Source organism: Sarcophilus harrisii, chromosome 4 (assembly GCF_902635505.1).
Source record: "Sarcophilus harrisii chromosome 4, mSarHar1.11, whole genome shotgun sequence".
In the NCBI taxonomy this organism is placed as follows: Eukaryota; Metazoa; Chordata; class Mammalia; order Dasyuromorphia; family Dasyuridae; genus Sarcophilus; species Sarcophilus harrisii.
This window is the reverse complement of record NC_045429.1, coordinates 424,388,665-424,514,874: the sequence shown is the minus strand read 5'-3', so window position 1 is coordinate 424,514,874 and position 126,210 is coordinate 424,388,665. Positions and strand designations below refer to the sequence as shown.

Below are 126,210 nucleotides of genomic sequence, written 5' to 3'. Positions count from 1 at the left end.
TGATGGAACATCAGTCCTGCTAATAAAGTATTGAGCACTTCATAAAATATTTTACCACTGCAAGTCCAAAAAAATCCTCCTGAGTATGTATAGAATCAGCAAATCATAGGAACTGGAAAAGAGCTACAGAAAGAACTTCAAGAATAAATGTCACATGTTGATCAATTTAAGGATATAATTTTGCATGTCAAGGAGAAGATGAAGAAAAACAGTATCCCAAAATAGGTCATGGAATGGAATAAAAAGGAGCTGGTAGCAGAGCTAGCCATCAAGCATTGGAAGCAATATAACTCTCTACTTGATGCCTTTACTACTTAAGGTCAGTCTGAACTGATTCTGTTACTGAAGATTTAGGAGTATTCTTAAGACAACATTTATTTCATGAAAGCCTTGCCAAAAATCATGGTGCTTTTTCATAAAGCTGAAGTCTTGGGTGAAGAGCCCATTCTGAAGTGGTATAAAGATGCACATGTTGCAAAGGGGGAAAGTGTCTTTCTTGAGCAAATAAAATTTGTAGAATGGCTCAGGGATGCAGAAGAATCTCAGTCTAAAATGGAAAGTCACTGAATTGTGACCTCTTCAGTAAACTTCAGTAAAGCCAACAGGAGTAGTAAATAAAATGTCATGTCTCATGTGTCCTTCTGAGGGAGTATATATAAGAAAATGACAAATATCCAAACTTCAAGAACAAATGTTACATAGTGATCAATTTAAGGATATAATTTTGTATGTCAGTGAGGGGATGAAGAAAATTTGTAAAAATTATTTAATATGTTAAGTGGCCAATGTGTTATAGATTAGAGTTCCCTTTGAACTCCAAGCAGATCTGTCCTATTAAGTCATCCTGTTTGTTGTATTGAAATGCAATGATGTGATACCATGTGGCCATGTCAGACTATCTTCATTCTCTAGCATATACAGGGATGATTTAAGTCATCCTAGGATTGTCTGCCTAATATCCATTCCACTTGCCATTTCCTTCTTGCCATAAGCCAAAAAAGTTTCCTGTCCAGTTCTCAATCCCTTTATTCTGATTTTTTAAACTATATCTTTGATGATAATTTGTCTAGATAAATTGCATGGCCATTAGAACATGAGTAGGTAATTGCTTTTATTTTTTTTTAAATTTATTTAATAGCCTTTTATTTACAGGTTATATGTATGGGTAACTTTACAGCATTGACAATTGCCAAACCTCTTGTTCCAATTTTTCCCCTCCCTTCTCCCAACCCCTCCCCCAGATGGCAGGATGACCAGTAGATGTTAAATATATTAAAATATAAATTAGATGCACAATAAGTATACACGACCAAACCGTTATTTTGTTGTACAAAAAGAATCGGACTCTGAAATATTGTACATTTAGTGAGTAGGTAATTGTTGCCTCATTTTTGGCAGCTAAAGTTTGTGAAAGGGAAACAATATTTTAAGTGATCATTTTGAAATAAAGTGTTCTTAACTTTTCACCAAAGCTGGAAACAATGTCAGTGAAATATGCCCTATCTTAGCATTTGTCATTAAGAGTCAGAATTTGGTGTTTAAAATTAAAAGCATACTCTGAGGAAATGAAGTGCAATATAATTTGCAACTATAGTAACATTATAACTTACAGTCCTGTGAGTGGAGTATATGTTAAGTTTTCGTGTGTAGATATTATGTATCTATCCAATAGGTTCCTACTATAGTGATCTGCTTCCTTAGTAATTTGTAATCCTGAAGACATTTTTTTTTTTTTTAAATAAAGGCCATCCTTAAATTTAAAAAAGAAAGAAAGAAAGAAAGAAAATCCCAAATTGGGTCACAGAGGCTGAACATGACTGAGAAATAATGAAATGGAAAACACGGGACATTTCTTCAGGGATCTGATGAGCCAACAAAGGTCTGAGAGGAAGGCAATAAAAGACTTTTAAAGAAAAATTAATTCAGAAAAAAAGACTAAAAGGAACATTTTGATCCCTAGGCTTTTAATCATGTAACTTTTAGTACTCTAAGTGGTGCATACTCCTTGCCCTCTCCTGGTGGGCCATGGCTGTATGATCTTGGTCCAATCACTTCTCTAGGCCTCAGATGCCTCATCTGCAAAAGGAAGAGATTTATCTTAAGTGTTCTTAAAAGTTATTCTATCTCTAACATGCTAAATCCCCAACATAAGATAATAAGGTAAAAGAACCTGAGCTGGAGAGAGACATCCAGAATAGGGAGTGGGGGCTGGGAAGGGAGCTACTGCTTCTCTCCAGCACTACTGAAATTCTTTTTAAAACCTACATCTCCCAACCTCCTGCTTGCAAATGACTTCTTTCCAGTCCTGGCTTGTGGCCACAGAGAACCTGCACTGAAGTCCCTCTTATGATTAGAGAATGACTGAACAACTCATGTCTGACACACAGCAAGCAGTTAATATGCATGGTTGTTGATTGACTGATTATTCCTGCCCATAAAAAATGAGAAGGATGAAGAATAAAAGGAACACAAAGAATTTTTAAGATAATTTGGAAATATAGGAACAAAGATATCCAAATCTGAATGGTACCTATCTTTTCTTGCTTTTCTCCTTCCATGCTCATGCCTTTTGCTCTTTGTAGGTGACTTTTGGGTTTGCTGTGTAGGTTTTGTAATAAATTTATGATGATACCTCTCCCTTCCCTTGCCAAGTATGGGGCTGTGCCTTCAGCCATGTCCAAAATGTCTTTTCTCCTTGACGGCTCACCCAATACTCCATTCCCTTATCCATTCTGGCTGTCCTGGAAGCAGATCACTATAGCCGAACAGCTCTGCTCTCCTCCCACCTCAGCTACCCCTTTGCTGTGGGATGTGGTGCCTGGTACTCCCTCGGATACTGCTAGCTCCACTTGCTTCCTACTTAGTCCCATTCAGGCAAATATACAGACCTAACAACCTCTCTCAATCCTGGCCCTGCTCTGTTTGTGTGTGTGTGTGTGTGTGTGTGTGTTTCTTCTAGGGCTGTCTGAGCTCACCTGAGTGAACCACTTAAACTTTTTAAGCTTCAGTTTCCTCATCTATAAGACACTGGGAACAAATAAGGTCTAGGTCATATGTATGTAAAAATGTTTTCTAGTCTTATCAATACACCCATGCAAGACATTATTATTATTATTATTAGGACAGGTGCAAAAGGAAGAGCAGACTCCCTCCCAACCCCCAAGGAACGCCTGGTCATGAAGGGGAGCCAAGACAAGCAGATTCTAAAAAGTCAGGGCATGTTTTAGGAAACAGGTAAACAAAGATGACCTAGAAGGTAGTGAGGGATGTGGGTTGGTGGGAAGGTGATGGGGAAAGGTCTAATATCTCAATCTAGCATTTGGTTTCACTCTCTTTCTCCAAATCTATGACTCTGCTTCTGTACTAACAGGATGGGAGGATAAAGTAAACAGAACATGGCTATTAAGGCCCATTAATAAAGTCTTTGAAATAAATTTCATAGCATAGTCACAGATTTAAGAGTTAAGAGGGACTTTCAGGACCTTTAATCTTTAAATTACAAAATGCATATATTTTAATTTATTTCATTAAATATTTTCCAATTTATGGCTCTTTTCAACAATGAGATGATCACAATGATCTTGTGATGAAGAGAGCCATGTGCACCCAAAATGAGGATTGTGGGAACTGAATGTGTGTGGACCACAACTTAGCATTTTCACTTATTGTTGTTGTTTGCTTGCATTTTGTTTTCTTTTTTCTTTTTTCCCTTTTTGATCTGATTTTTCTTGCACAGTAAGATAATTGCATAAATATGTATACATATATTGGATTTAACATATTTTTTAACATGTTTAACATATATTGGATTACTTGCCAACTAGGGGAAGGGATGGAAAGAAAGAGGGGAAATTTAGAACACAAGGTTTTGCAAGGATCAATGTTGAAAAATTACCCATGCATATGTTTTGAAAATAAAAAAGCTTTAATAATTAAAAAATATTATTATTATATTTTTAATTATATTTTTATTATATTTTAAAAATTTCTTTCTGTCTCTTTCCCTCATATCTTGAGAAGGCAATATGATATCAACTATACAAATCAGGCAGCCTTGATTGCCTCATTTTACAGGTAAGAAAAAGAACTCAATTAAGTAACACGACTTGCACGAGATCATATGGATAGCAAATGGCAGAGCTTGGATTTGAACTTTAATTTTCTAATGATCCAAATCTTTTGAGTTAGTGAATGGATTTATTTTTGGAACAGATAATTCTCTGAAGGTTCTCAAGAGGAGCTGGTTTGTTTTCTCTTTGGTCTAGGAAGATCAGATTAAGCTGGATAGACTATGAAGCTCAAGAAAGGAGCAGAGCTTTGCCACTTTCTTAACAGATCCTCTTCCTTGGAAGTCATGCTGGGGGAAACTGACACAAATTTGCTTTTGCCTTGATGACACTCTTTTTTTTTTTTTTTTTTTATTTAATAGCCTTTTATTTACAGGTTATATGCATGGGTAACTTTACAGCATTAACAATTGCCAAACCTTTTGTTCCAATTTTTCACCTCTTACCCCCCCACCCCCTCCCCCAGATAGCAGGATGACCAGTAGATGTTAAATATATTAAAATATAAATTAGATACACAATAAGTATACATGACCAAACCGTTATTTTGCTGTACAAAAAGAATCGGAGTCTGAAATATTGTACAATTAGCTTGTGAAGGAAATAAAAAATGCGGGTGGGCATAAATATGGGGACTGGGAATTCAATGTAATGGTTTTTAGTCATCTCCCAGAGTTCTTTCTCTGGGCGTAGCTGGTTCAGTTCATTACTGCTCCATTGGAAATGATTTGGTTGATCTCGTTGCTGAGGATGGCCAGGTCCATCAGAACTGGTCATCATATAGTATTGTTGTTGAAGTATATAATGATCTCCTGGTCCTGCTCATTTCACTCAGCATAAGCTTGATGACACTCTTGAGGAGTGTGTGTGTGTGTGTGTGTGTGTGTGTGTGTCAGGGTTTAGAGGAAGAAATGACTAGACTACCTGAGGCTTGCTGATTTATCATTTCAACATTTTCTCTTAGTATTCCCCTCCCTGTCTCTAGTCACCCCAAGTCCTCTGTTCTGGCCAACTTAGTCTTTTTATCCTCTACTTGGACTTGTCCCCCTATCCATTTCAAGATTTTGACCAGTCGTTTTCCTCTATTCTGTTCTCTGTAAAATAAAAAGGTCAGATTCAAGGAAGTTTCTTTCTTCCTTGATTGATGGGACCATGACTTTTCTCCAGGGACCAGCACAAATTTAGCCTTTCCCATGAAGCCCTCCAGATCTTTGGTAAGTTGTCCCTGATCTCTTCTTCCCTCTGACTTAAAGCCATCCTTGTCTGTGCTCTTCTTTTGGCAGTAAGTCACACATTTCCTTGTATAAGCTATACAAGGTATTTGTATATCTTATATCTCTGGTATTTACTTCCAGATTCTCCAACGAATGAGCAGATCTCTGTTGTTTCTGTGACTTTTCAGATATTTATATGTTTTGTCACTGGTGTATAAACTAGTATTTAACTAGTTTAAAGTAATAAATTAGTAGTATTACTACTAGTGTATAAACTATGTGATGACACAAAGTATGTCATATTTATCTGTAGAGTAGGGGATGGAGGGAAGAGAGAGGATAGAGTCATAGGAAGAAGATGAGAGTAGAATAAATATTCAATTAATTTGTAGGTAGTATAGGCATGCCTCATTTTATTGCTCTTTGCTTGTGCTTCATAAATATTGCTTTTTATTTTATTTTAATTTTTTAAACTTATTATTATCTTTACAAATTGAAGGCATGTGGCAGTTCTACTTCAAGTAAGTTTATCAGTATCATTTTTTCAATAGCACTGCTCACATTGTGTACCTGTTTCACATTTTGGTAATTCTTGAAATATTTCAGACTTTTTCATTATCTGTTATGGTGATCTGTGATCAGTAATCTTTAATATTACTATTGTAATTGTTTTTACAATGCATAAGATGGCAAACTTAATTGATAAATGTGTATATTCTGATTGCTCCATCAACCTGCCTGTCTCTCTCCTCCTCAGGACTTCCTATTCCCTAAGACTCAACAATATTGAGTAATATTCCTTAGTAATAATAAAGCAGCAGCAGCATCTGAAAGGCTTGACTCCAAGTTTGAATTTTCTACAGTGGTAATAATGGTATCACAGCTTCACATGCTTCAGAGAAATCTCTTATTGTCAATCTATGCATCAAACTTTATTGTTTTATTTAAGAAATTGCCACAGCCCGCCCCCAGCTTTCAGCAACTACCTTTTATCAGTCATCAGACTTCAACATTGAGGCAAGACCTTTCAACAGCAAAAAAATTATCACTCACTGAAGACTCGGGTGATGATTAGCATTTTTAAGCAATGTTTCTGAATTAAGGTATGAACATTGTAGATACAGTACTATTTATTGCATACTTAAATTACAGCATAGTATAAACATAATTTTTATATGTATTGGGGAACAAAAAAAAAGCTAGCTTTATTGTAATAGTCATTTTTTCTCAGTGACCTGGAACCAAACCTGCAGTATCTCCAAGATGTGCCTGTGTGTGGTCAGGGTCAAGTGGGTAACAGAGATAATAAGTGCTCTTGAGGAGCTCACTGTGGGGGAAGGTGAAGGAGGAGAGTCATTTTTTAAATTAAAATAATTTTTGGAGGGGCAGGCAATTGGACTTAAGTGACATGCCCAGAGGCACACAGCTAGGAAGTATTAAATGACTTCAGATCCTCCTGACACCAGAGCCAGTACTCTATCTACTGCACCATCGACTTGTCCCTGAGGATAGAGTTATTGAAGAAGTGGGTCTTGATCTGGGTCTCAGGAGGATAGAGAAAATGTCAAAGGACTGAATGTATGTGTGTGGGGGTATGTGAAGGTACACTGTGAGCAGAGGGCCCTAAGCCGCCTTCTCCGGTAATTCCTATGCTCAGGACCCTTTGCAATAGCTGGCTCCCACTAATGAGAGCAGGGTGCATTGTATGTCTGTGTGTTTGTGTCGAGGAAATGTATGGAGATGGGGGATATAAAAACCTAAAGGATAACTTGATTTTCTAGATCGTATAGCACAGGTAGCCGAAGGGTTATTAGGCTACTAGTCTCCAGCCTGGGTTTAGATTCAGCTTTTTTTTTTTTTTTTTTTTTTCTGCTTTGGGTCAACTTGAGCTACCTTTCACCCTCATTTCTAATCGTGGGCTGGGGGATTCAGATCATCCAAGAGCACTGGTGCCAGCCAACCTGGTTGTGTGGGTGATATTGATAGAGATCTCTGTTTTGTTCATCACTTGGGCCTGGGCTGGATGCCAGAGTAACCGGTTGGGCCCACCTGTCCCAAGCCAGCTGTCCTGGGGAGCAGAGCTGGGCAGCTTCTTCAGGCTGTGTTGGGTCTGTTTCTGCCGCTCTTCTCTAGCTGCCTCCTTTGGGGGTGTGGGGCAGGAGGACAAGCAGGCACTGAAGCTGGAAGATAGGTGTGGGAGAGTGCAAGAAAGAAATTGCCCATAGATGTGAGGCTTCTTGTAAAAAAAAAAGACAGGTAAAGAATTCAAGGGCTGTGTGTGGGTAAGAGAGGCAGAGGCAGACAGGAAGAAGTACCATACAGACAGCTGCTGTCTTGGGCTTAGCCGGCTCCTACAATCGGCAGGTCGCACTACAACAGGGGAATACTGGAGCTTTATGGCTCAGTTAAACTGGCTTCTAGTCTGCCTCAGGGAGAGAATTAAGAAATGGCTTGCCAGGATCACGTAGTGTCCTGGAGAGCTAGTGCTCTCTATTATACTCCTCATCCAAGGTTCTCAATAAGTCCAGGGAGGCTGGGCAGAGGGGTGAGGTTATTGATGAGCAGAATCAGGATAGCTGCCAGGGAGCCCTGGTTCCCCTTCCTTGAGAACAGAGCCCTCAGGTTTGTTTGCGATTTTGCAGTTCCTCATGGTTCCAGTGCTATGGGCCAGCTCGCAGTGAGGGGGACATAGGTCATTTCAACTGAGGCTACAAGGTCCTGTTAAATAAATCAGCTTTTAAATCAACCTTTGTTCAACCAAAGTCCAGCAGGTTCCAAGTCTAGCACCTGTCAGCAGTGAGAGAATTCCAGGATAAACCAAAGAGCTTCGGTCCTGGTTACAGGTAAGAATTTCTCTTTCAAGTTTCTCATGATGTGATGTTGCTAATGCTGCCGGGTTCTCTCAGCTTTGGCCAGGAAGAAGGCATGGGCAGGACTTCTTCCTCCCTGTTTTTCTTTTTCCCCATATAGGTAGCTAGCTCTCAGGGGAGATAGTTAGCCTAGATAGAAAGCTAGAAACACTTTGACCTGTTTTCATCTGGGAGGGGAAGTGAGAGGAGGCTTTTAGAAAAACTATAATTTAGTTTTCTATGGTCCCTTGGTCTGGGGAATGAGTTACCATCCAAGCAATTAGCCCTAAGAAGAAACTCTTTGACTTGCCTTTCAAGTTAAAGTAAATAGATTGTTGATTTTCTCTCCTGAAAAGTTGCTGTTCCTTCAGGGTTCCCCTCTCCTAACTACTCTGAAGTAGGAAGGGGGGGGAGGGTAACAATAGTAATCCATACATATGGTCTCCATAGTATTGTTGACAAAATAGCTTCGGAGGAGGATGTAAGTTTATGTAGGCAGCTTAATGGGATAGAGAGATGGGCCTGGAATCAGGAAAACTTAAGTTCAATACAATCTCACACATTTCCTGTCTGTGTGATCTGTAAATCACTTAACCTCTGTCTGCCCTAGTTGAATGGAGATAATAATCGCACCTATTCCTCAGAGATTTTTGTTGTGATCAAATGAAATTGTATCTATAAGGCACTTAGCACAGTCTTAATAAATGCTTCTTCTGACCCAAAGACATTCAGGTTAGACTAAGATGACACAAGGAAATGAAGTGATTATTGGGTCAACTGCAGGTTTGACTTGAATTCAATATCTAGAAGTACCCTGATAATTTTGTTTTGCTATCAACACCTTCTCTGGAAAGTGGGAGTTCCTTCCTTTCTTTGGGAGAGAGTTAAAAACTTTTTGGATAATTGAGAATAACTCAATCTTTAGCTGATATCACCACGTTTCCCTACCATGTATTATTCAATAAGTTATTCCTTCTTTATTCTAAGGGAGGTTCTGGAGACTAAGGATACAAGGGCTTATAAGTCTGTGGGCCCCTTATCAGAAGTTAAAGAGCAATGAGGAAGTCGGCCAGTGGAGAAACATTGTCTTAAATCCCTGGAAATTGTGGCTAGGGTCCTGGCATCATGGGAATTTGTCACGGGTTGGACAGCCAGAGTGAATACAAAGTACAGTAGAGACTTGTTTATCCTGTCCTCATCTTTCTGGCCTGCCCATTTATCAAGACCATTTGGCTGTGGAAACATACAGGGTATAACTTTCTCTCTGTTTTAAAGTTAAGGATTGCCTGTAGTCTTTTGGACTGTTGGCCACTTTCTGTACCTATCTCCTGTGGAATCAGTAGAAACTATTCTGCTCTCAGACTTTTCTCATTTTTCTCTTAAAACCCTGGCAGCTTCTGAAGGATTGTGGAAATTTTCTTGGTCATGAAATTTTATAGCGTTTTAGCTGAAGTAAGCACTGTATGTCCCATGAAACTTAAATTCTCTGCAATTATCCTTTATTGAAAATGGTAGGACTGCCACAAAGCATCTGCTGTGACTTGTTGGTGATATATTTAGAACTAAAACAACCTCAGAAGCTAAGCCCCATCATTTATGCAAATGAGGGAATGGGGGCCAGAAGTTTAAGGGACTAGGTAGTGAATGATAAAGGCAAAATTTGAAATCAGGAAATCTGACCCCAGGGTGGGTAATCTTTTTGATGTACCACTCTTTCCTCTGGGGAAATGTTTAATGCAAAGGGTTCCATGTTTGTTTAGAAGAATAAGGCTGTCCACATCTGCTAAAGGTCTACATATCCAAGGAACCCTCTCAAGCCTTGGGATACCAAGATACCCACCCAAAAGTCTTAGGGCCTCTGGACTGTGGTTTTTGGTAATTCAACACAAGTTGATCAAAGAAAATGATCAGAAGCTTCATTGTGAATAATATTACTTCACCTAAGTCTTGAAACTTGTGAGGAACGTGAGTTTTTATTCTTCTGAGGACCAGGTCTGAGCTTAAAGGAAGAGAGAAAGGAGGATTTTTTTGTTTTGTTTTGTTTTGTTTTTTGCTGAGGCAATTGGGGTTAAATGACTTGTCCAAGGTTACACAGCTAGGAAGTGTTAAGTGTCTGAGGCCATATTTGAACTCAGGTCCTCCTGACTTCGGAGCTGGTGCTCTATCCACTTCATCAACTAGCTGCCCAAAGAAAGGAGTTTTTAAAAGTTTAATGGGTAATTGGTCTTTTGGGGCCCAGCTGAAAAGTTCTTGTATCTAGAAGATGTGTGGTCTCAGCTGACTTGGTTATTGTATGTTATTTTTCTGGTCAGTATCTGCTAGAACTATAATAATGATGACTGGTAATTAGGGAGTATATTTGCTGTCAGATTGTGGGGAGAGGATTGATAGTTGTAGTATGATAGGTCCAAAGAGTAAAATGAATCCTCATCTATTTACCTCAACAAGCTGAAATAAAGATCCTACTGAAGATAACTATCTCAGTGTCCCAAAAGTCTTGTCATCAGTCAGAATTGTCTAGTCACCCTTGGAGATATACTCTGGAGTCAGGTGCTCATCCTAGTGACAAACAACAAGCAAGAGACTTTGAGACTGTTTATTATGTTTGAGTAAGTAAATCATTCATTCTGTGAATTTCATACATCCTTCCCACCATAAAATACTGAGCAGAGACTCATAGCTGGTGGAAAGAGCAACAGGTGTGATAGTCAAGGGACTCAGAGTCTAGTCTTGTTCCTGGCATTGTTCCAAAGAGCTGCTTCTTCTTTTTTTTAATTAAATTTTTTTAATTTTCAAAAGATGCATGGATAGTTTTTCAACTTTGCAAAATCTTTTGTTCCAATTTCCCCCCACCCTTCTTCCCACTTTCTTCCCTTGATAGCAAGTAATCCATTATATGTTAAATATGGTAAATAATATATGTTAAATCCAATATATGCATACATATTCATACAATTATCTTGCTGCACAAGAAAAATCAAATCAAAAAGGAAAAAAATGAGAAAGAAAATAATGCAAGCAAACAACAACAAAAAAAGTGAGAATGCTATGTTGTGATCCACACTCAATTAGTGTTATGGGAGCCAGCTACTACTGATTGTTGGGGATCTAATTCTGAACAGCAGAATACATTCTTTCATGTGAGACAATAATAATATGAGTAGACTGAGAGACAGTTCCATCCTCTGATCTTTCCTCTTCCCTCTTGCCTTCAATTTATTTCATTCCCAATTCACAAGCAACATCTGTGAACAGTAAAGACTGATTTGCAATTCCTTCAAGTATGTTATGATTCACAGCTGTTGGGGCTCTCAGAGAACTGACCGCTTCTTAATGGTACAATTCTCTTTAACCCTTTATAGGCTTTCTGGGTTTTTTCCACTTAGGTGTGGTCCTTAACAAGTTTCCACAGTTCTCTCTGGGTGCAGATGGTTCTTTTCATCATAAGATCATTGGAACTAGCCTAAATTACCTTATTGTTGAGAAGTGTCATGTCCATCAGAATTGGTCATCGTATAATCTTGTTTCTGTGTACAATGATCTCCTGGTCCTGCTCATTTCACTCAGCATCAGTTCATATAAGTCTCTCCAGACCTCTCTGAAATTATCCTGCTGATCTTTTCTTCTAGATAATATTCCATAACATTCATATACCATAACTTATTCAGTCATTCTCCAATTGATGGGCATCCACTCAGTTTCCAGTTTCTTGTCACTACAAACAGGGCTGCCCCTAATATTTTTGCACATACAGGTCCTTTTCCCTCCTTTAAGATCTCTTTGAGATATAAGATATAAACCCCTAAAGAATTGCTTCTTAATGTAAGTGATCAAGCATAGGCTGAATAACTTTCTCAAGGATGCCATAGAAAGGAATCTCATATTGGGAGATTGGCTGGGAGCTTGGACTACATGACTTCTACTTTCCTCTAATTCATAGGAATGGATTAGAGAAAACAAAGAGGGCTCCAAATAAAATATTTAATAATGCCATGCTCAAATACATCTCTTGCTTCTGTGTAAATGTATGTCTCCTATGCCCTCCTTATCACTTTCTTTCAGAATCCTTATCTTCCTTCAAGGTTCAGCTAAGGTGCCATCTCTTCTGTGGAAGCTTGCCCTGATTTCTCATCCTTGCTTCCACATACTGGTTGCTAGTTGTTTTTGCTATTTCCTTCATCAAATTAAATAGTATCACTATATATACACATATATGTACATGTATATATATGTATGTATGTGCACATACATACACATGTTGTAATCCCTGCCTTCTCCCAGAAAATTGTAAACTACTTGAGGGTAGAGACTGTTATTCCCCCCCACATTAAGTCCTCAGTTTTTGGTGTAGTTGGTGTTGTTCAATTGTTTGACTATGTCTGACTGTTTATGACCCATTTGGGGTTTTCTTGACAAAGATACTGGAATAGTTTGTTATTTCCTTCTCTAGATCATTTTACAGATGCAGAAAATGAGGCAAATGGGGTTGAGTGACTTGTTCAGGGTCACATAGCTAGTGTCTAAGGTTGTTGACTCCAAACTTGTCCTCCATCTCCTAGCTGCCCCTTCATATAGTTAACTCACACTTAACTATGCACTTATTATGAGTTTTTTGAATTGAATAAATGTCTGGAAGTTTGGTAGGAGGCATTAATTATGGATGAATTTCTTCTTTAGAAGTAGTCCTGAAAATTTCTCCTGACACTATAGGGATCAAACAGGCTGGGATGTAAGTTGTCCATCCTTTTCCTGAAGGGGAGTGATTGGTGTCTGAGCTCATTTGTCCAGTTTCCAGTAAGGATACATTAGTTAGATTCTGTATTAGGATATAAAAGAATATGGCTTTAATTGAAAGAAGACTTAAAACCCCCTCTACCTTATTTTGGAGGATTCACCCTCAGGCTGAATTTATGGTGGAAGCCTCAGTGGAGTAGCAAGTATCTGGGCTTCTCTAGGAAATTTAAATCTCTCCACAGGAAGTACCATCTATGATTTATGCAGTGGGGGAATAATAGAATCAGAGCCCTTCTAGGGGCATCAAATTTTGTCACCAGTTCACTGAAGAAGTTAGCCCAGAAGAGTTGTCAAGTTTCCTTGCTAATATCTTAGAAGAACTGGTTTCTGGGGTGGAGATGAGGGCAGTCCTCAGAGGAAGTGACCACTGCATCCTAGAGCTTGTGGCAGAAGAAGAAAGGACATCTGGGTATAGTTTGGTAGGAGCTCTAGATTTGGGGAAAGTAGATTTCAGAGCATGCAGTGGAAAGATAGATGGAATCCTATGAACCAAAATCAGAGGAAGTCAATCCAGAAGGAGTAGGAAATGTTTCTGAATGGAACTCTGAAATCACAAAGGGAAACAGTTCCAGTGAGGAGAAAAAAAGGGATTTGTCTGAAGAGACCGATGGGGATACACAGGGAACAAACCAACTAACTTAGATTTTTGAAAAGACACATATTGAAATAGAAGCAAGGCCAAAGAGTGCCATATAAATGATGGATGATACTCTTAAAATAATGTTGGAAATGTTAAAGCTCAATGATTTGTGCTGGCAAAGAAAGTTAAGAACAACAAAGGAGTTAGAAGGAATAGGCCCTTTGATTGGGGTGGATTGGGCAATGATCTAGCTATCAAAAAAGAAAGAATAGTGCTCAATTCTAAAAGAAAAAGGAACTTTATAATAGAAATTAAATAACAAAAATGACTAACAGGGAATTGATACCTAAGGTAAATAAGGAGACAAGAGGACACTTCACTGGTTTTGGTGCAGTGGATAGAGGAGTGGGCCTGAAGATAGGAAGACCTGAATTCAAATCCAGTCTCAGATACTTATTACCTATGTGACCCTGATTAAGTCATTTTTATTTGCCTCAGTTTTCTCATCTATAAAATGAGCTGGAGAAGCTCCATTTTTGTTTTTTTGTCTAAGAAAACCCAAAATGGGTTGTGAAGAGTCAAATGTGACTGAAAAACAATTAAAAAGGAATCTAAAAGCTGCTCTTGTTGAATTCAAACGACTTGGCTCTGATGAAACATATCTCCATATCCTAAAAGAAATCACAGATATGATTGCTAAGCCACAGTCAATGATATTTGAAAGGCTGGAAAATGGGAGCAGGATCCAAGACTGGTGGACAAAAGCTGTTCCGACTTTCCAAAAAAGGGAGAGAGAACAAAGTCTGAAAACCATAGGCCAGTTAGTTTGACTTTGATTCCTTTGAACATTCGAGAGTGGATCATGAAAGAGCTGTTGGCAAACATGTGGCTAGGAAGGGGTGATGACAAAGAACCAGCAACAGCTTCATTAAGGACAGGTTTTTACTATCCTCCAGGATTACGCAACTGATAGATGAGGAGAATGCTATGGATATAGTTAACCTGGATTTTACCAAAGTATTTGAACAAGGGAATCTCAAACAATTCTTGTGTAGACTGTGGAATATCGGAATTAGACATGCAATATAAAGAATTGCTAATTGGTTGCATGGTTACTCAGATTAACTGTTAATGATTCATTGTCAATGGAATGCCCCAGGGGTCTCTGATTGGTCCTATTCTCTTTGATATTTTCATCTATGATCTAGGTAAAATCCTAGATTGAATTTCTTTTGTTGTTATTTTTGCTGAGGCAATAGGGGTTAAGTAACTTGCTCAGGCTCACACAGTTGGAAATGTGAAGTGTCTGAGGTCACATTTGAACTCGGGTCCTCCTGACTTCAGGGCTGAGGCTCTATCCACTGTGCCACCTAGCCACCCCAAGATTGAATTTCTACATGACACAAAGAATAGCTAACATAGTAGATGACAGAATCAGGATCTAGAGGACCCCTCACAGGCTAGAACACTGGGCTGAATCTGATGAAGTGAAATTCAACAGGGAACAAGGGAAAGTCTGGCCCTTGGTATAATAATAAAAATCTCCTTCACAATTAGAAGATGACAGAGGTAGTCTTTCTGAAGAAGATCTGGGACTTCCCTAGTGAGTTTAAATCTCTCCACAGGAATTACCACCTATCGTTTACACAATGCATAACAAAATCAGAGCCCTTCTAGGGGCATTAAGTTTTGCCACCTGCCAACTGAAGGTGTTAGCCCAGAAGAGTACACAGCCAGAGACAAGTAATGTGTTGTAGAGTTCCACAAGTGGATGGTTTAGAGTTTATGAAGGAGAGTAATGTGGAATAAAGCTGGAAGGATGGGAGGGAGCCACATTATGAAGGTTTTTAAAGGCCAGTCTGGGAAGTTCATAGAGATCTTAGAACCAGACAGTGACATGTATTTTGGATCCCAAGTATAGGATGAGTCAGTCACATGGTGTGACAGCCAAAACCCCAATATGATCTTGGGCTGTAAGTGGGGCACAGGTGATCTTTGAGCACAGGACTTTGTTCCTGGTGTGGCTGTGGAAGATCCACACTGATAGAGAGTATTCAGAGGAAGGCAATTGGGAGGGATTTGAAGTCCATGACATGAACACCAATGGAAGAAAATGGGGATGGTTAGCCCAGGAGAAGACTCTTTGTTCTTCATTTCAATTATGTATGACCCTTTGTGACTCTATTTGAGGTTTTCTTGGTGGAGATACTGGAGTGGTGGGCCATTTCCTTCCCTAGTTCATTTTACAGATGAGGAAACTGAGGCAAACAGAGTTAAATGATTTGCCCAGGGTCACACAGGTAGGAAGTGTCTGAGGCTGGATTTGAATATGCAAAGATTACAGGCCTGGTACTCTATGCATTCATATTCGCCCATGAAAAGATTCAGTAGTCCCTGAGAGTTATCTTTGGAGTATCTGAAGGACTATGGGATAGAGGATTTGTTCTATTTGGGCCCAAAAGGCAGAGCAAATCTCAATGGATAGAAATTGCAAAGAAGCAAATTCAGTTTTGATGTTGGGAAAAATTACTTACAAATCCAAGGCTAAATGGACTTGCCTTGGGAAGGGGTGGGCTCCCCTTTTTTGGGCTTCACATGGAAGAGGGCTGACCACTAGTGACATGTATGATAATGGGGGGCTGAGAATGGATGCTACTTAAGCCCTCTCCAACCCTCCAATTAGGTGAGTCAGTCTGGAGAAAGCATATGATTGCATCCATCCAACCATTACCCAAAACACCTATATTATTCTGACATTAAATGTGGAAGTATACATGTATATACAGGTCTGGGACCTGCAACTTTATGTGGGAAACTCCCTCCATTTATGTGAATTGGCAACTCATCTGTAACCTCAGTCTTGGAGTGTTGACTGGGGTGCTAAGAAAATGATATAATTTGCTATATTCAAGCAGCCAATGAATGCAAACAGGTCCTGAAGCCTGGGCGGGCTCTATATTAGCATGAGGTTTTCATCTGTTTTCAAGGAATAAAGAATTCTCCACTGTGTCCATGTCATTCACCAGCAGCTAAATGAACCATTTGTTGGATGTGTGATAGATGGACGTTATATTTCAGGTAGGAGCTTAGGGTAGTTTTTGTGAAATGCAAATTTATTGTTTTATATTGAATCCTCTCATGTTCTGCTCTGTACGTGGACATTTTTTTCCTTGTTTTGTTTTTAAGTTAGAAATGAATAAAAAAAAATTCTTAAAAAGGGGAAGTAGGCCTCCTGTATGGGACCACTGGGAATGGAGAAGAAGCTAGGGATTCTAAGAGGCAGAGGTATAATGGACATCCTGTACAAAGGCAGAGACAAGTAATGTGTTGTAGAGTTCCACAAGTGGATGGTTTAGAGTTTATGAAGGAGAGTAATGTGAAATAAAGCTGGAAAGATGGAAGGGAGCCACATTCTGAAGGTTTTTAAATACCAGTCTGGGAAGTTCATAAAGATCTTAGAGCCACACAGTGACATATATTTTGAAAATACTAACTTGAGAGCTGTGAGAAAGATGGTTTGTAGAGCAGAGTCTGGAAAGCAAGATAAGTCAATTGGAAATTGTGGGGCAGTGGATAGAGCGATGGCATTGGAATGTGAAGACACAGGTTCAGGGCCCATTTCTGACCTCTGCTAAGTGTATGTGCATACTGAGCAAGCTCCTTCACCTTTTAGTGGTCCAAGTGATTTTCTAAGACCCAAAGTTGCAGAGCAAGAATCTATCTGAATTGGTTGAGGGGGATCCTTAGGCTGATGAAATCTCTAGGAGAGGAGAGCCAGTTAGGGAAAAGACAGGTATGTACAGAATAGAGTATTAGGAGACTATTGTAATAGTCCAGGTGAAAGAGGATAAGGGTGTGACTGTGAGAAAAGAGGGTGGCTGTGAGAGATATTGAGCAGAGAGAACTGCCAAGTTTTGGCAATTTGATTGATTGTGAGGAATGAGGAAGAGGGAGGTATCAAGGATTGCTCCAAGTTGTAAACTGGATTATCTGGCCATCAAGTGTTAGAAAGTGGAGAGGCTGAGGTCAAACAGACTAATTAGGGGGCTACTGAAATGGTCTAGACATGAGATATGATCCTAGATTGGGGTGATAGCAGTAGACATAAAAGGAAAGCACAAAGACATGAAAGACTGGGAAAAAAGGGATGCAATTTGGGAAATCTCCAATCTAGTCAGTGGTATAATGACCTAATTGTTTTTAGATACCAGCATTATTGCTGTCTTTTATTATTAGTGTCTGTCTGTAACTTTTTTTTTGGGGGGGGAGGCAGGTGAGGTTTAGGGGACTTGCCCAGGATCATAAACAATTAGTAAATGTTTGAGGTTGCATTTGAACTCAGTTCCTTTTGTCTCCATGGCTGGTGCTCTGTCCACTGCACCCCCTAGCTGCTCCGTGTCTGTCTCTCTTGGTTCCTTTTTCAACATGGAGTTCATTCAACTTCTTATCCAACTTAGCCTTTGGAAGAAATCAGTCTGACTGGTGATCTTCAGAAAAGTATAAGGGCCCGATTGGGGATATCAGGGGAAAGAATTGTTCCTTCTGAAGGTTGAGATATCAGATATGTACTTGGTTTCTTCTGGACCAACTGGTTATTTTTCACATGAACTACTGTTTAACTTCTACCATTTTATATAGGTGAAATTGATTTTTAAGCCCAATTACAGGATTTCATATTAATCTCTATTAAATATAATCTTAGATTCAGCCCATTTAAAAAAAAATTGACTCTTCATCCAATGTGTTAACTATCTGGTAAACATGCCATCTGTGGCTTTGGCGAAGTTGCTGATAAAAATATCAAACAGCATCAGACCAAATACAGGTTTTTGAAGCTTACCATTAGAGGTCTGTAAATTGACTCAGAAATATTAACAACTAATTTTGGGGTCAGCTGGTACTGATGAGGTTCAGATTTCGAGGCTTCCCTTGTCAGTTCAAGGTTCTTAAATTTTTTCCATTTGTGACCCCTGAGTATATAAGTATATATATATATATATATATATATATATATATATATATATATATATAAGTATAAGTATATAAAATAGGTATACAAATCAAATATTTGCTGACAATAAGGCATAATTTCACAACTCCCATATTCAGTATTGAGACCCACATGGGGTTGCAAAATACAGTTTAAGAAGCTGGGAATTAGTATATTCCAAAATACCATCATTTAACATATTTCTCTCCACTTTGTCCACTAAGTGAGAGACCTTGTCAGTTGCCTAACTCTAAGTAAACTATTTCTCCAATATTCCTTGATCTTCCAATTTAGGTAACTGTCAAAAAATGACATGAGTTCATCTGGCTTTGATCTGTTCTTTTTGAAGTCATTTTGGCTTTTTAGTAATTCCTTTTCTAGGTGTTTGCAGCCCCTCCCCCCAGTAATACTCTGTTCTAGGACTTTAATAGAAATCAATACAAAGATCACTGTTCCAAGATTTGCTAGTGGCACAAATATGATGAAGGGAGCCTTGGGATTTTTAAGAGGCCCAGATGAAGTAATGTATAAAATGTGCTTTGTTATTATAAAGCATCATATTTATTACCCATTATTATTTTGGGGAGATACAAAGTGCTATGTGAGATCAAAAAAAGGAAAGAAATATTACCCATAAAGGGCAGTGGCAGGATGGGGAGAATTTGGTCTGGAAGACTTTGTGGAATATGTAGCTTTAAAGAATGTGCAAGTTTTTCAGTAGGTGGGGTTTTCAAAAATAAAGACTGACAAGGGGACTGCTATTTCCTCTGCTCTGATATTTCCTTCCTCTTACCCAACACACACACCTCACTCTTGTGTTTCTCATTTTCTTTTGGCACTTGGGCTCTCAAGGTAGCATCTTTTACAGAAATTAAGTGCAGAATCCCACACTTCCCCTACTGCAATTTTATATTTTCCCCCATGGCATCGCTTTTTTTGTTGATACAATTCTGCATTAACACGACAGGACTTTGGGGTGAGTAGAGGTACCTCCTTTAAGGACAGTGCCATCTCTGCCTCATGGACTAAACTTAACTGAACTAAAAATCCACTAAACAAGTGGATTACTGCACTATTGGTAGAACTGTGAGCTGGTCACAGGCATTGTGAAAAACAATTTGGAATTGTGCCCCAAAAGGTGTTAAATGGGAACAGCTGAGGTGGGGTATACAGCGGTAATCCCTACTGCTGGGGAGGCTGAGGCTGGGATTACTTGAGCTCAGGAGTTCAGAGTGGAAGTAGGCTAAGCTGATTAGGATCCATGCTAAATTCTGCATTAATATGGTGAGCTCCTGGGTGGAGTGACCTGGCTTCTGTTTGTTTGGCCCATAAAATGAAATGAAATAATACTTGGAAAGCACTTAGTACCTAGTGCCCAGTAAGCATTTAATAAATGCTTTTTCTCCCTTCTCCTTTACCCTGAATGTCTATCCTAATCTTAAAACAATTAGGCATATCCATTAATTTAGCAATACCACTACTAGGTCTGTACTCCAAAGAAAATAAAGAAAGAGAATAAGGATCCATGCCTACAAAAATATTTTTAGCAGTTCTTTTTATGGTAGCAAAGAACTAGAAACTAAGGTGGTGCCGAAAAAGGAATGGCTGAACAAATTATGGTATATTGATATAGTGGAATATTGTTGTTCTGTAAGAAATGATGAAAAGGGGAATTTTATAGAAACCTGGAAAGACTTTTATGAGCTGATGCAAAGTGAAGTGAGTGGAGATAGGAGAACAATCTATACCATAGCAACAGCAAAGTAAAGACAAATAACTTTGAAAGACTTAAGATTTGTGATCAGTGTAATCACCAGCCATATTTTCAGAAGATTTATGATAAAATGTTGCTTGTCCCCTGAGAGGTGATAGATTCATAGATGTGTATGATATGATTAATAGTAGTTGAGCTTTCTTCCCTTCTCTTCCCTCCCCTTCTCCTTCCCCTCCCCTCCCTCTCCCTCTTCCCCTTTCCTTCTCCCTTCCCCTTCCTCTTTCCTTTCTTATGTAGGTAGGAAGTGTCAGAAGCAGGTCATGAGTATATGGTTTCAAGCCCATCTCCCTGATCACTGTTCTACTGCCTCTCTCAGCCTTTCCCTGAGTATTTGGGCTTTTGAAGAGAAAACTGAGACACTAAAATTCCAATCCCCATGCTTTATTGAGTTGTGTTGTATTAATATTTCTCAAACTGGGTTCTGTGAAACATCTTGACATGGTGAAAGTTTTATGAGAAATTTTTGATGCCAAGTGATGTTTTCTTCTCTAATATTTTAATTAAGAAATATGTATTAAAATATAATCAATGTATGCATTATTCAATATGAAAATAGCCTGAATTTGTTCAATTACCAAAAAATGCCCAATAACTCTTTCAAGTTTTGCTTACTCTGTTCTCTTTTTTCCCATAGCAAGGACCAGTGTTTCACTAAATCTCAGAGTTGGAAGAGATCTTAGGTTGTAATCAGCTCTTATTATTATATTTTAAGTCCCAAAGTATTGATGCCCAAAATAACTTTGGAAAAGTATCCCTATGTCAGATCATAGATGTAGAACTGGGAGGGAGGCCATCTAGTCCACCTTCCTAACTTTATAGCTGAGGAAAAAGAAGCCCAGGGAGGTTAAGAGATTTGCCTGAGATAAGGTTATAGGTGGGGGGGGGGGGTAACAATATTTATTAGGGATCTCCTATGTGCCAGGCCCTGTGCTAAGTAAGCACTTTACAAACATGATCTCATTTGATTATCACAACAATCTTGTAAAGTAAGGGCTATTATAACCCCCACTTTACGTTTGCTAGGACTTCCTGATAAAATGACATTCCTTATCTATATTTCTGACTGATTCTTACAATTCTGAGCACTTTGGTTGCAACTCATGAAGCAAACACGCCAGTTTCCATACACAGCAGTCAGTTCTTCCAGAATAGCAGAGGTAGATCTGGCCACATAGTAGTCGGATTTGAATCCAGGCTCTTTGCAGAGAACAGAATCCTCTATTTCCCTATTATATCATACTGTCTCTATCTTAACCAAACACATTGTAAAAAAGAGGCTGAAATATTGACAGTGTCACACTATGATGGGGTAAACACAGTCCTGGGATCTGAGGTGAATTCTCAGGGACATTGAATGATTATCAGTATAAAAGGAAAATAGACCTATGATGACCGGTAAACATGGTTTTTAAAAAGTACATTTTAAACCCAATTTTCTGGTACTTAGTGTTAAATGTTTGTTGAATTTTAAACTTACTGGACAGTGAAAATGGCTCAGAGAAATGAATTGTACTTGTCAGTGGCAGGGGGAAGGGCTCAGAAGTAGGTGTGTGTGTGTGTGTGTGTGTGTGTGTGAACAATTTACCTACAGGGTCCCAGGCAGTTGGGCTTAGAATGGAGCTCAGGTAGCCCACTGTGTTCTGAGTACATATGGTATAGCCGTGCATTTAGGGGAAGAGAATCGCTTGTATTCTAAAGAATAGACTTGGATTTCTGTAGTTAGCCCAGGCAAGGGTTCTTCCAGGTTTCTTGACCAAGTCCTGCTAGTCCTTTCTTGGTTCAGGATACAGGATCATGGAGGTTACAGACCCTCTTTTATTTAAAAAAAAAAAAAAAAAAATTAGTTTCTTGCTAGATGCACTGGTTTTCAAAATAGCTTAGGTGTGGCCAAGGATGTTAACCTCCCTTTAGGAAGGAGGCAGTTTTAGTCATCAGTGCAGTTATTCAGTAATTAGTATAATTGCTCAAGGTACACAGTCTCTTTTGCCCTCAGCTTCTTTATCTATAAAATGGGAGGTTGAACTCGACTAAAATCTGTTTAACAACTTTAAGAACTCATCCACTAATTTTTATCAGTCATGTTGGCCAAAGGTGAAGTCAAAGTATCTGGTATTATAGTGCTCCTAATCCTGGCATTCTCAGCCTTGCTGTGCTGGTCAGAGCTTTGACCATTCCATCTGGGAACCAACCGGGAATAATTAACTTGGAGGTATTCAGTGAAAATGGTCCTATAGTGGAGGGCTATATGGAAAAACTAGTCTAATCTCAAAGTATGGCCTCAGAGCATAGAGAGAGGTAAGAGCAATGGGTGGAAATTGTAGAGGGGTATATATATACATATATATATATATATATATAAATAACTTCCTTACAATAAGTTATTATTTAGTCATTTTTAGTCATGTCTGACTCTGTGACCCTACTTGGGATTTTCTTGGCAAAGATGCTAGAATGGTTTGCCATTTCCATCTCCAGCTCATTTTATAGATGAAGAAACTGAAGCAGACAGACTGAAGTGACTTATCTAGGATCACACAGCTAGTCAGTGTCTGAAGACCAGATCTGAACTCTTCTGAGCTCAGGCTGGCATGCTAATCAACCTTAACCCTAATCCTAACCCAACTCTAACCCGACTCTATCAAGTCCTAAAGTGCAATGGAGGACCTTGGGAACTAGTCCCTTTCCTCCTCCTTAGTACTTAAGGAAAGGCTGATTGATCACTTATTGGGTATATTATGGAGTTAATTCTTATTTGAATGATGGACTCCCTTTCTCCTAAGAGTTACTCTGATTTGAGCAGACTAGCTCCCTGAGGCTGCAAGTGGTGCAAATGACAGGAGACTAAAGAATGTGGTCTAATCTTGGGCTCAAAATAGAAGGGTACAGCTCTCTTAGTTGCCTCCCCCTGGGGGGAAAACAAAACTCACCCAGTGGCTTCTGTTCTTTCTTGGATGCTTCCCACTTCAATTAGGCACAAAGCCATATCACATTAACTTTCCACTTAACCTGCTCCTGGAATCATTGCAAAATTCTCTTGCCTCTGAGGCAAATTTTCCTTCCCACTATATTATGCATTCTACCTCAATCTTGGTTGTTTTTATCCAGGTCCTTTAGAAGTAGGCTGTTTTGTAATCCAAGCTATTTATCCTTGCTAATGATCATGGCTGATGATAAATCCCAGAGAGACTGCATGGACTTAGTGGTGGTGGTCAGGAAGAATGTGTCTCTGATCTACACTGGCAGAGTTAAATCACTCACATGTCCTGGGGCTCCTTTCTGTGCTCCCGGCAGCTCTACTTGACCAGAAGTTGCATTTCAACTTCCCTGGATTCCTAGGTAGAGGCTTCCTCACTGGGACTTATCACAACACTTCTAACAGCTCTTCAAAAAAAGAGGAAGAAACCCTAATTGTCTTGGTTTTTATCCTTTTCTACTAGAATCTTGACCATCAGCCAGATATTCCTTTCTTGTATCTTGCACAAAGATCTTTTCTGACAAATATTGATTTTTTCCCCCCTGGAGTTCAGACTAATTTCTGCTTTTTTTCATTTTTTAATATTTCATCTGGATCATCTGAACTGGGAGAGAAAAATCTGTAAAGAAGTATATGGTATCATGGAAATTTAGTGATGATTACTTGTTACAAACTTTTACACAGATAACTTCTGATCTTTGGGGCTCCTCAGGAAGTGGTTAGGTGGGATATGAGTGAGGAAGAGGGGTGTTGAAATAGAAAAACTCCTCCAAGCTGGAATCTCTATTTCAGAATTTGGTGTGCTTGCTTCCCTTCTAAGTGGCAAAACAGGCCTGAGACTCCCTTCTATTGAGGCTGTTGATATCACCTGGACACAGGGGATAAAACTCTGGCATTGAGCCTCCTCAACTTCTAAATTCAAAACTGAATGGTGGCTATGTTTAAAAATGACTGTGAGACATTGAAAATGTAACTGGGCAAGACATTTTACCTCTTGGTGACACAAAGAACTCTCTTAAGATTATACATTGCAGAGCAATTACTGATCTTTGCTGGTAAAGAAAGCTTCCTCATGAATAGTTCCTTATATTGATGAAGACAAAAAGAAAATTTCTGGAAATTTGTAGATTAATATAAATTACTAGAGTTTTCTTTTAAAAGTAGCTCACAGTGGACTCCAACAGGCAGAATATTTTAAGACTTTATTGATTCAAATTCTATTCATTCCAAATGTGTGAGCTAATGTTGTACTATTCATGAAGGAAGAAAATGAAATAAAGGGAAAAAAGCTGTAGGATGATTGCTTAGGCGAAAAAGAGATTTTAGAAATTTTCATTTACATAAAAACTGATATTCTATTTTTGTTTTTTCATTAAATTAGCTCATTTAACAAAAGAGCTTTCATTCCAATTACTTTAATGTTGGCAATGTCATGTAATTATATCTTTAATAAAATAATTAGAATGGCATTCCATGTTATCTATCACTTTTACAATGATAGACAGGAAATTTTCACATTCATATGAAATGGATCAGTTATTAGAAATTCCTGTAGACAGGTAATATGGGTTTTGAGCCTAAAAGAGACCCTATGATTTCCACAGATTAGAAGAACAATAGAAATGTCAATAAACCCAAGTGGATCTTGTGCAGACTTTTATGAGTTTCTGGCAATAGGATATTAAGTCTTCTGAAATGACTGGGCTTTTTTTTTTTTTTTTTTTTTTTTTTTTCCTTTTTATTTTTAGGCAGTAGGATAGTAGGATTGTCTAGAGTGACATAGCTAATAAGCATCTGAGGTCGAATTTTAATTCAGATTCTCCTGACTCCAAGACTGGTGTTCTATTTAGTACACTACCTAGCTGCTCTCGACTGAACTTTCTTTTCTTCCTTGAACATGATACTTCATCTCCTGGCTCCATGTTTTTGCTCTCACTGTCCCCAGGTGTAGAATGTTGTTCTTCCTTACCTTTTTCCTCCCTGGCTTCCTTTAAGATTCATCTCAAATTCCTATCTTCTTCTGCAGGGACCTTTCTCTCTGCTGTTAGTGCCTTCTCTCTGAAATTATTTTCCACCTACACTCTATCTATTTTGTATTGTACCTAGTAGTGGTACATGGTACTCTTACATGCAAGAGTGTGCTAGCAAATAACAGCTGACTTTTCCAAAAGAAGTGTGAACTTCATATTTGAAAGTTTAATCTCTATTATTAACATTTGCATCTTCACTTTCAACAAACCAATTTGCAAAACAAACAATTGGCTGTTGAGTCTGTAAGTGTTGAATCCTTTCTTCACATGTTCTCTCCCCTTAAAAGGGAGCTTCTGGAGGGAAGGGACAGGGTTTGGTCTTTGTTTGTATCCCCAGCACTCTGCAGAATTCCTTGCACGTGTGAATCATGTGCAACTCTTCTTGATACCCTTTGGGGTTTTCTTGGCAAGAGACACAGGGGTAGTTTGCCTTTTCCTTCTCCATGTCATTTGACAGATGAAGAAACTGATAAGTGACTTACCCATAGTCACACAGCTAGTAAGCTCAATTAGAACTCATGGAGATGAGTCTTCCTGACTCCAGACCCAGCCCTCTGACCATTCTGAATATACCCAAATTCTGTTCTACCGCTCTGAGGGGAGCCTCGTTTAAACATCTGCCTGGCACCTGCTGCATACATATTCTGGCCTTTGAATTTTGACTTGATGAAGCTAGGGAGGGGCTGTGGGGCACAACCAGAAAGTCTGCCCTTCTGTACCTACCAGGACTGCTGGTTGTGAAGGTGGGGTTCAGATTCCAACAATGAGGACAGAAGAATTATATTCCATCTGGATGCAGTGGATAAAGGAGCATGTGAAGGAATTCTGTTAGTTGGGGCGAGTTGCTTTTACTTTAAGCCTTTAAAAAAGGGGGCTCCCCAAACATAAGAACAGTGCTTAAGCTAAGCTTCTATACTTTTGAATTATTTGGGATTCTCCTAAATTCCTGATTATCAGTGTGAGCTATCACATATTGCCCAGTTCAGTCATTCAGTCACCAAACATTTTTTAAAGCATCTATTATGTGCCAGGAGCTGTACTAAGATAAAAAGAAAGGCAAAAACATGATCCCTGCCCTCAGGGAGCTCACAGTATCTAATTGAAAATGACATGTAAATGACTATGTACATAGATAGAGGGCAAATTGGCAAAAATCTCAGAGGCAAGGCTTGAGCACTTGGAGGCTCAGGGCAGTTGGGAAAGGCTTTACCTTCCAAAGGAGAAGTTTGAGCCTAGTTTTGAATATTAGTATCACAAATCCTAAGGCTTGCCTTGTTTTATTTCGGATCGGATCTGCCTTGTCCAGTAAGATGCTGGGCATGGAGCTGCGATTACAAAGGGAGCTGTACCTGACAGCCATGCATCCAAAAAATGGCCTGGGAATGACTCACCTTATGGTGTTTTTTTTTCTGTATCTGGAGAATTCAGAGAGTGGCTTAGCTAGCCACGCCTTTCTCTACTGGTTCATAGATGGCCTTGTCTTTTTTTTTTTTTTTTTTTAAATCAACAAATCTTTATTGATCTTCTACTATGGGCAAGGTATTGTGCCAGGTTGTCTCTTGGTGCAGAGGGCAGGTCTGTAGGTACCTTCATCAAAGATTCTTTGCTTTCCATTGTAGCAAGAGAAAGGTTACTGTAGATTACAGGAGGAGGCCTTCCAAACTCTAGTAACTCTTTACCAAATTCTATTTGCTTAAATTTGAGGGCTGAGCCAAAATCCCAGGCTTAGAGGAGAGGGTTCTCTCCACACCTTCTACATGTCCTCGTGTTGGCAACAAGAGGGTGTCATGTAGATTAGCTCTGGGGAAATTAAGTAGTAGATAATAATAAAATTTCACTTTAGGAAATAATTTATAAATTTATTTAATTTACAATTACAATTTAAATTACAATTAATTTACAAATATTATTTTATCCTTACTAGAATACTGGGAAGTAGGTGCTATTATTATTCCCATTTTATAGATGAAAAAACTCAGACTTGCCCAGGGTCAAACAGCTAGTGTCTGAAGTTAAACTTGAATGCTAACCTTCCTGACTTCAGGTCCAGGGCTCTGTGCACTATGGTATCACCTGGCTGCCATAATCAACTTATTTTCTTCTTCTCCCTTCTTCTGAACAGACATGGCCTCTACTATCACACCTCGAGAATGTAAACTTTCCAAACAAGATGGGCAAAGCTATGGCTTCTTCCTCCGGATTGAGAAGGACACTGAGGGTCACCTAGTTCGTGTGGTAGAACAGGGCAGCCCAGCTGAGAAAGCCGGCCTCAGAGATGGCGACCGTGTCCTCTGTATCAACGGAGTGTATGTGGACAAAGAAGAACACTTGAAGGTGAATGAGACATATAGGGATTCCTATTCTCTCCATTCTTAACCTGTGAGCTAATAACCTTGAGTAATGCATTCCCTGCCCCCAGAGTTCTTGTTCTGATGAGGAATTATGTTTCTGTCCTGTGTCTCCATCAGTCATTCGAGGCAGCTTTCTCTCTCCCCCCTCCTAGAGATCTCCAAAGCATTATAGTTAAAGCTGCTTCCCCACCCAAGAGTTCCTGCTTTTACCAAGAATCCCAAAGCTCATACCTAGACTCACAAACAACTTTCCTCCCCCACTAAATTTTAGATACGCTTTAAGACCATAACCACTGAATAGACTAGATACTCAAGAATGGTTCTCCTCTAGGAGGGCTTCTCTGGGAATTGTCTCATATTTGCTACGGCCTCTCAGGACCAAAAAAGCTCTGCTAGGCTGAACTTTGATTTTGTATCTTTAGGGATAATCCCATCTGTTTGCTACTTGGGGGGTAGGAAAGGCACAAGCAAGGACGAGGAAAATGCATGTAGAATGAGGACCTGAGTGTCTCAAAGAAAGGTTTGTTCTTGGTTGCTCACTGAATCTCTTCTTCATCTCAGGTTGTGGATCTGGTCAAGAAAAGTGGGAATTCAGTGACATTCCTGGTTCTGGATGGAGTGTCTTATGAACAAGCAATAAAAAAAGGGACAAGCCTGAAGGAACTGAGTCAGAGCCATAAGGAGTCACCCCCAGTAATGAATGGGGTAGCAGGTGCAGGGAGCCAGCCCCGCCTGTGTTACCTGGTAAAGGAAGGAAGCAGTTATGGCTTCTCTTTGAAAACTGTGCAAGGTGAGTGCGCTGAGCCGGAGCCTGGTTTGGGGAACTTTTGTTATGCTTCCTGGATTTCTCAGGTAGAAAAACATTCTTCACACTTGCTCTTCTGTTAGTTTGGTGATTTAATTATCTGATAACTGTTTCCTTCCTGGGAGACTTTAAAAGAGAACAAATACTTGGATTCTCAATGGTCCCTTCTAGTTCTGTTTTTCTAGGAGGTTATTAATTACCTTAGGACCCTTTCTCTTGGAGGTTCCCTGACTTGAATATAACTGAATGGTTTATGTTCCATCTCTTTAGGGAAGACTGGTTTCTCCTCTGTAACCATTTTAGGAGAGTGGGCGATTAGGACAGTCATTTCTTGGCCAGCAATATATTTTTTCTATTTCTTTCCCTCTTATGTACATATATACGCTTATACTAGATTAGTGTACTTTACTTTTTATGGAAATAAGATTGGCACATTGTCTTTTGGGCAAAATCTGGTAATGTTGCAGTGTCTGGGCTCGTCAGCTCATGTCAATAGATGAAAGAGATTGAAACATGATATTAATAGGCTCCAGGTTGCAGATTTGATCTCCTTAAGGGATAGTTAACTTCTTCCATAAAGGGAAAACTCCTATTTTTTTATAGTCACAGATCCTGAATCCCTCCCTAACCAATTATTTCATAAAAACATTTGTGGGTAGGCTTCATGGTTAATGTCCAATTATATTCAGATTAGTAGATTATATGGTATTTGTTGTAAATCAAATGTCTATTTAACTAGACTTATTAGTGAATCTTAGCATATATTAATATGAAACTTAAATTAGCTTTAATAAGCAAAAGGCTGAATACAAACTGAGTTTTATTATTTTTTCATATTCAACACCATTTTGATTTGTTAAAATGACTCTAGTGGGCAGCACACACATCACACATTTATCAGCTGAAGGATATTGGCAGAAAGATATGTCTCTTTCACCTTGTTGTCAGTGGTATCAGTGACTGATGCATGTTGGCCAGAAAAGACCATCCTTTCCCCAAAATCTCCACCTGAAGACTATGCTTTGCTTCATAGTTCTAGGTTTTTGCTACATTTTAATACCCACAGAAATCTTTGTTCATAAGGAATGACACGCCTCTGGCTGTTGGGTTTGTGTCTGTGTAGCTTCTCAGAGAACTTTTTTGATTTAGTTTTCAATTTCTTGGTTAATCAATGGGCAGGGTGCTTCCTAGATGAGAGACTTTGGGGTTGGCTGGCATCTACTTGGTGGGCTTTTTGTCAGCCTTATAGAAATACGTTTTTAACCAATTCCATCATAATACACTTCAGAAAGATGACCTTCCTGGCCCCAACAACAACAATAATTGTATTTTTGAGAGGTAGTTTATAGTGTTGATTGATCCATCAGCAACAATCGTGTTTTTGTAGTTTATAATGTTGATTGATTTGTCAACACACTTTCTATGTTCCTCTTGTGACTTAAGTGTTGATAGATCCAAGAACTCATTAAAATGAATAGACATTATGGGATGTATGTGAGTAGACATATATGGGAGATGTCAAAGTAGTAACAAGTTCTAGTAAGAGATTGCATATGTGAGGCGAATGATTGAGAGTGAGCAGTCAAGGATGATAAAGATCATGATTTTGAGATCAAGTAACTGGGAGGATGTTCATGTCCATCACACCTAATAAGAAAGTTAGAATGAGGGGAGAATTTTGGGAGAAAGTAAGTTTTATTTTGGATATACTGAGTTTGAGTTGCCTAAAAGACTCTTATTCAACGTGTCCAAAAGGTAAATGATGATGCTGGAGTAAAGTTTAGGAGACAGACTGGAACTGATATATAGATTTTGGAACCATCTGAACGAAGAAAATAATTGGACCCATGAGAAGCTAATGAGATCACCAATTGGAATAGTATAGAAGGATAATAGAAATGGGCCCATGACAAAACCTTGGGGGAACAGTCATTGTTAATGAGCATGATATGAATGATCCTGCAAAGGAGACTAAGGAGGTAGAAGGAAAACTGGGAAATGTGCAATACAGGGATTAAGCATCTTTGTTCAGTGCATTCTGTTTTCTAGTCATAAGATTCTTAATTACAAGCCACTTGTATTTTAGAGAGGATCAGGAATTAGGAGCAAATCAATGAATATTTGATTGTCCCTTCTGTGCAGGGTTCTAAGCATTGTACTGTTTTGTATAAGTTTTGTTCTTTTTGCTAAGAAAGAGTAGCTTAACCTTAATGTTAAAAGATGTGAAATTGTGATTTAACTTTTTAAAGTGAAGTCTCTTCATTTTCAGATGTTAGGACTTCAAGGTGTTGGTGAACCAGAGTTGTACCCCACTGCTGCCTGGAATGAATTGTCTTCCTTTCTTTCCCCTACCTCTATTTTAGGTAAAAAGGGAGTATATATGACTGACTTGATTCCCCAGGGTGTGGCTTCAAAGGCTGGTGTGCAATCTGAAGATCGTCTGATTGAAGTGAATGGGGAGAATGTGGAAAATGCCAGTCATGAGGAGGTGGTGGAAAAGGTATTGCCCAGTTTTGCTGAGTTAGTATTTGCTACTTTTATCTCCTCTTTGCACTGGTGACAGGACTTGAAAGAAAGATGTCAACCAGAATGGATTAAATAATAAGGAATTTTTATGCCATCAAGGGACAGACTGATTAGTAACATAGAAAAGTAACCTGGAATAAGATATTTGGCCAGTTCCATATCATTTTGGGTCCATGGGACCTTTCCCTGATGCCCAGAGTTTTTTGACTGGTGAGAATTCCTTAGAAATCGACCAGATCCACCACATTGCTGCTTTGCAGACACCTTCATGGCAAGTCATTGGCCAAATTCCTTCTGTATTTCCCTTTTCTATCTCCAGCTCTGGGACCAAAATCCTATGAGGACACATACCCAAGTTTATAATAGTAGTCAGTGAAAGCACAGGAGTTACATGATACCTTAATTATTATTATTTTTTTTATTTCCTTGAGAGATGTATTCTGTAAAGTATCTATTGGGAGATAACTTTAATTTCATTTAGCTGGATGTTGGAGGAGTATCCTAGATTCCCCAATTCATTCTGATTTGAGAATTCAATACATATTAAAATAGTAGGTCAAATTGATCCCTGAAAATCTAAAAAACTCATATAATTCGTATAAAATCCAAGGAGAATCTAGTCAAGTCAAGCTGAATCAATAAACTCTTACTAAGTGCCTACTAATGCCAGGCACTTTGTGAGTCATTGGAATGACAAGAAAAGGCAAAAACAAAGCCTGACTTCAAGGAACTTAAAATCAAATGGGATAGACTACATGTAAACAACTATGTAGAAATAGATGTTGGTTGTTGAGTCATTTTTATCATTTGTCTGTTTGTGACCCCAATGGGGATTTCTTAATAAAGATATTGGAGAGCCTTGTCATTTCCTTCTCCAGTCCATTTTACAGATGAGGAACTAAGGTTAAGACATGGTTAAGTGATTTGTCCAGGGTCATACAGCTAATAATAAATGTCTGAGGTGAGAGTTGAACTCAAGAAGATGAATCTTCCTGACCTGAGGCTGTATGTGCTATGGCTCTTACCTAGCTCCTCTCAACAAGAAATATATAGGATAGTAAATTGGACTTAAGGCCCTAGCATTAAGGGGGTCTGGCACTTCCATAGAAGGCAGGATCTTAGCTAAGAACTGAGGATTTGGCTAAATTCCTAAGAATCTAGGATTTTACAAGGTGATTGTTATGGTTAACTTTTCCTTCTTCCAGCATGTCTTCTGGTCATTTGATATTGACCTTTTCATGTTGACCTTTTTCGTACTGACCTCTATATTTCTAATCTGCTCTAATCAGAACAATTTTTTTTTAATCTTTGCATGAGGACTGTAACCTGAATTACAGGTTAACTGAAAATTAACTGAAAAATAAAAAAAAGAAAATTTGGGAGGAAGGTAGAAGGTGTAGAGCCAAGAGGCAAAAGGAGAGTAGGAGAACATAGCAGTGCCCAAAGCCAGGGACCCCTCCCTCCACAGGTCCCTTCTAATCTGTCCTCTATATTTCGTCTGCAAGCAGATGTTAGATTGTGAGCTTGTTAAGGTCAGGTTTTGCCTTTCTTTCTATCTCCCGGGGTCAGCAGGTGCCTTTGGAGTAGACACCATAAATATTTGTCGATTGACCTCAAAGATGGGAGGAGCAAAGGGAGGAGATAAGCACTCACTAAATTCCTACTTTAAGCCAGGCACTTCACAAATATCATCCTATACGCTCCAGACTGAGATTGCCTAAAATTGATTTGGGAACACATAGCCAATTAGCAATTGAATACAAATTGAATTCAGGATTTGAATTAGGATTTGAAGTCTCTGATTTCAGTTTCTGTCCTTTATAACACCAGCATCTCTAAATCACAAAGGCTGGAATAAGGGATTTATTTATTCCCTAACTTGGAAGATAGTCCTAGGACTGTGTCTGTGTAAACTGTGTCTGTACATTTAGAGTGTCAGTCCATGGGGACATAACTTTCTCTTTCATTTGCTTCTACAGGTGAAGAAGGCTGGAAGCCAAATTATGTTTTTGCTGATAGACAAGGACATGGACAAGTACTACAATGATCATAAAATTAAAGTAAAAAGAGAGACAGCTAGTCTGGTGCTGCTTCCTCACAAGCCCCGGGTTGTGGACATGACCAAAGGAAGAGATGGCTATGGGTTTTATCTGAGAGTAGGCCCAGGGCAGAAAGGTAAGAAGTGTCCAAGATTCTTATGCTCAACCATCTGATTTTTCTCTGTCAAGTTCTGGCACCCGAGTTGTGTCAGGCAATATGGGGACACTCTCTGAGGGCAGCTTGAATAATCCTTAGATCAGGGTAGGGTCCAATACTAGGGATCACTATCACAGTGGATGTTGTGAGTTATCCAAGACTGAGGGTTAGGAGGTCTTGATTGGCAAAATAAGGGGGGATATGGACTCAAGAAAATAGGATAATACAGAGCTGAATGTTCACCATAGGGTCAAGATAGGAAAAAGAAGAGTGGCAAGTGCAGGGAAGATAGTTTGAGAGAAAATTGAAGAATTAAGGGATTAGAGGTCATGGAATGGGTGAAGTACTCTTCAGTTTGGTACCAGAAGACAGAAAAATGAATAGAAAGTCAATAAATGGTGGCCAGATAGGACGATTTTAGAATTTTTGGATATGAAGACATGGTATGTTTGTTAGTGATGGCAAGAACAAAGGTATGACCATCTTCGTGTGTGACTGAGGTGGGGTAGACGAGTGGATTGTGAGAAGTGAGTAGGTTGAGGAGCTAAATGGTTAAGGCATTTCAGGAGGAGTCAAAGTGTATCTTGAAGTCCCCTAGTATGAGACCATTACTATCAATTTAAGCTAATTCATTAAGCATTCATTAGGTACCTTCTATGTGTTTATGGGAGAGAAAGGTATAGTATAGTGACTGGAATGCTGGATTTGGAATCAGGAAGATGGAGATTCCAGTCCCACCTCTAATTCTTGACCATCTTTTTGTGTAGTGAAGTTAGATCGTGGAAATTGAGTAGGTTAGGGAACTGAGTGAGATAAGGAAGCTTGAGGGAAATTCAGTATTCTGAAGTCCCTAATATAATGGCAGGAGTTGGAGAGGAAAGAAAAATTGTGAATTGGACACTAACCTACATAAGGGAGGTCTGTAGATGAGAAGTACCAAGATTTTGATTGGAGGGTAGATATGAATTGAGTCAATTTCCAAGGAAGAAAGGTTACAGAGTAATAGAAGCAGGGGGAGAAACTGAAATACCAGTGTTGAGTATTCCAGCTCCCCTGCCTTGACCAGTGAACCCAGGGGAATGAGTGAAGGTGTGATCAGTACTTGAATGGGTGGCCAAGGAGATCATGTTATCTGGGAGAGCAAAGTTTCCATTATAGAAGACTGAAGAAATGGAAGAGGAAAAGATTTAGGATAAAGGGGAAGTTGGTTGTCTATGTAGCAGGCATTCCAGAAGGTGACTTTTGGTTGGAACTTTGGGGTGGGGAGGGTTGAAGGATGTTGGGAATAAAGAATTGGATGGGAGGTAATGGAGCATGATCATTCTTTGCTCTATGACTTGGGTCCATCATCAAGTGTTTCCATGTCTCAGCTTAACCACTTGTAAAATGAGCATGGTAATGACCGCCTTCTTGAATTGTTTAGAGATTTAAAGCACACAAAGTAATAGGATGTAATTGAAGTTTTCCACCTCAACACTTTTTTACCTCCACAGTATCTTTCATTATTAAGGTTAAGCCTACTGTCTCATTGTGAGAATTCTGAGCAGAGATAAAGGTTACATGTCCTTCCCCATTCTGCAGAGTTCCCCCAGGAATGACAGGAAGGATGGGCATTTCCTGAGGGCATTACACTTCTGTGCTTCCCTAATTTGGAATGAGTAGATGGAAGGAGGGACTAGATTTTATCACTGAAAATCTCAAACTGTGACAGTTTAAGAAATAATGCAGAGAGCCCTTTCATCCTTCTCTATTCTTCTCTATACTCTCATCATCCCCAAAGTTAGAGCATTTCCCCAGAAAGAGAAGAACCTTTCTGATCATTTGATTTATGGGGAATAGGTCAGATCATCAAAGATATAGATTCTGGAAGCCCAGCAGAAGCAGCCGGTCTGAAGAATAATGACCTGCTTGTTGCTGTCAATGGAGAGTCAGTGGAAAATCTGGATCATGACAGCATCGTGGAGAAGATTAAAAAGGGTGGAGATCAGACCTCCCTCCTGGTGGTGGACAAGGAGACCGATGCCATTTATAGACTGGTAAGTTACAGAAGATAATGGTCCAGGAACAATACTTGCTTCATAGTTTTCATCTCATCCCTTTAGAAACTTTTCTCAATTCCCCTGAATGACTGTGCCTTCCCTGTGACTAATGGAAGAACATGATAAAGGAAAAGGAGAGAAATCCAGTGGCATAGGGACTATATGGCAGAGACCCGGTTCTTTTTCCTGAGGGTGGGCTCTTTGAAGCATTCTACCAAAGGTGATGGAGCACTGGAGCCATTCTTTAGTTTGAGAAGGAGGCTTCTGGTGGGTGTTTAACCCCATGGTTCCTTGCTGCTTAGGACAGATATGGAATTATTCTTTCTTCTCAGAACAAGTGGATTAGAAATGGCAGAGGTCCCCATCAGATCCACTGATTGTTGCTCTTTTATGTGAACCTACTCACTCTTATAAGTTCACAGGTGAATGATGGTGTTAGAAGACAACTACAGGGTATTTCTAGTGACTTTGAAAATCTTGGGGAGAAAAAAGACCCAAAGGCCCAATTGATGGTTTAGGTTTAATTTTGTTATTGGTCATGATTTTAGAAGCTTATAGCTGAAATAAGGCACTTAGCTTATCTGGGACTCTGATTTTTCTTCTGTAAAATAATGTAATTAGGCCAAATGATCCTCGTGGTTATTCTTGTTGTTGTATTCAGTTGTGTCTAGCTCTTTGTGACTTCATTTGGGGTTTTCTTGGCAGCAATACTGGAGTAGTTTGCCATTTCTATCTCTAGGTCATTTTTTTGCAAATGGGGAAACTGAGGCCCACAGGGTTAAGTGACTTGTCTAAGGTCACACAGCTAGTAAATGTCAGAGATCAGATTTGAATTTAGGAAGACAATTCTGACTCCAGGCCTAGTTCACTATCTACTGTACCATCTAGCTGTCCCATATATAAAACTGCAAATTTCCACTTCTCTTATTCTGATACCTCATTTTAGAATGGAGGTGACATGAAGTTCTTTTCAATTATTTTAGTTACTTTTAAAGTAAGCTTTTATAGATAACTTTTGTCTTTACTTCTCCTACATTTCCTACTGTATTCTTCCCTCTCAGGAAGTAGTCACTTGTTTAAAAAAAAAACAAAACCCTAAAAAATGGGAAAAACAGCTTAGCAAAACTAATGAACATAATAAAAAAAATCAGATATTATATGTCGTCTTTTACACTCATAGTCATCTCCGCCTTTGCAAAGAAGTAGTGGGTTGGGGAGTGTGGCTTTTCATAATCTTCTTTGGGGGCTAATTCCTTGTTTAGGGGTTCCCCAGAGGGCCAGTCAGTGGTGTGCTGACTTTCTAGGGTCCTAAGACCCACTAATGGTGATTAATGTATTTTGTTTTGTTTCATTTGTAATAATAAACATGTGTGACTGAATATGTCAGGAAGGAACCCAGAAAATGTCAGAAATGGAAGGGCTTAAGGGGGGTACTTTCATCACTGTGATCAATTGAAGGCAGGAGCTTTATAAGAGAACGGATGCCAGATAATTAGATTTGACTTTTAGGGATATAATAATAACTATTGGACAGCTGGGTTGTCCAGTGGGGAGTGTGTTGGAATCAGGAAGGCTTTCTTAAGTTAAAATCTTTCCTGAGATATGTGTTAGCTCCATGATTCTAGGCAGGTCACTTAACTGCTTTCTGTAAAGTGGGGACAAAAATCGCATCTACCTCACAAGATAGTTGTGAAGATAAAGTGAGGCAACATATGTCAAGTGCTATAGATGCTGGTTATTATGATGATGTACTCTTCTCCAGGAATAAAGGATTGCAAAAACATGTATTTCCTGGGAAAAATAGCTATCTTTTAATGACCAGCCATGTTTCCAGAGGGCCAACAATAATACTTGCTCAGAGGTAATAGATTCAAGGTACAGAATGGGACATATTCCTTGGACATGGACATGGACAGAGAAGTAATTTTTTTTGCTTAATTGTTATAAGGATTTTGTTTCTATCTCACAATTAAGTAAAAGATATGGAAAAATATAAGATCCCATTATGCATTAAAAAAAGGCATTTGATTCAGTAGAACAAAATGCTGACTTAGGGGCTCCTTTGCAGCCAAGTGACTCCCATTCATACAATGAGGTCATTCAGAATTACTTGGAAGATGACTGTCTGATAATAAACACCAGGTGAGACATGTATTCACCAAAGATATCACCACTGTGACAAGGAAGATGTAGCAGAGAGCACAGGTGAAGGAGACTGAGCGGACAGGGATGTTTATGGATGCTGCTCCTGTTTGTGGTTCACATTATACTGACCTTATTAAGTCCCAAGATGGTGCAGAACCTCCTGGAGATCTGTGATCACTCAAAGGAGTCTGGCCTGTTCATCCATACAGGAAAGACAAAGTAAAGGAAGATTGTCTATTTCCCAAACCTCAACACACATTTGGATGAACACTTAAAAGAGCTTATCCACGGTATGTGTATTTGAGTTAGAGAGTAGAGATGGACTGTGCGTAACTGGAAAGGATGAGAATGGGTGGGATTATTTGAAGGAAACTGGCAAAAGCCATTTTAAATAGCCCCACACTTTTAAGCAAAGATTTTCCTTCCAGTACTAACAGTGCTACATAACAGTGAGGTGGGCCATACCACTGACTTCACAAGTATTACATAAAGGCAATGAAAAATATATGGTGGGTGCGAATAGGCTGCAATAAATAACCAAAGGAGCTCCAAAGAAGAATAAAAGTAAAGGATAAAAACAAGGAATTGCATCACAGGAAGAGAAAGTGGGCTGGCTATGAGATAAGAGAGACAGGGAGAGGGCCATTTTCCACTGGTACCTTCATGATGTTGGGAAAAAGCAAAGGAGGCTTCTAGCATGTTGAATGGACTTCCTATGATGAACTTTTGGAAGTGTATGAAAAAGGATGGTTTGTAATCCCTATCATTGATGGAAACTCCTAAACTGATGAGATCATAAGATTCATCACAATATAAATGGGTTGACCTATACGAGTCACTGGCATGAACATGGCATTTGAACTCATTATAACCGAGAGATCAACACAGAAGAGTGAGAAGAGGACCCAGAATAGGGCCTTGGGGGGTGCCAGAGACAGATAGGGAGGAGGAGAAGCAAACCTCCATGGAAACCTAGGCAATGGAGGATTTCTAGGAGGAAAGGGCATCCTGCACTATGGAAAAGTGAAGAAAAGTCAAATAAGGACGAAGGCCACTGGACTGAGCATTGCAAACGTTTCCTCTTTAATAAGCCAGAGTAGCATTTCTTCAGTCTTCTAGCAGAGACGAGTCTGGCACAGTACGTGCTAAGCTTGCAAATGACAGTTTCTTTGCTCTTTGTGCCTATCGGAATTCTGATCATGCTATTTATGGTTTCTCCTAATAACTCCTTGCCATGACTTTTCTTTGGAAACTGCCTGCTCCCTTCACGTGGCTGCAGCAACCAGGGCTTTGTTAAAAGGAGGCTCTGAAATTATCTGCTGCTACCTGGCTCTGTTGGCTGTAATTAAGAATTATCAGATAACTGCCGCCCCAGTGGTGAACAGTAACGGCAACAGTGATTGTTTACTGTGAGATCTTGCTGGAGAATGCCCAAGACTCCCAGCTTTCTTACCTCCTCTCTCTCTCATTGGCTAATACTGGCTGCTCGTCTTTACTGGGTATGATTTAATGTTAACTGGAGGAAGCAGACAGAATATCTAATTATGAGTGTCCTCCATCAAGGAGGAATCTTCAAACTGAAAAGGAGAGATCACTGGGAGAAAACTTGAGTTCAAAATAGATGAAGAGATAGCATGCAAACTGCTTAAATGAGTCCAGGTTTTAGGACTAGATGAATTACAATTCAGAGTACTGTGGAAAACCCAGCCTTATGGATGTGAGCAAAGAACCAATATTGTCTTTGTGGGAGGAGTAGAGGAGCTGGAAGATGAGCAAATATACTGATTAAAAAAAAAAGGGGAACTAGTAGCTTGAGCAGCTTTTTATCTCACTAAGCCTCAGTCCTTTCATTTGTAAAATGAGCAGGTTCAGCCAGATGACCTTTGCAGTTCTACAATCAATGCCCATTCTTTCAGAAATGGACTGGTGAGCTTGATGTTGATTCTCTACAAAATTTTATTAGACGTTGTTAAATGAGAGTTGGTGAAGGAGGAGGAAAGACTGATTAACGAGGAGTTTGTGTATTCAATGAAAATAAGTCAAACTAATCTTTTATTTTTTTTTTGGATGGGGCTGTTAGAGGATAGCAGAGAAAAGCAAAGTAAATCTGTATTAAGATTTCATCAAGGCATCTGATGGTCTTTCAACATAGCACTGTAGTCAAGATACAGATGACAATTCATTACTCATAACTGATTAAGCAATCATATGCAAATAATGCTGATAAATGGGTTTAAAGGAATACCCCTAGGGATATGCTTTAGGAGCCGGAATCTCTCCTTCTACAAGCCTTTTCTGATTTCCCCTAATACCAGTCCTCTTTCTCTGTTGATTCAAACTGATCTTATTATAGCTTGTTTATGCTTAGTTGTTTGCATGTTGCCTCTGAGTCTAGACTGACTCTTCTTAAAACTTGGTGTGGATGGATGGACTCTTTTCTAGCAGACCTGAGCCTTCCAAAATGACTCAGTGGTAGAGAAGTAGTGTCTCTTCTCAGTGTTTTGCTTTCTTTCATAAACAAGAACTTTGATAGGTATTAGCTCCCTAATTCTCAGAAGTCCTCTAAGGATTTGGAAGACTCATATTCTGCCCATTTTGGAGATGACACTAATTGAGGCACAAAGGGTTTGTCAGTGACTTGTTTACCATCATCTCAAAAATAAGAGTACTGCAAACTAGGATACTAGGAGTGTGCAAACACTCCTATAAATAGGAGAAAAAACTTGAGCCACTGGTATAGTGGTATATCCATTTCTCTAACAGATTTTTCTTTTTTCACTTCTGTCCAGATGTATAAATTATACACTCCCCCTCCCCCCCACGCACACACACATTTACTCATACTTTACCACCTAGTTCCTACCAATATTTTTCTGGTTGTGAATCAGTGAAGTTTTCAGCCCACAGTCCTGAGTTTGGGGAACCCAAGGGAATGGAATGAATGTACTGTTTTAGCTATTGAGCTACACACATTCCTGTCACAAAGCCCAACAGCTTTCCAATAAGTCAAATGTGCATTTCTCTTTTCAAAGGCTCAGTTTTCTCCATTTCTCTACTACCTTCAAAATCAAGTGTTGCCTAACGGTACGGTCAAAGAGGTTCCTGCTGTTCCTTCTCCCATGGCCGCCGGCCCAGCTTCCTCTGAGAAAGTGACTTACAAGCCCAAGCTCTGCCGGCTGGTCAAGGGCCCACAAGGCTATGGTTTCCACTTAAATGCTGTTCGGGATCAGCCCGGTTCCTTCATCAAAGAGGTAAGACTACCTAGGTCAAATACACTAGTGCACTAGGTGGCAGAGAAAGTGTAATTAGGTTCCTGATCACCATCATGGTTAGTGCATAGCTGTCAGTGGGGTACCAAGAACATGACATTTCCTCATAGAAAGTGAATTCTCATTCTCACCAAATAAATCCAGTTCATCTTTATAAGAGGTTAACAAGGCCCTTTCTCAACCTAAGGAGGCCCAATAACAACTGGGATAGGGATTGATCTGCTTGCTGTTTTCTGTTCCTCACTTACAACCATGTCTTGAGGGAGTTGCCTCTCTGTCCTGTTACGCAACTCGCCCCATGGGAGAATGCAACATTATAGATGACTCTCTTGGAAGAGAAAGGTCTGGGAATCCCATGATTCCCACCAAAGGTTACATACAGTAGAGTGTGCAACGTTTCTTATACTATTGGTGTGAGGCATGACTCTGGTGGGTAGAATATGGAAAGCTGAGAAAAATATGAATTAACAGCAGGCTAAAAACTTCCCATCCTCAACATTTGTCCTAAGTAAGGAGGCAAGTGTAATGTATCTTCTTGTACTACAAATGCAGAATTCACTTGGAGCTTCTGTTCACAGGTACAGAAGGGCAGCCCGGCTGCCCTAGCTGGTCTAGAAGATGACGACTACATCATTGAAGTGAATGGGGTGAATGTGATGGATGAACCTTATGAGGGTGTAGTGGAGAAAATCCAGATCAGCGGAAAGAGTGTCGTTCTATTGGTCTGTGCAAAGAAGGCCTACAATTACTTTCTGGCTAAGAAAATACCCATTCTTTCCTCCATGGCGGATCCATTGGAGGACTCTCCTAATTCTACAGAGGAGTCACCAGCCACACCAGAGAAAGACTCGCCTGTGACAAAAGAACGAGTAAGTGATCTTGCATTTTTGAAATCCATGGGGATTTTGAGTTAAGTGGGTATACTCCCAACCTATAGTTCCCATCAAGAAAATGAATCTCCTTAGAGAATCAGAATATCAGAGTAGAAGGACTATCAACTCCCTCATTTTGCAAATGGGAAGGAAGATCCAGGGAGAAACCGTGATTGTCCAAAGTCATACACATACGTGATTTTTTCCCCCTGGAATTTTCACAGGCAGGTAAGTTATTGAATCAGAATTTTCGAGCTGGAAAATTACCTAGTCCAATTCTCTACATTTAAATGAGGCAACCATAAAGCAGAGAGGTGGAAGACCTAGTCCTGTCTCCCACTATGGGTCTTCTGAATCCTTGTCCCATATTCTATATTCCTTCCACAAAACCACAGACTCCAGATTATCCTTTAGCAAAATTTCAGGTTCATAATACAAAAGCGTGTGTTGGTTTTGTATTCTAGGCCTCTTAAGAAGAAAGCACCAATTTTCTTCAATAATTTAGCCATAATATTCTTAGGGGAAGACAACTATACTATTATACCAGATTTAATGCTCAGACCTTTTGTCTCTAAAGAGGAAGGCCTGAAGATAAACAGGAAGTCAGATGCAAAACTAAGATCAGAGCTCAAGGTTCTTGCTTCTTTTTGAATTGAAATTTCTTTTGGATTAGTTTATGCTCATTGGGATGTTTCTGAAGATGATCATAGGGTTTTCAAATTGCATCATTTGAAAACAATTTTTTTTTTTTGTCCTTTCCTTCTGCACAGGCCAACAGCACGGGCTCTCAGTCTTCCAGCTCTGAAGACACCGAGTTATGATCACACCAGGCCTTGGCTTTGACTAGGACGTCCTAGAATTTGGCGGGAATAATCCTCTTTAAAAGAACAAGCTGTTTGTTACCCGTGGTGAGGAAGGACTCCTTGTGAACCTGCGCCAGACAGAAGCCTCTTGTCTTTTCCTACTGCCCATCTTAGGGACGGCTGTAGACAGCCAATTCATTTGTGCTTAATTGAGCAAGCCAGAACACACGAGGCATTTTCATTCCCACAATCTCCCTCTCTCAAGTGATTGTAAGAGAGAGGAGTAGCATTAAGACTGAGCACAGGCCTGGGCCTCTTGAGCATCAAAGGTGATTTGCAATTAGTAGAGGAGACGCATTAGATTTGTGAAATCTAACCAGATCAACCTTTCTTAGGAATAGTGTGCTATGCATCTGTGAGTGCAATGAAGAATAAACATCAGCAATCCTTATATGAGACTCACGTGTGGTGTTTTCCTTTTCAGGTGCTTTGGTAGAATTCCTTTGTTTTGGATGTCAGCTAAACCTCTTGAACCTCTAATGTTTTCCTAAGGCACGGTTCTCATGGGAAGCCACAGCCTAATCACCTTTTTGAGCTAGATGGGACACCAGTCGTGGCAGAGCTGGACTCAAACCATGTGTTCCCTTGCTTTAATGCCCTTTCCTCATCCTAGGACTTCTGACAACCTCATCCCATTTTCTCTCCTCTAATCTCTCATCGTTCACTCTACATTTAAATCTAAATGAATGCCCTGTATCCAAATGATGTATAGCTAAAAGACTTTAAAGAGGCTGTTTCTCTGGTGGGATTTCCTTCAGTTGACCCCTAGGGATTAACACAGAAGACACACTGATACATCAACACAAAACTGTTAGGTCAAGGAAAAGGAAATTCCAAGCCCACAGCATGTGCCTCTGTGAATATATTTTCTATGAAGGGGGTTTGTGTTCCATATTTCAATCTGGGGTTCCAACTCCAGTGAGCACAAATTGTGTTCCCATTACCTGTGGTCTTACCTGGACAAAATGTTCCTAAGGAGGATGTAAGGACTAACTTGAAACCAGTGTAAGCAAAAACTTTATGATTTTAATGACTTCCACTTTCCTTTTCTTGTTCTTGATGAAATTAGAATTTAAACATACAAACAAAAAAATCATTCAAGAATAGCGATAATGCAATCCCTTCTGCCTTGGTTTTCCAGTATGTCTTTTCCTTTGCTCTCCACTCCCTTTGATTTTTTTTTGGTGTGGGCACCACATGGCCCAAAACGTTCTGTGGCCCGAAGATTGGCTCTGCTTGTCCTCTCTCCTGCTAATCTTGATAACACAGATGACCACTGTTTCCTTATGGGAAGAGTTGCAGAAATGCTGGAGACGGTGTAAATCACCACAGCATTCTTGTTATCTAAAAACCCAACCCCCTCAGTCCCCTTTGTCTCTGACATTCAGACTTTGCCTCTTGGGCTCTCAGCAGTTTGAGACCGGCTCGAGTCTTCTCTGTTCACGGTGTCATGTGTTTCTCAGGAGCTTGCTTGTGCGCTAGGTAAAGGAAGAGGATGCTGGACAGAGCACTGACCAGGAAGATCACATCAAACCAGCGGTGGTAGAAGTTAAACTGCAGCTCTCCAAGGACTTCAGTGATTATGGTGCGGTATTCAAGGGGCATACTCATTCGGATGAGAAGCACTGAAGAGACAAAATACATGCCCTGTAGATCAAACAACACAAGTCAGACCAGGAAGCACCTTGATGGGAGGCTAGTTGCAGGTGACACAGCAGAGAACCCCTAGGGAGGGTTAACATCACTGGCAGCTTTCACTATTTCCAAATGAAGACACTCCACCTACTTACCATGATCTGTGCTAAGAGCAGGACGATAACGTTGGAAGACTTGCTGCTGGAAATGGCATAAAAGAACTGTCCAAAAAAAAGGAGAGAGAGAAATGAGAAATGACTATGGCGAAAAGGAGATTCTTGGAGAATCAATGATGTTGCCCCTCGAGGTGAAAGGGCTCTTTATAGGAGACCCTCAGCCTGTCTCTGCCATCAAAGAACAGCAAAGGAGCCTACAAGTGACAGTGAGAGGTGTCACATTGTTTCCTTATGACCACCAAAGAGCTGAGGGCCAAAAAGAGCATAGGCTCCTAGGGGAGAATTCAGAGGATGGGGTGTAAACTCATTATCAGGGAAACTCTTGAGAAAAAGGAGTGGTCAATGGTCAAATTAACAGTTGAGCATTTTATCTACATGGCTGTCTTCACAACTGCTGGCCCAAATCACTGATGGTAGAAGGGGAACCACCAAACAAATTCAGGGTCTCTGCTCTACCTCTGTCTCAGAGTTAACACTCCAAGGAAGAGAGCTTTTTCCCTTGAGTGAATCTCCTGCTCTATTAGGACCCCCTACTTAGCCACCTTGCTCCTGGAACTCCCTCCTATTACTCCTTGGAAGCCTGAGAGGAAATTCTCTCAACAATTTATTTCTTTGCCAACATTCTAATGGCTCCTTAAGTGCTCAACTCCTCCACTGTGGCCTTCCCAAACTGATCAGAGGAAAGCAGCCAGCTTCCCCCATTTTCTCCAGAAGCAACTTAACTAGCTTTCCCACAGGGCCACGTAAAATAGTCACTTCTTGCTTGATGCCTCTAAAATGCCCAGGTTTATCTGGGATTCTGTACTAAACCAATGAGCATTGAGGAGCCTCCTCTGGGAAGCAGTGGAAAGAATACAGAACTTGGAGTTCCAAGACCCAGCTCTCCCATTTGCTATCTGTGTGACTTTGGACAGGACAGTGACCCTCTCCCAACAAGTTTACTCCTCTGTAAAATGAGAATGCTCTTTGAGATGATTTCTGAAGTTCCTCTCAACTTTAAATCTATGATTGCATAGCAACTGTGCTAAGACCTGGAGATAAAAAAAAGTCCTTTCCTACACAGAGGGACTGTGTGTATGTCTGTGTGTATGTATGTGTAAAATATAGGCACACAGATAGGTAAATACAGAACAAGATTCATGGTGTTGTTGTTTTCCTTTTTTTAAAAGAAGCACTAATACGTAGGGAAAGGCCTCTTATAGGAGAGTGCATTGAGCTGAGCTTTGAAGGAAGGAAAGCAGTTTCAAAAGGCTGGAGTGAAAAGGCAATGGGACAGTGGTTAGGACCCAGAAGAAAAGGGACTAAAAACTGCATCAGAGAAGAGGTGAGGAAGGAAAGATTACATGTCTAGACAGCCTTCCTCAGGAGTTGGGCAGCAAGAAGAATGAGAAGTATGGGGTAAGAGCCTAAAGGGACGGCAGGGCCCAGCCAGTGTTTCTTAAGGACAGGGTATATGGAGAGCTGAGCAGTTCATAGGCAACAGAGAGGATACAAAGACTCGTTTCTGTCTTCTTAAATATTTCTATTCTAGGAAGAGTTCTTGTTTGTTCAGTGGCTAACTCCCATCAATTGTTTTTTGTAAAAAACACCCCTCACCTTTCTTGAGGAAGCTTGAGTCTTATTTAATTTGAAGACCCAAAATGAAATAAAACTCGCTATCCATCCAAAGGTAACCCATTCTATTTATGGATGAGTCTAATTGTTAGGAAATATTTGCCCTTTTGTTAGTTCTAAATGTGCCTGTCTCAACTTTCATCTAGAGCACCTTTTGGGACCCAGCAGAGTAAGTTACAGAGGTAAGTCCTTTGAACACTTAAAGATAACTGTCCTACTTCCTCTACATCATTTCTTTCCACTGGCTGCCTTTTCCCAGTTCCTTCAGCCACTCTTTATATAGCATCATTTTAAGTTTTTTCATTCTCCTAGTTATTCTTCTCTAGGCAAACACACTTTATCAATGTCATCCTTAATTGTAGTTCCTAGAACTGAAAACACTTCAGAGATGATCAAATCTCACTAGATCACAAAGTCATAGATCTTGAGTGGAGAAGGATGTCAGCGGGTGTCCAGTTTGAGCACATTCATTTACAGGTGAGGAAACCATGGCCTAGGGGTTATAGAACTTGTCCAAAGTCACACAGATAGTCAGTAGGAATGATGAGATCTGAACTTGGGTTTCCTAATAAGTCCTAAGTGCTCCCCCCACCCTGGCTTATTGCTTCTTCTTTCATTATACCACAGTGCCTCTAATTATTATCCAGTTCATAATTGTGAATATAATTTTAATTTGTTGACTTTTGAAATTTAAGAATAGGACTTTAATGTTTATCTCTTAAATTTTATCTTAATAGATTTGGACTATTATTCTAGTCTGTTGAGACTAGAGATTAGAATAAATCTATTACCTGATAGGATCATCAACTTCCCGAGCTTCATGTCATCTATAAGCTTGTCTAGCATCCAAGTTACTGATAAAAATGTTGAAGAGCATGGAGCCAAGGATAGATTGCCAGCATGCTGCTCTAGAGACTTCTCTCCAAGATAACACAGGGCATGAATAACTGAATATCCTTTTGGCTTACTCATTTAAACAGTAATGTAATGTACCCTAACCGTATTCTCTTCCAGCTCACCCCTCTCCATTTTGTCCACAATGACAGTAAAAGAGGCTATATTAACTGTCTTACTGAAATCTAAGAATGCAACATTCACCATGTTCACCTGATATTATACTTTATTTATTCTATGGAAATGGAAATAAGTTTAGGGGGCATAACTTGCTCTTAAAGCTATGTTTGCTCTTATTACTGATTCTCTTTTAAAACATTCATAAATTCTCCCTTTAGTAATAGGATTTTGCTAGCAATTAAAGGAAAGCTTAATGCCTGTAGTTTGCAAACGTCTTTCTGAAAATTCAGAACTTTTTTTTTTTTTTTTTTTGCTGAGGCATTTGGGGTTAAGTAACTTGCCCAGGGTCACACAGCTAGGATGTGTTATATGTCTGAGGCCAGATTTGACCTCAGGTCTTCCTGACTTCATGGCTGGTGCTCTGTGCCACCTAACTGCTCCAATAACAACACTTTTTAAAGATCACTAACAGTAACCCAGCAATCACCTGTTGGTTCTTTCAGTGGGATGTAGTACTGTTGACCTGAAATACATAGAAAGCAGCTAGATGCTTCCCTCTCATTTCTCTTGGGTTTCAATTCCTGCTAAACATTTTTATTCTGTTTCAATCATATTAAAAAGTTATTGATTTTTTTTTTACATCATCAGCATTTCCAAACATATCTCTCCTTTAATCCATACTTTGATGCACAGTACCTTGGTAAGAGTGATCAGTAATCCTCTGATTGATGTGACAATTATTATTCCAACAAGGATAAAGGAAATGTGCTGAGACCAGAATTTCACCTGTCATGAAAATAAAGAAATGTTAAAATTTTACTGAGTACACAGTCATGATACTATAATCTGTTCATGGGATCATGTAATTTAAAGCTAGAAAAGTTCTTAGGGATCATTGAATTTATTCTTCTCATTCTGCAGATGAGATTATGGCACCTGGATTTGCCCTGAATCTTTTAATTCCAAGGTTTGCCTTCTTGACATTACCCATGTTCCCTCATTCTAAATTGAGGAGGTGGGTGATCTATCTATATGAAGTCACATATTTTGGGGGGAAGCAGGAAGTGAGAAAGGGTTAAAATAGCCAAAGAAAAGATTAAGATCAATACTTAAAGATTATCTTGAAAAGAAATAGAGAAGTAAAGAAAACTAACTCAAGCACTGTTCACAGATCGGAAAGATAAGACAAATGACAGCTCTCCTAAGGCAACTCATACAATTAAAAAGTACTAATAAAGAGAAAAAAACTGAAGACTATCTGGCTATTTATCCCCTCCTGGAAAAAGTTAACTGTGTTTGAAATTGTAAAACTATTTCTTACATATCTGAAAATGTGCAAAGATACTTTCCCTCTACCCTAAGAAAAAAAGAAGTTGCATGGGTTTCTTAGCCAAGTTCTAGAAGGTAGCTGAACTTGATGTGAAGTTTCAGTTTGACTCGGAGGCTTTTCTCTTTTTGTACTGACTCGAGTCACAGGCAGTTTTGGAGACTAGGGGTGAGGCAGCATTCCTGCACTATATAGTGGAATTCTGAAAGGTATTTAAATAGGAGATGCTGCAACTGAAATCTAAGATCTATTTATTCAAAGTCACAAAGCTTTTTCAGAGGTGGAATGTATCATATTAAGAAGGTCATCACATATCAAAGGCAGTAACTGCATATCCTCTCTCGGCACTGATGAAGGAAAAATACTTTTTTTTTTTTTTTGTAATTCAGATTTGTGAAATTAAGATGAGAGGAAAAGACTTTCATATAAATGAAAGAGACAAGAGTTATCAATATAGTATACATACTGACTGCTTTCAGGAAAGATAATTGGCCTCCCTTTCCAAACAAAAAGGTGCTATTGATTCACCATTAGGAGAGCACCATTTACATGGTTTTACTAGGAATAGGTACAAATCAGAGGCTAGAATACAAAAAGACCACATGGATCATTTGGTTCAACCTCCAGCTGATTAAGAATTTTCTTGACAATATCCCTCGGCCTTTGATTTCTTTAGGTTATATAAAGGGATATGTTGAAGCCAGTAAAATCAGCATATGCTACAAATCGGGACTTAATTTATTATCTAGACTTAAGAAGATGATGGAAGAAATGTTAACAATGCAGATTAAATTTAAAAGTGTATAATGTTTGTTTTCTTATTCATTTTCATTCCTTTTTGATCCGATCTTTCTTATGAAACAAGATAATTGTACAAATATATTTACATATATTGGATTTAACATTTGAAAAAGCATATACTTTATTTTGGTAGAGTCAGTTAAACACTTACTAGTAAACCTTTAGTATTTAAGTATAGCACTGCTGGAACAAAGGGTATACATAGCTTAGTGACTTTTCGGATAAGTTCCAAACTGTTTCCCAGAATGGCTGAACAAATTATGGTATATCCATATAATAATACCATACAAAATGGAGTTAGGAAGACCCAAATTCATATTCAGTCTTAGGTACTTACTAGTTCTCTGATAGTGGGCAAGTTACTCAACTCTATTATCAATTTGTGTGTATGAAGTAGAACCTCATCTTGTTTTCATTTGTATTTCTATTATTAGCAATTTAGAACATTTTTCTATAATTGCTGATATGAATGAAAAAACATTTATTAAATGTCAATTTAAAGTTTAAAGCATTTTACTTAAAAGGAAAAGATCCTATGATCCTTAGATTGCAGCAGTAAGGCTGATAGCTATGCTTTCTTAATATCAATTCCAATGATATAAATTAGGTTTCTGATGCTGAAATATTTGACAATATCAAAGATGTTGGTGATAAGAATTTTCTCTTCTGTGACTTAAGAAGCTGAAGCTACAACATCCAAAGGAGCAGATCCCAAGATATAATTCTAAAATTTTGGCTTTCCTGGATGTTGGCTACCGAACTTAGGCTGAAAGCAGGGATAGTGGTCTAGGGTATTAACTAATAACTCTTAGAATTAGGGTGTGATGGAAAGATGATCAAAGTGGTGGTACTGATTTTGATATTTTATGTTTCTTCATTCAAAAACTATAACTTTTGATGATAAACCCACTGGGAAATGGTACCTTTTCTTATATGTAAATTTATGGCAAGTTTTTATCTTAATATATCTTGAATATTAGATCTTATTCAAAGAAATTTACTCTGAAGAGTTTTTTCCCCAAACTGCAATTATTTAGCTTGTGCACAAGCTTTTCAATTTTATGTAATTAAAATTGTTAATTTTTTCTATTATGTTAATCTTTATTCCCTTTAACCATAGCTTAGAAAGTCATCTCCTTCATCTTCTTGTTAGGAATAATATAAGATTTTATGTCTAAGTTATCAATCCATTCTGAGCCTACTGTGGTATATGGTTTAAATCTAATTTCTGCCAGAATGCTTTCCATTTCCCCTAGATTTTTTTTTTTTTGTTCTTGTTAAATAGGGAATATTTACTCCAGTACGATAGTTTCTTGCCTTGTATTCATTGAACATTATACTACTTTGTTGAATACTTCTGAGTCTTGTTTACTTAATCCATTCCATTAATTATTTTTAATCACTACCAAATTATTTCAATGGTTATGGTCTAATAGTATAGTTTGAAGCGTAGAACCGCTAGATCTCCTTAATTGCTACTTTTTTCAATATTTCCTTTGAGATTGATCTTTTATTCCTCTAAATGAATGTTATTGTTTTGTCTAGAGCTATAAGATAAGCAATTAGAAGTAGGTGGGTAGTATAGTGGATAGAGCACAGGGCCTGGAGTCAGGAAGACTCATCTTCCTGAGTTTAAATATAGCTCCAGACACTTACTAGCTGTGTGACCCTGGGCAAGTCACATAATCCTGTCTCTATCAGTTTCTCACATGTAAAATGATCTAGAAAAAGAAAGGGCAAACTCTCCAGTATCTTTGCAGAAAACCTCAAATGTAGCCAGGAAGAGTCAAATACTCCTGAAATGACTGTACAACAATATCAAAAAAGCCCTCAATAGTTTCGTTGGCATGGCAATAAATCTATAAATTAACCTAATCAATATCACCATTTTTAGTCCTGAAATATGGCACATCTCAACAATATACAATTGATATCTCTCCAATTATTTAAGTCTTGCTTTACTGCTATAAAGAAAATTTCAGTTACCTTCATATAATTTCTTTGTGTCCCAGGCATTAATATATTCAATAATTATTCTGAGTGGAATTTCTTTTTCTACCTTATCCTATTAGTTATATATATATATATATATATATATATATATATATATATATATATATATATACTTGCTTTTAATATTAAATAGAAATGGATATTATATTTTGTGAAACTTTTAAAAATTCTACTAATTTTATGATTTTAACTGTTATTAATAATATTATCTACTTCATAATTTTAATAACGTTAAACCATCCATGTATTCTTGGTGGCCATAGTGGATAATTTTGAAAAAGTAACATATTTCAGCATTTTAAACTTAAATATCACAGATTACCCTTATAGAGTTGTAATTACTGAAAATACTCCATTCTATTAAGGCCTATAAAATCAATAAACATTTGAGAAAAGTTATTCCAACATGAATAGAGGGATACTCCAATTTAGCATTAGTGACTTATTGACTATAGTATTACTGGAGCTACTGGAAGATCCACTGAGTGTAATAAAACAAAAGCTGTCTGAAAATCTTCTATTGCATATCTTTTCTTCTAAATTATTAATGCTTATTCTCAAAAAACTAGAAACATATTAAGGTACCCAACAATTAAATGGTTTATTATTTCTTTGCATAATTTACTTAGTTTTTCCCTTAGGTATTTAGATACCATTCCATTGTGTGTGTGTGTGTGTGTGTGTGTGTACAAATGGATATTATATCATTACAAAATAGTTCCTATAAGCAACATGTAACTTCCTTGCTTTTTTTTTTTTTTTTTTGCCATATCTATTTTTACTTTTGCTTTGTCAAATATGATTGCCAACTGTGTTTTTCTGAATGTGACTTATTATGTTTTAAGTGCCTTTTTTGCAAACAACACAGTTGGAGCCTGCTTTATAAACTATTCTGCCAGCTTCCTCAAATTGTAGGTTAGCTTATCCGATTCACATTCATGATTATGACTGCTAATTGTATTTTTTTCTTCCATCAAATCTTATAATATTCCTTTTCTTTGTTCCCTACCTCCTTTCTTTTACAAGAAAAAGAAGAGTTAACAGAAAGAAACTGAATTTAACACTAGCTACTTATAATTGGAATGGCCTAGTCCTAATCCTTTCCTCTCTTCCTGTTCACTCAACCCATATCAAAATTGCTGGATCTTATCTTTTCTTTCTCTTTTAATTCTCCCTTTATAATACTTTTTCTATAGTTTTGATTCTGACTCTTCCTTTTCCAATTTAATTCCCTCTTAAAGACCCTTCTTCCTATCCTTTTCATCTTCCTTTTTTAAAAACATATATTTCTACATTACACTATTATATTATAAATATGTATGTTTAGATTAAACTTCCTAAGAAAGTGATGTTCATGTGAAGCTTACACCATTCATCCCTAAATCTCCATATTTTCATATTATCTAACCCCACCCCCCAGTTATAAAGAATAGTATATTCCTACTACTTCCTTATTTTTTCCTTAAGAGTATTTTTTTTCTTCACCTCTACCCCCTTTCAATATACCAAAGAAAATAGCAAAGAATTATTTCTTGAAATATGATATACATGTTCTTTGTTTCAGACTCTAATGATTTTTAAATTATCTCTCTTCATTCTGCTTCCTCAGTTGGTACTGACAGTAGATATCTCATTCTCCATAGTTTTCAATCTTTTGACTTTGTTCTCATTTTTCTTGTCTTACTGAATCACTGGGTTCTGTTCCTTTATTCCATTTTTCAGGATGTCAACTACCTGGATAAGATTGCCCATTTTTGGTTTTGATTTTTTTTTTTTTTTTGCTTTTATTCTTATTCCAAATAGTCTTAATTTCATTTTTTAACTTATTCCAGCTTTTCATTCATTTTTTCCAATCTTGGAGTTCTTGTGACCAATTGATTTTTTTCCCCACTAAGGTTCAAGTAGTGATTATTTTAGTTATTTCCTTTTTCTGGAATTTTATCTTGAGATTTTTTTAAACCTCTACTTCTATATTGTAGTGGGATGCTTTTTCCTGTTTCCTCATGTTTCCAGTTTTATTTCTTGGGAAGGATTTTGTGCCAGGTCCAGGCTCTGAACCCTCCTGGATGACTTATCTAGGCCCAGGTCCTATCTCCTATTGTCCTCCCACAGAAAGACACTGTTATATTCGGCTGAAGTCCTTCTTCCACTAGTTTGGGAATCTCTGTCCTTTATAGTCTTTGAGTAGAAGTCTGCACTGAATTGGATCTTGTCTTCTTCTATACCCTTTACACAATGGGGCTGGAAATGGACAGTGCTGGTTCCTAGTCTTGCTCACTATCACAGTCTGCAAAGTTCTCCAATGGATCTTGTCAGTCTTTTTGGTATCCCTATGTAGGCACTAACTGAAAGTCCCAGGCCACAGGTCACAGCCTCACTAGTTTTTAAGTCTGTGGTCTCCTAAGATTATTCAAAATTTCTGGTCATCATATTACCCTGTATTCCTAAGCAGTCATTTACCCAGAACTTTGTGGCTTTGGTCTTTGGCCCAGGTCTCAGCTACTAAAGCAACGCCATCAGAGATGTTCCTTGCTTTAAATGATCTCCTGGATCATTATATACTTCAACAACAATACTAGATAATGACCAGTTCTGATGGATCAGGCCATCCTCAGCAACGAGATCAACCAAATCATTTCTAATGGAGCAGTAATGAACTGAACTAGCTATGCCCAGAAAAAGAACTCTGGGAGATGACTAAAAACCATTACATTGAATTCCCAATCCCTATATTTATGCACACATGCATTTTTGATTTCCTTCACAAGCTAATTGTACAATAATTCAGAGTCTGATTCTTTTTGTACAGCAAAATAATGTTTTGGTCATGTATACTTATTGTGTATCTAAGTTATATTTTAATGTATTTAACATCTACTGATCATCCTGCCATCTAGGGGAGGGGGTGGGGGGGGGTAAGAGGTGAAAAATTGGAACAAGAGGTTTGGCAATTGTTAATCCTGTAAAGTTACCCATGTATATATCCTGTAAATAAAAGGCTATTAAATTAAAAAAAAAAAAAAAATTAAATGATCTCCTGGGATATTCCTGGACCTCTAAGTATCACTTGGCCTGATTTTCTTGCACCATCTCCTGTCAGCAAGTGCTAATCCCTATTTTAGGGCTGTCTTAAACAGGATGAGAGGATTCAGTAGCACTTTTCTTTTGTTTTGAAATTTCATTTGAAGTTCTTCCTCATTGTTAATAAGTGTTTATTAGAGGAGATGGGGTTGCATGAAGCATTTTAAATTGTTATCTTCAACAGAAGTCCACCTCTTTGAAGGAAACTAAGAATTCTAAGATACAAAGGTAGGGAGGGAGGGCGAGCCCTCTATTCCAGGCATGAAACCAGAAGAAAGGAGGCCAAATCCTGCGAACAGTATGTAGACCAGTTAGTCTGGTATGCAGAATGTGGTACACTAAGTGGCATGGTGTGAAAAAGTCTGGAATATTCTGGAAATAAGAGGTGTGAAGTAAGTCTGGAAGGGGTAGGCTAGAACCTAAACAATTCTCATTTATATTAGATAAAACAAGGAAAAGCAGAATTAATTAGGATATTCAAATAACTCTTACATCAAACTGGATTCCCAGATAATTCACTGTGATCTCAATGCCTCTTGTAACAGGATCAGTCTTTCCAACTCGATCAAACACGATGTTGATTGTTGCCTGCAAAAAACACACACAGTCCTATATTTCAGTAGTATTCTAACCAAGATTTTTACAGTTATAAACTAACCCTCATAGCAGCACCTCACAGAATTGTTCTTGTGTAGACTCAAGGATGGCAATTTTGCACAAGAGTCAAGTTATAAATGGAAAAAAATTATTTTTGTAACTTGTTTGTAGTCAAATAAATGTTTTCATATAAACCATCTCTCTTTTGAATTCAAATCTCCAATTGTTAGGAGGAGGTCTTCAGAGAACTAAAGATAATAAAATATGCTTTGGGGTCATTTTAAAGCTCATGAATAATACCTGTAGTGTACTGCTCATACAATCAATAACATTAATCCAAACCCACTTAAAAGGAACAGAATATGCTGTCAATGCATCTTTCATCATAGTGCTGGGAAGACAACAGATGGTCAACAAATATTGGATTTCTTAATTTGCTATTTAATAGAGCTATTTCTTTTTAAATTCTACAACTTAGTACATCAGGTATTACCTATATAAAAGTCTTTTTTGAAAGTTTTGGAGTAGTCTATTCTTTCTCAAAGGAAAAACTGCAATTATCTCTTTGCGTTTATTATAATCCAAAGAAATCATATTTTAGAAGGAGAAAATTCTAGTTGGAGAGTCATTTCCCTTCAACTCAAGCCTTTAAGCATCCACAACATGCAAGGCACTGGGGAATGTGTTGGGAACATAAAGACAAAAATGAAAAAGACATGACATTCAAGGACACAATATGCAGTCAACTGAATAAATACAAAACAATTTGAAGTGGAAGAGAGCATTGAAATCTAGGGAGAGCAGGAAAAATTTCCCATTAGAAGTGGCACCTAACTAAGCCTCAAAACAATCTAAGGATTCCAGAAGCAAGAGGTGAGGAAGGCCCAGAGGTGAGGATGAATTACTTTGCTCTGGAACCAACAAAAAGTTAAATTTTGCTGAAACAGTATATGAAAGCATATTGGGAAATAAATCTGGAAAAGCAGACTGAAGTTCAATTACAAAGTTTTAAAGACCAAGCTAAGGATTCTGTATTTTATCCTGGAAGCAAAAGGTAGACAATGAAGCACTATGGATGTTTTTTTTCTTTTTGGTAGCTATATGAAGAATGGGGAGAGATATGAGAACACCAGTTAGGAGACTATTACAGATAGTCCAGATGAGGTAAAAAAAACTGATGAGAACCTGAACCTGGCTGAATTCCCTATGTGAATGGAGGCCGGGGGGGGGGGGGGGGGGGGGGGTTACAGATATGAGGGATATTGTAAAAGGTAAAAGAGTCACAAACTTTCTATCAGCTGGATGTGGAAGATGAAAAGTCAAACATAATTCTGAGATTGGGATCCTTAGTGATTGGCAGGACAGTGGTGGCTTTAATATAAATTGGTTAGTTTGGGGAAAGATAAGGGGAAGCAGGAGAGTTCTATTTTGAACATATTAAGTTTGAGAAGCTTACAGAATATTTAGTCAGATGACTATTGGGCAGTTAATATAGGATAGAAGCTCAGAAGCCATATTGATTTGAGTCAACGACATAGAGATGATAACTGAACTCATAAGAACTTATAAAATCACTGAAGAGAGGATAGAAACAGAGAAATGATGGCTCAGGAATTATAGGGAACACTCATGGATAATGACCAAACCAAGGCATTCTAGGGACTATTTAATATGTGGTGCAAAACACAAAATAGAGATTTGTTAACAAATGGTACAGTCCAAATCAATCATGTCACTGCCAAATCCTATCTTAGTCTAGATATGATTCTACTGGAAAAATCAAAACATACAGCAAAATCGGCTTTTCTTTATGGAGAAAATCACTGATGACCACAGGTAAAAATAAGATGAAAGGCTGTAGTGAGATAACATATACTGCTACTATAGGACATGGTATACAACAGCTGCAAAGAAATTATCAGTAAATATAAATGGCAAACTAATCTAAAGACTTTTATTTTTAACTCTACTTTGTCATTAGTTTTGCTTTGTTTATTTATTTTGGCAAGGCAACTGGGGTTAAGTGACTTGCCTATGATCATACAGCTAGGAAGTGTTAAGTGTTTGAAGCTGGATTTGAACTCAGGTCTTCCTGACTCCAAAGCCAGTGTCTATTTACTGGACCATTTAGCTGCCCCTGTCATTATTTTTAAAGATAAAGATGTTAAACAAAAAAAGAATAAAAAATGAAGTGTCTTTTAAACAGTCACCAAAAATTGAATATTTTGGCTGATTTAAACTCAAGCATTATACTGAATAGAAAGCATTTTGAAATCATTAATAATAGTTGTATTCACTTTACATGCTTCATATTTTAGTGTTTTACTACTAATATAAAAATAGACAAAAATGAAAATTAGAAAAAGTTCCTAGGCTTGACCTGGATCAAACAATGTTTTTTATAAACAAGCTAAGTTAAACATATTAATTAAACCAATCCTCTCTCATTATCTTTACATGAATACAACAAATAGCACACTTACCATAAAAATCTTCCAAACACAGTAAATAGAGAAAAAATAACCTAGAAAATTAAAATATTTTCCCTTGAAAGTTTTTGAATATTCTATTCTTTCCTGAAGGAAGAAAAAAAAAAACAAAACAAACATTTACATGTTAGATTCATTTGAAATAAAAATCTAGGCTTCATTAAATCATTCTTTTCTTTCTAGACACACTCAGGCTAGTCAACTGGGTCCAAAAATTACATAGATTCAAGTTTTAGAGCACAGCAATAATTCTTGCTTTCACACATGTGGATTGTTTTCCAAACCAAAAAATCAAGATGACTCTCATTTTCAATTCATCGAGTTTTGCTTATTTACATCACACAGCTCCTAGCCTAATGGTGGTAATCAAAGGAATTTAGAAGTAGAAAGATCTTGGAGGACTCTTTGGTCTGAGAGTCATTTTGCTGAAATGGAAACTGAAATTCAGGGAGGCGAGTTCTCTTGACTCAGGTCATAAATTTGTAAAGCTTGGATCCAAACCCACTTTCTAATTCCAAATTCAATGCTCTTTTTAGTACACTGGTTGACTTTTTTTTCCTTTCAAGTTTTGCAATAGGGAGCAGGCCACACCTATTCTGGATAGATCAGTTTAAGTGAAGATATGGCCAGTTGCTTTCTTCAGTTCAATGGCTTCATGACCTGCTTTGGGTCTTCAGAATAGTTAGATAAAGTGGAAGAGGAAAAATGTCATAGGACCAGGAAGACAAATTTGGCAGAGGACAGAAGAGGGCCAAAGGGGTCCCCAATGGGGATAATGGGATAACTGTGATGTTCCAGGCTGAGCAATGCTACTTCAGCATTAAGGGCATGGAGAGCTCTGTTTTATGAGAGTGGAAGCAGCCACCTTATGGCTTGTATTGGTTCCCCACTCTCACAAGTCTCACATTTTCATGTTAAATTATCTAAGGAGCTGTTCCTTATGCTGCTTGCTTATACAGCCCAAGAGAAAACTTGGGTCCCTTCTTCCCTCCATGGTTGAAGAAAATCCAGCAATTTTCAACCCTGTACCTTGGTAGCATACAGATCAACTGTTTCCAGAAAAAGTTGTCTGCTCAGCTCTTCCAAAGCATCCACTTCCTGCTGAATGAGAGTGAGATCTGGAACAGTACGAAGTCAAGGTTTATACTCAAGTTCCAAGAGACAGCTAAGCTTTATGTATAGTCCATCCCTTTCCTAGGTCCCAGCTTAGCTTCCAGGGGCTCTGCTGTTCTTCTCTTGGCTCATAATACTAAACCTCCAACTGGAGTCTGGATTCCTCAAAGAGTAGGTAAAAGTTGTACTTCAGAGCACAGAGTTTTACCAACTCCTAAATCAGGCTTGTAATGCTTCCCAAGAAATATTCTCATAAACACTTACTACTCAGCTTCTTCCTCACCATAAAGATGCTTAATATGTAGTTTATAGTTGTTATATTTAGCTAGATCATAAATGTATACCTGATAATTCTTGTGCTGGAAATTATTCTTCTTCTCCTTTTCACTGAAACTGAACAAACCGTTACTGTTCTGGCCACTCCAGTTTTGGAAGATGACATGTCTAAGGAGGGAAGATCTCTAATCTTAATCTCCCCTCAACTCACTGCATTTCCCACTGCTATTTGACTTTGCATATGTATGACCCACTGAACCCCCTCTTCCTTTCCCTCTCAATGAATCTGGAGAAGAACCATTACCCTACAACAACTGTGGCTGGCATGGCCACATTCTAGCCCACCAGCCAAGTACTGGCTAAAAGGCTGTTGTATAGCAGAAATATGAATAAGTTTAGGAATTGGACCTGGAATTTCACAGGCAGAGGGGCCTAGGGGATGAGGAAACCCCCTCTACCAATAGAGATCAACAGCTTCCCTACACCTTCCTGTCTCAAAGGCTGCAGGGGATTTTGTCAGAGGTAGATCTTGACCCCAGGCTGTCTACTCACTATGCCAGGGTGACTTAAGAGAGAAATATCATTGTTAAAATTAGTCACTATTGAAAGAAAAGGATGATGGAAGTACTTAGGTCAATGGAATGTCAAAAATCACAGAAACATCCTTGTCTACACTTTGGATACAGGCTGACTGCACTCAGGCCTCACAAGCGGTTACCTCTGTTCTTCTTTTCATGTCTGCGCTTCACCTAGGGCTGTGGGCGAGGCTCATACAGACACAAAGGATACTCTCACTTCCTGGGGCTGAAGTGGTGACACTCTTAATCATTCCCCAGAAGCCCGATGGCTTGTTGTTCACGTCTCCTTTCTGGAAGAGGTTTCTCCGGGCCATTGCTATCCTGGAAAGAAAGAGAATGCAAAACCCTGTAAAGGAAGCAAGGACATGGCACAGTATCCGAGCCCAGGTCCCTACAAGCAGACTGTGGAGCTCCTTTTTTGTCTCCCTCCAAGCTAAATGAGCTTTGAGTCAGTTGAGGAAGAGATGTAACTTTCCACTGATGGCTTAGTAGCATACAGGTAGACAAACAAAAACACATCAACCATAAAATTCACACTGTGCCATATGCCCACAGGTTTAAAAGAAATTAGAACAAGGCCCTGAAAATTAGGATAGTGGGATCAGAGAAAGGAGTATGTGGCTTCTTTCTCCCATTGTCTTTTAGGTAAATTTTCATTGGAATCTGTTTCTATAAAGAAAATTCTGCTTATCTTGATCTAAGAAACAAGGGGCAGGAATAGTGAAACATAGCAGTGGATGATGGTGCACGGATCAATTCAAAAGTTGTAACTCCAATACAGTTTCTGTAAGCTAAAAGGTTCTTGAAACTATTTACAAAATTGGCACAATAAGGAATCCCAGAAGGTATTAGTCATATTACCTCCTGTACTTTCCCTTCCCAAATAATTTTATTAATTCAGTAACACCCTCAGATTAATATGGGGTAGTATGTGAAAGAAAAGATATAGGTCAGTTGGCCAGAGTTCCAAGCTTTATTTTTCTGCCTCATTCTTTTTTTACCATAGGTTTCAGCACCTTAGAAAACTGAAATTACTCAGAAAGAGGCAAATGACTTAAGCAGATCCCTTGTCCTGGTGATTTAAGTATCTGCCTTTCTGTAGTACCCTTCCACAGGTATGTGACAAAGACTGAGGAGGAGGAATAGGCCCTTATCCTATTCACACAGAGCTTCTTGTCACTTATAGTGTTGGGATAATAAGATAGGAGATAAAGAGAGAATAAGTATAGAAATGCATGTCTATTTTCCTTCATCTTAATGACTGCAAGAGCTCACACCACTGCCTGGCAGTGTACTTCCTTCCAATGCAGCAGGGTACTTCTGTGAAGGCTGCTATCAGGTTCCAGTAGAAGCTTGCTGAATGTGGTGCTCACATTAGGTTTGAGCTGCAAGTCCCTTTTCCTTTTGTTTTTGCTTTGCAAATTTCTATTGATTTATAAACCTATTCTGCTACTTCTCAGGTGAATAAAGTTGAGGAAAAAAAAAAACCAGAAGCGAATTAAGAAAGTTATATCCAACTCCACTGGATGGGGTAAGGGGAAAAAACCCCAAATTAAAGACACTAATAATGAGGTTTTAAAGAAGTGGAGAGTGTGTGTACTTAGTATTGCAGGTCCTATTCTGAATGGGAAACATTAGTGACCCTCCTCCAGCAAGACGCTCTTGGCTATGCATAGAACATAAAAGTCATAATCTGAGTAAAACAACACACCTTAAAGAAGATGTGGAATAAGTTTTGCATTTTGAAAAGATTTGGCCAGAAAGTTGTATAAGGAAAATTCTATATCTTAGTTGGCAAAAATCTGCAGTTTGGCCGAAAATGTCACTAATGAATGTATTTTTCCTGGATCTCTACACATCTTTTATTTATTTATTTTTTTAATTTAATAGCCTTTTATTTACAGGATATATACATGGGTAACTTTACAGCATTAACAATTGCCAAACCTCTTGTTCCAATTTTTCACCTCTTACCCCCCCCCCCCCCTCCCCTAGATGGCAGGATGACCAGTAGATGTTAAATATATTAAAATATAAATTAGATACACAATAAGTATACCTGACCAAAACGTTATTTTGCTGTAGAAAAAGAATCAGACTCTGAAATATTGTACAATTAGCTTGTCTACACATCTTTTAAAAAGAGAGATCAGAACATACTAAAGCAACAAATAGTGACTTAATAACTGGGGTAAAGAAATCCAAAAAGAGAAAGTTTATCCATTGTGATGGTAAATCATGCCTGACTCACACATACAGGATTCGATTTCCTCCTCCAAAACATGTAGGGCAAAAAGAAGAGGTTTCAGAGTAATACCAATTTTTAACCTCTAAAGTATATTACTTTATACACAGTGTATGCAATGTTGAAAAAAATAATTTCTGGGAAGATATTTTGAACTGCTTGAATTTGTTTATCATATTAATCTAGGTTTTTATATCAAAAGCTATGTAGAAAACAATATTTAAGGAAAGAACACTAACCTAGGGCAGTTTCACTTGGCATTTCCTGAATTTATCACATAATCATAATTTCAATATTGGATTGTGACCAGTTTGAAATAGGAGTTTTTAGGTTTATGCATATTTGCTTCAACTGTAGAGATTATATTTGAGTCCATTTGAGAATACAGCAGGATATATACAGCCTTACTAGATACAGCGATAGAACAAATAACCAAAATAACATGTCACATCAGACTCTTGTATAGAGACCATCTAATAAGACTGTAACAGAAAGACTTTGATCATGGACCCTGCATGAATATTAAATGAATCATCATTTTTAGTAAAACAAGGCTTCCAGACTCCTGCAAGCCTCATCTTCTAAACAGTGTTCTGTTGGAATCTTTACAAAGTGTTAAGCCATTGGAGTTGATTTAATCTTAGAAAGAGTTATTTTGGGCCAGAACTTGAACTAGGTACTAAGTACAACTGATGGAAACAATGTTTGTGTTCACACCTTTAGAGAGCTCATAAGTATCTAAGTACTCAATGGAGTTCACAGGTGTAGGACTTAGTCCGAATTCACATCTCCCTTAAAAGTTCTTAGGGCCAGAGAGCACTCTGGGAGATAACCCAGAATCCCTCTCCCTCCAGAAGGTGGAGTTAACCTTTGGGAGATCACATAAATATAGGGAGCTTTTGAAGCTTGAAGTTACTTCTTCAGGTGGAACTGACTGGAGTTACAGAAAGATTCATTGTATCTTCCAACTTGGTGCTGGCTGGAGGCTGAAGAAAGCAGAGGCAGAAGCCAAGGACAAAGCTGCAAGATCTCTTGGAGCCAGGCAGAGAGATAGGCCTCAACTAACCGGGCTACTTTGGAAGGAGAAATAAACGTTTGCATTTTTACTAGCTGGCTGCGATTTTAGAGTAATTATTTATTTCAATATGGCTGCCTCAAGAAAACCTTCACAGTGTTCCAAATACATCCTGTGCCTTTTCGATGTTCCTTCTGCTCTTCTTCTCAATGGCTAATGCTTGTGTAACAAATACCAGTCTAATACGCTTGTTTCTCCTTCTGATGCCCTCTGCTGGTCAACCTGAGGGCACTTTTCATCTCCTACTCCCTTGTGAGTGGTTATTCTTTGCAAAGTGGTTTTCTAAGTTCTAATAAATAATCAAAATATTTGATCAATTCTAAAAGAATATCACAGACTCCCCCCCCCCAAAAAAAAAAACCTAACAAGTTTTAAAAACTTATATTAAAGAGATTAAAGTTGATTGTTATGATGACAGGTTATGTATTTCATAAGGAAAAAAGTCTCCTTCAAAATCCTGGCCAGCCACATAAATGTTGTGGATTATAGAGACAACTAGACTGGAATCTGGATGGCAAGGTCTAAATCCATATTATTGCTGGTGATTAAATTACAAAAACTTGCAAGCACATCCTCTTGATTTGAGTTAAAAAGTACTTACTCAATGATTATTGCCTATACTGTCCTTTCATACCTAGAACATACAGCTTTCTCTCTTCCCCCTCTTAAGATCCAGTACTTCTTCAAAGATCAGTTTAAGAATTACTTTCTACATGAGACCCTTCCTGGATTCCAGCTTCTAGTGCTTTTCTAGCATAACTATCTTGTATGTATTTTGTATATAATTATATATTACATGTTATTTCCTCTAAGATAATACAAGTTATTAAAAAGCAGAGACTGTTTTATTATTTTTTTTTCTTTGTATCTCAGCAGCTAGAATATAGCAGGTGCTTAAGATTGTTGATAAGGTCATATATTTTACTAAGCAGCAGAGACTGAACTCAGGCCTTCATGATTCCAAAACCAGCGTTTTATCCAATACACTATGAAGCCATTTTCATTGATATTTAAAAATCTAGTACTGTGCTAGAGCCAGTTCAAAGCAATTTGCTAAAGCAGATTGTTAAATTTTGAATGAGTATTCACACTTCAGAAATTAGCAAACGCTATGAATTGGGGCTAAATATATTGTTTTGTTGACTTTCTAAACTTAAGAAATTGATGGGGAAATGTTAAAAATGTAGATTAAATTTTTAGAAATATCATGTTTACATTTTTCCTCTTGTAAATCTGGCTGTTAAAGACTAGCATACCCAATTAATATATGAATGTTAATGACTTTACTGAAAACAGAACATTTGAGATTTTAAAAAGCCTATTATAATACATGGAAAACAGGATAAAATTATTTTAATTTGTACATTTCCTAAGCAATCTTCCCAGTTAAATCTTGGTGACATTAGCTATAATACTTTCATATTTCAAGTTATTATTTGGTTAGTATGGGATTCTCCACTAACACAAGCCCTCAAAACAGGACTTTAACTTTTTTTTGTGTGTGTGTTATAGGTCCCATTTGGTAGTTTAAAATGCCTGTTCTAGGAACAATGATTTTAAGTGCATAAATATATAAAGGAGGCCAATTATATTGAAATACAGTTATTAAAAAAAAAAAAAAGCTAGCCTGGTTCTTGCAAAAGAGACATTTAGTACATGACAGGGCCCTTCCAGTTTGGTAAGACTTTTCAGAATTTTTGGTCCATTGGTATAGATGTTTAAGAACTTGGGGTCACCTCCCCACCAAAATCAGGTACTATAAAAGGAATTCAGTGGAGAATGGGCTTTGAACACTATAAAATACTCTGAATGCATATAAATTTCTGTGAAATTCTTTGCCCGAAATGTGTATCTTCAAAAAGCTTTGATATTAAGCATCACAATAATGACCATTAAGATGTTTGCAGGATTTTTTAAGGCCTCCAGAGAAAAGGAAATGGAAAAGATTCATCCTAGCAAGGAAAAATGTATCCTCCCACACTTCTAAACATCCAATGGAAAATGACAGTAAATGGAAATCATTATTCTTCTGAAACAAAATTTTAAATGCAGTGACTATTTTTTCAAAATATTTTCATGCCAGCTTAGATATAATATGCTTTGTTGAACTACTCAGAAATAGGCAAAAAGAAAATTCCCTTATGATAGCAGTTCTTACAGTCAACCCTGTCTTACTAGGAAATCCCAAAGGAATGAAAAGCATTGTTAATATTCCAGAATCTGACCTTTTCTTTTTGCTGATGATCATGTCCATGGTTTGAAGCAGTCGGCGTTCCAGGACTAGAATATCTGTGTCTGTCACATTTCTGCAATAAAATACATATACATACTGTTAGCACTGTAGTAAACTCAGAAGGGAGGCTCTATCATCACTGTCAGGTATAATTCCAGTCATCCAGTCACTCAGGACAGTGAATTAATTCAAATACATGCTTTTTCCTCAAAAACCTTAAAAGTCACATTAAATGAGAATAATTGTGCTTTGTTGGGATGCTGATTAAAAATAGTTCAGGGCTCTTTGCATCTCATCTCTTGTACATTCTTCCTTAGGTCTGGTCCAATGACAGGCAGGACCTATTGCCAAGACATCTCCTTAATACATCATTGTCTCTTACTGCACTGCAGGTGCAATGTCCTGGTATATGGGTAGAGGCTGGGATTAGTTCATGTTGTTTCCACCTGCTAAGCTTCAACACCCAATATCTCTCTTCTCTGCTTCTATTTTCCAACTGTCCGGTACTACTAAAAGTCATACAATCCTATTGTATGCCTCCTAATTTAACTGGACCCTCCCTCTGCATGATATTCTTTATTCTTTTCATAGATTTTTATGACATTCACCATAAGGGCTTTTTTTCCCCCTGAGGCAATTTGGGGTTAGGTGACTTGCTTAAGGTCATACAACCAGGAAGTGTTCAGTGTCTAAGACCAGATTTGAACTCAGGTCCTCCTGATCTTAGGGCTAGAGCTCTACCCACCATAAGGGCTCTTAAAATGTTCCATTTTACTCAGACCTCTAACTCTACCTTCTCTTTCTGATGATTCTGCTTACCTGACTGAAAAGATGGAGTCTAATCATATTTATTTGTTTGTTTTCTACTCTGTTCCTCATCTCTAAAAATCTCTTCATTACATTCCATTTCCCTTTCTTCTGGTCTGAAGAGGATTCATTCCTTCTTGCCAGTGTTAAAACAGCCTTTCCCCTTAATCCATCAAACATCTCTCTCATTCACTTTTAATTTCTTCCTTTTGAATGACTCCTCCTCTTATTGTTATTAGTTACTCAGTCAAGTCTGACTCTGTGAACTGTGTACAACTGCATAACAGGCTCTTCTATCCTGTGTTCATTTTTGCATGAAATGTTTCCTTGGTATCTCTAGTTTTTTTTTTTTTTTTTAAAGATCTCGTTTTTCCCATTCTATTATTTTCTTCTATTTCTCTGCATTGCTCAATTAAGAAAAATCTTTTCTCTTTTTGCTATTCCCTGGAAGTCTATATTCTGTTGGGTGTTTGTTTCCCTTTCTTCTTGCTCTTGTGCTTTCCATCTTTCTTCAGCTATTTGTAAAGCCTAATCAGACAACCATTTTGCTTTCTTGCTCTTCTTTTTCTTTAGATAATTTTTGTTGCTGCCTCCTATATAATATTGCAAATCTCAATCCAGTTATTCAGGCATTCTATCTACCAGATCCAATCTCTTAAATCTATTCTTCACTTCTACTTCATATTCGTAAGAGATATTATTTAGATCATACTTATATGGTCTGATGAGTTTCCCTACTTTTTTTTTTTTTTTTTTGGCAATAAGAAGCACATGATCTGAGCCACCGCGAGCTCTATGTCTTGTTTAAATGACTATATAGTGGATAACTATGGTTAAAAAGTATACAATCTAATGTAATTCCTATATTAACTATCTGGTGATGTCCATATATCAAGCTGTCTTTTGCTTTATTGAAAAAGGGTGATTGCTATGATCAGCAAGTGATCTTCACAAAGTTCTATCAGTCTCTGCTTTGCTTCATTTTGTACTACAAAGCCAAACTTGCCTTTTCTTTCAATTACTTTTGATTTCCTACTTTGGCATTCCCCTCTCCTATGATTAAGTGTCTTTTTTTTTTGGATGTTATTTCTAGAAGATGTTCATTTTGGCCTCTTCAGTATCAGTGGTTGGAGCAGATTTGTATTACTGTGATGCTGAGTGATTTGCCATGTACTTGAATAGGTATCATTTTATTATTTTTGAGATTATACCCCAGTACTGTTTTTCTCATCCTAAGTGGGCTAATCCATTTCTTCTAAAGGATTCTTGCCCACAGAAGCATATGTAATGATTGCCTGAACTAAATTTAGCATTCACATCCATTTAAGTTCATTGATACCTAAGACATCAATGTTAAATGTTTCTATTCCTTGTTTGATCACATTCAGTTGACCTTGGTTCACACATCTTACTTACATTCCAGGTTTCTATGCAATACTGATCTTTTTAACACTGGCTTTTCCTTTTGTGACCAGACAAAATACTGGGCTTCCTTTCAGCTTTAGCCTAGCTGCTTCATTAATACTGCAGCTACTTGTAGCTGTTCTCTGTTCTTCCCCAATAGTGTGCTGGGACACTTTTGGACTCAAGGGGCTCATTCTCTGATACCATCTTTTTTTATCATTTAATATTGTCCAGTGGGCTTTTCTTGACAAAGATAATGGAATAGTTTGCCATTTCCTTCTCCAGTGGATCACTTTTTGTCAGAACTCTCTACTGTGACATTAGGTAACTTCTCCTCTAACTATAAACTAATTCTGAGATATCTTATCCAAAAAAAAAAAAAAAAAAAAAGAGCCTTCCCTTGATTCTAAATCACTATCTTCTCTCCTTCTCCTTCACTTTGACATTTCTAGAAAAAGTATGCCATTTGCTGCCACTAATTCTTTACCTTGTAATCTCCCAACCTACAGAGATTGTTCATTCCAAGGTTATTAATAATCTTCTTCCTTATCTTTCCCTTTTTTTGGGGGGGGGGGCACTTGTAGCTCTAGTTCTTTGTACAGTGTTGACGGTCTGCTTCTTGATTTTCTCTTTTGCACTCTTTGACTCTGCATTTTCCTATTCCTTCACATTCCTTTTTAATATCCTCCACCAAAATTAAAGGTCTCTTTCCACCCAGCCTCTTCCCTTGGTTTTCCCCTTTATTCCTCTATTCTCTTCTGCTTAGCAGTCTTGTCTCATGGTTTCATCATCTGTACAGAAATGACTTCCATGTGTATATCTCTAGCTCTGAAATCTCTCTGGAATTCCAGTCCTGATTTACAACCATCTATTAGAGAATTGTACCTCAGTGTGTCCAAAGCTGAACATCATCTTCTTCCTAAACCTGTCCTCTTCCTAACTTTCTCTTTTCTGTGTGATAGCCCCTTCATTATTCCAGTTTCCTAGGCTTGAAAGGTCAACTTGAACTCATTCTATTTTGCCCTACATATGCAATTGGTTGCCAATCAATTCTACCTCCCAAATAGTCCTCATATTTGTACAGTACTTTCCGTTTTCACTTCCGTTGGAAGCACCTTAGTTCTGGGGCTTTTCATCTTTTCCAGATGATTGTAATAATATCTTTTCACCTCTAGTCTCTTCCTTCTCCAATCTACTTTCCCTATAGCTGCAGAATAATCAATGTTCCTAATTCATAGGTCAAATACTGTCACCTCAACTACCAAATCAAATGCACATTTTGAGCTTGGCCTTCAAGTTGCTCTATGGTCTAGCTACCCCTTCAAGTTTATCTCATACTATGGACAAAACTTTCTATTGCTCTTCTTTGATCTCAACTTCTTCTCTAAGAAACTGATGCTCAGAGAATCTGTGTGACTTATTACAGTACCATAATTAGTAAACATCTCTCCCAAGTTCAATTCCACTGTTCTTTTCACTATACTAGGTAACCAAATGGCATAGCAAATAAAATGTTGGATTTGATGCCAGAAAGACCTGAGTTTCCATACTGCTTCAATATTCCTTTTCTGTAAAATATAATAAAAAACCCTACCTCACAGGATTATTATGAGGATCAAGTGAGATAATATTTTTAAATCACTTTGCAAACTTTAAAGTTCTATATAAATATTAGTGATTATCATACTGTTCTTGCTGAATTCAATAAACAATCAATAAGCATTTATTAAGCATGTGTCAGATAATAGAATAACTTTTTGCATCGTTTTAGTGCTTTAAGATTTGGGAGGGGCCTTCCTAACAACAAGCCTTTGAGGTAGGTAATGAAAGTATAATTATCTCCATTTTCAAGATGAGAAAATTGAGGCTCTAAGAAGTTAAATATCATTCTAGTAATCACAAAGCAAACAAATGGCTGAAGAGGCTTTTAAACTCACATCTCCTGCCTCAGGAGTCTAGTGATGAATATAAAGGGTGACAGACAAGGCTGTACCATATTGGTAGGCAAGAAGATGATCAAAGCTTCCCTGCTTGGAGTGGATAAATAAGGAATTAAGGAAAGAAGGTAAAACTGTCCAACTTTTAGGAGCCTCTAAAAAGAACTTTAGATTAGGTAATGGGAAGGGTCAACCCTGGACCTAGTCTACAAGCACATGCTACATGTTTTTTTTTTTTTTGGGGGGGTAAATCAGAGGAATGCTATGTTTGTAATTTACCCAGATTTTAGTAAAATGTTTGACAGGATATCTTCTACTATTCTTTGAACAAAGTGGAAAGATGTGAGGTAGATGTTACTATAGACTACAGTTTGAACAGGGTTTTAACTTTTTTTGTGTGTCATGGACTCTCTTTGGCAGTTTGATAAAGCCTAAGTATGTGTTTCCTACAGTCATAATTGAAGGAAACAATAAATTTTAGTCAAGTGTTAGTGAAAAGAAAAATGTCATTTTTCTCCCTGAATTCACAAAAATCTATCCATAGGAAAAAATTTGGGCCTGAAGATAAGACTCTCTAAGTTAAATGACTTCAGGATAGCTGATTGAACAGTTGGGCCCAGGGAGTAGTCATTAACTGTTTGATGGTATCTTGGAAGGAAGTCACTTTCCAGTTATGTGGCCCAGGAATATTCCTTGTTCTATGCTACTGTACATCTTAATCATTGATTCAAATAAATGTATAAATGATATGCTTCATGAATCTGCAGATGAGAAAAAACTGAGGACAGTTAATACATTGAATGAAAGTCAGAACCGAAAATACTATTAAGAGAGGCTAGAACACTGGATTCAGTCTAAAACAATGAAATTAATAAGGATGAATGGAAAACTTTAAAGCCAGCTTCAAGAAATCAACTTGCCAAGTAGAACATGGGGCAAATAGGACTAAAATGCATTTCATCTAACATGCTTTTGGAGGTTGCAGTGGACTTGAAGTTCCTAATGAGCCAATAATATACCTAGTCAAGCAAGCTAATGCAATCTCAGGCTGCATTCATAGAGCTGAGAGCTTGGAATGAGGGAGATGATAGTCTTCTTTACTCTAACTACTCTGGCTATAGCTGGAGTGTTATGTTCAGTTCTGGGTAACACATTTTAGTAAAGGCATTTATAAGCAGGAGAACATCCAGGTAAGGGAAGCCAAGAAAGCTTCAAGATCAGACAACAGAATCTATTGATGGAATTTAGGGGTATTTTAATCTTGAAAAGACTGTAACACAAAGTTTGCAAAGGTGAATGTTGAAAACTATCTTTGCATGTATTTGGAAAAATAAAATACTATTAAAAAAAGAAGACGAAAGAAAAGACTTAGGGGAAGACATAATTAAAACCTCCATGTATTTGAAGGATTGTCCCATGGAAGTGGGATTAGATTTGTTCTGACTCTAAAAATTATAACCCGGAGCAACAGGCAGCAAGATTTTAGCTACACAAATATCTTAATTGTCCTTAGTATAGGGCTTGACAAATAGTGTGTGCTTAAAAAATGAACACTAACAATGTACACATTTTATAGATCCCCTACTAGATGGGAAGCTCCCTAAAAACAGGGACGCTGTCCTGTATCATGCTTGCATCCTTCCTGGTAACTGAACGAGTAGTAAGTATTAAGTAATAGTATTAAGCAGTAAGTGCTTAATAAATGCTTGTTGAATTGTTGCTTAAATATATGGGCTTTATTTTTGAAAGTTATGTTCTGAAATGAATTATTTTTTTCTTTTGAAAAAAAAGGGGGGAAATTAGCTTCATGGGCGAGAAATATGAATGAAAAGGATGGGAGACGAATATTTAAGTTCTGATAGTGATGGTATGTAGACAGACAGCTGTGTGGAGGACACATGAACTTCTTAAAGTGGAAGAAGAGGATAAAAAAGAACAAAACCCACATTACCTGAGGAAGTAGGACATGTAGGTATATGGGCAGTTGACAGCCCCAAATCCAGAGAGCAGGGCCATGAGGGTAACCCCAATCACACCCACCCGACTGATGAGTTGTTCAATGGACAAGATCCCTGCAAAAACAGAAACGTATTACTGACATATCAACTGACTTCCCCTTCACTGAAATGGAAAAATTCACCTGGGATTCTTGAATACAACATGTGATATTTACATAGCCATAATAACTCTGTAAGGTAGGTAATGCAGGCATTCTCACTTTACAAATAAGGAAATTGAGGCTTTCTGAGTTATATAACTTGCCCAAGGTTACATAGAAGCAGGTTCCAAGCTCAGGCTTCTCTGGACTAGAGTCCAGCCTGGAGCTCTTTCCATGACACCATACTCAGCTCAGAATGCCAACTCTCAATTATCTGTGTGTAAAGTTATTTGCCACAGTCAATTTTTAATCTTGGTTTCATTTTTCTGTCTGGTAAGCTTCAGGGTTATCTTTTTTCACTATCAACTGGGATTCTGGGAATGCCAATTATTATTTTTTTTTTATTTTAATAGAAAAAAGTGGGAAAAATTACGAAGATAAATCTGTTACAAAAAACAATCATGTCCAATATTTATTCTCCAAGTCAAATGATTTTTGGGCTACCGAGGGTTCTGATAGAGTGTTATAATCTCTCTCCCTCCATATATATGCATAAACACATATATTTTCATATATATATATTTTACTTGACTTTATGTGACTTATCAAATGTAGTTCTAATATTTTTATTTTTTAAATTAAATTACTCTAGAAGACAGCTCTATTGGCTGATTCATATTCTTCAGTACACACACATACAAATAAACACAAATACACACACACACACACGGTTCTTGATTTACAGTTTTGTCCACATTTCATTTTTATATTTGGATAAATGGTCAAAAGATAAGGAAAGGCTATTTTCAAAAGAAGAAACACAAACTGTTAGTAATCAATTAAAAGTGATCAATTTCACTAATGATATAAAAGATGCAAATTCAAAGACTGAAGTACCACTCATCAAATTGGCAAAAATAATTAAAAGCAACAAAACTCAATGCTGGCAGGGTTGTAGGGAGATAGGTACATTCACTCATTACAGGAAGAATTGCATAATGGAATCTTTTTGGACAGCAATCTTGCAGCATGCAGTAAAAGTTACAAAAACAACCATACCCTTTGACTCTATTCCATTGTTGGGAATATACCCTAAAAGTATCATCAAAAACAAAAAAAAGGACTATCTATTAAATATTTGTAAATTATGTGTAATTGCAAGAACTGAAAGCAACCTCAATATTAAATATTATGGAAATGGTTAAATAAAAGAACAGCAAGTATAAGGAAGGACCTTTTTGAAAAGTGAAAAACAAAACAAAGCCAGAATTATAGAATACATCTTATGACCACATAAGAGGAAAAATGAGTAGGAACTAATGGACCAAAAAAACCCTAAGATGTACATGGAATAACTAAAAAGTTATTATATACCATAAACTGAAATTTCATTTATTTAAATGATATTCAATGCACTAAGAAGTAGTAATGGACTTAGATGTAGAATGAGACATATATTTTTATATTCAACCATTGAAAGAATTTTGTTTTGCTTGGTTATATATATTTGCAACAAGAGATTTGTTTTTCTTTTTTCAAGGGATGGAGGAGAGAAAATAAGTTTTTGTTCATTTTTTTAGTGGTAGGATAGTGCTATTGATGTGAAATGTTGTGTGTACTCGCAAATGAAATCACTACAGTGTCAGTTTTACTTTACAAGAGACATTTCATCAAGTAGAAGTATTCTGTAAAAGTTTGAAACCTAAAATCAGAACACATCATTAAAAGTTTTTAATGAAAAAAGGAAAAACAAAATGTGAATAATTACAAAAAAAGTTTAATAATTACAAAAAAAGTTCAAGTTTAATATTGTTTATGATAAATAGTTTTTATAAAATAAAGTTGACATCAGAGAATAGGTAAGGAATTCTCTAAAGTTTTTTTTTTAAATCCATGATAGTAATGCTTACTTTTCTCAAAAGAGACTCATCCAAAGAGTTAATATTGTGATTTCTATGGTAAGAGATAATAGATAATAGATAATGGAACCAAAATTTTTATATCATGTACGGGGCAAGGTTATTAATTTAGTTTTAAAACAGGAGGTCTTTCCTTTCTCTGGGGGAAAAAACTAAACAAGGGAAGTAGTTGCCTAAAACAAAATCACTCACCGTGTTTTGGGCTGAGAATGGGAAATGGATCTCCTAATTTCCAGAAGAAGTACATGAAGGTCAACCACAGGCCACAGGAAAAAAGAAGTCGTTGTCTATGCACTAAGATAAAGGAGGTGGGTTGGGGTGGGAGGCAGGCGCAAGATACACAAAAGTTAGAGGAGTTTGCACTACTTGAAAGCCCAGGACAAGTCAATGACCTTTTTCTCTCCCTTAACACATAAATTTGCTATTCAAATGGGGCAATCTACTTTTTCATGACAGTCTCACCAGTATTTGAGGGTATATATGGGAAAAAGGAGAAGGGAAATTTGGCAGGAACAAAGGATAGATCGCACTGAAGGAGAGATAGAAATAATGTTGAAAGATGGAAGGATGTAGTAAATTCATTTGTTTCAATATTTAATGAGCACCTACTATGTATAAGGTACTGTACCAGGGACCCTCCCTTATTCCCCAACCCTACAAAAAAAAAAAAGGAGGGGGGCTAGGCAGTTGTTACTGAAAGTGAGAAGGAAAAATGCAGCTCTCAGATAGCCTCAGTCCCCAAACATGCTTGTCCCAATCCACATTTTGGGGGCTCAAACACTCACGGAGTCGGATGGTGCTCACAATAAAATAACCGATGTAGAAAGGCACCATAAAAACAAGGATCAGCAGAATTACACACAGATTCAATTTCCAGTGAAAATAACGGGAACTGAAATAAAGTTGGAAAGGGTCAATGGAAGGATTACATATTTTAGTCTAATTTCTCCCCACAATTCATTGCCTCCCACCTCTAGCTTGACAAGTCAAACCCAACAGCTGGCAGACTTCCAGGAAGCAGCTCTATCTGCTGGCAGGAAGCACCCTGTTGGTTAATAATAATTATGTACTTTTTACCATTTGATGCTCCTCAGAACATCAATTAGTTGTTTGGGACACTATTTCTCTGATTACATTGCTACAACTTTAAACTCACCTACTACTGAGCACTCCCAAGATTTCGAAGATGATGAGCTCAAACATAGTACAGGAGAAGGCAAAGGTCACAGAGAAGATCACTTGTACAACATATTGGCGTACCTGTCAGAGACCATAAGAGACTATGTTCAGCTCTAGCTAAAAGATGGCTAAAGGAAAGGCCTCCTCAGTCCACATACATACACATGTACATACAACAGAAATCCTACAGTTATGGGAACAGGATGGCATTCGTGTCTTACTATAAGTCTGAAAGAATACAAGAGAACTGGCCAGAAAGTCTAGATTTGAAAACCTGTAAAACCTGACTACTTTTTAAAGGTACCTGATTATTATTACTTAATTTACATTACATCTCTAGGCCAAGCTACTATGTGATTCTTGTGGATAGAGAGTTTACAGCACAAATCACAAAACTAACAGGAATTCCAGAAATATCAAAATATCAGGAAATCTACAATGTGGACATATGTAAGCAAAGAAGGCATCTAATTAATAGAGAAAGGGCTCCTTAACCACCCTGAGAGTAGGGAGTCCATGGGTGAGTTCCAAGATTTTTTAAAGGAGTTTGGCTTGTTATTTGAAAGATCAAAGAATTTTTGCTCTAATATCTCAAGATAATTCAATTTTTTTATACATAGCCAAGATAGGACCCGTTATATGTAATATATAATGCTTAAGAAAAAAAGAAACCAGTGGAGAAAAGACCATCTCAATAGGAGATGGTCCAAATTTGAACCCAAGATATTAGGCTAAAAACCAGACAAAAAGCAAAATAATATCAAATTTTTCTGCAGTGGTATTTAACCTGAGACTACAAATCAGTTCTTTGTTTTTTCACTTACTTCAAAAATCTTTAATAATCTAAAAGATATTTTTAAAAATGAAAAGTTTTACAAGGTTCAATAGCCTAAAACCACACTAAGACTTTTGGGACACCCTGTACAAAAAGTTCTTTGTAAACTATAAATCATTATAAATATATCAGCTATTACAGTCATCTCCCACTACCACTACTATCCATAGAAGTCCTATTCTCTTCCTCTCTGAGACAGTCACTTCTAAGTCCTATCTCTTTAACCCCAACATGAAAATTTATTTCATTTCTTCCCCTTATTACTCTATGAACTTATTTTAAAAAATGCTTTGATAATTTTATTTCAAATGTATTTCATTTTATAAATTGAAAACCATTATTCTGAGAAGAGGTCTGTAGGCTTCCAGACCACCAAAGGGGTCCATGACACATAAAATTGTTAGGAATGCCTGCTCTGGTAAATGACACTGAGAAGCCAGGTGGCCTGATAATTAGCTAGACGGCCAAGTCAGTGAATTAAAATCTATAATTACAAAGCTGCTTTACAATAATAATTCTCTTGTGTCATATTTTGGCTAAGAAATGTAATCATAAAATCACTTTTCTTCTCTAGCTTCTAGCTTCTGAACAATATATAACTTGTATTCTTTCTGTCTTACCAGCTGGATCCAGTCATCTTTTGAGATTTGAATCACACACATAGCCCATGCTGGTATTCAAGTCAAATTATTTAAAATGAATATATACGTAATAAAGTACCACTGCACTAATAACTACATTTTCATTGTTCTAAAGCTACTTCAGATTCAAATCCTGTCAGGGAAATGGATTCCTTCTCACCTCATAGTCCTTGAACAGCTGTCGCATGAAGAACAACCATCCAAAGCCAAAGAAGAATACCTGCAAATGGGAAACAATGACTGAGGCGATACATATTGGGTTTTGGTCAGAAGGACCTACTAGCATGTTCTGTGTTCAGGGGTTCAAAGTTTAAATGGCTGAAATAATTAAACTGCTACATAGACTGAAGGGTCACAACATCCATAGGATTTTACCACTTACACCTGGTGTATCAATGAAAACTCACAATAGACGGAGAAGGGGCTGAAGTCATTCTTCCTGGGCTAGGATTGCTAGCCTTTCTGTCCCAGATATTGCTCTGGCAGTCTGCTGAAGCCCACGGACCCCTTCTTAAGATAATTTGTAAATGTAGAAAACCCATTATATTGCAATGTAATTTATATATGTGTAGATCCACAAATGTATATATAAATGTTTATGTTATATATTTTACATTATATAGATATATAATATGTTTATTATTTTTAAATGAATAAGTAAATGCTTAAAATTATGTCTTAATTTATATAATTATAAATATCAATAGACATAACCCACATAAACAAAACCTCTTTGGGACTATCAACAATTTTTATGACTAAACAAGTCCTGGCATCAAAGAATTTGAAAAACACTGTGATTAGCAAGTCTCTCATAGTCCAGAACTTAATCATTAGCCATTTATAACAATCTGACAAGCTTTGTTTGATTATCTTACTGAAGGGGAAGCTTTCTCCAGAGACAGCTCATTCCACTTTTAAGTACTGAATTCCTAAGGAGTCTTTTCAACAGAAAGTCCACATTTGCTTCTTCCCTCTTCTGTCCTCTAAGACCAAGCCATCTATTCTACTCTTCTACATGATGACCTTTCAAACACTTGTTATGGTCCAATATGATCAGATCTATACACAAGGAAAATGAGTTTGGCCATGGTGTCTGGAATGAATAACACTAAGGAGACAATGAAAGCAGGAAGACCACAGGAAGCTGCTTTGGCAAATGTAGTACTGTAAAGGTAAGGCGAGTGAGAAAAGAAAGAAGAAAAGAGAAATGCTGTTGAGGGAGAATCAATCTGACTTTAGAACTATATAAATTTAAGAGAGAAGAAGGAGGAGACAAGGATACCACCAAAATTTTAAACTTAGAAGAACGGACAATGATGGTGAAATGAACCAAAACAGCAGAAGGAACAAATTTTTGGGAAAAAGAAAATACACTTGGATTTGGACAGGTTGAGTATAATAGGTCAGGTGAACAATCTGGTGAACATTTATCCTGCAGGTAGTTAAGAGAATTAAGTGAAGAGCTCAGCAAGGAGGTTAGGGGTGAGAAAGTTGAGTCACTTCAATGGAAGTCATAGGTAAGGTAATAGGAATGAATAAGAAACGCCAAGAAAAAGAGTATTTTGAGAGAAAAGGGTTGAGGGGAAAAACTTTGAGAAACATTCACTTCTAGGAATCACAAAGAGAAAAAGAGAACTATGAAGGATAGTGAGAAGAAGTTAAATAGGTAAGAGGCAAATAAGCAGAATATGGTACTTTGGAGAACAAAGCAAACACGGAAAATAAGGACTGAAAAAAATCAACTTTGGATTTGGCAGTTAGGAAGTCACTTAAATGATGTCCTCAACAGTAATGGGTCAAGCTTGGACTTACTTGAAGTCCCACAGATGCTTACATTCTATTTGTGATTGTTAAAAAGGAAAAAAAAATCCAGAGGCAGACAGTAGAGGATTGTAGTGAGGTGAAGGAGAGTCAGATCAGTGCCAGGTGTAATTTCTCTGCACAGGGGGCAGGTGTGCCATTCTCTCTTCCCCTAAGCCTTTTTGTGGTCTTTTTATTCCTGGTGTAGAACCAAGAGAGCTCTTACATGGGCTAGTAGCACAGTAATAATATGAAAGCTATGTTCACCTTTTTACTCCATGTAGACGAGAAACCTTGTCCTAATTGTCCTAACTAGAATTACCTCTGGTATTCTGGACTAGTTCACTGACCATCAGGAAGACTTTTATGGACTTTGAGCATTACTAAATAATATATGCCTAAATAATAGAGATATCTCTATTTAATATACAAGAGGAAGATGACTGAAGTTGGAGAAGGCAAGTGAAAGAACCAAGACTACTGTATATGGTGGGAGCAGAAGTTAGGTTGAAAAAGAAATGCTAACCAGATCACATAATAATAATAAGAAATAGAACTTTGGACACAAAACAGAAACTTAAGGTCATAAGGTTATAAGAGAGGTCAAACAGGCAGAAAGAGAATGAAGGTAGGGAAGAAAACAAAGAAAACAAAGAACAGAGACAAATATTTGCCCATGTTATTGCAGGTTCTTTTAATAGTAAGGGAAGGAGTTTTGGAGAGCACCAGAAGTGATGAATGATGAATAACTGAAGATTTCCTTGAGTGTAAAGTAAATTAATATGTAAAGTAAAGTAAATATGAGTTGTGGCAAGATTAGAGAGGAGAACTAGAAGATGATGTAGAAGGAAAAAGTAATACCTCTCTTAGTACTGTAAATAAAATGGAAGTTGGAATGTGGAAGCTTATGAAAAAAGAAATGGGTTTAGTAGAACTTTGCCCTTGGAAGTAGTTGAAAATTATGCTGTACTCTGGAACTAATAAAAGTCACAAACAGATAGAAGTAATGGAGAACACGAATCAAATATGAACTTCTGTTAACAGATGAGATTTCCAGGTTGAAAATTAACAAGAGTAAGTAGAAAAGATAACTGGTCCCAGAGCAAAAATGAGGATGACTGGATAGGACATCCTTCGTCTTGCTGCAAACCTCTCCCCATTTGATTTGGCATATGCTTACACAAGAATTTCATGTAATTCTATGTTCTGGAAAAGAGCCTAGTTTTATGTTGACATTTAACAATTATTATAATGAAGTCAAATCTTAACAATAGCTTGGTGAGGCAGGGCATTTAGCTGATAAGAAAAATGGAGAGCTCTGTGAGGTTTTTAGGCATTTGATGACAATAGCCAAGATTGAAACTTGGGTCTGCTGAATCTTTTCTCATTATCTTGTACATTATGAGACCCATGTCTCATAAAATAAATAAACCTTATTGGTTTTAAAATAGGGATAAGTTCACAGATTTAGAAGCAGAAGGGACTTTGTAGATGTTTTGCAAAGTGCCATATAAATGCTATTATTGTTATTATTACATACTACTTAGAGCAGTGGTTCTCAAACTTTTGTTTTCAGTATCTTTATCCTATTAAAAATTATTGAGGATCTCTCCAAAGAGTTTTTGTTTATCTGGATTATATTTATAGACACTTACCATATTGGAAATAAAAACTATTTTTGAATTTGTAGACTCTCTAAAAAGGTTTCAGAGATCCCCGGGATTCTGTAGACCACTGACTTAGAGAGTCCAACAGGAAAAGCATGAAGAAAAAGTTGTCTAGAAAGCAAAGAACTCTATCCCAATATATTGGCACCCATCCCTATCTGTTCCTCCCTCTCTCCTTCCAAGGACAAATCATCCACCATTTCCCTTCAGGTACCACAATGACAAAAAGAATCAGGTGGGAAAGAATGGAAGGAACGTCCACAGAAGAGGAAGTCCTAGAGATTGTCAAAGCATAGCCGGTGGAAGTGAATGCACAACGAATCTGAAGTGTCACTATTGCTAGCAATGAGGTAGAGGCAAGGAGGCTGTTAGGTGGTGCAGTGGACAGGGTGCTGGGGCTGGAGTCACAGAAACACCCGATTTCAAATCCTCAGACATTAGCTGAAAGACTCTGGGCAAGTCGCTACCCCGTTTGCCTCAGTTTCCTCGTCTGCAAAACTGGAGAAGGACCCGGCAAACTACTCCGGTGTCTTTGCCAAAAAACCCCAAATGGGATCACAAAGAAAATACTAATGAAATGAATGAACAACCGCAGCGTGGAAGGAGGAATGTGGAACACAGACAAAAACTCATCCCTGTACAGGTTTTGAAAAGGATCATCCTTTCGGCACCCCCTAATTAGTGGAGAGGGAAGCAGTTCACTTGTCCCTAAGGAAGAGCGGACGGGGCGCGGGGCTGCAGAAATGCCATTTCATCCTCTTCTGTGCTAGACAACACCGTTAACCTCCTGTTTCTGACTTAGAATCCGAAATGACTCCTGGGAGGGAGCCGACAGCGTCGGGGTTCGCTCTGGAGCAGCGGCTCTTCCCCCCAAGCCACGGTCTAAGCCGAGCAGCAGGAGGGCCGGAGTCAAAGGTCCGGCTCACGGAATTGCCCGAGGGACGGTTTGGGAATGGGTGCGGACCCGACGGGGACCCTGACGGTCTCTCGTTTAAATCCCGGCAGGAGGCCGCCGCTAGTTGCTTTGTCTTACAGAGGGACAAACTGACGCTGTGAGTCACTCGTCCCCATCGCGCGGCTACCAAGTGTCAGGAGAAGGACTCGGATTCGGGCTTCTGGGTCCCCTCGCCGGGACGAACGCTCTCAAGCGGCGGAAGGATGAAGGGGAGAGGGAGGAGAGGAGAGGACGGCAGCAGAGGGAGAGCGCCTGCGGCCGGGTACCGACCCTCTCTCTTACCCCAGTCAGGGGGATGAGGAAGTGGGGGGGGTAATTTGTGGGGAAGGGGCGGTTGTCCTGGGAAACAGCAGGTGGGCCCCGCCTCCTCACCTGGGAAGTGACCATGATGCTGGAGTCGATTAGGAAACTCATGATGAAGCTCTCGGGGAACTCGATTCCCCGCCGTCACGGCTGCTGTCCTCAGCCTCCGGCTTTCCGGCCTTGGAAGCCATTCACACGCCCGGACCACTGGCTCCGAAGGCCGGCGCCATTGCTCTAGCTCGGTCATCCACCCACCAACCCTACGCCATCGAGTGGCGTCCGCCACCAGCCAATCAGCGGCTGTTAAAGGTCGACGCTCATGCCCGCCCCCTCTTTCTAGAGGCGGAGAAAGACTACGAGTGGGCGGGCTAAGGTTGAGACTGGGAGAGAGGCGGAAAGTCAGGAAAAGGGCGGGGCTAAGAGGAGAGCTAGTAGTGGGAGGGGACAGGAAGTACTTGGAGAGGGGAGGCGGTCCTGGGGGAAAAGGCGGTACTTAGAAAGGAGAAGAAGTCCCGCAGAGAGGAGGCGGTACTAGGAGAAGAGAAGCGTTCCTAGGGGAGGAGGCGGTGCTTAGAGAAAGGAAGGCGGTACTAGAGGAGAGGCGGTCCTAGAGGAGCAGGCGGTGCTTTGGGCAGGGACTACGAGTGGGCGGGCTAAGGTTGAGACTGGGAGAGAGGCGGAAAGTCAGGAAAAGGGCGGGGCTAAGAGGAGAGCTAGTAGTGGGAGGGGACAGGAAATACTTGGAGAGGGGAGGCGGTCCTAGGGGAAAAGGCGGTACTTAGAAAGGAGAAGAAGTCCCGCAGAGAGGAGGCGGTACTAGGAGAAGAGAAGCGTTCCTAGGGGAGGAGGCGGTGCTTAGGGAAAGGAAGGCGGTACTAGAGGAGAGGCGGTCCTAGAGGAGCAGGCGGTGCTTTGGGCAGGGACTACGAGTGGGCGGGCTAAGGTTGAGACTGGGAGAGAGGCGGAAAGTCAGGAAAAGGGCGGGGCTAAGAGGAGAGCTAGTAGTGGGAGGGGACAGGAAATACTTGGAGAGGGGAGGCGGTCCTGGGGGAAAAGGCGGTACTAGAGGAGGAGAGGCGGTCCTAGAGGAGCAGGCGGTGCTGTGGGCAGGGAAGTACTAGGAGAAGAGAAGCGTTCCTAGGGGAGGAGGCGGTGCTAGAGGAGGAGAGGCGGTCCTAGAGGAGCAGGCGGTGCTGTGGGCAGGGAAATACTAGGAGAAGAGAGTCGGTCCTAAGGGAGGAGGCGGTGCTTAGGGAAAGGAAGGAGGTACTAGAGGAGGAGAGGAGGTCCTAGGGGAGGAGGCGGTGCTTTGGGCAGGGAAGGAGGTACTAGCAGAAGAGAGGCGGTCCTAGGGGAGGAGACGGGAGTATTTATTAGGAAGGAGAGAGAAGCGGTACTAAGAGAGGAGACTTGATCCTGAGGAGGCTCTTTGAAACGTTATCCAGTGTTGATTTTAGAAAACCTTAGAAAGACTTTCATTGACAGAAAACAAAGTAAAACCAATAGAATCAAGAGAACGGGGAAGAGCAACCGAGAATGACTAAACTATTTTGAGTAATATGTTCATTCAAATCAACTGCCAAGGACTTCGGAAGGAAAACGCTATCGGCTGTCAGAGAAAGAATGTATTGTATGGTTCCACATAGCTATGTAATGTTGTCCTTCTCTAATGAGCGGTTGCGGGGGAGAGGGAGACAACTCAAAACTCAAAATATAATAAAAATAAATGAGGGTCTGTCAATAAACAGTTATTTAAAAATAAATAAATAAGAGGGGGGAAATTATTCAGGGTGTTCCCCGACTTTATTGGCAACAAGAACCACATTTCTTATTGCATTAGTACCCAAGTGTCAAGGAGTTGTTAACTAAGAGAAATATTGCACTTTGGGTTGTAGCATTACAAAAAGGCAACACCATCAAGAATAGGTCAAACCAACTCAACTGAAAGAAAAAGGTACTGAAGGGTCTGTGGACCACAAAAGACAACGGGGAAAAGACAAAATGTCACATGAAGTCTTCAGTGGCTTGCACATATCCTCCATCATAGTCTACAAGATCATCTTTAATTGAAACTTTTAATTTCCCTCTTTTTGGCTTTGTTTATTTGTTGTTGTTGTTGTTACCGCCAATGAATTGGTAATCTTTTTCAAGTCATTCGTTTGCAGTAGAATAATCACTTCCCTATTCTTGGAAACATGCCCTTCCTGTGAACGAATCCAACCATTCTGGAGAGCAATCTGGAATTATGCCCCAAAAGTTATCAGACTGTGCATACCCTTTGATCCAGCAGTGTCTCTACTGGGCTTATACCCCAAAGAGATACTAAAAAAGGGAAAGGGACCTGTATGTGCCAGAATGTTTGTGGCAGCCCTGTTTGTAGTGACTAGAAGCTGGAAACGGAATGGATGCCCATCAATTGGAAAATGGCTGAATAAATTGTGGTATATGAATATTATTGTTCTGTAAGAAATGACCAGCAAGATGAATACAGAGAAGCTTGGAGAGAATTACATGAACTGATGCTAAGTGAAATGAGCAGAACCAAGAGATCATTATATACTTCAACAACGATACTGTATGAAGATGTAATCTGATGGAAGTGGATTTCTTTGACAAAGAGACCTAATTCAGTTTCAATTGATCAAGGATGGACAGAAGCAGCTACACCCAAAGAAAAAAAACACTGGGAAATGAATGTAAACTGTTTGCATTTTTGTTTTTCTTCCCGGGTTATTTCTACCTTCTGAATCCAATTCTCCCTGTGCAACAAGAAAACTGTTTGGATCTGCACACATACATTGTATCTAGGATATACTGCAACATATTCAACATATATAGGACTGCTTGCCATCTAGGGGAGGGGGTGGAGGGTGGGAGGGAAAAATCGGAACAGAAGTGAGTGCAAGGGATAATGTAAAAAAAATTACCCTGGCATGGATTCTGTCAATAAAAAGTTACTATAATTAAACAAAACAAAACAAAACAAAAAAAAAGAAACATGCCCTTCCTTAATGTAGTCCAGTATGGCACTCACTTTTTTGGCTGCCACACCACATTGCTGACTCATACTGAGTTTGTAAAATCCACTGAACCCTTCAGATTTAGTGGAACAAGGGATATTTAATCGTGTCTCTCCATCTTATATTTATGAAATTGATTTTACAGACTCAAGTAAAAGTTTTTGTATTTATCCTTACTGAATTTCATTTTAGATTGAATCCATTGCTCTAGTTAAACTCCGTTTGGTTTCTGACTCTGCCACAAAATGTGTTAATTATCCCAACTTTTGTCCAACTTTTTGTCATTTGCAAATTTAATGAATATACTATCTGTGTCTTTCTTCAAGTTACTGATAAAAATGTAAACAGTATATGATCAAGGATAGAACACTGGAATACTCTCCTGGAAAATTCCTAAAATGATTAAATTGAACAGTTAACAATTACTCTTTAAATCTGTCCATCCAACATGTTGCAAATTCTCTGATTGTATTCTTGTCTAATCTATGTTTCTCTATCTTCTACACAAAATAGTAGTAAGGAGATACTTTATGAACATCTTTGCTAAAATCTAGGTAAACTATAACTGTAGAATGCCCCCTTCTATTGGTTTAGTAATTCTAAAAGAGAAAATGAGGTGATTTGGCACCACCTATTCTTAATGAAATCATTTTGCCTCTTTGTAATAATCTCTTTAGTGGTCTTTTCTACAATTTCTCTAGGAATTGAAATTAAATGCAATGGTCACAATCTACTTTCTCTTCCCTTTGGGTTTTTTTGGGGAGTTACCCTTTTCCAATCCTGTGGTCGTTCTTTCATTTTTCATGATCTTTCAAATATCACTAATAGTTGCCCAATAATCACATTTATCAGTTCTTTCAAGATCTGAGAATGTAGGTCATTTGGGTCAAGTGACCTGAATTCATAAAAGGCAGTTTAGATGCTCTCTAATTCCTTACACAGCTTGGTTATGTACTTCCTATTAGTCATTTTTTTTTGCATGTCATTTTCAAAATAAAGAGAAAGCATTTGCAGAGAAAACAGAACAAAGTCAAAAAAAAAAATGCACAGCTTTGTTGTCTCTCTGTTATCAGTCATCACTGACCCAACTACCATAAGCAAATGTCCACTCCATTTTTTGATTATTCTTTTTCTTAGCTATACCTTTTTCATCTTAAAAAATTAACACCTTCCCCCTTTCATCCTTAGTTTTCTTTGTTGGCTTCAGTTCAATCTGAGTTTTAGCAATCCCTATATTACTTTTATTGGACAGGGCTATCCTTTTATATTTATCTTCTATACATTAAAAAATAATACAAATGGTTAGTCAATTCTTTGTACATCTATATTGTTTCCTTCAGATAAATCTCACTTTAAAATTCTCATTGGAATTGTTTGTTTATGGCTGCAGACTTTTATTTTTGAGCATTTCCCATTCTTCCTAGTTTGACTTTCCCTGAAATATTTTAAAATGTTGAAAAATATTGTAATTTCACCCCCATGAAATCCTACCCATCTTCCTTCTGAACTCTTTTTGATGTCTGCTTTCCCTATCCGAAGGTATATATCAGACTATGTCCAGATTTCTTCTTTGCTTATCACAAACTCTAGAAATGAGTAGTCCTTCCCTAGACATTCCCATCATTTCCACTTCAGGAAAGAAAAAAATTCCTCCTTGTTATTAAGAACCAAAATTGGAATAACATTTTTCCTTTTTGTTTTCTCCACTTTGTGAAGGATGAAATTATCACTCAGGCAAGTAAAAAAGTTCTTTTGCAGGTAAGGAAACTGAGATTCAGGAAATGAAGTGAGTTGCCTGAGGTCAGGGAGGTGAGAAGTATACAAATAACATTTTGCAAGTTTGGTAATGAAAGGGAGAAGAAAGGTAGATTGGTAACTGGATGGAGTAGAAAGGTGAAGTATATTGAGGATACTAAAGAGTATTTGTAGGCAGATGAAAAGCCAGTGAAGAGCAGAAGACTGAAGATGCATAAGAGAGATGAGGTGCATCTTATCAGGATCTTAGATGCCAGGTGGAGAAAGGGTCTTATCAATGGCACAGATAGCTTCAATAACTTTTAGAAAGGACATGATCATCTCTTGCTCTGGGATAAGAGGGCTGCTGATGAGGTATTTTGAGGGGTGAATGCAGGGGGTTAAAGGAGACTCTGCAAGCTGAGGCATGCATAGTTTGAAATGGGAGGTATACACAAAGTTAAAGTGCATATAAGTTTAATTTCAGAGGGAAGGCACTAGCAGAACAGGAACCAGGAAAAATCTTCTGCAGAAGATGACAATTTAGGCTGAGTCTTAAGCAAGGGTAGCTAGGAATCAGAGATGAGGAGAAAGAGGATTTTAGGCATGGGGGCAGCCAGGAAATGGAGTGTTATATCTGAGGAATAGAAAATAAGCCAATATCATGAATCATAAAGTATGTGGAGGATAATAAAGTGTCAGAAGCCTGGAAAAGTAGGAAGGATTCCAGGTTGAGAAGGACTTTAAACATCAAATAGATGGAGTTTATTGGGTCAGGAGAAGGTGATGTGGCAGATCTGTGCTTTAGGAAAACCACTCTTAATATCTGGGTGCAGAATAGATTGGAGCAGGGAGAGACTTGGGGTATTGAGGTAATGAGAGGCAGTATCAGGCTTGTGTGAAAGGGACTTGGCAATAGAAGGGAAAGAATTTTTCACCAGGGAAATGAATCTGGCATTTCAAAGCTCAAAGATCTTAGAGTTCATATGACCCAATCCACTCTTGCATTTCTATTGTATTAAACTCAAGGGGAATAAAGAGCAGTAATTTCTCTTATTGAACTCAGCATTTCACTTTTCATTCAAGTGAGGGAATATTAAGTTATTTCCTCCAACCTTTAACAAAGAGTTTTCTTTGTCTCAAATATCTCATAATAGCACTCTCTTCTGCAACATGAGTTTAAGTTGACTTTTCTCTGAAAGGTGACAAAGCTATCTCCAGAACATGATGTCTAGCTTGCCCCAGGAGGAAAATGCCATTAACTGGATCATTTCCTACTCAAATACTTTCCGTGCTTTTCAGAGGGATGTAGTAATTGATATTAGTCTAGTCTGAAAGTTAGCCAAAAAATCACATCCCTGTCTTAAAGTATAAAAAAGCCTATAAGCTGAGTGATCAATTTTTATGCCATTAAGAAAAACTTTAAATTGATTTCATCTAATTGCATTGACTTGAAGAAAGCAAAAGATTTGTGACTTAGTCAATGAGAAATGACAGTTTTGGTTTTTAGAAACTCAGAGGAATTTGGGCTTAACGTAATATCCAGAGAAGGCATTAGCAGCTAAGGGGATAAGAAAGAACCTCTCTAAGAGTTCTGGATACTTCCAGTAGAGCTTTGAGAAAATCAAGGAATTCTAAGAGGCTGAGGTGGGGAGAGAATATGTTCCACAAGGAATAATCTGTTCAAAAGCATGAAGGCAGTAAACGGAATGCCATGTGAAGTAGATCAGTGCGCTGGAATGTAATGTGAATAAAAAAGAGTAATATGTAATAAATCTAGAAAGGTAGACTGGAGACAAATTGTGAAGGGTTTTAAACGTCTAACAGATGAGTTTGTATTTGCTTCTAGAGGCAATTAGGAGTAACTATAGCTTTTTGAACAAGTGAGGGTCAAAGGGTTTAGAAAAATCACTTTGTCATCTGTATGGAAGATGAATTGGAATGGGGCACATATGTCAGGGAAACTAATCAGAAAGCAATTGTCCAGGCGAAAAGTGATGAAAGCTTCAACTATGGTAAAATGGGTTGGATGAAGGGCACAGATGAGATATATACTGCAGATATAAAAATGACAAGACCTGAAATTTGGGGTGAATTAGGAATTGACAATATATTAATGTTTGTGAATCTGGGTTCTAGAAGGACAGAAATAGGAAAGTTCAGAAGAGGAATAGCTCTAGGAGTGGGGAAAATAATAAATTTTACTTTGAGTCAGAACTTGCCTTTTAAATCCTTTCAGGGTCTACAAGGCTAGAGCCTATCTTTCCTAGTATTTTAGTTCACATGTTCCCACTGGTGTTCATCCTCCTCCAAGATTGTCAGGCTATCTTTTTAGTCTTTTCATCCTTAAGTAGTATTTTTTTTAAGTAACAGGTTATTAAGCTGACATGGTAAGAATAGTATATAGGACATCCCTCCAAAGTCTGTGACCTTGTTTTCTATGAGCACATATGAATCTGGGAGAAAGGGGGTTTCATCTTCAATAACATGTGGCAAGAGGGTAACTCAATTATTTGTTGGTGAAAGTTCTTTTCTTGTCTTCATGGGAGTGATCAAGAAGTTCCTCTTAGGCCCTAGTGAGTCTGGGAAAGTCAGATGCTAAGTATGAATCTTTGTCTCATCAATGAAGACATTGCCATTAACTGGCCCAGGGATTAGGATGCCAATAGGAAGATGGAAAATCCCAAATTTTTTCAACTGGCCCCAGTTAGGACACCAACAAGAAGATGGGAAGTTCCAAATCCTTCACCTTGAGGCATACATCATTCTCTTCAGCTGTAATCTTGACCCAAGTCTTATTTCTCTCCCTTCTCTCCCAAATTGTTCCTTCTCAGCAATTATATCAAAACCCCATAATTGTTCAAATCTCTAGAATACTCCAGTCTCAATTTCCTTGATATTTTCTAGATGTCCTTTAGGGCACAGATAAAAAGACTGGCCAAGTTAAACGTAAGTTCATAGTGTGACATGGTAGCCCTGAAAGTTAACTTCCTGTTAGAAAAGGCATAATGTTTATAGCCTTCCTTTACTTAAATCCAATTCATTTGCATGTCATGGCATTACCTCCCTGATGTCATGGTCTTCTTAGAGATTGAATGATAAATAGCCATCACATAGTGTCCAGAGCCTTTTAGTAATGAACTCGTGCTTTAAGCATAACTTGGACTAAGGCTCCCGAAATCCTTTCAGTGCAAAATTTTATGATGTGAATAAAATTGTTAAATAGAATCCAATGTTTAAGGAATTGTAGGTTTTTTCTTCTTCCCATTGCAAAGAAAAAGGGAGCCTACTGTGCCACAATTCATTCATATCTAAAGCCTGCCAGTCCTGCCAGTCTTGAAAAAAAAATTGTTTTGAATCTTGTTTTAAGTAACTTGTGACATTTGGTATTTATGGGCTTTTTTATGGGCTGTAGGAAAAAACCCACCACCACATGGTTGGAACTAAAGTTATTTAAATCCATCCACAAATATTTATTGAATTCCAACATGATGTGTTATATCTTTTGATTTTTTGCCACATGGGAAATTTCCATTCTGGGTAGGTAAGTCCTGAGGCTCACTGAGGTTGTGACTTTCCCAGACTCACGAAGATGATTGTCAAAGGCAGAATTTGAATCTAGATCTTCTTGAATCTACTTGTATTTTAGGTAGTACTGACAGCCAGCCTGTGAGCTGTAGATTCTAAATTCATTTGCTTAATTATATGAAGGTAACTAGAGGCCTTCCAACCTTGTTTTTCCTTGTGTGGCCCAGTGTGGTGGAGATGACTCAACTATATGGATCCTGCAATATATTTTTGTAGCTATGGACCATTTTCTCTTATCCTATAGGAGCAGATGACCATCTTATTATCATTTTATGACCACTAAAATGACTTACTGGGATAGCTTTTACCATTTCTTCCTGCCTAAAGAGAAACCCATCCATCTTGTGTGGAGATATTTTTTTACTTCACCCAACATGTGATCCTGCTGTCATATCATTTTGCTTATTTTAGCTTATGTATCATATGCCAATCGATGTAATTATTTTGTATCTGGTATAGCTGTCCTTGAATTTCTTGATATCCAGCCCTATAAAAATAGAGCTCTGGAAGAAGGGGGCTTCTCAGACCATGGGAAGATCTAATGTTCACTTCAATAGAGGTATGGGCCCTTTAATAAAATGCCATTGGCTCAGAGCTCTGCCTCAGTCTTATATTTTAGATGCAACGCTTTTAATCACCACATTAGTTTTCCTTTGAATTTTTGGCTTCAAATATGAAACAGGGAATCTTCTGGAGACAACTGAATAGAAGAGAAGTCATGAATCCTTCATCTTTAGCTTTCATAGGTAAGACCTTTCTAGATAATATCTTTTAAAAAATTACAGAGAATTCTGCCTTATACTGAAGAGTTTGCTTAAAATTCAGGATTCTAGTTTTTTCCTTGGTTCTCTAAGTATATTTTCTGTGTTCAATACTTTCTAATAATAACTGTGCCCCTTTAGCAGTAAGCAGATTTTCTTGCTTTTACCTTGGTTCCAAATGGAATTTTTCTCTTTATTTTCATCAATAGTTTCTGCATTAATGTCATCAATTATTTATGAAAATGCTATCTTCATAGCTAGAGAGAGCTATTACAGATTCAAGGCAATTTCTTGCACCAAATAAAAAAATGTACTTTAAGCAGATGTCAAAGCCATGGTAGATTTTTTTTAAAAGATGCAATATCCTTCCCACTTTACTTAAACTTTGAAAGAATGCTCACATTTGAGATTGAAGTTATAATTTTCAGAATTTACGGACCTCTCTCGTGATATATATGAGGAAAGTAGGATTGTCCTGAGACAAAATGGTAATTTAGAGTTGGAAGGAATCTCAAAGCCTATCTAATCTAATTCACTCATTTTACAGATTCAGAAATTGAGGCTCAGGAGAATTAGTAATTTGCCCAATATCATATAAATAGTTAAGTGGGAGATTTGAATTCAAGCCCTTTGACTCCAAGGGTAGTTTTTTTTCCCCATGGGTCATTTTTCTTTGGGGATTCTAAGTTACCTATGTGCCCTTTGTTTTCCTCAGTGAGAATTCTGTCTTTTCTGCCTGTTTCTCTTTCTCTGGGTTTCAATCTTCCTTTGTCTTTCTGTCATTTTGTCTCTCTCACATCTGTGCCTAGTAAAAGATTCAAAGCCTTTAGAACTATTTCTTCCCTCTCTCCTGAAAACTTGTGCTCATAACTTATTGGAGTTTTGTTTTTTTTGTGAGAGACCAGAGCCTTAAACCAATAAAATTAATATAATGGAGGATAAGCAGCAAGCTTTTCTAATCTCCTCTTGCTAACACGTACTCCATCAAGTCTTGAGCCTGTGTCTGGGCCACTTCCAGGGAAATATATGACTCAGTGATAAAATAATTCAGTGCTGCAGTGTGACTATACAAATCCTGGGTAGTTCTTAGTTTGTCCCAACCCAAGATAATGGCAGGTTGTGGAGTACAATGTTAGTTGAAAAGGATCAAAAACTTCTGACTTTTTGGGGTGGGGCACTTTTCCACTAAGCAAAATGGTTTCTGCAAGTTTTTGGTCATTAATGGAGCAGATTGTGTGGGCAATCTGGGCCACTGAATGCATTGCATTTCTTTTTTGAGTGCAGGTGACCAAATAATGATACTGAGACAGACACTTCCAATTTTAGAAGCTACCACAGGAGTATAAGAGGTTGGAGTTTCTGGGTTCCTCGGTTAGATATTTGGCAGCAGGAGTTCCTATATCAGAGAAGATGACTACGAGTAGAAGAATGAGCCAAACCTAAACTCTGGCTTGCCAGAAAACATAGACCTAGATGATGTTTGCAAACAGTGCAAAATCAAGGTGAAAAATGAAATATCTATTTAGTTATCCTTTGTACTGCTTCCTGTTAAGTTTAAGCCTCAAACTTCTTGGAGAGCAAAATATGTTAATTTATAGTACTATATTTATTAATTTTTTAGTACTACATTTGTCATTGAGATTTATATTACTACAGTACACTGGAATTTATGTTAATTTATAGTACTTAAATCCCAGTGTACTGTAGTCCCATAAATCTCAGTAGCAAATGTAATGTGTTGAATTTCTTTACTTAAGTCTTTTATTTTGTATTTCTGTATTTTTATTATTTGAATTATTTTTTTCTCTCTATGAAAAATATTAGTTGCAGCTGTCCCAGTGGATTTTCTCTTTAAATTGTTTATACATCACAAAAGAATATTATTTCACTTTTAAAAGTTAGAGACATTAAATATATCAGATAACTTTTTAAAAAGAAATTGATATGTTTATATATGACTGCCCTTAAGTTGTTTAAAATTTTTTTTTTAAAGTTACAGATTTTTTTTTTTTTGTAAATTTGCTCATCATGCTTTATTTACCAGAATGAATATTGAGGAGCTTAACAGTAATTAAATTAATTAAAAAGATATGGTATTTTTAATTTCGACACAAAGATTGTTTAACTTTGATTTTACACATTTCATCTTAAAATATAGCAGTATGCATTAATACAACTTTTGTTTTATGAATATATCCCAATTAAAATCTTACACTAGTCTTTTTGAGTTTGACCTTGTTTGTGTATACCATAGCAATAATTTCTTGTTGTATTGACTGTGAGTTGGAGATAATTTATGGTTCTTACTTTTGTGAACTCTGACTTGAATTTTGTTTTCATGGAAAAATGGATATATTTATGTAATAGACATACTAAAAATGTGTCATGATTTTATTACTCTCTTCATCACCTTCCCATTCTCAAGATTCTAATGCCACACTGCTGGGGGAGATGGTCTGTGGGTTTAGAAAATTTTGGACTGTGAATGAGAAGGTAGGTGGGAATTCTTAGTCTTTCTTAAAGCTCTTTCTTCATCTGGGAAGAAGCAGGTATGGGTGTTAAGTCTTGGGATCCCTTGCACTTTTAGGAAGGTCTGAATTCAGAAATAGACTAATATTAGAGAGACAGTCAAAAGTCTAGTGGACTTGGCATCAGAAGGCCTGGTTTAAAAATATAAATTCTGACATTTACTGAGTGATGGACTTGTTTGAATTGCATTCCCCTCATCAGTAACTGGGGGTATCAAAACTTGATCTACTTAGCTAATTTTACTACTATATAGTGTCTGTCCTGTTGATTTTTTCTTGTTTTGGGGCTTTAGTATGCCTTACTTTTTTTTTTTTTTTCCGGAGGGAATTAGGGTTAAGTGACTTGCCCAGGATCACACAGCTAGTAAGTATAAGTGTCTGAGATCATATTTGAACTCAGATCCTCTTGACTTCAGGGTTGGTGCTCTATCCACTGCACCATCTAACTATTTTTTTCAAAGTAATCTGAATATAAAGAGGCCAGAGGGGGGAAACTCTTAGGATCTCTGACAGGGGATTATGAGTATTTTATTTTATTTTTAAAATTTTAACTTGTGTATATATATTTCATTGAAATACCGTCTGGCTTATTACAAATTACAATTTATTACAATTCTAAGTGACAAAATGGCGGATGATATCTAGGTCTTTTGGCTTCTTGTACAAAGACACAGCTCCTGCCAACATCTATGATATTACTGTGTGACTTTTGGACTTGTCATTATTAATGTATTTTGTAGTAATTTGGATCATTTTGGAAGTTTGACTAGGAAAAGGATAGGAGTGTGCTGAATCTATTGGGGACAGCTGTGGTAGAGCCCTGGGTCTTCAAAGTGTCCATTCTGACTTGGATCATAGAATTTTAGAATAGAAATGAGAGCTGCAAAATTCAGATATAGGAGACTTGGTCGCTAGATGGCACTATGGCGTATAGAGACCTGGGCTTGGATTCTGGAAGACCTAAGGGTTAAATCTGGTCTCAGATATTACTAGATTGTGAGCTTCAAGTTTCCTCATCTGCAAAATGGGCATAATAATAGCAACTGATTCCCAGGGTGGTTGTGAGAATCAAGTGAGATACTAAGTGTGAGCGGCATTCAGCACAATGCCTGGCATTTAGTAAGTGTTATGTAAAGGTTAGCTGAGATGTAGAGAGTAAGTGCTACATAAATGCTGGTGGGGGTATATGGACTGTTCAGGGAGAACTGGCACCTCTGGTCTTAGGGCTTGCAGAACCCTTTTCAGGGTTGTTCATTCACCTTTATGTCCACCTTTACCCACCTCTCATTCATGACTCCAAGAAGCTGTAGTTTGAACAGCAGCCACATTTCTTCTTCTTCTTTTCTTAATTAAAGCTTTTTATTTACAAAACATGGCATGGGTAATTTTTCAACATTGACCCTTGCCAAGCCTTTTGTTACAATTTTCCCCCTCCTTCTTCCTCTCCCCCAGCTGGCAATGTAGTCCAATACATGTTAAATATGTTAAAATATGTTAAATCCAATATATGTATACATATTTATACAGTTATCTTACTGCATAAGAAAAATCAGATCAAGAAGAAAAAAAAAGTTGAGAAAGAAAATAAAATGCAAACAAACAACAGAAAAAGTAAAAATGCTATGTTGTGATCCACATTCAGTTCCCACAGTTAAATGGGTATAGATGATTTTCTTCTCTGGGTATAGATGACTTTCTTCATCACAAGATCATTGGCAGTGGTCTGAATCATATCATTGTTGAAGAGAACCATGTCTATCTGAATTGATCATCATATAGTATTGTTGTTACCATATACAATGATCTCCTGGTCCTGCTCATTTCACTCAGCATCAGTTCATGTAAGTCTCTCCAGGCCTCTCTGAAATCATCCTGCTGACTTTTAATAATAATCCATAACATTCATAAACCACAGTTTATTCAGCCATTCATCAATTGATGGGCATTCACTCAATTTCCAGTTTCTTGCCACAAACATTTTTGCACATGTGGGTCCCTTTCCCTCCTTTAAGATCTCTTTGGGATGTAAGCCCAATAGAAACACCAGCAGCCACATTTCTATAAAATCGCCTTGGCCAGAAAGGTTAAACCAGATTAAGAGTAACCAACAGGACTCAAGCCTGTAGGTGAGTTAGGATAGTATCTACCTTAAGCATGTAAAGATTTCCACTGGTGGAATGGGCAGATTAAACAATTTGTTTCAATAGTTGTGAAAGTGGCTGAAGCAGGTGCTGTGGAATGCTTAGAGCCTGGTCAGATATTGAAGATGTCAAGGTGATCCAATGCACTCTGGCAATTGCCAGACTTTTGTCTTACCACTGCACTTCAATGACTATAGAAGAGAGAGGGAGACTGATGACTTTGTGTAACTCTGCTTCAGTTAAATCCAATTCACACTTGAGTCGAGATAACACCTTGCAATGTCATTGATCCTCTTTGAAATGAAAGACAAACATGGCAAAACTGGGACACTAATACATTGTTGGTGGAGTTGTGAACTCCCCCAGCCATTATGGAGACCATTTTGGAACTATGCCTAAAGGGCTATAAAACTGCATACCCTTTGATCCATCAGGGTCACTATTGAGTCTGTATCCCAAAGAGATCATAAAAGAGGGAAAAGTACTCATATGTGCAAAAATGTTGGTAGCAGCTCTTTTAGTTGTGGCAAGGAATTGAAAATTGAGGGGATGCTCATCAATTGGGGAATGGTTGAATACATTGTGCTATTTGAATGTAATAGGATACTATTATTTTATAAGAAATGAAGAGCAGATTGATTTCAGAAAATCCTGGATTTATATCAACTGATGCTGAATGAAGTGAGCCCAACCAGGAGAACTATGTACACAGAAATAGCAAGATTGTGTGATGATCAACCAGGAGAGACTTGGCTCTTCTCAGCAATATGGTGGTCTTGGATCACTATACATGGAAAATGCTATCCCCATCCAGAGGGAGAAATATGGATACTGAGTGTGGAACAAAGCGTGCTATTTGCACTGTTTTTCTTTTTTGTAGTTTTTCCACTTTGTTTTGATTTTTCTTTCACGATACAACTAATATGGAAATATGTTTAAAATGATTATATATATCTATATATCTATATCCTACATCAAATTGCTGACTGTCTTGGAGAGAGGGATAGTTAGAGAGGGGGGAAGAAAAAATTTGAAACTCCAAATCTTACCAAATTGAATGTTGAAAACTATCTTTACATGTAATCAGGGAAAAAATACTTCTAAGTGAGAAAAAAAAAGAAATGAAAGACAAACAACATAGATGTTAGATACTATTATTAGAAGCACTCTTATGTTTGGACATAACAACTAGGAACTTCAGTAGGACTAATAAGTTTGGTTTTGGTAATACATCAAAAAAAAGGATAGTGAAAGATGAGATCAATTATATTTATTTTTCATTTTTAAATACCCTTAAATATGGCTTAGCAGTAAAGGTAAAAGGATTTGGGGATTTGGACAATCCAGGATTATAACCTTTATTTTTTTTGTCCAAAATCTAAGAACGTTTGTTTGAGACTCTCAATGTGCTTTATACTTCGGTATTCACTGAAATCATAGATGGGAAAACTGACTTAGAGCAAACGACTCCTTAAGGAAACTCTTCTGTTCCCTTCTAGAAGACTCTGGGTTTTAAGAATAGGATTGTAAGAAGTCTGCTAATTTGCTGTTCACTTTCATGATTTAGTGCAATATTCTCTTCACCCCCAGCTTAAATAACCTTTCACTTAGAGTTGCAGAATGAATGCTTATTGCTAAAGAGATTGTCTACCTTATTAATAATTGTGCATTTTTTCTTTTCTAGAGGTGAAACCAGAATTTCTGACACCCAGGACAAGTAGACCTTCAAATCAGCTTGGGAATTCACAAGAGCCCTAGAAACAACTGCATAGGGAGTATCTATTGGATGCTAGTCCAATAGTGGTAGGGAGAGATTTTGGGATCCTGTTCTTCATGAGTGGAGAGACTTTCACCTCCAGCCCTGTAGGGCACAGACCCTAAGACAATATAAAGTCCTTGCTAAGGAGGAGCACACCTTGGGGGGTGACCAACAAATCAATCGGTTTATTTCTATTTAAATGAATTAGCCTTATTAACTAGTTGCCAAGCTTATCCTTGCTGATTAAATGAAATGATATAAATATAAAAAATTAAGAAATTACACAATCTTTTAAAATTTGTATTTTGAATTTTTGCACCCTCTAAATTTCAGCATTCTTGGTCAGAGCCTTGTTCACCATACCCTGGTTATGACTCCTTTCTCTGTTTTCTTGCCCTTTCCCTGTTCAGTTAATATGTAATTGATCACAGGAGGGAAAATTCCTGTGCTTGGATCATTATCATGTTGTGTATTTACGCTGTATATTTTATAGGGTCTGCATTTAGGATTAGAGAAATGTTTCCATCTAGCTTATCAAATCTCTTTTATCTGAACTTCATTAATAGGGATAATTAAAGCACAATACATTTATAATACAGAATGGTGTAAGAGAGGAGAGTATAGGGTAAAGAGTTGGAGGTGATGATACCTTCCTTTCCTCATACATGCCTCATGAGTGGCTCTTGCTGGGAAACAAGAAAGCATGTTGACATCATGGTATCCATGGTAATGACTGCAACTTTCTCAGGATTAAAAGTGAGTAACTAATAAGAGTTATAATTGATAAGAATTGCTAATGAACTTTCCATATCCAATGTTCCCTTGTTTCACAAATTAAAGGCTATTTTAAACATTGAAATCTTAATATACTAAACATCATGTTAGTATTGTTTTCAACAACTAATTCTTGTACATATGAGGAATTGCACAGTTGTAGTATATTTTTATAAGGGTCTATTGTGAATCATATATATATATATTTAGCATCTCTTTATATATACACATATATGCATATAGATATACAAATAGATATATAAAAACATGAGAGATATATAGGTATATATGTATATATATAATGTATAAAATATATATTTTTATATCTAGATATAAATATCTATATATAAAAATAGAGTATTTAAGATGTGTATATATATATATATATATATACACATCTTAAATACTCTATTTTTGAACAGTTTGCCTTGTCATATCTATAATGGGATTCTATATTATGTTAATACATACTTGGGAGATACCTTGTTTGGAATATTGAATTTTCCTCTACTGAATCAAATGCCTTTTTGGGTAGTCAGCACACAATACATATGGACACTACGGAATATTAAATTCTCCAGTACTCTAAGTCAGTTGTATTACTCTGAACATGGAATTTGACTTAGAAAATTGTCTGAGAAATTCTACTTGTCATCCCATATTTTCATCAAGGATACTTTCAGTGTGGGCATAGATAAATTTTCAGAAAGATTTCTTTTTTTTTTAAGCATGTTTTTTTTAAATTTTCCATATATCAGGTAACTTAGAAACAGATTTTGATTTTTTTTCTATTACTAGAGTCTAATGAAAAAATAAAATAGAACTTTTAAAAATGTTATTAAATGAGATATATTTGAAGTGCATAAGGTTTTTCTTTTTACAAAATATACAGACAAATACATATTATATAATCATAAATATAAGATAGAAACATGTAGTTATTTAGATGCATTTTTAGTGAGGATCTAAAATTCATTGAGAAATCTAGAATTTTTACTTTGATAGCCTAATTTTTAAAGGAAAATTATTTCTTAAAATCCTTTGGCTTATGTTTTTTGTTTTACTCTGCCTTATTTAAAATCTTTGTACCTAATAAGACAATTTGAACAGTATTCCAAAGTGGTTCCATAAAGTTTCCATTGTAAAATCCCCCTATATCTGAATCTTAAATGTTTTTCTTTTTTAATTAAAAACATTTGGAGATTCCTAGTGTCTTCCTTATTCTACCAAGGATTACAGTGTAAAACCAGGAGTTCAAGCACTCTATTTTCAATATGGAAGTTGTTTATGAATTCCTGAAGCTGATTTCTAGTCAGATAATGAAAATCATTTAATCCCAATACAAATATATAATTGCATTCAAATTTACAAAGATGATATATTTTCAGAAAGATTTCTTAGAGAAGAGAAAGTAAGTATATGAGCTGGTAATTATACATTATAGTAATGGTACTTTCTACAATTTTTTGTAATCTTCCACTGTCTGAGATATCCTGAAAATCAGTCCCTGATTACATTTAAAATTGTGGTACCTTTAGAATGAATTTCTTCTATTTAGATTTCATCAGGTTCTGTCACCCTTTCTGTCTTAATAAAATCTAAAGTTACATAATATTGAAGTGTTGAGTCTAAATGCTCTGGTTCAGTCATTGGCACTAGTGAGATTAGATTACTACAGGAATGGTAGAAGATTTGATCCACTTCATATCTATCTGTTCTTCTATGTTCTGTTGGTGGTCGGCATTAATTAGACATCACCTCAGCTACTTTTTGTTGATTTGTGATGCTTTCAATCTTCTACCACCCCATTCCATAGTGTTTTCTAAATGAACTTGCATAAAATAATAAAAACAACAGCAAAATACCCCTCATTGCCCTTCTGTGCTATGTTTCTCTTCATGGAAGGGAAATAAGGGTTTCTTGCTTGAGGTGGTTTCTGGGTCCTTTTTGCCTTTCAATGTAGTAATTATTTTTTATAAAATGTGTTAAATATCTACCTCTCAGAGTAGCTAAGATGACAGGGAAAGATAAATGTTGGATGTGGGAAAACTGGGACATGAATACTTTGTTGGTAGAGTTGTGAACTGATCCAAGCATTCTGGAGATCAATTTGGAACTATGTCCAAAAGGCTATCAAACTGTATATACCCTTTGCTCCAGGAGTGTTTCTGCTGGGCTTGTCACCCAAGGAGATCATAAAAAAGGGAAAAGGACCCTCATGTTCAAAAATGTTGGTAGCAGCTCTTTTTGTGGTGGTAAGGAATTGGAAACTGAATGGACGCCCATCAACTGGGGAATGACTGAGTAAGTTATGGCATGTAAATGTTAGGGAATATTATTGTTCTATAAGAAATGATCAGCAGGATGATTTCAGAGAGACCTGGAGAGACTTACATGAACTGATGCAGAATGAAATGAATAGAACCAAGAGGACATTATACACAGCGACAAGATTATGTGATGATCAACTATGATGGACATGGCTCTTTTCAACAATAAAGTGATTCAGGCCCATTCCAATAGACTTGTGATGAAGACAGACATCCATATTTAGAAAGAGGACTGATGGGACTGAATGTGCATCACAGCATAGTTTTTTCACCTTTTTTTGTTATTGTTTGCTTGCTTTTTGTCTTTTTTCTCATTTTTTCCTTTTTGATCTGATTTTTCTTGTGCAACATGATAGCTATGGAAATATGCATAGAAGAATTGTACACTTTTAATATATATATTGGATTATTTGCTGGCTAGAGGAGGGGATGAAGAAGGGAGGGAGGAAAATTTGGAACACAGAGTTTTGCAAGGGTGAATGTTGAAAACTATCTTTGCATATATTTTGAAAATAAAAAGCTATTATTTTAAATAAATAAATGTCTTAGATATCTATATTTAACGTAGAGTTTACTTTCTTTAAGATATGGTGATATTCACTCTGTGTCTTTTTCTTTGTCCATTTCTCATTTTTTAGTCAACAGTTTTTAAAAACAAGACAAAGTGGCTGTAATTCTACATAATTCTTCATCTTTTCTTGGCATTCATTTTGTCTCTTATTCTACAACATTGCAGACAGACAACTGATTCTAAAATGTCCCCCATAACAAATTCCTGGTTTTTATTTGTTTTCTACATCCAAATGCCTTTTAACTGTCTTTTTGAAGAAAGTATTCATAATACACAGGTGGGAGGTTTCTGAGTAATCTTTGCTCATTTAATTTTATTTATCCTAAGTTTTTTCCCCAGTTTTCTCTATGATTTCCTTTTCTTACTTTTATATTAAAGTTTTTAAATATCAAGGTATAAATCATCTTGATTTAGAGGATCTTGTCAGGTTCTTCACATGATTTCTTTATGCTTAATCCTTTAAAAATAGCACTTCAAAGTTGTAGTTATTTATATGGTAATGTGCTTGCTTATACATGTTGTAAGCATTTCAAGGCAATGGCACCAAGATTTTTATGAAATACTGTTTCCTCTTACCTTTAGACACATAGTAAAACCAATATCCCCAAATTCTCTACCTTTCTATGGATAACCTGTAAGCTTTTTGTCCATTTAGCTATACTTTCTATATGTCTTCTGATTTAATTATAGTGAGAATACTAACGTCAGTATGATCTAGTTCCTTCAGGAGTGTATCCATCATTGGACAAAGACAGCACAGTTGGAGTAGGAAGAGCTACATTTTAATGTTTCCACTTTCCACCATTCCAGCAATAGCAAAATCTTATATTTTTATATGTTTCATGAGTTACTATGGCCAAAAGATTAAATCCATAGTGGCTAAGCTTTTGGCGCTGAGACTTTCTACTGTTTGTTAGGCTTGTACTCACACAATGGAGTATTTTCTTGGAAGCATGCACAATGCTTTTCCAACATGTAAGATCTTTTTTAGACTTTGTGCTCCATTTTATAGTCCTTGAAAATCCAGAGTTACCACTTTGCCGAGATGAGTCATAGGTATATCATTTTATAGAAAAATATTTGTTCTTATCAAGGATAATAGTATATACCAAAAGGATCTCTCAATATATTGCAGAAGAGGCCATTGCAATTTGGGCAGCCAGGCTAGGCAAGAAGCAAGCTCTAGTAAATCTGGGCCCTATACACCATTACAACTGTAATCCTTACTATTAGGGGAGGTTGAGGCAGGTGGACAACGTGAGCTCAGTAATTCTGAACTGCAATTAGGTCCAAAGCCATTCTAGTTTTTAATATGGTGATTTCCCAGGAGCATGAGTTCAACATACTGCCTAAACAGGGAAAAATTGACTGAGGCTGGAAAGAAAGAATAGGTTACCTGCTCTAAAGTTTGTGAATGACCACTGCCCTTCCAATCAGAGTGATATGGAAAGACAGTCTTAACAGAAAAGGAAGAAAGAAAGAAAGAAAGAAAAGAGAGGACAACATAAACTCATTAAAGACAATCACTAGAATAGTGGGTAGAGGATGTCCTGCACAAAGTCCAAATAGAAATTAGATTTCTCTATCAAGAGAGAGATTATAGTGATTCTTCTCCTTGCAAATGACATTGTGCTGATTGCACGAACCCTGGGATATTATGGGATCCTTTCAATATGGCACAGAATCACTTGAAAGAAATTGGACCAGCCATTTAAACAGGAAAAACAAAGTGGATAAAGAATAAATGCTGTGGATATTATGACATATAGTTGGACAATCAATCCATTGAATTAGTCTATCAATACATTTATATTTGACAGGTACTAAGGATGAACAATGGGCATTCAGCAGGAGAGAATAAGCCTACATTGCATTTATGAAATGTGTAGGAATTTCAGTGTTCCCTTAAAAATCAGTATTTTTTCAAAGCAATGAGTGCTATAATCTCAGAAAAATTACCATTTCAGGTGACCACAGGACAATAAAAAGGCCCATTAATAAAAAGTCAAAGTAGGCTTCCATATGACTTAAATTTAAGAAATAGCATAAAAGACATCAATGAAGATGCACATTTGTTTCCAAATCTTTATGACCCTATTAAGGGGTTTTCTTGGCAGAGATGCTAAAGCACTTTGCCATTTCTTCTCCAGGTCATTTTGCAGATGAGGAAACTGAAGAAAATAACGACTTGCCCAGGATCACACAAATGCTAAGTGTCTGAAGCCAGATTTGAACTCAAAAAGACATCAGTCTTTCTGACTTGAGGCCTGATACTCCATCCATTGCACTGTGTAGCTGCCAACTAAGAGGTATACAACCATAAAAAGAGGTTGCTCTGTCGTGTAGCAAGGACAAAGGTAATAGAGAGAGGCAGTAAAGCACATGTATTCTCAAAACAGAAAAAAAGAACAGGGGTTCTCCATTTCATTGGGTAATTCCACTATGGAGGATTAACTACATAGGATGACTAGGAGTGGATGGATGGATGGCTTGTGTTTTGTACCAAGAGTGATCAGGAATATGACCATAGTAAAGTACATGGATCATTGTTTAGAAAATGCACATAACTTGAAAGGAATGGCTCTCTAGTATGTAATTTGGATTTCACCCTAATTTGAATGTCTGCCTCCCCTTCCTCCCACTCACTTTAATTCTGAATTAGTGAGGTTTTTTTCTTTTTTTCACAATTGTAATTTTTTTCCAAGGGCTTCAAGCAAGGATCATGCTTTCTTGACAACCTGGTGAGGTTGGGAAGAAGTAGGTATTACCTTTAACTTATGTAAAGAGCAGATACATGATTTGTTTGGTGGTCCTTGAGTTCAAAGCAGGTTGAGTCACCTAACTCTTACTCCTGTTTCCAAATTGGTGGGGGGTGGGGAGATGGGGAATAGCCTGATTTCAGGGCTCACATTATCCAGGGCTTAGTTCTTGCTTAGAACTGCCCTGCTGCCTCTGCTGTGTATGAGGAGCAGAGGATTCCTATTGGAAACAGGGAGTAGACCCTCTTAATAGCAAATTACATAGGTAGGCAAAGTGGTTTTTGCATAAATCTAGAACTGTAAGGGATCTCAGGGACAATCTGGTCCAAACTTTTCAGTTTACATATGAAAAAACTGTCTAATGGAAATTAAATTATTTGACCCAAATCACACAAGTAGTTAAGTATCAGAGGCAGTATTTGAACTGAGATCTTCTGACTCCAGAGCTTCTGCTTGCCTTTCCCCTGTGCCACATTGTCTCACCCCAGATTGGCTTTTGAGAAACTGTGTCTTTGAGCTTTCAATGTTGCTGTTCTTGGTTGTGCTTATGGATGTTTCCATTTGGGCTGTACCCTAATTCTCATTCTCTTGGTCACTGGTTTCCCCAATTGCTTTTGTGAATCAGGCTTTCTTTGGAATGAAAGACCCTTTTGCATTTTCCATGTGGAGTAGCCTCCAGAGGACAATCCCCCTGAAATGTCCATTTCTTGCTCAGTCTTCTTGTCTTGTTCTTCCATGATTTATCTAAGAAGGAACATGATCCAAGTGGGATGGCATAATACTTAGATTAAATAGAACCTAGGGAGGTGATAATTTGAAATGTCCTTTTTTTTTTTTTTGTTCAGTCTCCTTGCCTTGTTCTTTGTTCATTTATCTAAGAAGGAACATGACCCAAGAGAGATGGCATAACACTTATACCCAAATAGAACCTAGAAAGGTGATTGAAATGTCCATTTTTTTACACTGTCCCCTTTCTTGTTCTTCTATCATTTATCTAAGAAAGGACATGCCCTAAGTCTGATGGCATAACACATACCAAATGGAACCTGGGGAGGTGATACTCTGGGGTCATGCTGATTCATGTTTATTGTATGCCATCTGCTTCAGAAGCCCCTAGCTCAGGACCCACTTTGTAGGGGCAAGAGTCATTGCTGACATGGGAATTAGACTACTGCTCTGAAGTGGTCTGTGGCATTAAGTATGTTTTCAGGGGGAGAAAAGCACTTGTCATTCTGTTCCCACTCTTCTTTAAGGGGAAAGAATTGTAAGTTCTTGAGTGGATATGCGTGTTCAGGGCTACCATTTTATAGCTCATTTGTAAGCTAGAAGAGATATAAGTTTTCTAGCCCAGCTCCAGCATTTTATAGATAAGGAAATGGCAGTTTCAAAGAAGTCAGGTGATTTGGCAGCTGTAACTTAGACAATGAATAGCAAAGCTGGCATTCAGACCAGGTCCTCCAACTCAAAGTTCAAACCCAGTACCTATTCCATTGGATCAGGATAATGCTCTTCAAAGAGAATTTATAGTGAAAGTTTCTACCTCATACTGAAAAATCAAACACACCCTAAGGCTACTGCAAAGTTGGATGTGAGGGTCAAGTAGTTTCCCCTCACAAGACTGTTCCAGCAATATTTTTCCCTTCCTGTCAGTCTCACAATGAGTGCTCCACAGTCTCCAGAGACTGGTTTACTCCAAGTATTTGGCAGCCAATTGGGTAATCATCCTGTGAGGTAGAGAAGCAACAATTCTTCTCCTTTTTATAGACAGAAAACAGGCACAGAGAGATGAGGTGAATGTATAGAAGTTATACAAGAGGTGGAATTAGAAGAAGAATCCAGGTTATTTGACTTCAGTGCCTATTTCTGATGTGTGTAGATGGAGAGTTAATCCAATATACTTTTTTAGAGGTGTAAACATTAAACCAAATTGTTTTAGCCATTGAATAGCAAGTGTTCACAAATCTGAACCAATGTAACAGCAGCAGCATCAGTAACAAAATGCCAGTAGCTTAGACATGCATGAATGGGTCCACATAGCATGAAGCAGATTCTCTTAGAACAGGATTCAGATTTGTTTTCTTTTCCTCTTTAGTTAGGAGATGGACAGCAGCATTTTCTGCACCGATTTTGTTTCCATATTTTTTTCCTCCATGAAAATGGACCTTCAGGAACAAAGTTGTAGACTCAGCCTTACCAAGAAAGAGAGCTCTTTTAACTCTCTTGACAGTGAAAACCCAGTGATCCTGGCTTAGTTGTTTACTGGTAGAATCACTGGGTCAAGTCCATTGGAATTCTTATTCAGAGACTTTGGTGAAGCAAGAATTGGTGGTGTGGTGAGATTCCAGGGGATCAGAAAGGGCTGCCTGTCAAAACCCATCTTTCCCGACCCATCTGCTATACATTCTAACTTCTGTATTGTACCTTTGATTTAAGACATTATCTTTTCAAAAAAAATGGAAATATTCTACTTTCCACTTTAACATAAAGGGATCTTAGTGTGGGTAGTTTCAGATTCTCTTCCTCTGTGGCAACTGACAGAATGGAAGCACAAAGGGAATAGGGATTTTGATGTAAAGGAGAAAGGAAGATTAATTTTCAAGTGTGGGGGCATTGTCCACTGGGAAAACAGACTTGGATAGGATAACAGCGTGAAAAATCTTAGTCAACCAGAGGTGGGAAAAATAGAAATATGGAGGAAAATGGGAGTAGAAAAGGGAAGAGAAGGGAACCTTAGAAGATAACCTTCAACTACTTCACAATTTTGCTTAAGGTAATCCCTTGAACACTTTGAAAAAAAATGTTTTTCATTTTTTTTCCCCAGTCATCTCTGATTCTTGACCCCATCTGGGGTTTTTTTTTGGTGAAGATATTAGAGTGGTTTGCCATTTCTTTCTTCAGTTCATATTATAAATGAGGAAACTGAGACAACCCAGGGTTAAGTGATTTGCCCAGGGTTATATAGACAGATTTCAATTCAGAGAGAAGAGTCTTCCTTACTCCAAGCCTAGCATTTTTCCCACTGTGCTAGGTTTGCTTCCTAGACAAGGTCAAAGTTGACCATGGCTTAGATTAAGTAGGAAGTTCTAGTTTCCTTATATCTGCTGCTTCTCAGGGAACAGGTCAACCTTTTTCAAAATGGTAGCCTTTAGACAAATATATATCAGGTGCTTCTAAAATTTCACTTATTACATTGATTCTCTTGTTGCTAGTGTAGGATGCTGAGAGACCTCCAAACCTTCCCTTTGTTTCTGTATACACAACCCAGAGATCTGACCTATGAACAGGACTTCAGAAAACTCCATATCACCTGATGTGCAATTCCCTTTTCTGTTGGCTCTGTTCAGAACCCATTTCTTGCTCTAAAGGTCAGTTCTCCCTGGGAGCCACCTCCAGCTGGTACTTCCCTTCTAAGGACTGAGTCTGTTCTCAGGCTTTGATGAAAGTTTAGATTTCTGGCTATAGTACTGGTCCTTGATGAGATAACAAAGGGATCAGAAGATAATGAGAGAAGGGAAGGGAAAAAGTGAAGATACCTCCAAGACTACATTGAATGAGAAAACTTGTTTTACAAGCTGAAAGGAGAGTTTAAGGTATAATACTTCTCTTCTTCTGAAGTTTTCGTTTAGGGAGGAACCAGAGGCCAAAGGGGCCTTAAACAGTGGCCAATGAGAATCAGAATCCCTAGCTTGACGACTTGAAATTATACAGAATTTACTAGGCTTTATTCTATTCCCTAAACTGTAGTACAACTGTGGCTAGTTACAAGACTGACAAGATTTAACTACAAAGCAATGAGGCATCTTCCATGAGGAAAACCCAATCATTACCTATCATGGCTCTTATGAGTGGGAGGTATATGGACTGGATCAGTGAGAAGTCTAAGACTCATAGCCACTCCATTCCTCTGGTCAGATGGGCTCCTGAGATAAAAGGGGAACAAGAAAGACATTGGGGGTGAGGGAGTGTGGAAAACTTATGGCACTTGGACATGCTATTGATTGACCTCAAGGTAATGGGTCTGCTTTGATGGCCTCTGGAGAAGGGAGTTTCTAGAAAGGGGTCATTTCATAGCAGGCTTCATCTACCATTATGCTAGGGAACCATTCCAAGTGAGGGGTAAAAGAATGGGAGATAATATTCAAATCATTTAAAAAATCTTTTCTTCTCTTGTCTTCTTTCTTTGTTTTGTGAATGTATGTGTGTTTGTTCTTTCTCATACAGTCAAATCATCCGACCTTGCCCGGCTGCTGGCTTTGCTCAGCCGGCTGAGGGGTCTGCTGTCATCTGCTGCCAGTTCTGGGCACAGTGGTGCCTTCTCCACTGGCAGCTCTTGCTTCTCTCCTGCCTTCCTTTCTGGGGTCCCTACCTTCTCCTTCTCCTCTTCCTGCTCCACAGTGGCCTCCTGCATTTCTGGGGTCACTGCCTCTGGTTCCTGCCTCTTCTCCTCTTCCTCTGGTGGTACCTCTCCCTCCTCCTCCTCCCGTTCTGCCTCTACTTCCTGTTCTCCTACTTGAGCGTAGGAAGGAAGTGTTTCCGTGTACGCCCGGGACAGATCTCCCAGAGGTCCAGTGCCAATCTTCTCTTCAAAACGGCTGAACGGTGTGGCAGCCAGTGGTCTCGTCTCCACAACCCCAACCTCAGTCAGGGGGAAATAGTGGGATACGATCTTCTCTTCTTCTAGGAGTTGGTAGCCCTTGGCCTTTTGGATGGAGGAAACAGCAATGGAGTGGAGGGATTTCTCAGGGATCTCTCCCAGTGGTTGTTCTGTGGGCCTATTGAAAGCAGATCGGATTCTCTTCAGGCCCAGGTGGCTGATTTCCATGATGTTGAGGAAGAGAGACACGCAGGCCACAGAAAGCATGAACAGGATGAAAATGGTCTTCTCGGTGGGTCTTGACACGAAGCAGTCCACCACATTGGGGCAGGGCCATCGGCTACACTGATACAGAGGCAGGATCCGAAAGCCGTATAAGAAATAATGTCCCACTATGAAGCCCACTTCGAAGAGAGTCTTAAAGATGATGTGGCAGATGTAGGTCCTCAAGAGGGTCCCTTCCAGTCGGAATTTTTTGGTGCCCTTCGTACTATTGCTGCTCTTCTTGGTACTGCCTTGATCTAGGGCTAAAGGCAGCCTCTCACCATTGCTCCCAGACTGCTGGCACACCTCCTCGGCTTCCCTCTCCTTCCTCTTTTCTTCCATTCGGACGTGGTGCACTGCGTGGCCCACGTACACTAGAGATGGAGTGGAGACGAAGATGATCTGTAAGACCCAGAGGCGGATGTGGGAGATGGGGAAGGCCTCATCGTAGCAGACATTCTCACAACCTGGCTGTTGTGTGTTACACACAAAGTCTGACTGCTCGTCTCCCCACACAAATTCTGCAGCCGTGCCCAGGATGAGGATCCGGAAGATGAAGAGGACAGTGAGCCAGACCCTGCCAATGACCGTGGAGTGCTCATTAACTTCCTCCAAGATGTTTCCGAGGAAACTCCAGTCACCCATTCTTCACCACCTGGGGGAAGGAGAATACAAAAAAGTGAGTGGACAAAGCATGAGCTATTTTACTTTATTTTTTTTCTGAGACAACATAGCTTAGTGGCCAGAATACTGGACTGAAGGTCACCTGAATTAAAACTCATCTCTGATACTTGCTAGTTGTACTATCACGGGAAAATCCCTTAACCTTCTTGGGTTCATTTCTAAATGGTTCATCTCTAAAATGGGCGAGGTTGGATTTGATGAGAGATAGCTAATCAGAGTTCAAATCTGGCCTCAGACACTTACTAAGTGTATGATCCTGGACACGTAATTTACCCCTGTTTGCCTCAGTTTCTTCATGTGTAAAATGAGCTGGAGAAATAAATGGCAAACCCCTGTAGTATTCTGCCAAGAAAACCCCAAAGGGGGTCATGGAGAGTCAATCATTACTGAAATGACTGGACAACAGTTGGACTTGATGATATTTTTTATATTATTGGAAGCATTACCCCTTTCCCTCCCCTACCAATGTCCATAAAATAATGCAAATATATAAAGCTACATGAGTCTTTGATGAAGACAGGAAGCCCAGTTTTTAGATTTACCTTTAGCCCAATTCTCTCTGTGTCCAGTTAATCATTTATCAGCCAGTTTACAATGAGGGTGCTCAGTGGGTAGAGAGCAGATCTTAGAATGGTGGCAGAGGGAAAGGAAAAGGAAGGAAATGAAAAATTCCTCTGGCAGCCTTCCATTTATAAAATGAGCATAATAATACTCATGGCCTTTTGCTTTATGGGAATGCCATGAAAATAGGAGAGGAACTGGACCTGGGATTTCATTCCTGTATGCTTCAGGCGAGGATACTCCCTCTCCTGATGCAGCTCAGCTAGCTTTTCTTTGACAAGGTTACATAGAACCTTGAGAGCTTGGGTTACACAATCAGTATGTGGGAGGGGCAAGGCTTGAACTCAGGTCTTTTTGACTTGAAGGTCCATGACATTATAGAACATCTCTGTGAGTGTGAATGAGATGATATTTAATGACACAAGTCTAACAAAAATGGGTTTATCACAAAGAAATGAAAATGGTTTTATAATATAGAACATTATTCCATGGAGTTGAATAGATACCACAAATAAGTTCATCTCCTCTGAAATAGAGCAACTATGAACAATAAAAAAAGGGGCAGCTAGATGGCACAGTGGATAGAGTACCGGCCCTGAAGTCAGGAGGACCTGAGCTCAAATGCACTCTCAGCTACTTAATATGTGTAGCTTTGTGACCCTGGGCAAGTCAACCCCCCAATTGCCTCACAAAACCAAAAACAAAACAATAAAAGCCGGACAAAACAATTAGTCTATAGTTGCTCCCACATTAGGCTTTGCAGACATCCTGTGTGTATGGCCTGGTCTGTCTCTTGGATCTCTGTCTTGATTTTGAGCACATGGGATTTTTTTGTATTTGAATCCAGCTATACAGAAGTTTAAGGATACATGGAATGAGGTTACCCCAGTCATCTCGGTTCTTGAACTAAAGACATTTGCGAGTTATTGCTAAATCCAGATCTTAATGTTGCAAAGGTTTACTGCAATAAATTTTATCCTTTGGCCAAAGGGTTGATATCAACTTAGTCTCTCCTAGTGTTCCTTGACTTAGTCTAGTTTATATTGGCTCAGGCCCATCAGACTAATCTGCCTGATTCAGCCCCATGCCAGCACTAGCTTTCCTCTGATCATCCTGGGTTTCTTAGACTGCCCAGTGAACTTTCTACCCTGGCAGAGTCAGCACTGACCTGATGCTGGATCCCATTGGCTTAGTCCTGTTCTGGCACTTGCCTCCTCCCATTCCCTCTGCCTAGGAGTAGACCTCCTGTTTATAGTACTGCTCTTTTGGCATTAATTCCCCTCTGTGGTCACATGTGTTTTCATGGACCCAATTGGTGAAGCTCATTTTGAGGAAAATAACTGGTCTGCTTTTCTGTTTGTATGTTTCTCTCTCCAATATTCAGCATGGTGCTTAATAAACGCTTTTCATTCATTCATCTTCCCCCAACACCTCAAGCCCATTTTACTTCACAGCAGATGCTTAGTCAACATTTACGGATGAATGTTGAATGTTGGCTAGTGTGTTAATTAGCCGGCTCTAGTCTAGGTGCTGGTGCAACAAAGACATTACCATAACCACATCTTCTGTTCAAGGGATACAATACCCAAGCTGATGAGTAGATACAAAGTAGCTTTGGAAGGAGGGACTACTTTTACTAGGGCTATTAAGTAGGGCTTTGCTTGGGAGTTGGCATTGGGGCTAGATCTCAAAGGAAGTGAGGCTTTCCAAGAGGCAGAGCTCAAGATGGAGTGCAAGGCTGACTGTGCAAAGGCACAGAGGTGGGAGATTAACTCAAGGTCAGGGAACAGAAGATTGGTGAGCTGAGTTGAAATGTAAAGTACATAAAGCTATTACTCTTCGAACATATACCCTCTGCAGACTTATCTCAACATCTTTTCTCATATTTTTCTCCATGATTGCAACCTTATGGTCATTTGTACAATTTCCCAGCCCAAAGCAAGACTCTGTTTTACATTATCCCTGATAATGATCAAGCTTCTGTTTGTAGCTTATCCCCTCTGGCAGCCAATTCATGGTGTGTTCGTTATTCTCTATTCTTGAAGAGGATCATGACATCAGGGAGGTGATGTCATGACAAACAAGTGAATTGGATTTAAAGGAGGGAGGGCTGTGTAAAGTTACCAGCCTTGCTTTCCCTTCCAAAGCCATCTGAGTCCAGTAGCAAGATTTAGATCAGAATGACTGAAGATGGCCCTGGATGCAGTGAGAGACCTTGGTCTTTTTAAGCTTTTTCAGATCTGAGTTTGACTGAGACAACAGCCCAATCAGTGAGTAACTAGATAAGCTCATGATGTGATAGTGAAAGAAGAAATGATTATAGATAAATAAAAATAATAATCAATTTAATGCTGGAAGGGATTTTAGATACCATCTGATTAAATCTCCTAGTTTTATACATGAGAGTAACCGGTCAGAGTGGTTAAATGATTTCTGCCCAAGATCATATGAGTAGAAACAAGAGTGGGTAGACCAGTTCTAAATGCTAGAAAGCCATTGATAAAAAAAAGTGGTGATCCTCCTATGTTTATTCCTGCTAATCTGTTACTGGCCATCCTAAACACCATTTCCTATTATGGATTGTAGTTTGCCACCCCCCCCCCCTTTTTTTAAGAACTCTTAAGGAAAGGAAACAGTTTCTTTGTATAAGAAGGATTTAAGTTACATCCTTAGAAAAATGCCATAGTACTGACGATTGTTAGAGAAGTTGGAGACTCTTTTCTCTGGAAATATCCAGAATCATTTAAAACACTACATAAATATAAGTTATTAGTAATGAAGCAGGGGACATTTGAAGTGTACTTGTAGGAAGTAGGGAGAATGAAAAGGGCGGGAGGGGGAGAGGCTGTGATAAAGAAATCCCTGTTAATTCAGGGTAATCTGAATCAGGAAAAGAATCTTTAAAAGTTTTAGGGGAGTAGGGAGGAAAGGACAGTTAGATCATACAGTGGACAGGACACTGGCCCTAGAGTCAGGGGGAGTCAAATCTGGCCTCAGACACTTGGCATTTACTAGCTGTGGCAAGTCGCTTAACCCCAATTGCTTACCAAAAGAGTTTAATAGAGAAGAGCCTTTTTAAATCCAGGGAACCAGGGTGAAGAGGCATCTACAAAAGGGTCCAGAAATCTTTGGGTCAGATGAAGTCTGTATCTATAACATTCTTGCAGGATGTCCAAAAACCCAGGGAAGAAATCTTTGGAGGGTTAGTCAGAGAAGTGCTTTCCTGAAGCAAGGAGAACCTAAGCCCAGAGATAGAATTTTCTCTCTGATGCTAAAAGCAGCTGAAGATTATACTTTGTTTAGAAGCTAAATATATCTCTGCTGGAAAGCCAAGAGTTTTTAGGAAGGCTGATTAAATTCTAGAGTTGGAGCTAGGAAGATGTGAATTCAAATCCTTGCTAGTGGTGTGACTCTGAGTCAGAAGTCCAGAAGGTCTGAATTCAAAACCTGAGTTCTTACACACTTTCTAGCTGTATCAACTTGGGCAACTTAAACTCTGTTTGCCTCAGTTCTCTCATCTGTGCAATGGAGAGAATATTATCATTTCTCTCCCAGAGTTGTTGTGAAGATCAAATGAAACAATATTTGTAAAGTGATTAGCACAATGTCTGTCACTTAGTAAGTATTATATAAATGTTAGCTATTATTATTATTATTATTATTATTATTATTATTATTATTATATTTCAAGTGTTTAGCACAATGCCTGGCACATAGTAAATAGTATACAAACATTAGCTTTTATTATGATTATATTTGTAAAGTGCTTAGCACAGTGCCTGGAACATAGTAGGTAGTATACAAACGTTAGCTATTATTATTATATTTGTAAAGTGCTTAGCACAGTGCCTGGCACATAGTAAGTAGTATACAAACATTAGCTATTATTATCATTATTATTGTCATATTTGTAAAATGCTTAGCACAATGCCTGATACATTCTAAATATTATATACGTGTTAGCTATTATTTTTATTATATTTGTAAAGTGCTTAGCACGTGCCTGGAACATAGTAAATACTTTACAAATATTATCTATTATTATTATATTTGTAAAGTGTTTAGCACAGTGCCTGGCACATAATAAGTAATATACAGATGTTAGTTGTTATTACTATATTTGTAAAGTGCTTTGCCAAAGATGAAGCACAATATAAATGTGAGTTTAGGTTGGCTATTTTCAGGTTTTTAACCTGACACCTCAGGGCAGATTTTAGGGAGCAAGAAGTCTATAAACTTGGATGAAAAAAATTATATTTTCAGTAACCTCTAGCTGAAATTTAATATTTCCCTCAATTATTTTTCTTTAAATTTGTCCTGATAAAGGGTCCATAGGTTTTTACCAGACTGCTGGAGGAGTCAAAGCACAAAAAAACATGAAGAACCCCTGACTTAACTAGAGGAAATTGACTAGAGGGATTTGGTCAGTGCCAGAAGGGGCTGAGAAAGAGCCCCCAGTGTCTAGTTTCCCTTGCATTGGAATGAAAGGTCAGGTAAATGTGAAGACTTCTAGGTCTTTGTCATTTCTCCTTTTTAGTTGCTATTTTATAGTCCTATATGTCTTCCTATGGTGATAACAAGAAAAACATTGGAAAAGTCTAAAAAAAGACAGTGTGCTGATTTGGGGGAACTCTGGCTGGAGGTACAACCCCTTCTCAGGATAAGATGGTTACAGTGGGAAACCCAGAGGCAGTGCTCATGAGCCAAGTCATGGTGCTCATTGCTGGAAGAAGAAAACTACAAAAAGCCATGGGAATAGGGTGCAGCAGGGGCTAATGTGCCACAGGCTCTTCCGTTTCCCTTTGCCTAAGTATCTAAATAATAGCAGCAAGAAATCCTGTTTATAAGCTGTGGTGGATCTGGGCAATCTTGCAGCTGGTATCTCATGTGCCACTGACTAATGCCAACATAGAGAGAGAGAAAGCTGCTGCCAGCTAATTGGGGAAGTGTGTGTGTGTGTGTGTGTGTGTGTGTGTGTGTGAGAGAGAGAGAGAGAGAGAGAGACAGAGACAGAGACAGAGAGAGACATAGAAAGACAGAGAGACAGAGAATGAAGGAGAGAGACAGAGAAAAACAAAAGGGAGGAGGCAGACAGGAGAAGGAGAAAGGGAGAGGCAAAAGGAGAGAGAGAGACAGAGAGAGAGAATTTGTGTGTGTGTCTGTGTGTGTCTTGTGTATGTATAGAATGTACTTTGGAGGGAAGACAACCAATTTTCATTTTTTGTACTCACATCTACATCTAATTCTAGCTAGAGTAGGTTTTTTCCCCCCTATCTCTAAAGCTAATCATGTCCCTAAATTATTTTATCCCTCTAACACTTGGGAAGAGCAGCTAGATAGTGCAGTGGATAGAGCGCCAGATTTGGAGTCAGGAAGATTCATCTTCCTGTGTTCAAATCTGGCCTCAGATACCTACTAGCTGTATGATCCTGAACAAGTCACTTAACCCTGTTTGCCTCAGTTTCCTCTTCTGTAAAATGAGCTGGAGAAGGAAATGTTGAATAACTCTGGTATCTTTGCCAAGAAAACCCCAAATGGGGTCATGAAGAATTGGAAATGACTAAAAAGTGATTGAATAACAACAATACTTGGAAAGAAATTTAAGTTGAACGAAAGCACTCATGAATGAATCCCAGACCTACCTTCTGGTCATCCTCCCTTTTCAATAAACTCCACTGGGTCTCTATCATCTTCAGGATCAAATACAAAATTCCCTGTTTGGTGCTCAGTTCTTTATAACCTGTCCCCCTCACTCTACATACTCTTTCACCCATAACACTGGCTTCTGTGCTCAAACAAGATATTCCATCATGACCAAGTATTTTCACAGACTGTCCCCCATCCTGGGAATTCTCTTTTTCCTCCTTTCTGCCTCCTCCCACTTTCTTCAAGAAGCCTTTCTTTCTCCCCATTATTGCCAATGCCTCACCTCTGTTAATTATATCTAATTTATCATTTCTGCATCTTATTTGCACATAATTGTTTGTACATAAATGTTCTTTCTCTATTAGACTGTGAACAACTTGAAACTATTTTGTTTGTTTACATTGATTTTCTTTCTAGCTTAGCATTTTACACATTGCCTGGCACACAGTAGATGTTTTATAAAATACATTTGATTGATTGGCTTCTGTAACCCTTTTCCATCGATCCCAAACAGACCTGAACACCAAATCTATTGGATGGCAGTAACGCCTCTTGGCTGCTGGTTTCTTTGTTACTACCAGGACTTGCCTAGTATCTGGCATACCTTGAATCCCCCAAGTTCCTCTGTCTTAAACCTCTTAATTCAACTGAGGTAGGATGAAAGAAAGAACAATTCTCTCCTTAAAAAGGCCTGGAGCTTATGTTATATATGTATACATATATGTAAATATATCTAATGTTATATATGTAATATATATGTTTATACATAATTTATATTATGTATAAATATATATATTAAACAACCATATTTTCCTTTATGCTATCACTGAAAAGAGAGCTAGCCCTGATATTTAGAAAATTTAGCTTTAAATCTTGGTTCTGATACTTAGAACTATAGGAAAGCTTGCATTTAGGTTTCCTAAATGGCAAGATATGGATAACACTTGTACTGCTTATTTCAGAGAGTTGTTGTGGAAACATGCTTTGTATACCCTAAAGTATCATATAAATGTGAACTATTTTGCCCTTACATGCTTACTGAAGTCTACTAATGAAAGGATAGAAGAGCTTTATGTTACATCTTGCCTCAAGTATCTGACAAAAACTGGGCCACAAAGATTCTGATGGAAGTAAAAAATAGAGAGCTTGGTTGCTTAGCTCATGTGAAGGCTGACTGGTCCATAAAGCATGGAGAAAACTCTTGCGTTCAGTGGTGACTTCTGGACTCATCCCCATTTGGGCTGTTTATAGGGGCAGAAAGGAGGTTTCTTCTCTTAGGTTTCTAAATCATAAAAATTCTACTGAACTTTTTATATTCCCTGGATACTGGAGCAACAGGGAATGTGAATTTCTAGCTTAGGAAGGGTTTTTCAGGGATAAGGGGTATTAGAAACAACAGGGGATTTCCATGCCCCTGATCTCTAGTAAAGTGCCCTCTTTTTTATTTACCAGCCTTGTGGCTTAGGGCAAGTTATTTTACTTTTAAGAAGCTCAGTTTCTTCACCCATAAAATCAGGGATTTGACTAAATAAACTTCTTTCCTATCTTAAACCTGTGAGCCTACAAATTGTTTAATTGAACTGGTGGCAATCTTTTTTTTTTTTATTTTTAAAGAACCAAGCCAATCATTCAGGCACTGGATGTAACAACCTAGTTAGATTTTTATTTATAGTTCTTTCTATACAGTGATTTTTGGGGCAGCTAATTGGTTCCATGCCTGGAGTCAGGAAGGCTCATCTTTGTGCATTGGTATCTGGTCTCAGACATTTAGTAACTGTGTGACTCTGGGCAAGTCACTTAACTATGTTTGCCTTAGTTTCCTCATCTGTAAAATGATCTGGAGCAGGAAATGGCAAACCGCTCTGGTATCTTTGCCAAGACAATCCCAAATGGGATCAAGACAGTTCAACATGACTGAACAACAAACCATGATTTAGTTTTAACACACAATTTATAATCAAATTTGGGTTTGAAACCTTCATATAATATTAACATAGTAATATGAAAATTTCATATAATAATAACTTCAAATAATAGTAACTTTGGGCACATTATTAAGTCTCTGGGCTTAATTCCCTCATCTTGGAAAATTTCAAGTTCCATGATTTTACCACTTAGCATCTATAAAGGGCAGTGTTTGGATGAGTTAGTTATGCATAGGGAAGATTATAGGAATAAATTCAAAGAATTTAGAAGTGGATTGAACCTTCGCTATCATTTGAAAAATTTTATAGAACATAATCTCAAGTGTCCCATTAGTGTAGTAAGGTAATCCTTTTAATTTCCCTAATCAATTCCCTCTTTCACTCAGGAGTAGTGGCTGTTCCAAACCTTTTTTTTCCCTCAGGCTTCCATCTGACATTGCATTTGCTCTCCTCCCTTTTATCTGAGGTACCAGTGTCATGCTTTACTTCTCCTTGGCTAGACCTTCAACCAGGTAATGTCTATTAATCATGTGTGTCCCTCAAAGCTCTATCCTGGGTCCCTTCTTATTTTTTCTTTTCTGATACCTCAGTGGAGATGATTCCCAGATCTAAGTATTCAACTCTGTCTTCTGAGCTCCAGTTCTACACCACCAACTTTTGGACCTTTCAAATTGGCTGTTACATAGATATAGCATATGCAAGTTATCTAACACTCATTTATCTTTCATCCTCTGAACCCTCTGATCTTCCAAACCCCCTTAGCACCAGTATGTACTCCCAAAACCCAGGCTCACTTACTCCACATATCCAATTTGTCATAAATTCTTGCCATTTCTCCCTTCCCAACATCTCATATATGTTCCCTTCTCTTCACTCACACCAATATCAGCTTGGTACAGGTCTCATCATCTCATGCTTAGAAAACTGCAATCACCTTCTGTTGCTCTCCTTGGCTCAGGTCTCTCTCCACTCAAAGTCAACCTTTATTCATTTGTCAAAGTGGGTTTCTTAAAATGCAGATCTGATCATTTCACTTTCCTCTCTCCTCTTTCTCCTTCTCCAAATCAATAAGCCCCAGTTGTTCCCTATAATTTCAAGGATCAGATATAAAATTCTTTGGTGATCATTCAAAGCCTTTTATAACTTAATCCCTTCCTTCTTTTCAGTCTTCTTACACTTTATTACCTTTCAAATAAATACTCTATGGTCCAGTGATATGAGTTTTTTTGCTTTCCTTTGCATATGATCTGTTTTTAACTTGCTGTTCCCTTTGCCTGGAATTTTCTCTCTCCTTAATTCTAGTTCTGGCTTCCCTGATTTTCTTCAAGACATGGCTTAAATTTCATCTTTTGCAAAGAGGTCTTTTTTGGTCCCCTCTGTTTCTGATGATTTCTTGCTGAGATCACCTTCCATTTATTTACTCATGGAACAGATAGGTGGCTTAGTGGGTACAGATCTGGATCTGGAATCAGGAAAACCTGAGCTCAAATCCAGCCTCAGATACTTATTGATTGTGTGACCCTGGACAAGTCATTTAATCCTATTTGCCTGAGTTTCCTTATCTATAAAATGAGTTGGAGAAGGAAATGGTAAATGACTCCAGAATCTTTGCCAATTCAAAATGGGGTCAAGAAGAGCGAGAAATAACTAAAAACAACACAACCATACTAGGCTGACATCACATACACACATGCAATATTACACAGCTGTTTGAATGCTATCTCTCTCATTAGAATTTGAACTTCTTGAGGGTGGACACCAAGTATTTGCCTTGTATCCCCAGTGCTTATCATAGTTCCCAACATATGTTGTTCAGTTGTTTTTCAGTTAATGTCCAACTCCTTGTGATTCATTTAAGGTTTTCTTGGCAAAGATAATAGAGTGGTTTGCTAACTGGAGTGTTTTACTACTTCCTCCTGCAGCTCATTTCACAGATAAGGAAACTGAGACAAATAAGTTTAAGTGACTTGCCCAGGATCACCCAACTAGTAAGTGTATGAGGTTAGATTTGAACTCAGGAAGATGAGTCCTCCTGATACTACGACTGAAACTATTCACTGTACCATCTAATTGCCCAAACATATAATTCTGGTAATGCTTAATAAATACCTATTGACTGACTAACAAATAAGAAAACTGAAGTCATAGACACTAGGTCAATTGCTCAAGAATAGTAGATTACAGAGTAGGAATTTAAGCTAAGTGCTCTTACTACAAATTCAAAATCTTCCAATGATTTACCATGAGTTTCTGTTACATCACTGAAGGTGGGTAAGAAATATGGTATCCTTAGCTATTGACTGGGTCCAAGTCCATAGTGTGATGTAGGTGGAAGGACCAGGTTTCCAATCAACCAATTCTATCTAAAACCCACATAAAATCAATAGCTTCTATAATTTACTCCTGCAACATCAATCTCTGCTTCATTCAACTGTAAATCTCTGTGCAATACTGTTAACATTCTCTCTGGGGTAATACATATGTGTAGCTTTAAAAATTTCAGCTGTGCTTAGTTAGATTAACCCCTTGCATCATTAACGCCAACACAGTCTACTTGTGTGGGTTTGTGGTTGTTTTACATATTTGTACTCGAGTATTGTTTGGAAATACATATGGAGGAATATGTAGGAATTCTTAATTCCATACCTATATACCTTATTTGTCTTTCAAAACTATAAGCAATTCATTTATTCCTCATCCTTTGTAATCTCCCATGATGCTTAGCACATAGCCCCTCACAGAGAAAGCACTACAGAAAATTCAGGTTGTTGATAGTGTTTATTTTGAAAAATGAAGTTCCCTTTGAGGAATGCTCTTAGTTCCAATATCAATTCACCTTCCTTTATAAATATCAACCCACTCTGTTGTATTATTAGCCTTGTAGTCAGTAAGAACTTGCAAAGAAATAACAATTATAAACATATAAAAATGTTTATGTAATATAATAACTTGTACAATTATTATATTATATAATAAATTATGTTGATTATATATCATTATATTATATAATGCAAATTATATAATAATTTACATATAAATAAATGCACAACTGTTTTGCGGACCAAGTTTGGGTAAGGTCAGTAGTCCAAGTTTGGATCCATTTCCTCTAAGGAATTTTTTTTTCCCACTTTTTTTTTTAATCTGGATCCAGGATTTCATTGGTGTAGATAGAGCCCAGCTTCTTAAACTGTGGTTCGTGACCCCATATGGGGTCAGATAACTGAATGTTGGGGTTGTGAAATTATGATTTATTATCAGCAAATGTTATACCTATTTTATACCCTTATATATAGGATCACATAAAAGTATTGTGTGCAAAAAGGAATGTGAGAGGAAAAAGTGTTGAGGACTCCTGGTGTAGGAAGTCCTTCTGATGATACAATTCTTTTGCAATTTATTGTCTTAGAGGGTTTTCTGGGGACACTCATGGAGCAGTTAGGTAACTCATTCATGGTCACATACCTGGTAAATGTCAAAAGCAGGACATGAACCCAGGCTGTCCTAAATCCATGACTGGTATGATAATTACTATGTCATGCTGCTTCTTCTATGACATTTTAATCTCTATTCATTTCTAACTAATACCAAAACACCTTTCTCATTTAGTGCCTTTCCTAGCAAAGACAGGATTGCTTAGATGATGTTTATATTTATTCATAAAGCATTTCATGACATCATGAATCAAGAGGTCAACATTTAAGACCCAGTTTTTCCATTCTCCCACAAAAGAAAGAAAGAGAGAACTCCAGTGTCCAACATTGACACAAGTAGGATATTTGTTGTGGACTCCCTTCTATCAACCATAAAACAAGCCAAAATAGAAAGACCAAGTAGCCTGCTCCAGGGAAGCAGAATAGAACCTGGAATAAGAACATACTCATTTATTTATTTTTCTCTTCTCTAAAGACTCATGATGAAAGCCAAATTCAGAACTAGGATGATCAGAATTCATGTTCCGCATCTGAAACATGTCTATTGTGTGACCTTGGGCACATTACATAATCTCTCTGGGTTCTAGGCAATTATCTAAAGCAGGGGTCAGCAAACTGTAGCTTAAGAACCAAATGTGGCCCACCACTTTAGAATGTTTTTTACATTTTTAAAATAAAGTTTTTTATTGCATTTAAAAATGTAAAAACTATTCTTGTCTCATTTATAAAAACAGGTAGTGGCTTAGATTAGTTTGCTGACCCATGTTCTAAAGCTAAATTGCTTAGAAAGTGCCAGCCTCCATTGACTGAATGCATATCTTTGTCTTGGAGTTCTTTATATTGATGAAATCAAAACTCTAATCCCTATTCTCTCTAACGAAACACTTTTAGGTCTGAAAATGTCTCCTTCCTCCAAGATCAAACCTATAAACACCATTTAAAAAATCACAGTAACAAGCTCAATTAAAAGCTTTATTCCCTGCTCTTAAGATGTGTCTTTTCAAGTAATCCCTTTCCCTTGGGTTTTGGTGAAAGAACAGCACATATACATTCAAACAGACAAACTGAGGTATTGAGTGTTAACTTACCCTCTGAGTTGACAATGGATTAAAAAAATGTCAGTCCACGCACATTTCTAGAATAGCCACTTCCCCCCTCAATTCAACAATTAAGTCAGAAGCTCTCACCCCATGCCAACAATGCAAAGCTTATTCCCTCGATGGACTTCTAAGTCCGTTGACAAATCTATTTCGCCGTTCCCCATTATTGGTACTCCCTATTACTGCCTTAGCCACTCCACTAAGAGTTTTTATTATCATTAGAAAATTAGAGTAATTTTGATTCCCAGGTGATTTAAAAAAAAAGTTTCATATGCATTTTGACTATTTCATTACCATCAGTTACTCTCAATTCCTGGAGTTCACTAACATCCATTAATGTTTACTAGGAAAGTTCTAGAAAGAGATTCTCTGTGTTACAGATTACCATTGGGCTAAACCTGTCTCATAGGGATCTCCTTCTCCTGCTAACTACTCAAATTCTCAGAGCAACCTTCAGATGTTCTCTTGAGCTGAAACTCCCAGCCCCACCATCCAGCCCTGAGATGCAGCCTTACTTTCCTTCTGGAAAAGTTTCTGGGAATTCCCTACCCATGGGCCACCCAGATTGAGCTAGGAAAAATCCCAACAACTTAAAGGGGAAGATTAAAGACCAATACCACCTGAAGGACAACTTGCCACTATGAAGAGGGTCCCCTGGTGAAGTGTGTTCCTCTTCTCTTGGCCACTCAGTAGTGAAGTGGGCACCCTGGTCTCTTTCCTTTGCCACCTAAAAGCTCCCCCCCACTCCACCCCGCCCCTGCTGCATTGCACGACTGAGCAGATATGACTGGATTGGCTCTGATGGGTGGGTTTTACTGTCCAGCAATATTTTAAGCTCCCAGTCAGCCAGCTTGTATAGAGGAGGGGCATTTGTAGAACAATAGAGGAGATAGAGTGAGAGAGAGCGGAGAGTGGATGTTGACCACTAAGAAGAGAATTGGTTGAAAACCTGTAGCCTAAAAATCATTCTGTGAAAGAATGGAAGATTTCCCCCAAATCAGAAAAGTTTGTTTTAGCTTTAGGCTTCTCTTCTACCTCAGAAAAAAAAAAAAGCCTGGGAAAAATAAAACAAAATCCCAAACAATTATCTCAACTTAAAGAGGTGAGGGCCCTGGTAGATTTCTCTGTAGGACTAATGTGATCCACTTAAAGAATCACACAAGAACATATGAGGTTATTCAGTCCATGTTCCTCCTTATAGTATCCATAAACATTTTATTTTATTTAAAAAGTATTTCTTTATTAAGTTATCAACAAACATTTCAATATGTATAAAGCAAAGGGATTACATAGGAAACCATGTAGGTTTTAAGTACGATTTTATTTTTTAAGTGTCCAGAAACATTTGAAAAAGAAGTTGGCTTTCTTATTTCTAGAGAAGATCTAGAAAAGGAAATTGCATGACCTCTTTCCATTTGTCAAATTCTTCTATAGCTGGGGAGGAGCTTTCGAGACCATTTGATTCAATCTCTTCATTTTATAAAAGAGAAATCAAAGTTCAGACTGTTATTTGACAAAGGTCACATTTATAGTCTCAGAACACTCTCCCCATCATCCTCTCTGCAGACAAAACCTAAAAAATGCTCCTGAGAAAGGAAATAGTTTTAAGTAAAAAGCCTTCCTTGTTTAGGCTACAGACCCTTAACTCTCATTGTTGTCAGGATAAGTTCTGGCTGACACATCACTATATATTTTAAGCCGCAGCTTTTGTTACCTATAGGCTGGGAGGAAAATAGTCAATATATATATATATCCAGAGATCTTGTCCTTTTTCCTCCATAGCAGCAGCCTTTCTTAATTCCATTATCCCTTCCTCAGATCCAGGAGTTACTCAAGAAGTCCTGGAAAATGAAATAGGATGAAGTTTATCCCATACTGACCTAAGTTTGGAACTTGCTTAAAATTCTCTGAAGACATTGTCATTCTTTTTTACAGTCTGGCAAGAATGGAAGGTCACATCACTACTTACTGATTAGAGTTGAGACTAGAAGTTGCATCTTCTATGATCCCTGAAAGGGAAGATGGAAAGACACAAAGAACAAACTAGTCCAACCTGCTCCCCACTTGGGTAACAATTCCTGGTGGGCTATTAATAAATTAGTCTTATAAGTAACATAAGTAAATATATGAGAAAAATAATTGAAATTTTGAAGCCATGATTCTGTCTATTGGACCTGAACTTCAAAGAGTACAGAAAAAGAGAGAAATGTCTCATATAAATAAAAATATTCATCCAGAAATTTTTTGTGTGTATGAAAGTGAGACAATGGAAATAGAGTGGGTGTCCATCAATTAGAAAATGAATGAACAAATTGGGTATATGAATGTATTGAATTATTATTACACTATGAAAACCAATGAACTTGAAGAATTTAGAGGAACTTCGGAAGATATGAATTGATATGAAGAGAAGAAAGTAGAACTGAAAGATACATAATCAATCAACAAGCACTTATTGAGAACTTACTATACACTGATCACTATAGTTATATAATAGCATATGCCAGATAATTGTTATGACTGATTTTGTTTGTGGTTAACAAATGATAAAGCACATTTACTTTTTCTAAGTAGAGTGGTGAGGAAAATCTGCATAGAGTATTGTATATATTGTCAGACTAATAAAATCCCCTATGTAATAATTAGCTTTTTTTAGACCTAGTGGAAATATAATGGCCTCAAAGGTTCACATAATTCTCCCATGATTCTGGTTTAAGGGAGTTTATTTTAGGTGAAAAGTTATGAGTTCAATTACAATCTCTCCAAGACCCCAGTTAGGAAAATTCCTAATATTTAGGTAGAAGTTGGACTCCCTGCCTATATTTACATTTATTGATTTCTCTAGTTAACTTGGTATCTTTGTGGTTGAGGCAAAAATCCAGGTTCCCGGAAACATTGGAGTTATGAAATAGCAGGTTGTATCTGCAGTGCCAGGCACTGGGGAAGGAGCAGACCTTTTCTTTTTCTTTTTTTCCAAGTAGCTTTTAATTTTTATTATATTTTTTGCTTATATGTGTACATTCATTTTTTATATATTTCCTTATGAATCATGTTGGGAGAGAAAAATCAGAACAAAAGGGCAAAAACATGAGAGAGAAAAAATGAAGAAAAAGAAAAAAAGTGAGCATCACATGTGGTGATTTATATTCAGTCTCTATAGTTCTCTGTCTAGATGCAGATGGAACTTTCCATCCAAAGTTTATTAGGATTGCCTTGGATCACTGAATCACTGAGAAAAACCAAATCTGTCATAATTGATTATTGTGCAATCTTGCTGTTGCTGTGAACAATGTTTTCCTGGTTCTGCTTGTTTTGCTCAGTCTCAGTTTACATAAATCTTTCTAGGTCTTTCTAAAATCAGCCAGTTCATCATTTTTTAAAATAGAGCAATAATATTCCATTACTTTCATATACCATAACTTAATCAGTCATTCCCCTATTGATGAACATCTACTTATTTTCCAGTTCTTTGCCACCACAAAAAGAGCTGCTACAAATATTTTTGCACATTTCCCTCTTTTATGATTTTATTGGGATACAGAAGCAATAAGGGCACTAAGAGCAAACCTTTTCTTCAGTGCTTGAGTAGGTAGGTAGACTGGTGGTGCCAGCCAGGATTTTACCCGTAAGATGCCAGTAGAGTCTATGGTTGTTCTTTTTATCTTCCTTTTCTGTCACAGCTCAGTTCTGTCTTATTTCTCCCTTCACTGCAACTTGATGGCTGCAGATTCTTGCCTTATCTCAGAATCATCCTGTTCCTGCCTGTCCACTTCCAGACCCTCAAAATCTCTGTATGGTTCTCAGATTGTTCCTCTCTCTTATACAAATTCCTGAGGAATCACCAGTGTCTTTGATTCAAGGAGCTGAACAAGTTTTCACTCAGCTCACACTCAGTTCTGGTTGATTGATTCAATCAAAGGATATTCTTATCTAAAAAAGGTAAAAAATTTTAGGGAGGTAAAATAATCAAGGGATCCCTACCCTTAATCTAGATTGCTGCTATAGGTTGTTTTTGATTAACTGTTTTTCTTTATTGGAAGTGAGAGTTCATTATGAGGGAAACATTTAGGAAAAAGATAAGTGCAAATTTTTGTTGTTTAATCATGTCTGACTCTTCGTGCTCCCGTTTGGGGTTTTCTTGACATTTGTCATTTCCTTCTCTTCCTCATTTTACAGATGAGGAGATCGAGGCAAGCAGGGTTAAGTGATGTGCCCTGGGTCACACAGCTAAGTAGTATCTGAGGTCACATTTGAACTCAGATCTTTCTTATTCCAGGCTAGACACTTTATCACTTTGCCACTTAGCTCTCTCTTAGTGCAAATTTAAAAATCATCAACAATAAGCCCATTTCAGATTTAGCCCAGTGACTGGTACATAGTGGGTACTCAAAAATGTTTATTATTGATTGATTAATAAAATTTAGAAAACAATACAAATAAACATGTATATATATATATACACATATTTTTAAAAGTTAGTTTACCTTCTCTATCTTAAATTAAAAGGAACAATAAAATGATTTCAACTATTCTTTTCTATCCATTTGACTTACATAAGTTATTACCCACCATGAGATATAGTTTAATGTAGTGGAACCTGGGCTTAGGGTTGGTATTTGCATAATAGACTCTTCACTGATAGAGAGAATGATTACTTTGTTCTGTGCTTGTATGAAGGGTAGAGTTGGCAGGAACTTGGAAAGAAGAGATATAAGAACCACTTCTAGGCTGGAGACTCTACTCTCTGAACCTAGAACCGAAAAGGATAAAGGGAAAAGACCAAACTTATTTTTAGGAGCCATGTGGACTAAGCAGAAGCTTGGGTGGGGGGAGGATCACACCTGCTGCTTACTACAAGGTGATGGTATTGTGAGTCAAAAAGTCCTTCAAATCCAAATGCAGGAAAACCCAAAGTGGGCTCATTCAGGAAGTTTTAAAAATGCACTGTTCAGTTGTGTAGCCTTTGAAAAAAGATTGTTCCCAAGCAAATGTTAGACCAATTCAAAATATCCACACAATGCAGTTCTCCTCTCTACCCCAGTGTTTCTTCCAATATCTTCCAGGGGCTTGATGTCATTTTAACTGATATTTGTATACACCAAATTCCGTTTACATGAAGATTCAAATTTTAGTTCAAACATTTATGAATGAATATGGTCAGATAATTTAACTTCTCTGAAACTGCTAGCTGTTCTATAAAAAGGGAATAATAATACGTTCCCCCATTTCCCACCTTCCCCATTCCCAGGAGTGTTGTGAGATTCTGACTGCATAAACATAAGAAACATCAGTGATTTACACAGTCTCAGCAGAATGCAAATAGGAACATGGAGTTGCTGCTCCAAGATCCCAAGTTCTTTACTTTCCCTGGTTCCAGAACTTTATTCCACTATCTGTCTCTGCAGCTCTCAAAAAAAAAAAAAAAAAAAAAAAAAAAAAAAAGAAAAAGAAAAAGGTGCTGCTCAAATACCACTAAGTAACAACAACTAAAGTGAACTTCTGATGACAAATTTAAGACCAACAGTACCAAGGGAGCAGATGCATCTCAGCCACTATTTTCTCTCTCTCAGTCCTTGTTTCCCCTTCAAAATTTGTGTCCAGTGAAGTCCATTCAGTCCTGTCTTCTCCATCCCTCCCCCCAAGTTCTGGGCAGTCACTTTCATGTGCCATTAGTTCCAAAGCCTTCTGGGAGATGCACAATTGTCTTTCATTCTGAAGAGGACCAAATGACATCACTTATACTGGGGTAAAGATACAATGGGTCTGACATGGCTGATGAAACCAATGATAAGCTCAGAAGGCTGTACCACAGGTTGGGCACAAATGGTCTGTATGAATATTTGGACTGGAGATGTCTCTAAATTTATGTATCTCATGTTTCTTTTGA

At 38.0% G+C, this 126,210-nt stretch overlaps 3 protein-coding genes and 1 pseudogene across 7 annotated transcripts; 2 read left to right on the top strand and 2 right to left on the bottom strand.

Moving 5' to 3' along the window:
* Positions 1–1,116, top strand: part of LOC116423420 — a 1,813-nt pseudogene extending 697 nt beyond the window's left edge.
* A 6,861-nt stretch (positions 1,117–7,977) lies between these two features.
* Positions 7,978–42,736, top strand: PDZK1 (PDZ domain containing 1). 2 transcript variants are annotated; one of them, XM_003769857.4, is made up of 9 exons: positions 7,978–8,124; positions 27,395–27,606; positions 28,185–28,413; positions 30,792–30,928; positions 32,934–33,129; positions 34,990–35,186; positions 40,367–40,585; positions 41,182–41,472; positions 42,246–42,736. In XM_003769857.4, exons 2-9 carry the CDS (start codon positions 27,397–27,399, stop codon positions 42,294–42,296), a joined length of 1,530 nt encoding a protein of 509 aa, XP_003769905.1. In that variant the 5' UTR covers positions 7,978–8,124; positions 27,395–27,396; the 3' UTR covers positions 42,297–42,736. The 2 variants fall into 2 exon arrangements, with proteins under 2 accessions (XP_003769905.1, XP_031823270.1); XM_031967410.1 differs by lacking the exon at positions 7,978–8,124 and adding an exon at positions 16,501–16,582.
* A 608-nt stretch (positions 42,737–43,344) lies between these two features.
* LOC100915258 (Golgi pH regulator) lies at positions 43,345–80,452 on the bottom strand. Of its 4 annotated transcripts, none has more exons than XM_031967411.1 (15): positions 80,223–80,412; positions 75,586–75,645; positions 73,927–74,030; positions 73,556–73,662; positions 72,963–73,064; positions 71,911–71,943; positions 70,705–70,825; positions 64,598–64,678; positions 59,264–59,373; positions 58,115–58,203; positions 57,080–57,172; positions 54,492–54,587; positions 47,474–47,563; positions 44,129–44,194; positions 43,345–43,985 (listed from the first exon to the last, which is right to left on the bottom strand). In XM_031967411.1, the coding sequence occupies exons 1-15, from the start codon at positions 80,262–80,264 to the stop codon at positions 43,779–43,781; spliced, it is 1,401 nt and encodes a 466-aa protein (XP_031823271.1). In that variant the 5' UTR covers positions 80,265–80,412; the 3' UTR covers positions 43,345–43,778. The 4 variants fall into 4 exon arrangements, with proteins under 4 accessions (XP_031823271.1, XP_031823272.1, XP_031823274.1 ...); XM_031967413.1 differs by having other exon boundaries at positions 43,821–43,963; XM_031967412.1 differs by lacking the exon at positions 71,911–71,943 and having other exon boundaries at positions 80,223–80,452.
* A 25,879-nt stretch (positions 80,453–106,331) lies between these two features.
* On the bottom strand, positions 106,332–107,651 carry GJA8 (gap junction protein alpha 8). The gene has a single exon (XM_003769855.3). The coding sequence runs from the start codon at positions 107,619–107,621 to the stop codon at positions 106,332–106,334; it is 1,290 nt and encodes a 429-aa protein (XP_003769903.1). The 5' UTR covers positions 107,622–107,651.
* Between the last annotated feature and the right edge of the window lie 18,559 nt (positions 107,652–126,210).

Coding starts and splice junctions, on each gene's coding strand:
- PDZK1 (XM_003769857.4), top strand. CDS start 27,397: ATGGCCTCTACTATCACACCTCGAGAATGTAAACTTTCCAAACAAGAT. Junction 28,414..30,791: donor CTCTTTGAAAACTGTGCAAG/GTGAGTGCGCTG, acceptor CCTCTATTTTAG/GTAAAAAGGGAGTATATATG. Junction 35,187..40,366: donor CCGATGCCATTTATAGACTG/GTAAGTTACAGA, acceptor CTCTTTTCAAAG/GCTCAGTTTTCTCCATTTCT.
- LOC100915258 (XM_031967411.1), bottom strand. CDS start 80,264: ATGAGTTTCCTAATCGACTCCAGCATCATGGTCACTTCCCAG. Junction 71,944..72,962: donor CATTCTCAGCCCAAAACACG/GTGAGTGATTTT, acceptor TGATACTTTTAG/GGTATATTCCCAACAATGGA. Junction 47,564..54,491: donor ATCTGGGAATCCAGTTTGAT/GTAAGAGTTATT, acceptor TTTTCATGACAG/GTGAAATTCTGGTCTCAGCA.
- GJA8 (XM_003769855.3), bottom strand. CDS start 107,621: ATGGGTGACTGGAGTTTCCTCGGAAACATCTTGGAGGAAGTTAATGAG.